The sequence below is a fragment of the Vidua macroura genome, chromosome 4 (assembly GCF_024509145.1).
Source record: "Vidua macroura isolate BioBank_ID:100142 chromosome 4, ASM2450914v1, whole genome shotgun sequence".
Taxonomy (NCBI): Eukaryota; Metazoa; Chordata; class Aves; order Passeriformes; family Viduidae; genus Vidua; species Vidua macroura.
This window is the reverse complement of record NC_071574.1, coordinates 71,309,488-71,450,496: the sequence shown is the minus strand read 5'-3', so window position 1 is coordinate 71,450,496 and position 141,009 is coordinate 71,309,488. Positions and strand designations below refer to the sequence as shown.

Genomic DNA, 141,009 nt, shown 5'->3' with positions numbered 1-141,009 from the left:
GGCAGGGGGTGGCACTGGATGGGCTTTGAGGTCCTTTGCAGCCCAAACCATTCCATGATCCTCTCCAAGCTGCAGTTCCCTCCTGTGGCTCCTTTCCAGGGAGGTGACAGTCGGGTGGGAGTTGTTCCCTTTTTCTCTCCTTAAACACCTCCTGGAGGTGGGAGATCTTTCCAAATAAATGTTTTAGGGCAGGAGAAGGGGCTGTGCTCAGGGCAAAGCCTGTGCAGTGACCACAGTGGTGATGTCTGGGCTCTCAGTCCTGCTCTCATGTCCCCGTTCTAGCCGGGGGTAGCACGAGCTGGCTGCGGGCTCTGGCCTAATAAGATCTGCATGTTGGCATGGCTTTGGCCAGGGAGTTTCTGCCTCCAGCTCTGGCACAGCCTGCTGGAGCCTGGCTGCCTTCCCCAGCTCCTGCCACTGCCAGGAGGAAATCACCATCTGGGTGCAATCTGCAGCTGAAGGAGCCTGACCTTCCCAGCAGCTCTTGGTTGAGCACCAGCTCTGGCCCTCACCGGGCTCCTTCCCTTGCTAGGGAAAAAGATTGTACAGGAGGGAGACAAAGGAATGGGTGTTTATGGACATTTTAATCAAATATAACTGATTTTTTTTCTTTTCTTTTTTTTTCACCTTCTGGTTGGGAGCATGAGCAAGGAACTGCAGAACATTGCCTTTACCTTAAAGCTTCAGATTTCTGGGTCTGCTCCTTGTGCAGCTGCCTCCTAAACTCTCCTCCTAAACTCTCCTTGTGCTAAAGGGACATTTGTGCCTTTTCCTGGAGTTGTTTTGGGAATTTCATGGTCTTCTCTCTCTTACTTGGACGAGTTTCTCAGGTGGGGGCAACCTTAAAATATTTGACTCTTAAAAGAGGACTTGATGTGCTCCCTTTCACCTGGGTGAGCTGATGCTGTTCAGTGTAATATTTATTTGTGCCTTTGTGAGCTGAAAAGGCACCAAAAAGGAGATGGCAGTTGCTAAACTCACCTCAAAGTCTCAAAACCTGCTCAAACTGCAGGTCACTGGCTCCCTTGGCCTCTAAACTTAATTTCTTTGATTCCTGAAAGCAAACCTGGTACCTCAGAGCAGCCTGGGTCTCGTCAGAGCAGCCTGAAATGTGTGTCCTGAAATGGGATCCCCAGAGCTGCTCTGTGGGAATCAGCTCCAGGGCTGAAGCCAGAGAGGGCTGAAGGGAGCAGTGGTGGGATAAACACTTAAACCCCATCCCAATGACAAGGACTCCAAGGCAGGAGTTACCTGGGAGATCCCAGCAGGTCGCTGCTCCCTCTGCTGTGCTTTTTTTATTGCAGTGTCCTGCAGGTGATGGCACGAACAGGACGTGCAGCAGGGGCTGGGGAGAGAACTCGGGTTTCCCTTGAGCTGCAGTCAAAGCAGCAGGAGGTAGGGTGGGATTCAAGGAGTTCATGATGCAAACAGAATAAAACAACCCAGACTTCAGGTATGGTGGTACCTAAATTTTTAATTCGGATCCTCTAAGCAACTTCTTTGCTTTTGTTTCAAGTCTTGGCTCTGTCGCAGCTTGGGAATCCCAGTGCTGCTTCATGAGGATGGGATAAGGGTTTCTCTGCAATGCTTGGGTCCACCTAGTGTTACTTTCTGTGTCCAGGCTCTTGCAGCCTCCAATGTGAGGCCACCAGAAAGGGAAAAAAAAAAAAAAAAAAATCAATCAGTCTTGGAAAAGCATCCTGCTAAAAAGCAAATACACCTGGCATCTATCCCTGGCTTGGAGGGAACCCAAGTATCTTCTGCTGGGATACTTGACTGATCCTGCTGGACCAGGCAAGCAGGTCCTGTATGATCTGGTTGTGAAGCAAAAATCCACTCCCCGCTGGTTTCCAGCCACAAACCAGCCTGGCTACAAAGAGCTGCTTAATGCCAACCAGTCAGTCAATGAGAGAGGAAAATGAACTTCTGCCTGGGAGGGAGGTTGGCTTTGTGCATGAAGTTAAGAACCTGCTGGAGGGGAATGTTGGGATGAGGCTCCTCAGCAGCTGATGGGCTCGGGGAAGGGTGTAACTGCTGCTCCTTGCATCCAGCTGCCCCTGGGTGACTGTGCTTGGCTGTGACAGCGGAGAATGTCTGCAAAGATCAGGTCTGGAGACGCTGGGATGGACCAGAGAGCGCCAGACACTGAAGTATCTGATGTCCCCTCTGGTGCCTGGCATCCTGTCAGATAAGCTGATACCCTCCAGAAAATGTTACTGGTGGGGGGGCTAAGATTTCTAGCATGGGACAGGCACTGCTTTAATGATAATTTATCATTATGGGGAAATATGGTTTGGTGTATTAAAAGGGAGTTAACACAGGGCCAAGTTTTCTACCATGAGCTGAGAGCCCATAGGATGTAGGATGGAAGAGATCTCAAAACTCCTGGGAGAGCCTTGAGAAGTTGTCCCTGCATGCTGCCATGTATTCCATAGTCCTTCCTGGTTATCCTCTTCCGGGAGGAGCTGGCAAGGTGACACTGGGGACACTGGGCTCCCACTCACCTGCTGCAGCTGCCACGTGCTCAGCGTGGGCACAGAGTTAAATGTTGTATTCACCATATCCACTTTAACCCGCTCAAACAAGGATTCACTCCCTCAATAAATGCATCTTCCAAGCCAGCATAACTGGATTAAAACCAAATCCCCCCACTTTTCTTTCTCTTTTTGGTGATATCCTTGTTTTAGCTGGCATAGAATTGATTTTTTTTTTCCTTCCTCGGGAGCTGGTAAAGTGCTGTGTTTTGGATTTAGTTTGAGAATAATGTTGGAGTACTAGCTTTAACCTTCAACTTTTGACAGGGAGTTTCCCACCTCAGTTCAAATGATGTCAAATGCTTTCCTGGGTGATTTGGGATTTTTTTTCCCCTGGATGTGGTTTGTTGTTTCAGAGGATGGTGAGGGTTCACTCAGGATATGCTGCCTCTACACCAAGATCTGTAGCAATAAAAAGCCAAGATGTCAATAAGATTTCTTTAAACCTTCTTCACCCCTCATTTCCAAATATCCAAATTTTGCAGCTGCCCCTGGAAATGTCCAAAGCCAGGTTGGATGGGGCTTGGAGCAACCTGGGCTAGTGGAAGGTGTCCCTGTCCCTGCCCATGTCAGGTGGAGTGGGACTGGATGGTCTTTAAGGACCCTTCCAGCTCAAACCATTCCAGGATTCCCAAATTGCTGTAGCTGGATCAGCTGAGACCCTTCTGGAAGAAAGAAAAATCAGGAAATGGAGAAACAAAACAGTCCTGGTCCAGTCTTTATGGTATAAAAATTTAAATGTGCCTATTTCTTCCTACAGCAAAAGCTGCAGATTGCTTTTTTCTGCACCTGCTTTTCAAACTTTTTTGTTGCTGCTTGGTTTGGTAAGGACCCTCAAGCTCCCTTGCTGTGCTGTGCCCCAGGGATTTATTTTGACCCCCAGCTGGTTGGTTTTGACTCAAAAGTGCCTGTGCCAGGTTATTTCAGAGGAATTTTGAAGTGGCAGAGAAAACCAGTCTGGATGATGGCACCCCATGAGCACACCTGATGGGAGAAGCAAGATTTGTCAGTGCTGTGCTTTTCCCCTGCTCTGAAGTTATGAACATCATCTCCCCTGCTCATGCTTCCAGCAGCCTGCATCCCAGGAAAAGTGAACACAAATCGTAATTTTTCATTGAAGGGAAGAGCCTCAATCCGGGGCCTGTTGTGCTGGAACAAGGAGGGGTGGTTTTAACCTGAAGGACACATGTCCATATAGATATGAATTAGTATTAGGAGGGATTTTTTTCAGTAAGAAAGAGGGTGGGCAGGCCCTGGCACAGGGTGCCCAGAGAAGCTGTGGCTGCCCCTGGATCCCTGGAAGTGCTCAAGGCCAGGTTGGACATCGGGGCTTGGAGCAATCTGGAATGGTGGAAGGTGTCCCTGCCATGGCAGGGGGTGGAACTGGCTGATCCTCGAAGATCAATGTAGGATCCAAGGCAATATGTTGTATAAAAATGCCCACTCCCCTACAGGCTCCCCGAGGGGGGAAGGAGCTGCCTTTGCGGTGTCGCTGTCCCCGCCGGGGCCGCGGGCGGGCTTTAGGACCCGGCCGGGTGTGACACCGCCTGTCCCTTCCCCTTCCAGCCGCGCTCCTCACTCGGGACTTTCTCCAGCCTTTTTTTTTTTTTATTATTATTATTTAATTTTTTTTTTTTTTAATTGGCGGGGGGGTGGGGTTGAAAACCCAGTTGTCTCTCTCTCTCTCTTTTTTTTTTTTTTTTAATTATTTATTTATTTTCGCCGGGGGAAAATAAATAAAGAACTCTCTCCCCCCCCCCCCCCCACCCCCATCCCCCGTCGGCGGCAGGCGCGGGGAAGGCGATGGTGCGGACGGGATGAGCGGCGCGGCCATGGCAGCCCGGCGGCTCTTCCACCTCCAGCCCTGCGGTGAGGGACAGGGCTCTGGGGGGGGGTGCTCGGGGGGACCGGGGTGTCCCCGTGCCACCCCGCTCGCCACCCCGGCTTTTGCTTGTGGCAGCAGCGCAGGGGTCGCGGCGGGATGCGGTGGGCTTGGAGGGGGGGGGGGGGGCGGGGGGATGCGTCCTGCTTTTCCCCTCTTGGGATCGGGGGAGGAAAATCTCACCTTTGCATCGCTGCTTGAAGGTTTTGTTGTTGTTGGGTTTTTATGGTGGTTTTTTTTTTTTTGTTTTTTTTTTTTTCCTGTTGGTGACACCCCCAAAGTTGAGCTGCTTGGGCAGAGCGGGATGTTCCAGCCCCGGGGATGCGGTGGGACAGCAGGACCGGGGGAAAAGGAGCGATGGAAATTTGGGGTCTGGCTGTTCTGGGGGTGTTTTATGCCCCTTTTTTTTTTAACTTTTACTTGTTTGCACCCAGCACGGGGCGGAGGGCACGGTGTGGTGCTCAGCTCTGCTGAGCGGATGAGGTTGCCTGACTTCGTGTTGGTGTAAAAACCGCAATAAAAAAGACGGGGAGGGGTGGAAAAAAAAAAGTAGAAAAAGTGAAACTTTAACATGAAGAGCTGGGGCAGCTGTGCGTGCGGGGAAAGACGCCCAGCAACGAGTTTATTTGAAATGCGGGGAAGGGCAGGAGGGGTTTAAATGCACTCGGGAATTCGCTTTCTGGTTCAGGGTGAGCTTTCAAAAGTTGTTTTGTGCGGTGTCTCCCCGCTGCCTTGCAGAGGAAGCGCTTCCTTCACCGGCATGGCCGCGGCAGCGCTGGGTGACACTGCCTGGAGTGACAGGGACCGGGGCTGCTGCAGGGACTTCTGTGCTGGACCAGAAGTGACTGTAGGTGGCACAGCAGCTTTGTCACCCGTGCTGTCCCCGGACCTCTCGTGAGGGATGGGTTTGTGCCTCCGGAGCTTTCCCCGCTCCGGTTTAATGGAAAAGTTTTCATTTAGAGCTGATGTTCTGCCTTAGAGCTCGGCTCTGCTGCTTTTTCGTGTCCGTGTTGTCACTCTTGAGACCTAGCGGTGCCGCGGGCTGTCCTGCAGGAATAGAAAATCGTGGAAAGGTTTGGGTTGGAAAGACCTTAAAGTCCATCTCATCCCACCCCTGCCATGGCAGGGACACCTTCCGCTGTCCCAGGCTGCTCCAAGCCCTGTCCAGCCTGGCCTTGGACACTTGCAGGGATCCAGGGGCAGCCACAGCTTCTCTGTGCAGATTTGCACGTGGAGAATCCAAGGGAATTTTCCCCTTTCCCCCGAGCTGTTTCAGTGTTTGCAGGGTTTCTCCTGGATTGTCTCTAGGTGTGAGCGCAGCCTTGTCCTCCTCTGCCAAATTCCTGCCCCTCAAGTGCTGGAGCACGGGATAAACCGCTTGAGCCAGGATTGAGTAAATCCAGCTGTGCCTCACCTGGGTTGCTCTTCTTGGGTTTGTGGCTGCTTTTTTGGGGTTTTTGGGGAGGCTGGAAGAGCGAGGCAACACTTTTGAGTCCTGTCTGCACAGCAACCTCAGTCATTGCTCCCACCCCTGCGAGCCGCGCGTCGCCGCTTCCCGGCTATAATCGGGATTTGTTGGCTAATCCATCTCAGCCAGAGCCCTCCAGTTTTGAAATATCTGTGGCTTTTGTACAGTTGGTGCTCCGTAAGAATGACGGACCGCAGAGGAAGTTCCCCTCCGGCTCTCCTGTTGTTCCTTGGCAATTTGAATGCTTCAGCTTGTTTAAATAAATGCAGATAAAAAGGAGGGTTGGGGTTTTAACTGGAGCCCTCGCTTGACCCACCCGGTGGCATAAGATATCTGTGTGTAAGCTCAGAGTGGCTTGACTTCTAGTAAAGCTGTAGTAAATCATTTGAGGCTGTAAACATTTATTAAAACAAGCTTTATTTTTGTGTTGAGTCAGTGTGAAAACAAAGTTGTCTTGGGTTTCAAAGGGAAAGGATCCGCAAGGGAAGCTTTCTGCGCTGGCTTAAAGGAAAGTGTCAGTGAGAAGTTGGATATTTCAGCAGAAGGGAGCTGAGGTAAGAGTTAGGGTCAGATTTTAGCTTCAGAGTTGGAATTTAATCCAGAATTATCAGACTTAGACTGGTGCTGTTCAATTTGTTTGGTTTGATCTTTCTTGCAGGAGGCAGCTGAGGTAAGAGTTAGGCTCAAGGTTGAGCTTTAGTTGCAAAGTTGGATTCTAGTCTGGAATTAGCCAGCTTAGCCTGGTGCTGGTTTATTTGCCTGTATAAGACTAAAAACTCCAATTCTGTCCTGGCAGAACTGCACTGATGCTCTGCATGGGTACTTTATGCTTAAGGACAGGTGTTAAATCACATTAACCGGGGAAAGCTGCTTTTCTGGGTTTTTTTTTTTTAGTAATTCTAATACTGTGCTGTGATTCAGGTGTCTCTGGGAAGCCACAGGGTTCCCAGAACCTTTCTGTTGCAGTTGGCTGGGAGGCACTTGAGTTTCCTCCTCTTAATGTGATCTCACTTCTGGAGAAATCCTGGTTCCTTGTGTAGGATTGCCCTGGGAGTAAACAAAACTCGGGACACCTTAACAACTCATCATCATCACCGTGGAGCTGTTATCTACCCTCTAAATATGCAAATCCTTGTCAGGACATCCAGCACAGGTTAAATCCCATTTACCTTTGCTGTTACCATCCAAGCTGGGTGAGGAGTCTCCTGGGAAGGATGCAGTGTGGTTAAAAACCAGGAACGCTGAGGCAATTCCTCAAAGTCCATCCTTACTTGAGTCTTGAGTCTTACTTGAGCAGCGTTGTGTGATTGTGAAGTCTGCAGAGCAGCTCAGCAGTTTGTGCTGCGACCTGGCGATGCTGAAAATCTTGTTTTATTATTTTTTTTCTCTTTTTTTACTGGAAATACAACTTCCTAACTCTGCTCTGGGCTGAGCTCTCCACAAAGGCTCTCTGCAGAGCATGGTGACACGCTGGCACAGCACTGAGGGCTCCTGCATCTTTCAGTGCTGGCTGTGCCATCAAAAGGCTTTGCTGTCACTCACAGCTCCACGGGTTCTTCTACTCCCTCTTTCTAAATTCATCCCTGGCTCTGACTCCCAATTAAAACCAGCAGGACTGAGGGCTTCACTCTGCCTCTGCTGCTGAAGGAAGTTCTGTGAGCTCTGATGAGCTTGGGTAGGGAATCTGATGCGATTTGGGTAGGGAACAGAGCAAGAGTAGTGTCAATCCTCAGAGATTTGCTGAGAATGTGCGAGAACATGGGGAGAAAAACATGAAAACCAAGGCATTGGAGTGGGTTACTCATTATGCTGGTGTTGGGTGACGACTTTTCTTCCCCACATGTCCTTTGGGGTTCCCCAGGTTTGAAGGAACCGGTGGAAGTGGCAGGAGAAATGCTGGTGGAGCTGTGGCAGCTGTGCCGTGGTGGGATGGATGCCAGCAGTGCTGAATGGGGGCTGTGGTGGGGAAAACTAAGATTTGAAGCTGGTGGAGAGAAGATCTCAGCTGGTCAATGCTGAGAACTGGGCAGCCTTTGTCTCAAGGAGCTCAGCTGGGAGAACAGCGGAGGTGGAGTTGTTGCTGGGTGTTACCCGCTGAGAGGGGCTCAGGAGTGGAAATCAGGAGGACAGGGCAACTTGGGAGGAGGATGAGGTGACCTTCCTCCCCTCCTGGTGCTGGGGCAGGTGCTGGCACCCTGCAGTGCCCACCTGGGCTCAGCCCCTGGGACAAGCCACCCCACAGGACACCGTGTGAGGCACCAGGTTTATTCTCCTTTTTTCCTCTCGCCCTCTGCCATCTCCTTTTCCAGGAGTTAAACGCCTCTTCCCCCTGCTCCGAGCCTAATTGCGTCCCCAGGGTTTAACACGCGTGTGTTTGTTTTATTCAACGTGTTGGCTGTTCCCACCGGAACAGGCTGATTTTTCTATTTTTTTTTTTTTTTTTAGGGATTGGGCTTTTTTTTTTTTTTTTTTTTGCTTATTGTGCACAACAAGCTCCTGCACAAGATATTCGTTGTGGGAGGAGGTGGTGGCGGGGGGGAGGAACTGTAGTAATGCCAATACTTCTTGAATATTATAAACCTGGCTTATCAGCCCGACGCAGGGCTGGAATTTGTCTCTTCCTGTGCTGCATCTCTGCTTTCTGAGAGGGGCGTTTAAATACAGGCTGGAGACGCTGCCTTGCCAGTGTGCTCTGCTGGGCTCTGACAGCAGCAACGGGGCTGCTCCGGCGCCTTTGGGGTTTCTTTTATTACTCTTTTTTTTTTTTTTTTTTGGTTTTTTTGGGTTTTTTTTTGCACTAAATCCTTTGGGGAAAAAAGGAACTTCTCTGGGAGAAGGCTCTGAGACTGCATGTCCCAACAGTACGCGCTGCAGGAGGCGAAGGGAGACGCGGTTTGCTTCGTACCTGGCTCTCCTCTCTTCTCTGTCCTGATGGAGCCGGCGTCCTTCTGCTACCCCCGGCTCACCTTCCTGCGCTCGCCCTACGGCCAGTTCGGGGCCAGTGCCGGCTCTTCCCAGGATTTGGCCCCGTGGCCGCAGCGTTTGGTGCCGCAGAGGTGGAGCAGGCCGGTGGACGGTGCGTGACCAGGGCTTGGAAGGGTTGGGACAGGGCAGCAGAGCAGCCCAGTGGGGTCTGAGGAGATTTTGGAGATGGGAGGCAGCGCAGGTGGGACTTGGAGGATGGGTTGGTGTGGTTGTGGTGATGCTCTCCTGGTCCCACAGCTCGGCCGCTGGCATCTCCACCAAGGAGCAGCTCTGGTCCCTGCTACACCCGGGGAGAGCTGATAAACAACCTCAGCGTGGAAAAAATTAAAAATAGAAACTGATCTGAGCCAGTCTTTTGTTTCCTGAGCTTGTTCACTTGCTGAAATGGATCTGGCACCACATGAAACCTGAAATACCTGCTGGAGGCTCAGTGGGCTCAGTTCACCTTGAGGGCTGTGATGCTGTCAGGTATCCTCTAAACTGTTAGTGAAGGTATCAGGTGTGGGGATAGAGGAAGGTTTGAAGATGTTCGGTGCAGGTTTGTCTCACGATGTGGAGTTACCTTAAAAATTCCAGCTTGGTTCAAATCTTGCTTTAATGTAGTATGGGGAACTTGGTGAATCCTGCTGGTTTAAGAGCTGAGCCCTGTGAGTGCTGATCCTAAGGATGGGAGCCTCAACTTCTTATAAAACTTTCTTTGGGGAAGATGTCTGGCTCGGTGGGGTATTGCCCTGATTTCTTTTTAAAGGTGGAACAAGGAGTGGGACTGGAGACTTCCAGGGGTCTCTTCCACCCTCAAACACCTTCTGAACCACGCTCTACCTCCTTAGCATCTTATTGCCAGTCTGTGATGTGCCTTACCTGGAAAAGCTCGTCAGGTGGCATGGCAAGGGAAAAAAAAAAAAAAAATGGAGGAGACTGGCTGAGCAGTCTCGGCAGAGAAAAGGCGTGGGAGGTGTTTAAAAACACGCTTTGCCTGTGGTTCTGTGCTGCGGAAAGGAGCCGGTGGCAGGGCCTGGGGATGGGGGCTTGTGGATGCCCCTTCCCCAGCCAGGTGCTGCCTCCCCTTGCCCTGCTCTGGGAAGTGTTTGCTGCCTCCTGGTAAATATCATCACCGGGAATTTTTTTTTTTTTTTTTGCTGAAATCACGGCGATTGTCAGAGTTACTGTAGTAGGGGAGTGACCCAGCCTTGCCAGCATTTGGATAATTTGCTGCTTATTTCTGTCTTATTCTTTTAGGGCACTGCCTTTTCTAAGGCTGAGTTGATGTTGCTTTGGGGAGGTTTTTTGTTGTTGTTATTGTTGTCGTTTTTTGTTGTTGTTTGTTTGTTTGGCCAGCTTAGACCATTCCTCTGGGGTTTAAGTCTCCGGGGGAGACTTGGCTTATTGTGCTGCAAATGTGGAATTGTAAGGAAAGTGAAGCAGTGCAGAATAGGCTGGAGCAGGAGGAGAGGATGTGGCATCTTCCCTCCAAAGCTTTTTGGGCACCTCATGGTCCTCCTGGGCACACAGGCTGGGATTTAAGTCCCCTCGAATGAGGTGAGGTCTTTCAGCTCTAAATTCTGCAACTTGCTGCTGGAGCCCAGACTTGCTGCCCTGTTTCTCATTCCACTGCATGCATGCATTAACCCGTGCACTGCTGCTGCCGTGCAGCTGAGCTGGATGAAACACCAGAGCCCGGCAGGCACGGCAGCTGTATCTTTAAGGAATTTGCTCTATCTCCCTCTCAGCAGCAGGTTTTTTTTTTTCCCCCCTCTCCTCCTTTTTTTTCATCCTCTGGCTTTCCCTGTACTTCTCTCTGTAAGGTACAGCATCTTCTCACTTCAGCTGAGCCTGGCTGGCACGGAGCTTTTTTTCTTTTTTAAGGAGGCACAGGAGCTTTCTCCATCCTGCATCCAGCAAAACTCTCCGGCTCCGGAGCGCCGGGTCGCTTTAACTACTCTATTTTTGCTCTTGGAGGCAAACAGCTCCGAGAGGTGGTGGGATCCAGCTGGCTGGAGGAGGAGACAGCCCAAACCCTTGGCTGGGGCAGTGGTGGCATGTGCAGAGGTGCTGCCCAGGTGTGGGGTTGGCAGAGCTGGGCTGGAGGTGTCCATCTGGGAGCTAATGGGTCGCGCTCTCACTCCACCCATCCGCCGCTCGCCAATTGGAAGTGAGGCACAAAGATGCTCTGGATGGATTAATATTGGAGCCAGTGAAAAAGCAGGAGCCGGCGCTGCCTCGGCCACCTGAGCGAGTGGCCTTTGGGGACAAGTGCTGGTGGCTCGGGGGGAGCAGCCCTGAGGGGAGCAGAGGCATCTCTCTCTTGAAGAAGTAGTGCAGGTAAGTTGTGGTCTTAAACCACCCCCCCCAAACTGAAGCACTGCTGTTGCTGGGTGATGCATTTGGTCAGGAAATCTAAAAAAGCAGCTCTGCCAGCTCTTGAATTATTTAATTCACTAAAGTAAGGCAGTGCTTGATGTATTTTCTATGGGCTTTGCTCTGCTTAGTGAGGATATCTATTGCCTGTGCTGGGTGTCTCTGTGTTTAAGGATGGAGAATGCCTTTTGAATTCCATTTAAATTAACCAGAGCGCTGGCTGTCGGGGTTTGAATTTAGTTTCAAGGTATGCATGGGGAGGTGAGCGCTGAAGAGCTTCTCTGTTCTGGTTTTTCTCTTAATTAATGGCAAAACATCCTCCCAGCCTGTCAGTGAGCTTTACATAGAGCTGTTTCACTTGAGGGAAGTGCAGTGCTGAGTGGAGACAAAATCATGCATGTAGTGTGTCTGAAATGCTCCCAAACATCATCCCTGGTGCTGTAGCCGTGGAAGCCTTGTAGATGAACCATAAACAACATCCTAATGAATAACATTATCTCACAGCTTGTCAGTCTGCAGTTATTTCATCACTGGACTGGGGCATTTTAATTTTGGATTGATGATGGACTGGAAAATGGGATCTGGTGCTGCTGCCTCTCCCCCCACCTGTGTTGTTGTTGTTGTTGTCACTGATGTTGTTTTATGGCTCCTAAACATGGGAAACTGCATGGGGTGATTTGTGTTATCCTGCTGAACCTGGTGGGAATTGCAGACCCTGCTTCTGGGTGGATGGATGAGGCTGCAGAGTGCAGCTCTGTGGCCATTTGGGGGTCCTTTGGGCTGTTCTTGCTTTTCATGGCAGGGGGAGGTTTTTCTTTCTGAGTCTTGATGAGGAGCACAACTGAAAATGTGTTTGGTGATCAGGTGGCTGGGTTCAGTGCTCTGATCCCAGTACAGACCTTGGGTTTGGCCTAACTTCTCGTTTTCTGTGGGTTAGATCTGTTCCATCCAGTGCCTTTTTGGGGGTGGTGGTGGTGGGAAGGGGGGGTGCAGGAACAACTTTGCTGTAAAAGCTTGGCTCAACCACCGCTGCCTTTCAGCAGCTGTTTTCATTTCTGGTGGCAATAAGATAGCAGGGAGAAAAAACTTTCTAGAAATTCACTTTGTTCCAAAACATGACCCTGGTACCCTGGAGGAGGGAGGGATGCTCCTGAGGTGGTGCTGCAGCATCTCTTCCACTTAACCCCCAAGAAAGGCTTATGCCAACCAGTTTACTCCTCCCTGTTGCTTCATTTTTACAGTATTTACACATTTAAACCCCTACAGGGAGCAGCTCCCACCCTCTGAATAGCCCCAAGTCAGTGAAATGTTGTCAGGCTGTCTCTTAACCATTTTTGCGTGGTTTACACATGGTTTACACAGTGCCACTGCAGATAAGTGGCAGGTGGTGGCCCCTGGAAGACCTGCCTGTACAAAGAAGGCATTTCAGCAGAGAAAAATATCTCAGGCATCTTTTAAAATGCATTTTCAACCCTAACCAAGGTTTGGGGCTGTTGCAGTATCTCTTTTTCTTTTGGATTAAGAGTGATGAGGCTTCTGATAGGGCCCTGCAAGGGAAAGAGCTGCTTGAGAAGCTGTCAGTAAGAGTTAATGCTCTCTAAATTATTTAAATGTTTCAGGAAAAGTCTGCTGAAGAGCCTCAACTGGCCTGATCTTGGGCCTTTGCCAGCTTGTGGCATCTCTGGGAGGTGTTTGCTGTCTCTCCTCTCCGTGTAGTGCTTAAGCAAGAAATCCTTGCAGGACTTTTTAGAGGGTCCAACAAAACAAAACCTCCCCCGAACAAAACAAAACCTCCCAAAACCTGTAAAAAAAAAAATACAAAAAGGGAGAAAATAGCCAAAAAAGTCCAACAGCCACATCCCAAAGCGTTGTTGGTGCCTTGCTGCTGAAATTGTCCTGCTCACCTGGGAAATGCTGGCCAAGAAGTCCAGTGGATGAGGAGTGGATATCCTGCATGACTCTGGATGTGCAGGGTGGCTTCCTCTTGCAGCTCACCTCTGGGAGGCAGCCTCGGATATTAATTGTTTGGGTGGGCTAAATTGTGATGAGTCAACCTGGAGAAAGTGGTGCTCCTGCTAAATCCAAACAGCCTTTTTTTGGGTTTTTTTTGGAGGGGGTGGGGGAGGTCTTTGGGAGCTGTCACTGCTGCACCCAGTGACTCTGGTTTTATTGCAGTGGGTGAGCTGGAGGAATCTGAGGAGGGGAATTGTTCAGTGCAGTGAGGAAAAGGCTTTGAAAACAGCCACGTCTGATCCCTGAGCCTGTGTGTGGGTGGGTGTTTGCCTGGCAGGGAGCAGGCAGGAGGATGCTTCCTGCTTTATCCCTTCAATATGATGCTTTATTTTCCCAGCCAGCCACTGTGAAAATTAGTTCTGGGGTTTCATTTACCACGATTGCCCTGTGGCATAACTTCAAACCTCCCCACATCATTTCCATCCTCAGAAGAATATCCAGCTCCTTGCATATAATCCATGATTTGAGCCTTGAGTGCCTGCTGAGCCTCAAAGGCATAGAGTTGTGTTTTCTGCCTGGACCAGGACTGGGATGTCATCCCACTCTGATGGAGGACACTGTTTAGATAAATCCATGGAGCAGAACTTTATATCCAAGTGACTCAGGATAGCCCTGGAAATGTCAGAGGACTGGTTTGTGTTGTTGTGATGTCCAAAAATCACAGAAATGGGACATTTCCAAGGGGTGTGATGTTTAATTTAGATAATCCAGACCTCTAAGTCCTAAAAAACAGGGAGCTGGGGGAATGAAACCGTCTGGGAAGTAAAGAAATGGTGAAAATCCTTTGGGGATGCTGCTGGTAGGTGGATAGGGGAATAAGCAACACATCAATGCAACCCTGTGGCAAGAGGAGTGTGGTAAACATAAAGTGAGTTCTAAAGAATTATTTAACAGAACCATTCTCTCCTGTAAGGTTTTCTAGAGGATGTGTTTATACATCAGGAGGGCAAAACCTGGGTCCCTGCAGGTCTGAGTCTCTGGGCCAGAGCAATAATTTGCCATCAGATTGGGGCTACTTAAAAGCACCTTCCTCCTCAGTGTCTGCTCTGAGCAGCACTTCATCTTCCAAAAGTTTACTGGAGTGAAGAGCTTCGGAGTAGATTTGAATCTTTCTGGGGCATGGCCATCTCCTAAACTGTTTTCAGGACCTCCTGAATTGATTTCTTGTAGGTACTTGCATGCAGAAGATGTTTTAATCAACCAATTTAGGTAAAAATGTGCAGTGAAGATCCCTGTTTTGTTACCCAGTGATGCCAGGCCAGGCACCCTTCTGCTGCCTGTTGTAAATCTCCAGGTGTGCTGTGCTTTTTTTTCCCTTCAGGGGCTGTGTTTTTCCTCCCACAGGAGGAAGAGGAGGACGAGCTGATGAAGGTGAGGGGCAGCAGATGCAGGCAGAGGGGAGCTGCCCTCCCTGTGGGTACCAGCTGCACTGTGGGGCATTGCCCACTCTTTGCTCTTCCCCTGGTGTTTTTGGGAGCTGTGTTGGGAAGATATTCTGACGCCTGTGATGGGTGGAAAGGGGGGAGCAGGATCACAGCTGGTGCCTGTGGAGCTGGGTCTGTCCTTGCAGAGCCCTGCCCTGGAGCCCTGGCACTGAGCAGGAGAAGGGATGAGCTGGGGAGGGATAGGACTGTGCTGTGCCTTGGGAAGGGAGGATTATCCCCCTCAGGCTCTGCTGGGGATGATGTGTGGCTGCACTGACAAAGGACAGTGAGGCTGCAAAGCTGTGCCTAAAAAGACTCCCTTAGTTGATCTTGACTTCAAGAAAAAACTCCCAGTGTGGATATTCCCCATTTAATGACTTACAAAAGGTCTTTTTGCCCCTCTTGAATTTTGTCTTTGATGTTTTCCTTTGCCTTTACCTTTATCCATGCTTTTTAGGGAAGGGTCTGTGTTTGGGCTTGCCACAGGCAGCATCAGACACCATTTACCAGGCACTTTCCTAACCAAGCATCCCTTACTGATCTTACACTTCCTTGAATTACAGTGATCAGTTTGGAAACCCTGACTCCTGTGATTCTTTTTTTTTTTTTTTTTTTTTTTTTGTCACACCTCTCTAGGCATGGAGAAAAACAAGTCAAATCTCCAGCTCTTGTCCTGCCAGTCAGCTGTGATTGCCCAGACCAGCAGCACAGGGGCATATTCCAATCTCTGTGCCAGCAGGAGCTTTGCTTTCACCAGCCTTTTCCAGCTGAATTAGGTGGAGCTGTGGGAAGGAATCAGCTGCTGAAGGTGTAGATAGAAATGAGAAGTGGCAACTTGAGCCAGAATAGCTTTTTGCTTGCTGCTGTCCATTAATTCTTGCTGACTTGGGTGGTTTGAAATGATTTGCAGGGAATGTCTCCACCAAGAGCCTGTGCTGCTTGGTTCCTCTTGAGAACTCCCAGAATCTCTTGTTCTAAGAGCACAAGAGAGGCTCTGTTGGAGAAAAACTGTAATATTGGCATATTTGGAGCTGGTCATCTCATCTGTGATCAGATTTGCTGCCTGTCAAGCTCCTGTCCTGTTCTGCTGTGATGCAGTTGTGTTATCAAAGGAGTTGGAGGCTTCCTCGTCCTCCTCCAGTTGAGCTCTTGCTGCACACTGAGATTTTTAAACTCCATTTCAGTTAATGCTCCACATAATTAAAAAATTCCTTCTCTCCTACAGGTTTTCCCTGAGGTATTATTTCCTCTGTGTGTGATTTTTCTCTTAAGTCTGGGTTTCTGCTGACTTTGAGTGGAGAAGGGGAGCAGCACCATTTGGTGTTTTGGTTATTTAAAGCACATAAATTGTGACTCTCCCCTTGCTCTAAATTGCAGGAACCTGAATGCAGCTTCCAGATCCTTTGTGCAGGAGTCTCTTGTCCTGGGATGTTAATTCATGTTGGGGTGGAGAAAGCAAAGAGTAAGAATTTATTAAGAGTTTAATAGTGAACACCAGGACTGGGGAGCTTTGGATGGGGGAAGCTGCATCATCTTCCACCAGCTTGAAGCCTTGGATGAGACCATAAATTTGTCCAAGCTGGAATTATCCCTGGATCATTTTGAGGGGGTGCAACTTATCTGTAACATGCCTCATTTTGCAATCAGTGAACTCCTGGAGTCAGCTGGAAGTGGCCAAAGCCTTGCTGCAAAGCTGAAGTCCTGCATGTCTTCTGGGAAGTGGATTTCTTTCTAGTTACCCATCCCATTTCTGCCCAGTTATCTGACTGGGAAGTTCAGTATGATGCAATAATTGCTAATTCTTCATGGGAGGAGTGAGCAAAGTCTAAAGGCTTTTTCAGCACAAACAAGTGATTTTTTTGGTAGCTCCTCACTCGCAGACTGGCGTGTTTTGCTTTATCAGCTTTGAGGCAGGACACTGCGTGTGCAATGAATCTGAGAAATGTCCTCAGAGCTCCAGCAAAAAATGGTGGAGATTGAGGCTGTTGAAGAAGCTGTGGCTGCCTCATCCCTGGAAGTGTCCAAGGCCAGGTTTTGGATGGGGTTGGAGGAACCTGGTCTGGTGGAAGGTGTTGGAATATGGGGTTGGAACTGGATGGTCTTTAAGGACCCTTTTGGCCCAAACCATTCTGTGAAACTGGGATATTGGAGCATGCCCTGAGTAAAGGGTAATGAAGATATGTGATGTTTTCTGATCAGAACTTCTGGGCTAACTAAATTTTCCAGATGTATGAGCTGCCCATGTTCAGAGGCAACCCAAGAGCTGCCAATATAAAAGGGCTTGTAAATAAAAAAGTTCTTCCCCAGTACCTCTTTCAAACTGGTGTTGTCTCAAAATAAACTCCAATTAACTATCAGGGCACTAGAATTTTTAGAGATTTACGCCAAAAAAAGCCATAAATGCCAAAGGCTGTGGCAGTACTTGTAGAGAGCTTTTGCAGAGCTGTGCTTCACTTCAATATAAGGCTTGTGCTGCAGAGGGATGTTTATTTGGAATATGCCAGCATCAGAACATTGTAATTGAGTTACCCAAGTATCCCGAGAATGTGTTTTTATTCATAATCCTCCAGTATTGCAAGGCTCAAGGGAACTTATTGCTAACTTTAAAACGAGAGTCAAAATGGGTTATTAGTTGGAGACGCGGTGCGCACAGGAATTTAATAATGGAGGATGGCATGGCAGGGGTTTGTTGTTAAATGTAAAAATGATAAGAATGTAAGAAATCAGGACATGTACTCACTTCTTATCTGGTGCTTCCCGTGGCAGATCAGCTGTTCCATCCCAGTCCTAAAGCCAAGCACCTTAAACAACAGCAACCCTGACTCTGCTATGAGTTAAAAAATAAATGTCATACCCAGGTTTGGTGGAAGGTGTCCCTGCCCATGGCAGAGTGTTGGATGGTCTCTTAGCTCCCAGCTCCAACCATTCTGTGGTTCTCTGATATTCCTCTGCCTTGGTGGCTCTTGGGGTCACTGCTGTTGTCTCAGCTCAAAGGTAGTGGCTTAGCCAGGAAATCTTCAGCTGTATTCTTGAGTCTAGAAAAAGCAGCTTTGTTTTCTCTTCTGCAGTACTTCAGCTCGTCACCTCTGAATTCAGCACTCGGAAAGCTCAGAGATTTTCATTTTGAGAAAGGAAAGAAGTGGTAACACTGTGTGCCTCTCCAATTTAGTGTCATCGAACAGGCGTCTCTGCAGGGAATAAGGTTGGGGTGGCAGTAGGAAGTTATTTTCTGGAGTAAATTAATGTTTAGAAAAGAAGAGCGCAATTTAAATTGTCAAAAGAGAGCTGCACCACGTGCTTTTGGGCAGCCAGTGGAAGGTGGCACCTTGTTCTGCCTTTGGATAGGGAGAGCAGTTGGAGAGTCTGGTTGTCCTTGGAGGTGATGGGTGAGAAGAGTCTGAAGAGAGGCAGGACCTCTCTGGGAGATACCAGAGGCACAGGAATGAGTTGTTGTGCTGTGCACCTTTGCTCCTTGGGGTAGTGCTTTCCAGCTTTGTCTCTAGAAGTGTTTGTCTTGCTGAAATGTCTTTGCTTGGATTTTTTTCTTTAATTGTTGGAGCTTTTGAAAGAAAACCCTAGTGAGAGAATTGGCAGCGTGGGATTGGTGGATCTGCGGGTGTGGAGAGGGGAAACCCCTGAGCCCCTGTACTTTGCAGGCTGGAGGAAGATTTATCCTTCATGGAAACACTTCTGCAACTTCAGGCAGACGCTGGAGCATTATCATGTTGATACCTAATGAATTTGGAGACTTGTACTCCTGCCCAGGCTTCCCTAAGCCCAGCAGTTGCATCGATCACTGCGGTGTTTCATAACTGGCCCTTGGTTGAACTCTTTTTAATTTCAGGAGTGGAGGTGAGGTGGGGAGAGGAAATGCAAGGTTGGTGTGTACGTCAGGCAGTGGCTGCTGGAGCAGGGCGGGCTCAGCCTTGCTGTCAGCTCCGCACAACCCGAACCCAGCGCAGCAAAACCCGGCCAAGGAGCCGAGACCTTGGATGTGAAATCCCGTCAGCGCCGGGAGAGGGGAGCAGGTGGAGCTGCTGATGTGTTTGTCGTGCTGGCTGCTCCTGAGCCTGCACTTCAGCACCAGCCAGCTGGCCTTGTCCTTAGGTAGCATCCCTCAGCATAAGGAATGCTTGCTGCTGATTGGGGAATACAGGGAGAAAGAGACTGGGGTGCAAGGAGGAAGGAGATTAATTGGACTCTCCCCGAGATCTGTCTGGTTTGTTCTGCTCGGTTCAAAACTTGGGGTTGTTCAAGCTGGAGAAGAGATGTCTTCTGTTAGAGGACACTTTGGTTTCAGACGTTTCCCCCTAATTTATCCAAAGCTGGGACAGAAGATTCTAGAGTGATAATTTAGTGCCTAAAGGTGGGGATAGACTTTTTAGAAAAGCTTCATGGGATAAGACAAGGGGTGATGGTTTTAAATGAAAAGAGGTTCAGATTAGACATAAGGAATAATTTCTTTGCAATGATGGTGGTGAAATACTGGACCATGATGCCCAATGATTTGGTGGAAATTTTCCATCCCAGGAAATGTTGAAGATCAGGCTGGATGGTGTGCTGAGCAACCTGATCTAGTTACAGATATCCCTTCCCATGGCAGGGAAGGTGGAGCAGACCTTTAGAAATCCCTTCCAACCCAAATTTTTGTATGAAAAAGTCAGGTGAATGTTGAAATCTGTAGTGCATCAGAGGTGCAGATGCTGTAGCCCCCAATTTACCCTTCCCACCTGCACTTGTGCTAATCCCTGACCTTTCAGCTGCTCCCATGGCTCCCTGCCTGTGTCTGGGCTTGTATAAACACCCATCACCTTTTACCTCCTGGGCACAACACACACAGGTTCCTGATGTTAATGTGCCCCTTCCGTGGGGGATGTAACAGCTTTTCCAAAGGCGCCAACAAGGCTGTTTGGAAGTCTGCATTGGGTTGGTGCTGTGGGACAGCAGTAAGTTGGGAGAAGACAAATTACCAGGGCTGGGTTTTTGCCAGGACATAGTAGGGTGAACGCCTGACTTTTTTTTTTTTTTTTTTTTTTCCCTCCCCCCCCAAACGTGCCATTGCATCTTTAATTACAAGGTTAAGACCTCTGTTTTATGACTCATCTGAAAAAACCAGCACCTCCACCATAATTACCCGAGCATGTTGCCGGGGGGACTGTGGCTCATTAGTGACTCAGAGGACACAGTGGCACCTAATGAAATGGCACTGCCTGTTGTAACACCCCAGCCTTGCTCTTTTCGTGCCTGGTCCAAGCAGGGACCAAACCAGTCTCCCATAAAGGTATGATGCCAACCTGGATGATGCTGCAGCTGGAAGGACTTTCTGAGGAAGAAAAACCAACCAATTTGTGGTCATTAGACAGCATCAACCCGCAGAAATAACTGTGTTCAGTTGAAGGAAAAGCAGAGGGTCTCATTTTGCCCAGTGAAGGATGAACATGTTGCTTCAGGCTCCCTCAGAAGCCATAACAGGAGTGAGAAATGGATAAACCATCCTGCTGGGAATGTGGGTTCCTTGGGTAATCTGCCCGCCGAGGCGTATTTTGTTTGTTTCCCTGAAAGACGTAAATGCAATCATTGCACAATAAGAGCCTCTTAAAAAACTTTCCTTTGATCATTAACATGCTAATCAGTCTGGATGGATCTTCTCCTTCCCTTCCAGGTGGAGGGAAACAATTGACTGGTGTAATGGGTGCCCCTTGGCCACAGTTCGGTGCCGTTTGTTCCTCCAGCCCATTGTTCTGGGATGAACTTTGGAACATTGTGTTTCTCCCTTGGACCAGACACTGGAATTGCCCTCTGGTTTATGTGCTGGCTCTTTTTTTTTTTCTTTTTCCATGGCCATCAGGGTATCCCTTCAGTAACCTGTTGGCACTGGGAGGTCTGAGTGGTGACAAGTGACAGGGCTGGGAGGTGGCAAGTGACTTTGCATCCGTCATGTACACAAGGGCTCCCGGGGGACCAGCAGGAATTGTGAGGCCTGAAAACATGGCACAGTCTACAAGGGAATAAAGGGCCTGCAACCTGGGAGCCAGAAGTTATATGGGGCAGAGAAAGGGTCTTTGGGAAACAGTGTCATACCTCAAAGGAAAAGCAGGAAGCCTAATCTGTAGAACAATAAGGCAGGCGAAACCTCTTTCCTTGTTGGCCCAAATTCATCCCAGGCTTGCGTAGGTAATGTTTGATTAGCCTAATGAGGTGGGGAGAGACAGAGCAAAGCTATTCCTCTTTCTGATTGCATTTTGGCTGGGAAGAAGTGTGTGAAGAAGCAGCATCAAGCCCCTTTTTTTCCAAGGGGCTGCTTGGATGACTCTTGCTCAGGGCTTGAAATCAAGAGCTGTGTTATTCATGTAAAATGGGCCATGCAGCTGGCCAGGGGAGCTGCTGCCTGTGCCCACGCAGGCTGAGCTGTCACATTTTGTCAGCCTTCAGAAGAGCCAGGCTGGGTTTGGGCACCAGGCTTTGGTCACACCTGAGAGCAGGTGCTCCTGTGCTCTGTTATCACGCCAAGAAATGTTCAGTAGCCGCTTTGCCAGCAGTGAATACTGACTCAGTAGCAAAACCCCTGTTCCCTAATAAATACTGGGGATGCATCCCTGCTGCTGCTGGGTTTGTGGATTTGCTCTTGCTCAGCATCATTTCCCATTTGTGGCTTCCTCACCAGACCCTGTTGGTGCAGATGGTGTTGGCTGCAGGACCCCAGCTCAGGAAGTGGGCCAAGGAAGGCTGGAGGGTTCTGGAGCTTATCTTCAAGAGCCAAGCCCTGTTTGGGGGATATCCTAATGATTAGGAGCAGCAGGATGGGAAGTGAATTCCCATTTTCATTGAAATGGAGTTGTTTTTTAAAATTAAACTGGGCACAAGGTACAACCTGGGCTTCATCATGGCTTGTATTTTTATAAATACATATGTTTAGTTGTATTTTTGCTGACATACTTGTTCAGGTTTGGTAAATCTCTGAAATGATCAGAGTCGTCCTGATCTTTAGCCTTGCTCTTTTGTGGTCCCAGCCCAGGATGTCTGAGACTTTTTTTCAAGTACTCCCTGTGGCTATAAAGGAAAGTTCTGGTAAATACTATAACATCAGTAAGCAAAAAGTTACATTTACCACATTCAGGAAAATCTGATGCCTGCAGTATTTTGGGACTGGCTTTGTGCTGTAAAGTGAAGACATTCAGCATTTTGATGATTCTCATATTTCATTTTTTTCTGTCTTCTCCAGAGTCTCCACCAGCAGCGATGTCAAGAAATGGATACTTCTTTGAAGAGAGTGGCAAGTATTATTTGACTTTTTTGTACACACACCTTATTGGAGGGAGAGCTGCACTGCAGGGGTAGCTGCAAACCTGACATGGGTGATACAGAATCCATTTAGCTGAAATGTGAGGTGAAAACAGTCTGGTGTGGTGGTTGTGTAATCTTGTACTGGGAGCAAGCTCCGTGTTTTTAAATCCTGTAGATGTTTGAGACAGTCAGGCAGAAAATAATCAACTCCACATTGTCATCAGTGACTGTTCTGGGTGGCTCCTTGTTTTTCAAGTTCTTTCGTGATGTTTTCCTGTCCTACAGCCTGGCAGGTGTATTTGCTTGTCTTTTTCTGGAGTGAGGATCATGCGTGGGTGTCGGAGCCCTTTGGAGACATCCTGCCAAAGAGCATCAAGCAAAAGTTGGATGGCTTTGGCAGAGACATCTTTTACTGCAAAGATTTTTTTTTTCTTTCTTTGAAGCAAGATTAAATGGTGGCATTTGAAAACTTGGATCATCTGTCTCAAATTGGATCATCTGCCTCAATTTGGATTATCTGCCTCAAAGATGACTGAGATCTTGGAGATACTGTACTGATAAAGGAACAGTTGAAGTGCAGTGAAGTCCCATCTTCTCTGCTGATTTTGGAGAAATAGAATCATGGAATAATTTTGGTTGGAAAAGACCTTAAAGATAATCTTGTTCCAATCCCCTGCCCTGTCTTTTCCCCCAAAACAGCATGTATTTAGTGTATAAGGGAGAGGTCTTCTGGAGAGTTCCAGCCTCTTCAGGAAGTAGTCCCTGAGGGCTTGGGGCTTCCTGCCCTTGGAAGTGCTGGAAATATTTAGGGCTTCCAAATGGTGAGAGGGAAAGACTAAAATTCTCTGGTTATTCAGGCTTTTAGATGCTTGTAGCTGTCACAAGGCTCATCTTTCTTGTTCCAGGGGGCCAAGCCTTAGGTTGACATCTGGAAGGGGAAGTTGAATGTCTGCCAGATGTCAGCTGATCCAGCACCGCTGGTGACAGCACTTCCTTTGGCACTGGCTCTCCCCTTCTCATACAAAGAACAAATTTTGGGCGGTCAAAGGACAAAACTGGAAGCCAGTCCTCTCATCTCTAGCCAGAGGTGTTCTCTGGAGGCTGGGTTGAGTTGCAGAAGGGCAGAATATAATGCCTGATCTCAAGGAGGTTTTCTGAGGGCATGCGGGGCATGAGGCTGGGGTAGCCCTGCTCCTTCCCTCCTTCCCACCTTGCTTGTGGTCTCTTGGGATGTGGCTGGTGCTTTCCTGAGGACTGGGAATGTGAGAGGGTGACCCAGGTTGGGACCTGGGGAGGTGACTGAGCCCCCAGCATCTCCCTGAGAGCAGTGTAAGGGCTTGGGGAGAAACGCTGCTGATTTTGGAGGCAGGACAGGCCCCTGCTTCTTCCCAAACCCTTCTGCCACAGGAACACGAGCCCAGCTGTCTGTCCTGGCATCTTAGGTGGCTCTGCATGTCCCCTTCCAGGACTCAGTCTTGCCTTCCTCAAACTATCCCCACAAACAACAAAAAAAGTCCCCAAAAGCAGATTTCTGAATGTTTTTTTGTGGCATCCTCCGTGTGAATCTCTGAGAAAGGTTTCTTTTGTCGACTTGGTGCCATGGCAGTGGGCATTTCTGCCCTATGTTTGTGTTATTACTCATCTTCCTCCTTTGTCTTAAGGAGACAGCACCTTGGAGCTGCCTCTGAGGGCTTTGAGAAGCTCTGTGGTGCTTTCCTGTTGTGCCTCTGTGGTTTGGGGAAGGGAGGGGACGTTGCTCACGAGTTCCTCCTCGGCCCGCGCGCAGCGCTGAGCGTCGTGTTAGCTGTGATTGGAAATACAGTGGATTTCTTGGTTATTTCGCTCTCAGAGCTGCTGTCACTCTTACTCCTCATTACAAACTGACCTCTTGGAAGAGTTCAGCTGCTGTGGAGCGATGAGTCACCTTCTGCTGCTTGACTGAAGCGAGGCCTTGGCGCCTATGGACAGCACATCCCAGAGGGTGCCGGTGCGAGTGCTCCCACCCCGCTGCGCTGCTTTGGTGATCTCTCTGCGGGATTTTCAGTGCTCTCAGGTTCTCAAAGCCTTCACCCCAAAACGTCATCGCATCTGGAGGAAACCACAGATAAAGATGTTACCTTTTCACAGGGTTTCAAAACAGCTTGTTTTGAAACGGAGCTACGAAATCACCGAGCTGCTTCGTGGCGCCGCTTGTGGGGATCTGCCAGGCAAGAGATGCTCTTGCCCCACCTATGAAACAACACAAATCCCCAGTCCCCTAATGCTGTGTTGGGAGAGGGCAAACAAACAAACAAAAAAAAATCTCTTTAAGTCTATTTTTTGGACACTTTCCTCCCTTTTCTCAGCAGGGCAACATCTTTTGATATTCTTGTTCTGTGTAGAGTGGAGCTTTTTTTTCCTTATCTCCTCCTGGGATCTTGCATGTACATATGGTTTTCTGTATTCTTAGTAATTAGGATGTTTTTGTTTCTGAGCATATCTGAGGCTCTCTTTGGAGCCTGGGTCTGTCTTTTGCCAGCTAACTTTTCTTTACCCTTCTTGTGTTCTCAACAATGTCAGAATTTAAAAGTTGAAACCTCATTGTCAGTTGAAAGGACTATACTGAGCGTGATCTTGGCTGCAGCACCAAAGCAGAGCTTTGGAAGAACCTCCTGGATGTTTACATCCATAAAAACTTCAAGTGTTTAGTAATTTGTAGCTCTGTTAATTACTGAGGAGCTGGGGAAAGCCCTGGAAGGGTTTTCTAGTGAATTAATATGTGACTGTTTGGGAAGTTCAGAGGTTGTTACAGTCCCAACCATCTCCCAACCTAACTAGCTAAAAATCTGGAAAGTTCATCAAGGAGATCAGCTTTGAGTTCAAGTTCTCCCTTATTTCTGGAAGAACTTGAAAGACACTTTCATGGCTTTTAGTGCCTTGCATGAGGTAAATACTTACAATATAGCTGGAAAAAAAATCTGGTGAGGAGTTTGTTCTGTGCAGGCAATATCAAGAGGAAAAAAAAGGAAATAAATTCGTGCTTGCCCAGTTGGACATTTCTGATTGAGGGTGGTGGCAGCAGATTTGATGGCATCTGATGGCCACGGTCTGTTTTCAACTGTCAGTTTTAACAGTTGTCTTCTGCCATCTTGCTGAAGAAAATCCATGTTTTTACTCATTTTTTTGAGTCTTTGGAAGAAGCCTCTTGCACAAACAAACCTGGCAGGGCCTGATGGTAATTGGTGTCCTCCTCCTTGTGTGTTAAAGTCACTTAAATCTTCTGTAAGGTTGTTTTGACAAATGAGTTTTCTTTCTGGCGAATGTAAGTGAGTAATGAGATGATTTTAGCCCCAATCCAAACCTGGGGATAATTGGAGTCTTGATAAAATGCAGCTCAGCAATCAGGGCTCAAAATTAACTCATCAAGTCCCCCATTGTCTCTTGTGAGCATCCTGCACCCTCCTCGTGGAGATGGATGAGCTCTAAAGGCACTGGAATTACCTGCAAGTGATTAAATTCTGCCCAAATTATGATGAGGTTTTTAACTGAGCCAAGAACTTTTCCCTGATAAGACACAAACCCAGACGTTTTCTGGTTCCTCTTGCAAAATCTGAGGGAAGGAATGCCAGTGCAGTGATGGGGATATCTGAATTGTTGCATTGTTTTAAAGCTGGCTCAACAGATCCTGCAGCATAAATTTATTTTTTTCTGGTCTTCTAGAGCAAATCCCTCACTGCTTGGTCTCCTCTGACTTATTAATTGGTTTTGCTGGCACAATAAATCACAGTTGTGTTGAAGGGCCCCAAGGCCCCAGTCTGGCCTGGGATGTTTGGATATATTTTATCTGCTTGTTTTTGTTTTTCAGTTTGCAGTTCAGCTTGGTATGTGTTCTGGGGGGGAGTTTCTTTCTTTTTTCTTTTTTTATTTCTTTTACATATTTGACTTTATCTATCTTGGAATTGTTTGCTTAAGTAGGAGATTCATTTAAATGTTTTTTATGAAACAAGTCCTATCACAATGGGCTTTTTCCCATGAGATGCCCAGTTTGCCAGCAGGAGATGAACTGCTGCTACCTGTGGGAGAGCACGAGGAGATGGCTCACAGGTCTCTTGCACATTTTTATTTCTGGAATTATCAGGAGGCCTGTAATAAAATAGTAACAGGAGCAGGAGCACCCCTGATTTCTGAGGGTTCTGCTGCAAAACTGAAACTCCACATGCTCCTGTGTTTTGTAAAAACAAAACAGAAAACCCCAACAACACTCCACTGAATTACTTGGATTATTCACAACATTTCCTAGAAATCTGGCTGCAAAATACAATACTGGAATTAATTCAAAAGTGCCTGGGTGTTGTTTGTTTTGTTTTTTTGTTTTGTTTTGGAGGGGTGGTTTTTTTTTTTTTTTTTTTTGCAGCAGATCAGCTCTTGGAGTTCTGTTATGAATTATCACTGAAGTGGCAGGGGAAGTTTGACGTTTTCATCTGGCTCTTCATGACAAAAGGCTGAAGTAGGGTTGGGAGGATGCAGCTGAGGTTATGGTCAGCCAGTGGTGCAGGGATCTGGGGGAGCTCTGCTCTTGGTGACTCACCTTTCTACCTCTGGTTTGGATTTTTTTTTTTTTTTTAATTGCTTTTCCAAGAGGAGGTTGTGGTTTAATCTGTGCTCTTGAGCGTAAGTAATGGATTGACATCATCATAGCAGGTGGTCATTGCTCCAGAAAAATCCATATTTTCTAGGGAGTGCTGGAGAGCCAAGAAGCATCACCCAACACTTCCCTGGCTCTTAAGGTACCTGTGGAAGGTCTGGCATTGGGGAACACTTCTCTAAATCCCATTTACATGATCTGAAGATCTGCCTGTGCCAACCCAAATTATTTGGCTTAAACCTAGAGTGATTTATCTGAGTTGGGACCCTAAAGACCATCTCTTCCACCCCTGCCATGGGCAGGGACACCTTCCACTTGACCAGGGTGCTCCAAGCTCTGTCCAGCCTGGCCTTGGACACTTCCAGGGATGAGGCAACCACAACTTCTCTGTGAATCTTAATAAAGGAGTTTTTCTATCCAAGATAAGCTCTGGGTCCTCCTGGCTGATTAATTTTCAGCAGCAAACCCTCCAGCCATGAGGTCTGGGGACACCCCCAGCCCCCCAGCTGGCTCCTGGGCTGGCACAGTGTCCCTGTGGCTGCCAGGGCTAAATCTCCTGTCAGCCTTGCCAGGCACTCTCTCAGCTGTGAACCAGAGAAAAAGCTTAAAATCCTAGCAAGCCTCCAGCTTTATTTAATCATTGTGGCTCACAGTTTTAGTAGGGTGGGAGACAGCTTTGGGTGCTGCTGGCTGACTGCAGTTGTTCTTGTCTCTGAAATGCAATAATTTGTTAGGAAGGAAGATGTTTTTCATGACTCTTGTCATGCAAAACAAACCCCAGACTTTGCAGTTTAACCTCAGCAGGGATGTGTAAAATTTAGGTGTGTGTTTACCTAAAATATGTGGTTACATCAGTGTAATTGCTCTCATTTTATCTGAAAATATATATATATATATATAATTATTTTGGTAAGTAGGTGATTATGCTGGAATCAGCTTGTGAGATACAAACTTGCTTTGGTTCATGTGGGAGTAGGACGCTGTTTAAACCCCTTCTTTTCTGGAATGTTCTGGAGATTGGAGAACTGATAACAGTTGCACAAAGTTCTTCCAGGTCTCTCCTGAATCCTCCAGTTGCTCTCTCCCTGCCTGAGTTAACTGACTGAAGGTTACCTAACCTATGGAGGCACCAGGAATCCGTGTTTTCTGTGCAGAGTGTAAAGGTCAGTTTGGAGGTGGATGCTCCATTAATAATTGAGTTTCCTTTTGCACCCAAAGTTGGGGATTTGGGTGTTTTCCAAGTGGTGCAGTGAATCGGAGCCTGCAGGGAGCAAAGCAAACCCTCTGAGAGCTGAGAGCTCAGGTTAATTAAAGCTTCATGCCTTGCTTGAAAATTAGTGTCTGTTCTTGGCTGGAGTGAGTTAAAAATCCACGAGGAGAAAAATTAGGTGAAGATGACTTTTTTTTAACCTAATGCCAGTATTATCACCAGTTATTTAGGCTTAAATCTCTCTCTTGAGTTCCTTAATACTCTATTCCAGCCAGGCACTGGGATGCTCAAAAGAACCAGGCTGGATTTTAGGGGAATGCCCATGTCCCAGTTGATGCTCCTTTGCCTTTAAAAGCTATTATACATAATATACACTGCTATCATTGATTCCTTTGACCTCCTGTACTTGACCTGTAATTCCTCTGAGAAAATGGATGCAAAAATGGTTCTTGGACTCTTCCAAAACAATTTGCTCCCTTCTGTGCCTAAAAACTCACTTCAGAAATCCGAAATGGCTTTTAACATGACGAGCTGATAGTGTTGGATTGCCAATCATCGCTCAAAAAGCCTCTTTGAATGTAGTTTGAGGTTCCTGGCTTTCTGAGGAGAGTTTTTTTTTTGGAGGGGTGAAGAGGAGGAGATGAAATTTCATGATTCTGGAAGCCTGGACTTGGATTTGACAGAAGGAATAGGTACTGCTGTAGATGAGAATGGTTTTCCAGGCTTGGAGAGGAGATTGCCTTGGAAACTGAGGGTAAAAATCAGTTGCTTCCAGAAAGCTGCTCTGAGTTAGTGGCTTGTGCCTGCAGATGTTGGTTAAAGCTCCACAATTGGCTTTGTCACCTGAGACACCTCGAGAGGTTGTGCAGGGGCTGTGGCTGGAACAATTCCCATCACCTGGGGTGTGAGAGGATGTTGTTAGTAATAAAGCTGCTTTTCTCCCAGGAAACTGAGCTTGATTAAGGTTTTTGGCTTTCCTGGAGAAGCCTGCAGCCCTTGGGCTGGGAGTGCTGCTCCCACTTCAGCTTTTCCAGGGAATATATCTGACGTGGCTGAGGCTGAGCTTCCTGCTCACTTCAACTCTGCTGATTTTATTGCCCCAGGTGCAGCTGCCAGGTGCCACCAGAGCAGCAGTGGGACACTCAATGCCACCTCTGATGGCAGCAGCTGCAGTCACTGCTGCTCTCTACAGAGCCCTGGGCACTAAAACTCAGCTCCAAAGCAAAATAGCTGCAGGGCAGGCACTTTGTCAGAGCTGTGAGAGGGCTGAGAGCAGCAGGAGCTGGGAGATGGAGCTGAGAATGTGAGGAAAGAGAGAAGGCTGGGGATGGAATCATGGAACCCTGGAATGAACCTGAAAGATCATCCAGTTCCACCCTCTTGCCATGGGCAGGAGCAGCTTCCATTAGATCAGGTTGCTCCAAGCCCCATCCAGCCTGATCTTGTGTGAATATTGGGATATTAGAGCATGACAGGTCTGGGATGAGCTACAGAGGAAGGGCTGATGCTTTGGAGGGGAATCACCAGAAGAATCTGAATTATCATTTTTTTTTCTTCTTCCCAGCACCTGCATAAAATTGAGTTTATTTTCTAGTTTTTCTGGTTGGAGGATTTAAGGTGAAAGCATCTGCTGCTTCTGGCTGCAGAGGGTGAGGAGGAGGTTTTATTCTTGCACCACTGAAGGATGCTGCTTGCTCTCCTTGGTCTCATGCACTTCCCATATTTTTCCATTTCTTTGCCATGAGATGAGTCCTGCAGGGTGGACTGAGGGGGATTATCCTGAGCACAATGTGTCCTTCATGGTGCAGGAGGGCTGCACTGATCTGAGCCAGCTTTAACTGTATTCCAGATCCTCCTCAGCCAAGCCTGTCTTTCCCTCTCTTTCCCTCTCTTTCCCTCTCTTTCCCTCTCTTTCCCTCTCTTTCCCTCTCTTTCCCTCTCTTTCCCTCTCTTTCCCTCTCTTTCCCTCTCTTTCCCTCTCTTTCCCTCTCTTTCCCTCTCTTTCCCTCTCTTTCCCTCTCTTTCCCTCTCTTTCCCTCTTAGACCATATTTTGGGCTGGATTGGCACTTTCGGTGCTCAGAGCTCTGACTGGCCCTGTCACAGAGCTCATGGCACTTCAGCAAATGCTGCCTTCATCTGAAAGTGCCAACTTGCAGTGATAAAGATGGGGGAAACACCAGTTTGGAGATCTTAAACTCTCCCCCAGGAAATCTGATGCTAGTAAAAAGTGCCAAAAACTCTGCCCTCTCTCTCTGAAACAACTGCTCCTGACAAAGCCTGTGAAGTGTTAATGGGACTTCCATATGGAAACGCAATTGGTGTCTGCACAAATTCTGCAACAGCCACATCAGATCCTGCTCTGAACTTCTGCAAAACACCCATCAAGCTTCCAGAGGAGCTGAACAGCTTCTGCTGTCGCTCGTGGCATCTGCTGCCCTTCAAGCAGCGGGGCTGGCACTCGCTGAACGTCAGGGAATGGGGAGGGAAGCAGCTGCCAGGGCTGGAGGCAGGGCTGGAGCTCAGAGGGAAGGTGCATCTGCCACCACAGAGCCTGTGTCACCTCGAGGTCACCCTGCATTTGACAGGCGTGGATTGCTCATGGTTTCAAACTGCTGGCAGATGAAATAGGCTGAAGGATTCCAAACAGGAGTGGTCTGAGGCCTGGAGGTGGTTTGGTGACAAAGCAGACACCTGGCTGGGATGCAGTTCCTGTCCAGCCCAGGTTGGGGATTATTTGCAAGCCGAGTGTTTTGTCCGTGCCTTGCCCAAGGGACACGAGGCTCGGCTGCCTTTTGTTCTGCTCTTTCCTCCCCCAAAGAGGGAGGAACAGAGGATGCTTCCCTTGCCAGAGTCCTCGCTGACCTCTGCCCAACCCTCTGATCCTACTCCACCCTTGCCCTTCTTCCAGCTCCTGGGCTGCTTCTCTCCTGTCTCCAGCCCTCTCTGTTTTCAGAGGCCACCACTGCCACCCTCTTATGAAACCAGTTTCAGGGGCTGGGGAGGGGAATAAATCGTTTTCCCTGCTTGGCTTTTCCCTATTTACCCATCTAATTCCATTAGGACAGGGAGGAAAAGCTCAGTCATATTCTCAGAGCTGGGTGCTCAAACCATCCTTATGTGTCTCCCATCTGACCCAGTGAGTGGGAAAGTTGGAGATGAAGCTCAAAACTTCCCTGAGGCTGCAATTCTGGATGTGGTTGAGGAGGAAAAAGCCTTCCCCAGGGTGATTTTTTTTCCTTTGCAGGGCTGCCCAAAATCTCCCGGCGCTGAGGGGAGTGTCAGCACTGTGGGTGCTCGGCTTTGAGGAGAGATTACAGTGTCCAAAAGCATTTTGGAGGAACCAAACCCCAACTTTGGGACTTAGTTTGGGATTGAGGTGCTTGTGAGGGACTTCGTAGTACTTCTGATGGCAGCAGGCACCTTGTCTGGCTGTTGCCCATCCCTCCAGGACATCCCTGCCACATCTGCCAGCAGAGATTCCATAGCTGGTGGTGCCCTCAGCGTTCAGGTGTTTCCTGTACTTTCCTCACCTCACTTTCTTCTGTCTGGACAAGTTTCCATCGTGCAGGGATGCAAACACCCTAAGCTCTGCCAGCAGCAGAGGTTGATACCCTCGGTGTGCTTTGCTGGATGGGGACAGCAGCACCCTGGATGCTTTTTGAAGCCTTCAGAGCACTTCTGGCAAGGCTTACTCACATTTATTCCTGTCAAGATGTAAGGTGAAGGAGGCAGGGATCAGGAGGGGGGTTAATCTGAGGGGCTTTATCAGGTTTCCCACACCTTTGATAAGCAGTTTAGGAGTCATCTGAAGGCTTGAAGCTCCTGCAGCCCTTTGAACCCTCGGAGCCCTCTGGGGGGATGCTGAGCTCCATCAGCTCGTGGCAGGAAATGCTGCAGCCCCTGTCCTGTGTCACCGAGTTCCTGTTTGTGGCCTCACTCCTCTGGGTTTGTGTTTTGTGGTGGAGAACTGTTGGCTCGATCCCTCCAAGGCAGCATGTGCTGCTTTCAGCTGCTGCCTCCACATTTGCTTATACGAGGCTTTAAAAAAAGCCATCAATATTTTAGTTTCAATTCAAGCCTCTGCCTTGAAGCTCCCCCTTTTCATTTCACTGTAGTGCCTAGAGCCAGCTAATGAAATATCTCCCTCCTGCTTCAAATTAGGCATAAAAGACTTGTTAGAAGATGAGGAGAAGCTGCTGAATAATCCTGGTAATGTAAAAATCGACATTCTATAATGTCCCTAATTCTCCTAATTAAACATGATACATGAGTGTGCTACAAGAGTCCTCCAGCTGCTCCATAATGAGATGTTGCAGGGACCACTTTGCTGTTGGATGAGGCTGGGTTAAACTCTAATTAAAGCCTTGCAAAAGGCTAAGGAGTTGTCTGGTGTAATTAAGAAACTTGTCTCGCATTCTCAGTGCTGCCACCCCCAGTGACCTGCTCCTCTGCCCTGTGGGGAACTGTGGGTCTCTCTGTCCGTATCAGATGTCTCCTTGGAAACTTCTTGTATTTATATATTTTTTTAAAAATTTTTCCACCTGCAGTTTCAAATTGCCGCGTCGCAAAAACGGCGGCGCGGCCTTGGCTCGGTGGAGGTGTTGGGTTCGGGGTGGGCTGGGGCGCAACTCTTGCGTTTTTAATGCAGCCTTTTCATCCTGTGGTGGCTTTTACCCGAAGGGGAGCGAGGTTTTTGGGGCTGCCCACACCATTGGCATGAGGGAAGAGCCCTCGAGGCCACCCCAAAACGTGCTGGGGGCCATTCCTTGAGCGCCCCGGGCCTCACGGGGCCTCAGAGCGGCCCCTCACGAGGCCCTGGTGGCAGCAGAGGCCGCGCCCGCCATGGACTCGGACTCGGAATCCACAGACGCGGCCACGGGCGCTCGGAATCCACGGACAAAGACCTCGCCAGCCATGGACTCGGACATGGACTCCACGGACACCGCCTCCCTGCCGGCCGTGGGCAAGGGGAGCCTGCAGCCCTCTCACGACACCCCCATCTCGTTGTCAGGGTACCTCAAGTGCGACACGGACGACGCGAAGGAGGAGGGGACGAGCGAGGAGCTCTTCGACGGCGTCAACTCCACCATCGTGTCCGGGGACAGCATCCGCTTCTTCGTCAACGTCAACCTCGAGGGCCCTCCCAGCGCCACCGGTGAGTGGCCCCCAAAAAAAAAAAAAAAACAGGGATGGGAGGGAGGGGTTGTTCCTGGTGGTGGGATTTCGTGGGGTCACAGTGGGTTGGGTTGGAAGGGACCTTAAATGTCATTTCTTTAAGGGTAGGGACACCTTCCGCTAGGCCAAGGCTGCTCCAGGCCTTGCCCAACCCATCCTTGAACCTTTGCTTCAGGCGCAGTGTTTTTGTATCCTCAGTACTACCTGTGATAAATGGTGAGGAAGAAAAATAGCCAAGCCCTTCACCAAAAACTTCTGTCATTTTGCTTCATTTCATATGTGATTTTGAACTTTTTTTCTTTTGCACAAAATTGAATAAAATCCCCATTTTTTTGCTTAATTTCCCATATGCTTAATGAATCCTTTGAAAAGTAAAACTGGAGGAGGTAGGGAATACAGATCTAAACTGAGATCCCACATAGTGCCAAGCCAAGTCTGAGGAACAGAGGTTTTAGGAGAAGACAGAAATCAAGTCATGCAGCTAAACAGGTTTTTTTTTTTTTTTTTGTGGTTGGTGGCTGTGGCAGTCTTGCTTAGATGTAGCAACCATTATATTTTTCTAGAAAATGTTTTCAATTTTAGTAAGATAAGTAGTTCTGAAGTTAGACAAAACTTAACCTTCTTTATTCCCTGCAAGTGTCCAAGGCCAGGTTGGACGGGGCTTGGAGCAACCTGGTGTGGTGGAAGGTGTCCCTGCCCATGGAAGGGGGGTGGAACTGGATTATCTTTAAGATCCTTTCCCACCCATTTTGTGAAAGTTGGATTTTGTGGGATGTGCCTGGGAAAACGCAGCTTTTGGACACAGAGCAGCCTGGATTTGTCCCAACAGCTGGAGCCTGCCTATGTGGGCTATTTTAGAGCTTAAATGCACAGGCTCTGGATTATTCTTGATGTCACAGTGGCAGAGAGTCCTTTAAGTTTGTTAGAAGTTATTTTGAGGTTACATGCAAACCCCAATTGATCTCCAGCAAGCAGTTCCTGGGAATGGTGGTGCAGATTAGGCATGGCCTGGACCCCTGTTTGACTATCTTGGAGTCTGCTTTCTGACTCTTGAACGATGACTTGAACTTAGGAATAATATCCAGCAATTTCCAAGCCTGCAATTTTACAAATGCCATCTTAATTGAAAGATTTAAGGGAGCTGTGCTCTGCTATGACAAGTCAGGACTTAATGCCGTGGGGTGCATTGTTTGGGGATGAGGAATGCAAGTGCTGTGGATTCTTCTGCATCTGAAGAAGTTCACTTTCCTTGTGTGTCCTCCTGGGCTTTTTTTGTTTTCTCTTCCATCCAAAACAGGACAAAAAAGGCATCCTTATTTCCCTGAAGCACTGCTGTTTGTGCTGGTGCTATTAGTTGTATCTTTTTTTTTTTTTTTTTTTTTTTCAGCTGAGATTATTAGAATTTTTAAGGAAAAATGGATTTCTGATGTGCTGGGGTCCTGTTTCAAGTGGAAGGCTGGAGATTTTTAAAATGAGCTTCAGGCAGAACAAAAGCCCAAACTTCCAATAAGGGCATATGTGAAAAAATAGATTTTTTTTTCCCCCCATTACAACATCAAAGTGAGCCAGGCAGCCAAAGTCCAGCTTTTTCACTGTTAGGCAAAGAATTCATAAGAGTCCAGGTGTTGGAGTCATCTGGGCTATCAGTTCCTTTACAGAGATGGTTTTACTGGAGTTTCTTCCAGGCTGGATTTTATACACATCAAATCAGTCTGTGGCTGCACAGGGCACAGCTGATTCTCCTGGAGGGGTGACATTTTGGGTGGCTGAGGGTGGCTCAGATGAACCTCTTAAGCTCTTCCAAGAAAAATACCCTGAACTTCTGAAAAAAATATCCAATTCCCAAACTGAGGTTTAATTATGCCAGAGCCAAGGTGTGTCTGAGAGTGAATTGTTCCCTGCACAGAAATTCCCTTCCATCGCTGCCACTTTTTGGAAGCTTTGGGAGATTTGTTTTTATACTCAGGTTTTGATTTCCTAGAACAAAGCTGGAGCTGAACCTTTGCATGGATTGTCCAGAGCAAGATGAGCTGGAAAGGAGGGGGAAATAAAAGTAGAGTTTCTCCAGGCAATGCCAGAAATCCCAAGATCTCATTTCCTACCCCTTGGGTTGCTGGTGCACCAGAACCCTACAAAATCCTCTGCTGCTCTGAAAACACAGAGGAAAACCAAGCATGGGAATGGAATCTTTGCCTCCTCATCTAATTTTCCTGTGTTCTCCAAGCTGGGTGAAATGTTTGAGTCAAAATGTGCTCTCTTGGCTGAATGTGGTGCCCAAACTCTCTCCCGCTGGAGACTTTTTTTGGGTCAGCTGCTGTGAGGTTGCTGCCCACCTTAATATAGAGCTAAAAGATCCAAAATTCCCATTTAGGGAGGGGATGAGTTGGAACCCTGGGATGCAGGTGCTGGCAGGCAGTGAAGGTGGAATTAGAGATGCAGTGACAGCTCTGCATCATCCTGTTGAGCTGTTCCTCTCTGTGTGATGTGTGTGCAGCTCTCCATGAGCATAATTGGATGCTCTCCACTGTAATTCTGTTTTAAAAACATCACTGTGTGAGATTAAGCTTTGAGCCAGCAAAACACAGCACGACCCACCAAACTCCAACAATTGACCATTGACATAAAATACTGGGCTTTGTGCACTGGTGTGTGTAAAACAGGATGGCTTGAAGAAATCTGGGGTTCAAGGTATGGCCTGTCTTATTTTTAATTAATACTGGCTGCCTTTGCAGGGAATTCTGAGCCCAAAGCAGTGCAGATGCCTGAGCACTACAGTGCTGCTCAGTGGTGACATTTGGGTCATTTCTCCTGGGTGTTTCAGTGCTTCCTTACGTTAACTGATGAAAGGTTTTTTTTTTAATTCTCTTCTGCTTTTCATCCTTGTGACTTGGATTTTGGTGGTAACATTTGTTTTCAGCAAATGTTTGTAGCTCTAACAGGAAGATGGGTGTTTATTTGAAGCTGGAGGCTTTTCGACCTGGGATCTGCCTTTTTGGGGGAAGATCAGGGGTGGTTTTTAGGCTGAGGCTTTTTCTGAAGTCACAATAAATGTTTGCAAGTAAAATCACAGAATTGTTTGGGTGGGAAGTGACCTTTAAAGGTCATCTAGTCCAACCCCCCTGCAGTAAGCAGGAATGTTTTCCTCTAGACCAGTTTGCTCCAAGCCCCATCCAACCTGGCCTTGAACACTTCCAGGGATCCAGGGGCAGCCACAGCTTCTCTGGGCAACTGGGCCTCACCACTCTCAATGTAAAAAAATTTCTTTTTCAAGTCTAATCTAAATGTCCTCTCTGGCAGTGGGAAGCCATTTCCCCGTTGTCCAGGAAAGCTTTATCTGCAGCACACCTGGAATGAAATCCCTGCAAACAAATACAGCAATTTTGGCTTAGGCTGGGCCTTAAATTGAATGGACAGGTCATGCAAGTGAGTCTTGGGAATATGTGGAGACACATCCTTGCCATCAATCACAGTGTTCTTATCTCCTTGGCAGCTCCCTTAAATCAGCCAGGCACATATTTTCATCATTTGGATCTTGGTTTTCTTTCAGTTTTAGGTTTTAAACAATCACTTGGATCTTGTTCTTGTAGTTTGGGCTTTTAAAACAGTTCTTTGGATGTTGCTTTTGTTGTTTGAGGTTCTGAATGTTGTTTTTGTAGTTTGAGGCTCTGAAACAATTCAACTTCTCCTTACCCACATTGCAAGAGGTTTTGCACAGTATTTCCTTAATTTTAGGCACAATTTATCCAGGATTTGTGGAGCTGTAGCTGCCTAACTTCTCCCACTTGCAGCTGATGCTCAGACTGGTGATTTTAGAGCAGTTTTGGGGAGAACAAGGCAAACTCCTGCCGGCAGCGAGAAGCCAATTGGAAAGCAGGATGTGGCTCTGCCGGGGTGTGGGGGGGAAGCAGCGGAACACGAATTACGCTTCAGGAGAAATTAAAGGCTGTTCCACCCTGCGCACAATTGATCATTGCTAGATACAGAGAATCAACAGTTTCCTGTATCCCGCTCCAGAGGCACACACGTGCACGCCCGCCGCCACCAAACACGGCATCCAAGTCTTGGCCCAGCCCCTGCCCAGATGACTTTTTTCTTCAAGGGGACGAGGAGAAAAGCTGGATGCTGGCGCCAAGGATATTCCAGGGAGAGTAGCGTCCAGAGACAAGTGGTCTGGGCTTGAATGGGTATCACTCTGCACACAATAGTCACATTTCCTCACATTAATACCAAGGTCCTTTTTATGTCTCGAGGCACAATGCTGACCCACGCGTTCCATCTGATAACTCCTGTTTTAGCAGTTTGATGTCAGAGTGGGATGTTGGGCTCCCGAGGCTTCCTACCCTCTAATGGAAAGTGGATATACCGATTGTGTGCCGGGGAGGGGACGGCCTCCCTCCGAATTTCCTGACGAGGGTGTTTTCAAAGCGCTGCTTTAGGAAGCCCAGGGAGGTGTGGGGGGGAGCACGGGTGGTTCTGCACGGAGGCAGCAGCCTCCCTTCTCCGTGCTTCACCTTGGTGCTTGGGAGCAGCTAAATCGCCCCCGTGGGATTTAGAGGGCATGAAAAAAAAAAATGCACATTTCCCCCCCTGCCCCAAATTGATTGACAGGACCTGCCACAGGTGGGTTTTTTCATTAAATATTCGGCTTTTATAGCACATGGGTGTGACAAGTGACACCTTGCCCCTAATCAGTCTCTGTGCTGTCCCCTCTCTTCCCAGTTCCCCACCCAGGGGTGTGAGGGATGGTTCTTCACCTGCCCTGATGTTTTTGCTGTTTCAGAACCTTTATTCCCACCTACCTTTGGCCTGGGCATTTGTGAGATGAACCCAGCTGACTTCAGGCTCTTTGCCTCAGCTCAGCCCATCACCTCTTGTGGGAATGCAGGATAATGAAGGCACAGTTATTTATCTAACAATATTTAACCAAAATTACTCAAATCTGATGGTGATTAGTCCAGGCTCAGGTCAGCAAAGCAAAGAATCCCTCTGAGATCCTGTTTGTGCAATCCCTCACTGCCACTGCTGTGTTAGAGGTGTCACCACTGCTCCTGACAAGATCCTGTCATGCCACGTGGTGATAGGGTTTTATTTAAATATTTTTAAGGCAGATTTGAAAAGCAGAACAGTTTTTTTTTTTCTGCTCATGGTTTGACACAAGTGGCTGAGTCTCAGATTTGTGCAGACCCCTGATAAAAAACAAAGATAAATCAGACTTCTTTTTTTTAAGTAATAAGCCCTCAAAACCTTAAATGCTACCACTCACACCAGGTCCTTGATATTTTTCAGGGAAAAAACATGGAAATGCTAATTCAGTATTCTTCTCTGATTTATTTTACTGTGCTTGTATATATTTACTGTGAAGATGCACCAGGGAGTGTTTGTAGATCTAAAGAAATGTGCACAGCCAAAAAGCTCTTTTTGTCTAATTTCCACTCCTTTTATCTCAAAATAAAATACTGTCTTAAGATGCTGCAGGCATCCAGTGGTGGCTTTGCTCCAAAGGCTTTTGGATTTTCTCAGGTGTTAAGGGCAGCGCTGGGGACCTGGATGAGGAAAGGGATGGAAAAGGATCCTGGGTGAAAGCAGATCTCTTAAGGCAAAAGGTGAAAAGTTTGGTATTTGACTTTCAGGGGTTTGTTTTCAGGCTTGCATGGCAGATGTTACCTAAGCAGGGAGTGGAGGGGAAGCAAGGAGGGGATTTTGTTTCTCTGGGTTGCTCTCAGTGATATTATTAGGGCAGCTGGGATGAAAGCGAGCAAATAAACTTCCAAGCATTAAATCTCCTCGTTCTTGTTGAAGTTGGATGGGGCCTGTTTGGAGAATGGTGGGAAATAAAAAGGAGAGACAGGGCCCTGAGTGTGCCACGAGCTCTGATGGTGACAATTCCTCGGCGTTGTCAGAACTGAGCTCCCTGGGAGTCGCTCGTGGCGTTCCCAGTAACGCTCCGTGCCTGTGTGCACGCATCCCAGAAATTCGGGATGCGCGTGGCGCCTTGATGTGCCTGCCAGGGGATGTCGGGGATGCGTTGCTGACTTTTTGGCTTTTCCCCTGGGCAGGACCTGGAGCAGAGCCCAACAGATAAGCTCAGCCACCCCTGGCAGCTCTCCCTCAGCTGTGTGTGAGGACACACAATAATGCCCCTTGCTCGCTCGCTTGCCTAAAATAGGCTTTTGCTGCCTGCTCTGTCCGGCAAGGAGGGCCACAAAAATAGACATGAAAATTTCACGTGGTCCCAACCTCCTCGCAGAGTTTCATTGTGCTTAATTGTGACGTTCGGGTGTGAAATCTCAAATTACTGAGGTTTTCAAGTTGCTGCTCTTGGTAGTAAGACTTGGCTGAGGAGATTGATGGGGAGTTTCTTGTAGGGTGAATCCAGGGTTTTCTGTATCCATGTCATCTCCATGAAGGGCTCCTCTGTGGAGGTGCAAGGGCCAAGGATGTTGACTCTTTTCACCCCCTCCTTGGCTGGAGGGAGGCAGGGATGATGCTGTGGAGGAGGAGAAAATGAGTGGCAGGCTGGTGGTGGTTGGACTTTGAGCTTTGGATGTGCCATGGGCAACCTCCTGCAGGATTTGATCCCACATTGCCCGGCAGGAAAGAAATGGATATTTAATGTGAGCAAGGCAGAAGAGCACTTGAGAAGTCTCTGTGTATTTTTCCCTTCCCTTTGTCATGTTCAGTGGATTTGCTGCTATCCCTGAGTGATGTTGTAGCACTTCAGTGAACATTTGAGATACCAGCCCAGAATTGGGATGGTCGTATCCATCCATCTCCCTGCTTGGATTAAATCCGGGCCGTGTGTTGTTGGGATGAATGATGAATGAGGCTCTGGGCTTTCCAAAGCATCACTTCTGTACCCAGAACAGCTTTTTTGAGAAGTTTGAAAGATTCTGCTCCAACAGATGCAATGAGATGTTTTTGCTTGTGTTGATAAAGCAACACTTGGTGCTCCTCCAGCTGGGTACGTGAGAGAGCTGTCAGCAAAGATTGATAAACCTTGAAAACGATAAGAGGAACCGAGAGTTGCTGCCTGATAAAAGCACAACGAGAATTTCTCTTCCATTTCCATGTATCCATGAGGACAGGCTGCAGCTCTCTCTTCAGCATGTGCCTGCTATTGTTCAGGATTGTGGGTGTTTTTTGTCTCTCCAGAACTATTTCTTGCAAAAGCAGATAAACCAAAACATGTTTTCTCCTCAATAAATATTTATGGGCTTCCAAATATCCCCGCATACTTCTGCATGTGTAATTAGGCTGGAAGTTGGGTAAGTGAGCATTGGAGAACTACAGATGTGAGAGCCTGGGGAAAATGCTTGATGTTTCTGGTTTATTTGGGTGCTTGCTTTTTAATAATAAATCGCACTTTTTAGATGAAACAGCTTGTGTTTTCCAAAAGGCGCATCAAAAGCAGGAATAATTGGGGCTGTTGCAGCAGCAGACTTGTCTGGCTAAGTGATGCTTTTAATCACATGTGCAGCATCCAAGTGAAATTTGGGAGAAGTTGGGTGATGTAACCAAAGCCTCTGAACCACCTCATTTTGTTTAGGGGGATATGAAGTCAATCCTTTCCCTCGTTTCTACAGCTCTGTTCCCACTTTGAGTTGGAGCCTTTGAACCCCATTGAGGGCAAAACTCAAATTTCTGTTTGATCAGCAATGATTTTGTTTAAAGCAGCTTTCTGCATGCAAAAGATAATTGCTTTTTTTTTTTGGAGTTCTGGAGTTTTAACATGAGTTGCACTTTCAGCTTATTTTTTTGAGAGCAGCAGGGCTTGGCTTGAAGGTGCATGGCCAAGTCATGGGGTTGCAGCAGCTCTTATAGGTTAGGATTTGGAAGTAGAGATCTGGAAAGGAAGCAAAACCCTCATCTGAATAACTGTAACTCCGTGTTACATCTCTGTAGTTTTCCACAGCTTGGCCTCTGGAAAAGTTTTGGTCTTCAGTGGGTTTTTTCCATGCTGCTGCTTCGCTCAGTCGAAATAAAGCTGTTCATGTGTTTCATCTTGGTAGCATCTCAGGCTTTTGGGTTTTTTTTTTGGAGAATTTAAGGAGAAGGATGCCAGGCTGGAAGTGTTCAAGGCCAGGTTGGATGGGGCTTGGAGCAGCCTGGTCAAGTGGAAGGTGACCTCGATGGTTTTTAAGGTCCCTTCCAAGCCAAACCATTCTGTGATTCTCTGCACAAAAAGTACCTGTGGGACAAATAAGGCCACAGAGAGGCTGCCTTGGTTGCAAGGAGTGGGCTTTCGGCAAATACAGCTTGGATTTGTTTTGTTTTGTAGCCGATACCCAAAAAATGCTTTGTAGTTACTCTAAGAAAATGTTATTGTTGGCGCTTGGAAGTTTGAAGTGGGAATTTCCCGGGTTCCCCCATCCTGTGTATTCAATGACATTTACTAGTCCCTAAACAGCAGTTTTCTTTCCCAAGAGCTGTGTTGCTTTCTCCTCAGATTTATGGAGGCAGCGTGGTGAGTTGACAGGACATTAATGTGCTCATCTTGGAGTCGCTGCCTGCAATCCCTTGGAAGTGCCTGGCTGTTATTGTTGACTCCTTAACGAGGACAAGGAGGTTTCCAAACGAGGGTGACTCATGAAATCGTAGCCTCAATCTATCAAACAACGATGCATTGGATTAAATGATTACTTCAAGGATTAGGAGTTAGATTTTTGGGGAGGTGAAGAGGGAGGGAGAGAAGGGAAGAGTAAAAATACATCAGAGTTACAAAAACCAGGCCAAAAAAAGCTGCAAGGCACAATCCCCTAGTGATCAGATAATGCCAATCCCAGCGTGCTTGGTTCACGCTTCCAAAATGGGAGATGTTGTAAAAACGGAATCTCTGCTTTTCTCTAGAGCTATCCCCTGCCAAGGCAGTGATGCTTCACCTCCTCCTGAGCCTCCTGCTCAGCTCCTGCTGCCTGTCAGGTACCTCTGATAGTAACACTCTTCTGATGTGGGCTTTTTTTCCTTCTTTCCAGCTGAAAGTGAAGGTACTGGCTGCGTGTTACTGCACACATCAAGGAAGGTAAGTAGAGGTGCTGTGTGACCAATTTGTTTTTTTTTTATCATCTAGAAGTACAGAAAAGGATCTTGAAAGACACTGAGGGGCTGCTTGTCACTGGCCTAAGCAAAAGTATTTAAATGCTTCTTCTCTTGAATTCCTCTCCCATTCTTTAAACCTAAAAAGCAACGTGCTGCTCATTCTCAGAACAATTTCTCTGTAATTCTGATTGTTCCACTGCTTTTTGTCCCAGACAATTGCTTGACATGTTAATTCATCACTTTCTCTTCTGCAGCTGCCTCCACAGGGATCCAAGTGTGTGCTGTAGAGGTCCTGGCTGCTGAGCTCCTCTGGAGCTGGAAGCAGAGACACCCAGCAGACATGGCTGGGATTTGGTTCCCTCTTTATTCCAGCTAATCAGTCGTCCTTCACGAGGTTCAGCAGGAGTGAAATCCCTGGAAACAAGCAGGCTAGGAGGAGGATTAGAAGCCCACACTTAGTTTACACTTGGTCCTGAGACTGTAACTCACTAATGATAAGGTGAAAGTGCAAAAAAAAAAAAAACTCTCTAGGCTTTGTTATTCCAAACCTTCAGCTATGGAAGGGCACAGAAAGTACTCAGGGAGGAATTGGGTTGATATTTTAATGATTTCCCTGTAAGGGTGGTGAGGCCCTGGCACAGGGTGCCCAGAGAAGCTGTGGCTGCCCCAGGATTCCTGCAAGTGTCCAAGGCCAGGCTGGACAGGGTTTGGAGCAATCTGGGATAGTGGGAGGTGTCCCTGCCCATGGCAGGGGGTGGCACAGAGGGGATCTTTGAAGTCCCTTCCAACCCAACCCATTCTTTAATTCTCTGATTCTGTATTTAGTACCAAGTGAAGTTTTGTCTTTAGGGTTGTGAGGCTCGTGGTGCATTAAGTTGTCTTGACTTCTTGCCTGAGGGCTGGAAGGAGTGGCTGTTGTCATGGGAACTTGTAGCATCACTGATCCTGGTAAATCACAGAATCGTTTAGATTGGGAAAACCTCTATGGTCACCAAATCCAACCATTCCCCCAGCACTGCCAAGGCCACCACTGACATGTCCCCAAGTGCCACACACGGCTTTTAAATCCCTCCAGGGATGGGGACTCCACCACAGCCCTGGGCAGCTGTGCCAGTGCCTGAGATCTTGGATTTCAGGCTTTGTTCCAGGTTGTAACTTGAGGTTTTATTTTATGTAGCCTTGTAAGCTTTGGGGGCTTTTTAGGGAATCCCAGAGAGCTCTTTAATTCTGCTTTGCTTTAGAACTCTAAGACAGCTCAAATCCTGAAAAGATATTTCAGAACACTGAATTAGTAGTGGGAGGAAATGTGTGATAGCTTTAGAAACCTTTTCCCCAAGTTAACAAAAAAACCCAAAGCAAATAAATACCAAAGAAAACACTACCTAAAACAAAGCCACCACCAAAAAAAAAAATTAAACATTGTTTGGTATAGAATCATGGAAAATTAAAATAAGCAATTCCATGCTCAGGAATGAAAATGTCTTTATCCCTAATTTGTCTTGTCTAATCCCAGTGCCAAGGTTCTCAGTCATACACACTTGACTGAAAGTAACCTGAGAACTTAATCACTTAAAAGTGCAAATTCTAAGCCCAAATGCAGGATCTGCCTTTGATAAGAAATAGTTGGAAACTGCTAACTCATAAGTGTCTCTTCTATTTTGTTTTTCCTTTTCAGAGCTGTAGGATTCTTGCTTTTTCTGGCCTACAGTTCATGCTTGAGCATTTTAGTGTGCTGTGGAGCCACAAATACCAGAGAGCTTTAACAGAGCTTGAGAAAAAGACACTTTTGCCAGTTTTTCCCTCCAGGGAGGATGAATGGAAATTTTGTGCTTCAAATGCAGAGGAAATTGAGACCTGACTCATGGAGGAGATGGCTCCAAGTGTCTGGGAAGGGGGAATCACCAGCAGAGAAGTGAGAAGCTTTGTCTGGAGAGGTTTCCCTGTTTCTGGTTCTGCCCTTCCAACTTGCTATCTAGCAGGGCACTTGGTGGGCAGGAATAAAGGTTCTTCACACAGACTGAGCATTTAATCACCATCACAGAGTGGTTCTGAGGGAATTGGCCCAAAGGACCATGGCAGCAGCCCAGGCAGAGCTCTGCTCAGGAGGAAGGGATTTTTTTGGACACCACAAAAAATTTGCTGGTGGCTCTAAGTGAAGGTGTCTCCGAGCAGCCAGCCAAGAGAGAGCTTGCATTTTGAGCCTTGTCAACTACTTAGAATGTGTGATTTTAGCCTGCCTGAAGTCAGAGGAGGCTGTTTCAGTGTTTTCCCCTTTTTTTGGCACAACAGCCTCTGTTCCTGTCACGGTGCAATGTGGAGCTTTGCAATCAAGGATGCCCAGAGCTGTTCAAATGGCTCTTGGGTAGCTGACTTGGGTTTCTTCCTAAGCAGTTTCCAGCATCGAGTTTCCAGCATCAAGTTTCCTGGTGTGACTTGACTATCCAGCTAAAAATATTAGTGAGGGAGCATTCATTAATCTCCCCTGAACCCAGCGGGGGTCCTGGCTGGAACAGTTGTGCCTGAGCTGTTGCTGAGGCTTTGCTGTGCCAGTGCTTCCAGTAATTTGATTTTGGTGTGTCTCAGAGAGTGATGGATTTCTCTCCTTTCATGGTGGCTGCTTGCCTTGTGATGTTTAATGTGCATAAAGCCTCTTTAAGCTCAGAGAGTAGATTCAGATTGGATGTTAAAGAGTGAGGGTGGTGAGGCCCTGGCACAGGCTGCCCAGAGGAGCTGTGGCTGCCCCTGGTTCCCTGGAAGTGCCCAAGGCCAGGCTGGATGGGGCTTAGAGCAACCTGGGCTAGTGGAAGGTGTCCCTGCCCATGGCAGGGGTTGCAACTGGATGAGCTTTGAGTTCCCTTCGAGCCCAAACCATTCTATGACTCTACAATGCCTTCCCTAATCTTAGGGAGTGATAATAATGATAAACGGGTGATAAATATGAGTCTTCCCCCTATTTCCTATAAAGGACCAACAGCAGGGAAGTGAAACAGCTGTGAGGCATGGGAAGTTATTTTCCTAAGGCATTGCTTGAAGCCTGTGGCTCAGCTGGAGCTAAATCCTCCTGCCTTGCAATGAGCTGCTGCTGGTGCTGTCAAGCACAGCTCAGTGCAGGATCAGTGTTGATTGAGATGAACTGGGGCCTTCCAGCACCTGAAAGGAGCTACAAGAAAGATAGGAAGAGATAACTTAAAATAGTCTGGAGTGACAGGACAAGGGGAAATGGCTTCAGACTGAAAGAGAGTAGGTTTAGACTGGATATTAGGAAAAAAATTCTTTATCATGAAGATGGTGAGGCCCTGGCACAGCTTGCCCAGAGAAGCTGTGGCTGCCCCACCCTGGAGGTGTCCAAGGTCAGGCTGGATAGTGCTCTGAGCAACCTGGGATAGTGGAAGGGCATTGGAACTGGATAATCTTTAAGGTCCCTTCAACCCAAACCATTCTGTGATTGTGTGATCTGGGCAGATAACCCACATGAATGCCTTTGATTAATTTTTTGCTGTCCCTCATCTTTCTCCTTCTGCTGTTCTGCTTCTGATTGCTTTTCTCGTGCAGAAGTTGGTGACACAAAGCCACCTTTGCTATTTTGAAAACTCTTGTTACAGGTGTGTGTTAATCTGCTCTCAGTTTGAGACAGACTCACTGCTTGCACTTCTGAGGTGGAGTTGTAGCTGTGTCACTGTCTCCTCTCCTACGAGCAGATGGTTCCAAAGCCTTGGGGGTGGGAGCTGAAACGCTTCAGAGAATCCTCCCTCTCAAGGATGCTGTGGAAAGAGTGATTGATGCAAAGTAAAACAGTGCTAATTGCAATGGATGTGTACTGACAACTTGATAGTTGCTGTGATAATTACAGTAATTAGGGAGATGTTAGCATTTTTTTGCCTGTGTCTATAAATGGAAAAGGTAAGAGAGAGTGTGCATGGATGGAGGGGACCCATGAGTAAGGCTCTGGGATGGCCCTGTACCCGAGGGGGAACGTGGCATGGGGGATCAGATTTGTAAAAGCAATTCAGAGCTTGGTTCTTCCTGAGCTTGAGGGCAACTGAGGGTTTCAATGTCTCTTGACAGTCTGGTTCTCAGCATCACAAATTGAGCCTGGCAGCTTTCCCATGGGAAGGAAGATCCATAGAACAGCTCAGTTCCCATTTCCTCACTCAGGCTGTTGAAGGAGAGGGCCAGGACTGCCAGCCCTCCTTGTCCAGTGCTTGCGTGTGGATTTCCAAGGACTGTGCAATGGGAACAAGGCATTTGTAGTTTGATCACTCAATTAATCACCTTCCCAGCTGACAGGTACAGAGAGGAGTTGAGGTTCTGGAGCACATATTGCAGACAGGTAGAAAAATTATAAAAGCCTCATAAAATGAGGCCGGCTCTGCTAAATTAATAGCTGGCCTATCACTTCTTCTAAGTGCAGCTAGTACTTTGCAAGTTCTCATGCAAAAACATCTGGAAAATGAGAGTTTGTTAACACAACAGTCTATTTCTAGGGTTAAAAACAAGTGTACCTATATAAAAAAATAAGATCAGTCCTATAAGAATCAGTGAAGAAAATATGTAAGCAATTCAAGAATAGAGAGATTTGATAGACAAGTTAAATACCTTTTACTAACCAATAGAGTAATTAGCAAGAAAGCTATTAACCAATTAAACTTGCTCATGAGAGCTGTAAAAACTGTATAAAATGAGTTGTGTGAATAGAGAATTAACTTTATCTGCATGAAGAAACTGAGTCCCAATTGTTACAACAAACACATTGGGACTGTCTCTTAATCTCAAGGCCAGTAAGTCTGGTACAGCAGAAGGAACCAGCAGAGAGCTGGGATAGTTTCAGCCTCTGCTGTCTTTTATTCATTACTGCTTTAAAGCTAAATCTACAAAGGAAGAAAACTTCCATGGAAGTGGAAAGAACAGAAATGTATTAAATGCCAGAAAAGTTGATGGGCTGGATGGCATTCCCCACCTCCCACTTCAGGCTCCCTAACTGGAAGCACTGGGGACAGATGGTTCCCAGTTTGAGGAACTGGCTTGACTTGGTACTGAGATTCATACTGATAATTTTTCATGTTGCTGATCTCAGTGTCCATTTAGTGTTAATTTAAGTCCAAATAACTGTCCCATGTTTTTTCAAACTTCCTGAATTACTTGAACCTAAAGAAGATTTTAAATGCTACCTTAAGTATTTTTGCTTTTAGACCAACTTATCCTACTTTATTCTAGGCTTAAAAAAAAAAAAACAAAAAAAACCAACCACGAAACAGCATTTGTTTTTTAATTCTGCTTTCTATGTCAGGGTATAAATGGTACCTGTGGGCACACTATTAAGATAAGCCTTGAGAATGCAAACCTTCAATGCATTAATGCATAAAATGCCCTTTCTCCTGTGATCTGAATGGCCAATAGAATCTTTGGTTGGGTGGTAACCTCAGCAAAGCTGCTTGTGAAGGACCCAGATTCTGCTTTGCTGGTTTTGTGTACAGCTGTCTCATGCTCTGACCTTTTTTCAACACAGTACCTGAAATTAAAGAATTTTGAGGAGGAGGTCAGAGCCCAGCGAGACCTGGATGGCTTTTTGGCCAGAGCCAGCATCATCCTGGATGAAACAGCCACGTCCTTGGACGATGTTCTCCGGGAGATGCTGAAACACTTCGCCGAGGATCCTGAGAACATGGAGCCCAGCTGCAACTTCGAAAAAATCATGAACACTTTATTCACAGATTCAGGGACCCCGCGGGAAGGGAACGGTAATCAGCTCTTGGTTTGCTTTAGCTGCTGTTCATTTGCCATCCTTGCCGTGGTGGGGTGCTGGACACTCACTGAGTGGTCCCCAGGCTTGCACGTTGCATGTGACCCCGTGGGTTGATTTTTTTTTTTCCCCATGTCACTCAGACTGAAGGGCCTCATTTCTCCAGGGTTTTTGTGTTTTGGTGGAGTCTTGCCCCTGTTTCATTAAGATCACCCGTTGTGGTGCTCTCTGGGGTGAGGAGTCAGCAGCACTGGGGCATCTTGTCTGCGTGGACCCTTTTGGTTTGCTTGTCCTCGTCAGCAGTGGCTCCTTTGCCTTGTGATTCTCCACCTGAATTCACACAGGCTGGGGAATTTTGCCTGCTTTGGATGAGTAATTGGGGAGGGTTGATCCTTTGTGTCACTCCCAGCCCAATGGAGGAGATTGGAGACACTTGATTTTCCTCCAGAAGCTCAACTGGGGCAGCCCTAGCCAAGGTTGTTGGCTCTGGTGTCACCTTAAGCTATCAAAAAATGTTGTAGTGTAGTCTAAAAATCGCTGCTTTTAGCCCAAGATTTGAAGAAGCTTAACTGAGCATTGTTTCTCTGTAGGCACCCCTGATGTTTCAGAGTCAACAGGAATGAATGTACAATCATGTCCATCGCACCTCAAATGTAACTGTCACAGCCTGAGTGAATTTGTTTAACAGATATGTCAAGTCCTGAGCATGTAGTAAGCATGTTCATGCTTTGGTTACTTCTTGCTACCTGTCTTAGAGCTTCGCATTTGTAATCCCTTTAATTTAGGCTTTCTGCCAATAAAGAACAAAAAGTAAGTAGAGCCATAAAATAGTGTGAGAGCAGTAGCTGGGAAGAGGGGGAGAGAGGGCAGGGGATTGGGAAGGTGACACCCCTCCCAGTCTTGTCTGTGTGTGTGTGGTGGATAATGCTAATCTAATAACCCAGTACTGCAATAGGATGATGTTGGGAGGAGAAAGCAGCTGCCTTTGTAAGCTGTGAATAGTTTAAGGACACAGATCAAAAGCAGCAGGACAAATGTTTCCATCTCTCTCTGTCAGCCCCCACCCCTGCTTCAGTCCACTGGGCAGATAGGAATGCTTGGGATTAGTAGTCAGCTTCCATTTAGGAAGAAATGTTATTTACAGCTGCAGAATAAATGAGGACAGCCTGTGATGTTTCCCTCTCTTCTCTTCCCAGTTCACCTCTTATCAGACACAATTCAAGGGGTCACAGCCACAGTCACGGGGGTGCAGTATCAGCAGTCCTGGCTCTGTATCATGTAAGTACCTGGGTTAGATGAGCAAAATCACTGACATCCAAACCTTTTCCTGCTGCTGGGAGGAGTAGAGGTTCAGAATATGCCCTTTTGGGTTAAGATGGTGGTGCTTGCTCCATCCATCCTGTGGGATCTGTCTCTCTCTGGGCTTCTTCTCTTTGCAAACACATGCAGTAGGTGACCACAGCCCCTCCAGGGCATTCAGCTCTTGGATGTTATAGAAATCTGCTGTTAACAAGCTAAGAATGCTGAAAAAATGAGCCAGAAAATGCTAATTACTGAGAAATGCTAATAAAGGAACTTCTCAAAGGGACAAGCAAACTAGTTCATGGACTGCTTTGCCTGCCAAAGTCTGGGAGCCTGGACCAAAAGATTTCTTAGGTCCTTTGATGGAACCATCCAAACTTTGTAGCTGAAAATTGAAGTCAGACATTCCACGCTATTTAGACACTGATTACTTTGTCTGACAATTAATTTGGACGCTGATTAATTGTCAACACTGTTAAACATTGGAGGAGCAGGCCCTTAAGAACTCTGTCACCTGGGATTTATGAGATGTGGTGGCTTCACCCCAGCTTGCACTTGACCAGAACTGGGGTTTGAAGTTATTGTCTCCAAGTCAGGCCTGTGGGGTGAGCCAGGCTGTCCCTTCACAAGGGACAGGCCAGAACCTGAGTCCCTGAGCCAACCAAAGCAGTGCCTTTTAGACTCTGTTGCTTTATTCCTGTGCAGTCTTAAAAGTCCAGTTGTCAAGAAATATGGTAATTCCCAGAGAAATGGCTGGGATATGTGGGATAGGTGCCTAAAGGCATGCACATATTTTAGTCTTCACAGCCAGTTTGCTGAGACAACTGTCACAATAGTTTTCCTTCTGCTTGCACTTCTTCTCCTGCCCTCTGCTTATGGCTGGGGAAAATGGAGAGAAATAGAGGATTAAGAAAAAAAATCAAAAAGGAGACAATACCATCAACAAATAAGAAAAAAAAATCTCCCCTTTGTTTTGAATCTCTTATGAAAGAGAAGGATGTGATCTCCATGTGAAAAAGAAGTGATGGCATATCAGGGCTGTGTCCTGAGAGAGAAGAGAGCTGGATGATATTTTGTGCTTTGTGTGCTACCTTTTTACACCTGGCATGTACAGAGCAGGACCACAAAGAAGAAAATGAGTTGATAAAGTAAAATGGTGTCAACCAAGAGGACTTTTGGGCAGTTTTCTCCTCTTTGGATGCCATAGGAAGGGTAACAGCAGTAAGGATATGTAGGTGCTGCTGATGCAGAGGATGGAAATTTCTCCTGTGGGGTGAGACAGCTCTGTGGAGGGTTTTGGGGAGTGTTGCCTTAATAACCAAAACATTTTAAAAGTCAGGATACAAATGCTGTGATTACATACATGAGACTCAAAAGGGTGGGTTCAGCCTGTTAGGAAAGTGAGCCAGAGCTTTAAATGCATCCATGTGAGTAATCCTGGCTTCCATGACAAGAGATGATTTAAAAAATAAGCTCACAGCCTGAAGGTGTCTTGTGCAAAACTTTCCTTGTTTCTTCCTTTTGTTGCTCTGAAGAGGGAGAAGAAAGTGGTGGGAAAGCAATGATGAGTTATTAACTATAATTATCTAATTATTGCACTGTATTTCTGCTGGAGTTATTGTGCAACAGATTGTGAACCATATTTTTAGATCTTACATTTTTTCTTGAAGTCAGATTGCAAAACAGCTTCCAAACCTCTGAAGTAAAAGGAATTTGTTGATGAAAAAATTTTCCATATGAGTGGGAAGAACCTTTAAGATATCTTCTCTTCTTTATCCTTGCATTTGGTCTATACTCTTTGCTAAATTTTAAATTAGCACTGCTGGGTTGGTGCACCTTAGCCAACTTTTAATTCCTGGTGGATGAGATTGAATTGATATAATAAGATTATATTAATGAGGAAGAACAGCTCAGAGATAAGCTTTTGGTGGTGTTGCTTCTGCATAGATGATGAGGGGAATTATTAACAGCTGAAATTAATTTGGGGTGAGAAAGGAAGGAATTTTGTAGGATATTCACCGAGTTGTGCAGAGCCTGGCTGCAGAAGAACATTCCTAATGGAGACCAAAATGTGTTTCCCTCTCCTTTGTGCTGGAAAGAAGGCTCTTATTTCTTATCTGATTTACCCTCTGTGAGAAGAGCAGTGGGGAAAACCTGGGGTTGAAATAATTGTTCTGCTTCTGTTGGATTTGGTGCTTTCCTGATGGCTTCAAGTCTAGGGAAGCTCAGCAAAGTCAGACATCCCATATGGATCTGGGCTTCAGCCACAGGGCAGAACAAACCCTTGAGGAACTGAAGATCTCAAGATTTCAATGTTCCAGCGAAGTCCAGAAAAAACAACTGAATTCTGATTCACTGCAGGCTTTAAGGGGTGGTTTTGTCAGGAATGACCAAAACCTGATCTTGCTGGGGCCACACCAGGATACATCAGCTTATGGAAAACTTGGAATTCTTCTGTTAAAATGAGAGCTGAGATTATCAAAGCTTTTCATGCCCCAGTGTCCAGCAGGGTCCAGCTCTGGAAGAATGAAGGTCTCTACTTGTGTACATGATCATTTCCTGACTAGAAAACAAATCTTGAGAGTTAGAGATGAACTTCATCAGCCCAGGACAAGATCTCATACCTTTGAAACCATGGACAAAACTCTTTTTTTCCTCCTATCCCAGCATTTGCCAGAACAGGAAGACACAAACTGGCCCAGAGATCTCCTGCTGCTTCTCTGGGAAGCTGCTGCTGGTTGTTTCCTTGGAGAACCTGGGATGAGGGATGGTCCTGTCCCAGAGTGGGGAGTGCTGGACTGTTTTCCTCAGTTATTTCAGTGAGGAAGCTCAGCTGCTGGTAGGACCTGCAGCATGGAATGACTGAAGCAGGCAGAGGTGCTGCCAGGAGGGCGCTTGGAGCTCCCCCTGAAGCACCCAGACCTGCCATGATCCCAGCACAGAGGGGTAAACTGGATGCTTTCCAAGTCTGGACTGGGAAAAATGGGCAAGAAGCTCCAGTGGGAGCTGCTGGTTTTGGTGTTGCAGTTTTGTGCCTCAAAAAGCCAAGAAACCCCTCCTTATCTTGTGAAGAAGTGACTCTATCACAAGCCAAGTTCTATCACGCCCCACTCCTTCTTTAACTGCCTGACAAATGAAGATGAACATGCCTGATTTTTAATTTTTTTTCCTCTTGGAGTGAAGGATATATGATTTTAAAACTGCTTAACTGGGTGCTGGTGGATTTTTCTCCCTCATGTCCTGCTAGGAGAAACATCAGCTCAGTGGGTTATGGAACAAATATCCCTGAGCTGATGGAAACCCCCAGGCATCTCAGCTTCCAGGCTGTATTCTCCCTGCCAGCAGATTGATAAAACTGCTGATTTCCAGAGCTGAATCCTTAGAAAAACATGAAATCAAGCTGCTCCATGGTCTGCATGGAGTAGTTGTAGAGCCATTTCTTCTGGCTGGATTGCTAAAGCACATGGACTGGGCATTAAACTGATTTCCTAAAGCTGTTTTAGCAGGCAGAGCAGAGGGGGGGAAAGCCTCTCTGCAAGCAAAGAGTGGTTCAGTGGTTTGTGTGCTCTGTGTTGCTATAGAATTTCTGCCTTTGATGTAGCCTGTCGTGGCAGTGACTCCTGTGGAGGAGTTTAACTCGGAAAAACTCAGGTAGCTTTTCAAAAATAGGTACTGTGAGGTGTTACTGGATAACCAGCCATGCTGCTGTTGAGATAATCAAAATTTGAGGAGTAAGATGCCAAATTTAATGTATTACCGTGAAAGATGTGACTGGTGTCTCTCTCAACAGAAGTAATGCAAGTCCATTTCGTGTGTTTAAGGATTTTTCCAGACCCAGATGTTCTGTGGGTTTCTAGAAAAGTCGCATTGTCTCTGATTTAGCTGTTGAATAGATTGCAAATAGAGATGCTTCAGTTGCTCTCTCTTCCCCAGATAATTCTTTTAAAGGGCAAGATGAGAAATTATAACAGTTCGACTGCTTAAAACAAATATTTTCATTTAGAGGAATGATTACAAGATTTGGAGCCTTGTAAGCAAGAGTCTCTTCTCCAGAATTTACAGCCATCATCTCTCAAGTGTTCTTTGGGCTCAGAGAACCATAAAATTTTTTTAAGGGCCTCTCCACCTTTTTGGGTTTTCCCAGATTATGCTAGAGAGCTGAAGCTTTTGCAGGTGCTGTTTCATGAAAAGAAAACCTCAAATTCAACCTCTGCATTAGGAATTTGGGTCCTGAAGAAGAAAGATGGCTTATTTTGCTACCTGCAGGGTCTGTACAGGGATGAGATGTCTCCTTACAGAATCTCAAAGGTTGGAAAAGTCCAACCATTAACGCAGCACCACCGTGTTCACCTCTAAACCATGGCCCAAGTGGCCACAGCCAACATCTGGCAAGTGTTCTTTGAATTCAGAGAACCAATTAATTTTCTTTTAAGGGCCTCTCCCCCATGCTGGGCCATCCCAGGTGGTGCTGGAGTGCTCCTACAGGTGCTGTGTGATGGAAAGGAATTCTCAATACACACTGACCTGGAGGAAATCCTTCTCCCTGGAGAGGATGAGTCTTCCTGGAGCCCAGCAAGGTGCATTTCCCAGGCCAAGAGGACTTCCAGCCTGGAGTGGGGGTGTTGTGGCTGAGACCAGCCTGTGCCAAGCTGTGGGTGAGCTGCCTGGCCTGGCCACAGCTTCATTGCTCACTTGCAGGTCCTGGTTTCTCAAAGCTGGTGCCTGGAGCTGCTCAGCAAAGGAAGATTTATTGGCAGTGGTTGAGAACAAGAAGTGTCATTGTTGTTCTGTGTGGGGACAGGAAAAGGCTGGCTGGCTGATTACCTCTGCTGGGCACTTTTTCATACTGCAAGGGATAATTTGTTTCTGAATTAATTTCCTTTCTTGCCCTTTAAAAAGAGGGTTTCTGTTTCTCTTAGGTCTCCATAATGTGACCCTTTTTATGATTCGGTTGAGCAATGTGTTATTACTCTGATATCATCTTGGGTGTGGGGCAGACCTGGGGCACGTGGGACTCGGTGGATCTGGGATTTTGGTGGAGCACTGCCAGTTCTCACCATCCCAGTGCCACCCTCAGCACCACCAGAGGCAGAGAGGAGCACGGGGAAGGAGAAATTCTGCTATAATTTAAATGCCCTTTTTACGAGCTCAATTATTGGGGGATCAAGATAAAACTGCTGAGAACACAACCTGGCATCTCATTAAATCATAGTCCAGCATTTCCTGGGGTGACTAATACTGGGTGAAAATAGATTTTTCAGCTTTCTGGCCAAACCAAGGGAGAATCAAATGTAGCTCAACTCAAACCAAAAAAGAACTCGGAGGCTTTGACCAAACCAGACTTGATTTAGAGTCAGCTGAAAATGTCTTGCTAGTTCTCAGTTTTTTTGGGGCTATTTACCCTCCAGCTTTTTTTTTAATTAGTGGGAATTTGTTTAAGTGCTACTTAAAGAAAAAAAGTTGTTTCATTTTGAAAGTGACTTTCTTCTTGGCCTGAGCTGTGCTGACTTTTACCTGCGGTCTTGCTTGACTTGGGATTTCTCCATGTGAACCAAGGAACTTTTTTTTAATGTCTTTTACAAATATTTGCACAGTTCTAGTTGGGACTGCAGTTTTGGTTTGTATTGTATTTGTATCTGGATTCTGGAATTAAAACAAAAGTGGGAGCTGTAAGTGCTACATCAGGGAATAGGATTTGAGTCAGCTAAATAATGGCTTAAATTTGAAGAAAAGCTTGAGCTGCTGGATGATGAATGGGCAGGACTGACTTGGCCTTGCATTGGAAGTATTGAAACATCATTTTTTTCCCCAAATAAATGAATATAACAGAGGGAGAGCATACTGAGATGAGGCTGCATTTTGCACTGTTCCTCCCCTCCATGCAGCCAGGCTCAGGAACATCCCATCTTCTCTGTGGCACCTGTTTAAATGTGGTTTTAATCAGCTTTGTCCTCACTAAATCAACTCCAGTCTGATTTGTAAAGGTGTTATTGATCTAAATTATTTGTACATTGACCTAAGTGTTGGAAACTCTCAATTTGACTGGTGTGATATTGGGATTTAGATCCATGTGTCAGTGTCCATGGAGTTCTTTGCAGAGGAGATGGAGGAGACTCAGAAGTGTGAGAATCCTCAAACTCCAGCACTCTGGATAAAAGTATTCCAGATAAAAAAGATTGATAATGACAGTGAATTTCCTGGTGTCTTGTAAATGTGCTCTGTGTGAAATCTTTCAGTACTGTGGGATCTTCTTGCCCAGTCCCTCAGCTTAAGGAAACAGTGAACTCCTGACTAAGAGAAACACAAATTTTTGCAACCATGAAAATGATCTTGTATATGAGAGAGACCCAATAGCAAGGCTCAGTTTTTTTACAGTCCAGTTTTCCCCTCTGTACCCAAGAAGCTCTTGAGCTGAAGTGGGATTGTGGCACTGCTGGCAGGACTCCTGTCTCTGGAAAACACAGCCCTGGAGACAATCCATGGAGCTGAAACATAACCCTGTCACTCCAGGGAGATAAAAAACTCCAGAACATGTGGCTTGCTTTATTATTGCACTTTCTAATAGGCTTTTCCAAATTTCTTTTTACTTCAGTAGTTTCTTGCTTGGTCAGGTCCTGCCTGGTGCACATGGTAGGGAAGGGAAGGTGTCTGGGAAGGGTTGGTACAGCTCTGTGAGCCACAGGAGCTGATATCTGCTTCTGCCATGTCTGGGATAGAAATGATGTCCAAAATGCCCAGCAAACCTTCCTTTTCAAAACAGATTAATTGATGAGCTTGATGCCCCAGGTTTTTGCTTTTCTATTTTTCAGATTCTGTGCTGCTTTAGTGTGTGGGTCTGAGCTCCATATTAAGGGATGGTGAGCTCTCTTCACAGAGTAGGGAGACAAAACAATTCCTTCTCCAGCTGGGGACCCAAGGACAAACAATCCAAATCTTAGGCCCAAGAGCATAAACAATGTGGGCTGAAGAGAGAAAAACAAGAAGGGTGGGACTTCATGGGCTGGAGCTGGAATTGGACAATGAACTCCAATATGCAAATGGAGCAGAACTTATAAAAGTGAGAGCCCCCGGGAGCGCTCGTGCATTTTGTGACCATTTTGGTTCTCTTGGGTGCAGCCCTGGCTGGGCTCTTGTGCTTCCCAAGGTGGATCCATTGAGGCCTTCTAATAAATCCCTACTTCATTCTTTAGCTTTGTCCAACTTCTGTTCTAGGGCAGCCCTCACCAGGCAGCAAGCTCAGCAGCTGAGGTATGCAAGTGCTGAGAACTGAGCTCAGAATTAATGCTAATGGTGCAGTAATCAGTCACTGCTGGTGACCAGGTGGGTGTAGGTGAGAGAACTGAAGGTGTTGGGCCACTTGAAGGTTCTCCAGTTGGTCCAAAGCCCGGAGTTCATGTCCTCTCTGGCTTGTTGAGCTGTAACACAAGGAGACTTGTCTGCTGTCCAGCCACAGCTGGATTGCAACCAGGGGCTTGGCTTTGGTTGTGAAAACAAGTGTAGCTTGCACTCTATTTTCAATTACTTCAAAAGATATTTATTCCTCACCTTAGGACCTTCCTTGATCTTTCTCTCTTCCAAAGCTGATTCAAGTACAAAAAGAACAAGAGGCTGTGGTGAAGGGAAGTTAGGAAATAAATGAAACTGTCATCTTTCTCATGCCCTGTATTGTTCTAATTAAGCTGTTTGGTTGCTCTCAGACAAGTGTCTCTGTGAGATTAATTTACAGAAGCAGGCTGCTTCCAGTCTGAGATCAGGAAGTCAAACTCAGTAAGAAAATACTTGATGGTGTGATTTTTAATTTTTTTTTTTATGCAAATAGTGAAGAACTTGATAGAAAATACAATGTCTTCCAGACTAGGACATCTCCAGCCAAAGGTCTTGTTAATGGAACAGCCCTCAGGGTGCATGGGCGTGAGAATACATCTTAAAAGGAAAGAAATAAGATGGGATTATGGAAGAGAAAGTAGAGAAATAGATCCTTCTGTTGGAGGACTGGGATAGGTGCTTGTTAGATGAACAAAAGAGAGCAAGCAGCTGAAATAACTTTGAACCAGGTAAAAGGAGGGGAAAATAACTCTGAGGTAGGAAAACACTTCCATACCTCTTCAGGTGTCTGTAGGCAAGCTGTGTGTGCATTTTTCACCAGTGGTTTACAGAAGGGCTGGGAAGTGGTTGGTGGCTTCAAAGGGAACAGGAGAGCTGCATGCCAGGCTGCCATTGCCCTGCTGCCCCTGCAGCAAGCCCCAAAGTTTCCCAGCAGGAAAAGTGGCAGCTAAGCAGGTCCCAGCTCTGGTTAAATATCCCAGGGTGGAGACAGATGTGGTCTTTCACAACCTCTGCAGATGATCCCTGTGTTTATTCCACACAACTTTTTTTGCTAGTCTTGGTTCTGGTAGTCAAACATCCATCCCATCCCCTGGATCACAGCCAAGGATTTCCCTCCAAGCACTAATCCCCTCCCTGTGGATCTTGAGCAGGGAGGTCAGCCTAGTTTCTTTAACACTTGGGAGCCAGAAAGGGGAAAACAACAGCTGGGAGCAAATGGGGAAAGCCATTACAACAGAGAGGTCTGCCTGAGGCAGAAGTGGGAGTATATTGGCTTGGCATTTTGCCTTAGTATTTCCAGAAGCACCTTGGGAGAGCAGGTGAAATGAAGTGTAATCTGCTTTCCAATAATGCAGGTGTTTTTTAATAAGAGGGTTTTTTTGTGTGCGTGTAGAAGCTTCTATAGCTCTGCAAGTACTTGGTGTCTTGTGCTCTCTGTCATTTGGTTTCTTGACTGTTAAAAAGCAGCTGGAGGAAAAGGCAGAATACACCTTGAAATCTTGAAAGGTATTTCTCATAAAGACATGGATATCAAATTGTACAAGAGGGAGAATTGGGCTAATAGTAACTAGAAGCTTAAGACTTCAGAAGTCTTCAACCAACAACATCATGTGTTTCTCAAAGGTGAAATGTGTTTTTATGCCTTGTGCACCAGGGGAGATCATGCCTGGTGTTGTGGGGTCCAGTCTAACAATCCCATTCTGCCCAACAGTTGCACTATAAAGTCCCTTCAGCGACGTCACGTTTGCATCAGCCGCCTGGAGAGGCCTCAGAACTGGGGTGAGAACTCCTGTGAAGTCAGATTCGTCATACTGGTCCTGGCTCCTCCCAAGATGGTGAGTTTTGTCTTCTTGCTCCACAACTTCAGGAGGTTCTCGTGAGTTTGCTTTTCCTTGGGCTCCTCCAAGGGTTAATAAATGTTGTTTTTAAAACACAAGGGGATGTGAAAAGGCCTGAGGTCTCCTCAGCAGCTGTCTAGATGATTTATCCTGTTGGTGAGGGGTGGATTAGTGGGCTGTGTCCTTGTCTCATGGCCTGTATCCTGATGTGGAGGAGAACACTCTGTATTCCCCGTACACACCTGGGATGCCCTAAACACTCCATGGATTCCCCTCTCCGGCTGGAGCTGCTATTTTTAGAAGTAAGAAACGCAGCTCCTTGCTAAAGCCAAGGTTTTGAAAAGCTCTTGTGAACCTACAGCTGCTGCCCCTGGGTTGCTTCCCAGCAAACTTCCCTGATGGGACTGACATTTTCCCTGCACGTGTGGCTGCAGCAGCTGGAGGTGATGTAGCCAAGAGGAAGGTGATTCTTTTTTGAGCTCTGTTGCAGTGAGGGTGAGACTTTCTGGGAGCTGCAGTGCTTTTAAGGTCAGCCTGTCCCCGAGCTTTTAGCACCTGAAACAGCGAGGTTAAAGCTTGCTCAAGTTCTGGTTCTTTGGTGTAGACAAGAAGGGCACGGTAGAACACTTTCACTGTAATCAGAATATCCTGAGTTGGAAGGGACCCACAAGGATCATCCAAGTCTGACTCTGATATCATGGGGTGCCTCAAGGTTAATTGGGGATCACCATCCTGTCTTCCTAGAAAGCACTGGCCTGACCAAGGTGGTTCTTCCAGCTGATGGCTGAACGGTTCAAAGCTCAAGACCTTTTCACACTCCAGCTGGCTGTTTACACCTTGGGGCTGCTGGGTCTGTGCTCCTGAGAGGTGCTGGAGAGGTTGGGGACCTTTCCTGGGACAGGATATGTCCTGATTCAATTTCCTGCTCTTCAATGCTATCTGTGTGACCTTGGGACCTGCTGCTCTGGCCTGTCTCCTCCCCCCTTCACCACCACCCACGTTTAAATGGGAATACTGGTGTTTCCTTCTTTCCCAGGATTTCTGGCAGGTCTTTCCCAACTGAGCCACTCGATGCTTTTGGCATCGACCTCGAAGCCAACAGGCTGAAAACATATTGATGTTCCTTGTGCAAAGCAGGAGGGAGAACACCTGGAGCTGTGTGCAGTTCCATGGATCTCCCCTCATTGTTATCTCGGGCCAGCTACGTGCAAAGCACCCGGCGAATGGCTCCGCATCCGCTCGGATCCCGAGAGTTTGCAATTCCAGTGGTCAGCATCAAATTAAGGGAAGGGAGTGGAGGCCAACAGAGCTTGCACTTGCCAATGTGCTTTTTTATTTTAAATGGGTTGATGGAGCCAGCCCCAAGTGCGCATTTCTGGTGCAGCAGTTAAAATAATTAACCTGCTGACAGCAACACATTCAGTGGAGGGGGAGGAAAGTCCACAAAATGGGCATTTGTTATGCTGGGAATCCAGATTCTTGGCCTTGCTAATATGGAAGAAGGAAGGATAAAAAAGAGTTTTCCTGCACATATCTATCCTCTCTAAACTGTTTGTCTCCTTGGTAAAGGAAAAATGGGAAGAGCAGTGGGAATGTTGAAGCAATCCCTGCAGCATCCAGCCCAAGGATTGTTGCTGCTTAGAGGTGAAAGGTGGAGCCTCCTCTGTGATGGCAAATCCAGGCTGGTTCACAGAATCTAAAAGCAAGTCCCAGGCAAAATCCTTCACTTAAATCCAAACCTCTCCCTAGAAACTTAAATTGAATGTGCCCTAGTGAGTGTTTGAAGGGACATTCTTGGTGATGGAATCCCAGAATGGTTTGGGTTGAGAGGGACATTTAAGACAATCTCATTCCAACCTCTGCCATGTTCAGGGACACCTCCCACTGTCCCAGGTTGCTCCAAGCCCCATCCAACCTGGCCTTGAACACTTCAGGGATGGGGCAGCCACAGTTTTTTGGAGCAAATGGAAGGTGGGGCAGCCACAATTTTTCTGAGAAATGGCAGAGAGGAGGGTGATGTGAGTGGTAGAGGAAGGACAGCGTTAGCAATGACTCTGGGACCAGCTCAGTGCCACCCACGCCTGCGCTTCTGCGTCACCCACACTGAATTATTTGGTTGTGTCCATGGAGAAATTGTTCATCTGTTCAGTTGTGAATCATGAGAAGCAATTGGGATCAATCACAGATGCTCACTCTTCTTTTCACAGCAGAGTGAGGAGCTTGGAGATTCTCCAGGGCTGGGGAATGTTTGGGTGTCTCTGGTAGCTGCTGCATGATGAGTGTGGAGTGTAGAAGAGGTGGGTGGATTAAAACTTGGCATCAGAAGGAGCTTTTAATGAGCTGTGGTTCTGTGTAATTTAGTCTTGGCAAGTATCTTACCTGTCCTGGCCACAGTAGGAGCAAGTGAGCAGGTCACTTGGAGAGCTTGGACTTGGTGGGTTTGTGCAGGGGTGGGGACCTCAGCCTCCTTCACTCTTCCCTTTGCATCTAATTTCCTGCAGTAGGAAAGCAGCTTGGATTCTGTTGGAAGCTGGACCCCCACAGATCAGGCCTGTGTCTCACAGAAATATTAAATCCTGAAAATAAGCACTTTTTTCATGTCTGCAAGACTCCTGTCCCTTCCAGACATTTCGTGAATCAGACGAGAGCTCCTTGTGCATTCCCAGCTTTTTTTTTCCCATCCTTTCCTCTGTGCCAGTGGTTACTTGAGCTGAGAGCTCTCAATCTCCACTTGTGCAGCCAGAATTGCCCCAGAGTGGCCAAGTGAATTGAGTTTTAATGCCCAGAAAATAGGAATCAGATGAGCACAATAATCAAGACATCAGTACCTGCAGAAACCTTGACTGCAGCACCCTTCCACCCCAGGAGCAGCAATGCTGAGGTGCTGTTCAGTAGCAAAGATTTTTGTCTTGTCTTGAAGGGAAACCAGGGATAAAATGCACACTCAGCATGATTCAGCTTTGGATTGGTTTCTGGGAAGTTGATCAAGTAAAGATCAATCAGGGCTTCAGGAGCTGTGTTGGTGCCTCCAGAGGATTCTGCTGTGGATGTGTGTTCATCTGCAACAGCTTCCAAATGTGCTCTCCCCCATAAGCTCTCTCTGGGATCCTGGGAGCCAGGCAGGTTCCTCTTCAGAGGGATGAATTCCAGGATTTACCTTTCAGAAGTGAAATTAAATGGTTTTACAAGCACTTTTCTGTCTTTTTTTTCACCTTCTTAGAAAAGCACCAAAACGGCCACAGAGGTGGGCAGGACCTTTGCCACGATGTTTTCAGACATAACCTTCCGGCAGAAGCTTCTGGAAACCAAAACTGAGGAGGAGTTCAAGGAGGCCTTGGTGCACCAACGCCACTTGCTGACGGTGGCCAATCAGAGACCCTCAGGAATGAAAGATGGGCACAAGTCACACGGTAACAAACAACTCAAGGTAAGGCTTGGCCAGCACCTCTGCCATGCCCTGGTGTCCAAATCCATCCATCCATCCAAGGGGATTTAGGGTGAGGAGGTGAACACTTGAGGCCAGTGCATGCAGCAGCATTCCCAGCAAGCTCCCAACACCAAGGCTTCCCCAAAGTTCTGCTGTGTGCACATCCACCTCCCTCAGATTCTGCTGTAAATCTCCAAAAAAACACTTTAAGGAGGCAGGTGCTGAAGGGATGCAGAGCACTTGGGGGTTGAAATGGTTACAGCACTTTGATTCCAGATGCTTAGTCGAGGGTGAGATTAATGGATCCCTGCTCCTTGTCAGTCCAAGGTACTTAATCCTTACAATCAGAAGGCTCTGAAGGAAGCTGCTGCTTGTCTTTCCTGCAGCCAAAAGGCTTCTTGGCCATCTCTGCACGGTAATTTCACTTAAAAGTTGCCTGTATTTGGCCTGAATTCTCCCTGTTTGATCTGTAGCTCTGTAAAACATTACTTGCTTTGTACTTTAAAGTTCGAGGGAAATGCTGTAACTCAGCTTTCTTTTCTGGAATTTCCTGTGTGTTGGTCATTGCTTTGTTTTTCTGGTCAGAAATCCATTCTTTAAGCAGACAGCATACCTGAAAAACAAACTGTGCCATCTCCAGTATGCTGCTCCTGTCTGTGCATTACAAATAACCCCAAAGCTTTGGGTTGCTTACAGTGCAGGAGCTGCTTCACTTACCACATTTTTCTCCCCCCCGGAATAGATTTAAGGGGTTTGATCTGCACATCTGGAAATGAGCAAAGCTCATGTTTTTCCTGCGGAATCCCCTTGCTTATAGGTAGTGCTTTGAACTTTGCTAGACCCCATATCTGCTCTTAACTTTGCAGAACAAGTCCTGAAACCCTCTTTAAACCCAGGTCGTGCAAGGCAGGGATATTTGGAGTAGTAATTTACCTATAGTAGGTTTAACCCTCTACACCTGGCCTTTCAAATGGGTTTTTGTTAGAGCAGTTAAAGTGTCTGACTTTGTCTTTTGCTAAAAATAGCAAAACAATGTCTCCAGAGGGTTTTCTGCTCTGTGGTTTGGTGAGGGGAGCTGGATGAGACACTGAGCTTGTAGATTTTGGCCCTGAGACTGGTGATTCCTGCTGGCCTGCTTGGAAAAGCAGCCTTGGCCAGGCAGAATCCTGATTTCTCCAAGCCAGTGCTGTAGAGGGTGACATTTCTTCCTTCAGCTCTTGCTTTTGGCATTGACAGTTGTGGGCCTGGCTTTGCTGTTGTTTTTTTCAAAACCATTTTATCCTTGAGCTCTTGGGAGATGCAGCCTCTGTATCCCCACCTTGCCCTGCCAGCACAAAGAGCTGGGAAAGGAGATTTCCTGGCAAGCCAAGGTTTGCCTGGAGAAGTGAGGTTGATTTGAGCTCCTAGGCTGGATTCCTCAGCTCCTGAGAGCCATCTCCAGCATCTCCTCCCTTCTGGAGAGGAAGCATTTAATATGAGCACAAACCCATGTGAGAACAGGAGTGTAATTTCAACCTGTCAGCCACCCCCAGAGAAATAAACACCCTCACTGGAGCCCCTGGACTATGACAAGTGAGCTCTCAGGAAGGTGTAAAGTCTCTGGGTGACATGAAAATCTGGCCTCTTGGGTCCTGCAGTGATGGGGGAGGAACCAGACCTTAAATTCTGGGTGTGAGTGGGATTTTTGCAAGTGCTTGTTTTTACCTCTGCTGGAAATACTGAGGGGGATGTGACAGTCACATTCCCTGCTGTGCCTACAGCACTGTCACTTTGCCTTGGCTCATCTCAGAGGATTATTTAGGCAAGGCTATGTACTCAATCATAATTAAGTCAGCCTGAAATCCTCTTGTTTACTGAGGCATCTAATTGTGATTTTGTTCATGGAGGAGCCCCTAACAGCTGTGATGTTTTTCTGGCTCTGATTTTGTGTCCTGTGTGGATTTGCTGAGGGGGCTGTGTGTGCTCAGCATCAGCAGGAGGGGGATATGGAGGATGTAGTGGTTTTGCACAGACTCATGTTCCTGACCTCTAAAATACTCCTGCCACCCCCCAGCACTTTTGGGGAGGGCTGAGGAAGGGTCAGAGTTGTTGGAGCAGATTTTTTCTGTTTGGCTTTGTAGCTGCTAAGTGCTGGCTTTCCCTCTTCCTCTAACCCAAATAATGGCAAGAAGCTGGGAGAGATTTGTAGAATGCAAAGTGGAAAAATTCATGAACTTCATCTGTTTGGCTAGGCTGGGGGATAAAAGTGAAACCAAAAAGGGCTGTAACTTTGGAGGCCAGTAAACTTAGTCTTTTGCATTTTGTATTTTTTTTATCTTTTGTACTCAGTCTTTTAGCAGCCTCCTACTGGAAAGAGACCTGCAGGAGGGCTGGAGAGGGACTTCTTCAAGGTGTGGAGTGACAGGAGAGGGGGGAATGGCATTAAGAGGTAGATTTAGATAGGATATTAGGAAGAAATCCTTCCCTATGAGACCCTGGCACAGGGTGCCCAGAGGAGCTGTGGCTGCCCCAGCATCCCTGGAAGTATCCAAGGCCAGGCTGGACAGGGCTTGGAATAACCTGGGTTAGAGGAAGGTGTCCCTGCCCGTGGGAGGGAGTGGACCTGGGTGGGCTTTGAGGTCCTTTCCAGCTGAAACCATTCTGTGATTCTGTGATATCTCTGGTGCAGCCCAGGCTGAGTCTGAGGGTAGAGAGCAGAGAGGAAATCTCACAGGAGGATCAGCCCAACAGAAGGAACAGCTTTTCCTACTGGAGAGGTTCCACTGACACCCCCTACCCTCGTTTCACACTCACACACACAAGAAATGAGTGCATGAGGAAATCAGGGCGAGTCTTAAACATAACCCTGATGCCTTGTGGGATGAGTTAGGCAGTGCTTTCCTCCTCAGCACACTCCCAGCTGCCTGGAACAGGTTTTGTTCCCCAGAGCCCCCTCCCTGCTGCCCCAGGCCAGCAGCAGCCACGCTCCTCCTTCCCTGGAAGATGAGACACCCCGAGCATCCTTTTCCCCGTGCTCACTGCAGCATGATAAGTAAACATCCCAGTCTGAGGCCATTGTGATTCTCTGGCTGACTCATGCCTTCAGGAATCTCTTTCTGGGGGGAAAAATTAAATTGCTTTTCGAGTGCATCTGGCTTTGATGTCCAGCTCTGCCACCAAATATGGTTGAAGCACAGAGATTTTTCGGAAATGCTTAAAATGCAGATGGTGTCTGCTGGCAGCACATCTGTCTGCTCATCCTGGTTGTTCAGGTTAGGGTTGAAACTGTCCTAAAGTTTGAAAAGTCCTACAGGTGCATTGGCAAATTGCAACAGAATTGACTTAAATAGCTGAAATCTGAGATGATATGGTCACTGATAAAGGAGCTGATCCTCTTTTGCACCCCAAACCCAGTGATTGCTGTGCCCTTTCCTTCTAAAGGAAAAGATTCCCTTCTTTATTTTGTTTGTGGTTCTGATTTTCCAGGTGCTGCAAACAGGTGAGTCCCAGGAGAGAAGGCAAAGCTGTGTGTAGTCCATTAAATGAACACTGTACCTTTCTAAAGCAGTCATTTTTATCAATTTCCACACAAAGCACCCAAAGGAGGAGCTCCCTGCTGCTTTGAGATGATCTGTCAGTGTAAATTTTGTGTCTGTGATTTTTATTTCCCCCCTTACACTCCCTAGCAGAGGTTATAAGTCTTCTGTGCCTGGTTCTGCAACAAATACATGAAATGTTTTAGCTGAGGCAGCTGGAGTTGTTATCACTGCATAAAGGTGCATTTGATTTTCAGAGTGGTTTCTGTGCTCTGAGAGTAACAGGAAAAAATCTGACAGGTGCCTCATTTGTAAGTGTTGCCTACCCTGATGCTTTCCATGTGCTTTCCATAAGGAAGGAGTTGTGAGGATTGGGAGGCTGAGAGTCAACAGCAGCTGTCACATATTCCTGACAAGCTCCTCATTGCCTGTGCTGAGCAGCAGATCCTATCAGCAATCCCACTGCACCTTGCAGGCCCCCAAACCAGGAATAAGAGGGAACATGTTGAATTTTTGGAACCCTTCCCCAGTGTTTTTATTGTGTTTTAATGGGCAGAAATTATGGCTTGGTTGTGTGGATTTATTCAAGCTTTTCCCTGCTGGTGGAGTTTGAGGTGTAGACAGCCTGAATTCCCTCACATCTCTTTGAGGTCTCCCTTTGCCATGGCAATGCCAAGGAAGAAGCACTTGCTGGGGATCCTCTTTTAGAGGTTTCAGGTGGATTTAGGGGAATTTTTGTGCTGCATCTAAAGGAAAAGTTGTGTGGTGGGATGGGGAAGGCACCTCAGACACGTTTAACCCCAGGGCACCCAATGTCTGATCCATCCAGTGGATCCTCAGCTCCCTCACCTGCAAAACAGGGATGCAGATAGGAATGGGAGGGGAAAAGGGAAGGAAGGGAGGAAAACAGGGTGGTCTGGGGGATTTTCTCTTTTACAATGCTATGAGGATATAAATTGAATCCCGGCGAGTTTATTTTTATTACCATGACAAGATGGGATTTGAATGCCCTATTCAAAAGGAGCCCTCTCGCTTCTATCAGAGTTGAATAAGGAGCTTAATCTCTTTAACAATGCATGAGCCTTTACACTGACACAGCACTTCCTTCCTTTCTTCAGCTGCACGACTTTCTCAGTATTGGCAAGGGGATTTCTGATGACATTGCACGAAGATTCCCAGTGTACGCGCTGGACTTCACCGACGGTACGTTGGCCAATGTTTATGGAAGCGCTGCCCCGATTGGGGATTTTTTATTTTTTTGTGATGTGATGTCCTGTTTACAGTGTGCATTCAGTGTGTGCTTTGATATGTGTAACAGCTCTCCTGGCCCTTGTTTAAAAGGGTGTTTTGGCAAAAGCCTGTGAATGGGCAGCGTGGAGCACTGGAGATGAGGCTCCTGCAGCGTTTCCTTAATGAAGGTGCTGGCTGTGCGCGGATGAGGATTTTCATTTTTATTAAGCAGTGATTAAATGGATCAATTATTGCCGTGCGTAGACTCAGATCAACTCCTTGCAATCTAATTACTCAGCACTGGCCTGATAGGCCCTTTCTGCTACCTCTGCAAGTTAGCTCCACACTAATTATAGTGATGCTGTGGGAGTTGAGAATGCTTAAACAAAATGTGAGCTGCAGTAACTTCAGCCCGGTGTTGTGAAAAACAGGATACGGCTCGTCCGCTGCCGCCAGATCACAGGAGCAGCACACAGTGTTTATAGTGAGCCTCAGCCTGATGCAGCTCCCACAGTGGCCTTGGGGTTTTTAAGAGTTGTTTTCTCCCTTTTCACTCACAGACTTTCACTTTCTCGAAGGCTGGGCGGAATCTTCAGGGCAAAGCGGGATTACGGAGCCCCAGCCTGACATCAAAACCTGTTCCTTGCAGCTTGTTGGGGAGCTGGTTACTATATTCAATCTCATACCCAGAAAGTTCAAATAAAACAGAGAATTGAAGTGTAGGCAGGGAGAGCCTTGGAGATTTATCAGATAAATCAGGAATTTATCCCTTCCTGCTGTTAAATCCACTTTAGCTCAAGTGTGTCTCTGCCTTCCTCAGTGCACAAGTGCTGTGAAGGCTCTTGAGATGAGGGTGATCTTACTTGGATTAGGCATAAAAAAACCAAGATGCCCACCCAAACCCAAATTTTTAGAGTTTTCTCTTGCAAAGCCACCTTCCAGAGGCAGCTTGAGCTTCAGAGAAGCCTGGCCAAGGCTGTGGATGTGTGTCCTCACTCCCTTCCAGCCAGCAGAGGAACGTGAATGAGATGTTGGCTTAGCACAGGGGTTGAGTGCTGAGTGCTTGCTTTCTCCAGGTGCTTTGGCACTGCTGGGATGAAACTTATTTTCAGGAGACTTGGTGTGATGGGAGGGCTCATGCTGATTTCTCTGGGGATTTGAGGAGTTTTGAAGAGGACAGAGGATGTAAAACAATTTTCAGGGGAGCAGGAAGGATTTGGATAAAACAGAAACATTAATTTTTTTGGCATGTGCATCACTGGCATCAGGTCTGGCAGGGGACTTCAGCTCCCAATCTGGACATTCATCCCTTTGGCTGTTGCTTTCTAGAGCTGTCAAAGGCTCATTTTTCATTATAAAGGGATATTGAGAAGGGAAGTGCTGCAGAAGCGTCTTGTGGGGACCCATGTTCACCTCAAGACACAGCAGTGTCTGCTGTGCCTGTCTGAGCCCAGCAGGCACAAAACCAGCAGATTTTGGTCCTGCAGCCAATTCTGGCTGTCAGCAGACTTGGAAGCCCCTTTCAGGGTCCATATTGTGGCTCTGACTGCATCCAAATGACCCCGTGGGTGCTGCCTCAGCCCTGGGCTCTTGGCTGTGAGCTCTGCAAGCTTTGCACACACTGATGTACAGAATGGGCATAAAATTGGGATAAAATGCAACCACCAGGTTAAAAAATGTCAGTGTTGTGTAATACAGCTTCTGGAGAGTGGAAAAGAGCCCAGTGCAACTCCAGAACTACTTCAGCTCAAATGGGATGTTCTCAGTGTAGGGGCAGTTGTGCCCTTTCAATAGGAAATGGGGAAAAAGGGGTTTTCTAAAAAAAGCACTGTGTGATAGTATGGCCATTTCTTCCCAGAAACCAGAAGTTAGGATGAATTCTTTAAGGAACTGCTTGAAATGAAAAGCAGATGGAGCATGAAGCATCTGCCATAAACCACTGAGACTGAAGGTGATCAGGAATGTGGAATTCCTGGAGCATCTCAAAGCAGTGGTGCATCAGAACACGAGGGATTTGAACTATCCCAGTATCTGCACTCCAGACAGCCACATGTGCACCATCAAAGAGCTCTGAATTACAAAGATGCTGTGTTTTGAATGGTTGGAGTCTCTAAATCCTTAATCTGAGAAGCATCCTGGGGTTTGGGGTTAGACAGATAAACCCATCAGGGGCAGGGTGATAAATAATGAGGCTTTTTGTAGGACCAGCAAATCTTTGGCCAGTTGGAGTTTTGTGGGATTGGTCCTCTTCACACACTGCACAAATTATCCTTAAAGGAAAAGTATTTCTCTTTTTTCTTTTCCATTTTACTCCAGATTAGGAACTTGTCAACTTTGTTTTGTGGCAAAGTCTTGTGCATTTTACTGAATGGGTCAAAGGATCAAGGAAGAGTTTTCTAATTTTTTTTTTTTTCTCAGGATTTTGGTGATAAAGATGACTTTTAATAGGTGTCTTCCAGCAGGAGCATCTGAAGACGAACAGTTGGGTTATACTGAGCCTGAGAACTCCTGTAGTTTTCCTTTAAACTGGAAATTTACTCCATTTGGCTATGACCTTTGTGTGTAGGATTCTGTCTTAAAAAAAAAAAAAATCAGTGTGACTGAACTTCATCCTGATCCTGTCAAATTGGCTCAAAGCACTTGTGTGTCAATTTTATTACTCTTTAAGCCTCAAACTGGAGCTTCCAGAAACTTCTTTATATTGAGGCTGGTTTGAGAGAAAGGGGATTCTGCCTGCACTCAGATAGATACAAGATTTCTGAAACTCCTGAAAGCTGCTGTCCTCATTCTTCAGTGTTATTTTCTGGTACAACACAGAGGAACAAAGACAATTGCAGTGCCTGAAGTGCCCAGTGGGAAATGTGAGGTGCCTGAGATTTTTGTGGTGAGCTTTGATGCTTTGTTTTTACATATCTGTATTCCTTCACCTCCTGGGGAGGGAAGATGAAGGAAAAAGAGGAGAACTGAGGTTAATTCTCTTTCTCCCTGTTTTTTTCTGGGCCTGTGTCTTTGATACCTGGCTGTGGTGGGTGGATAGTTCTGCTGGAAGTGTGGATTTCTCCCTGTCCTTGGTCCTGCAGAGAGTCCCTAACCAGCTCCTGAGGTCTGCTGGCAGCATCCTTGGGATTTGCTGTGGTGTTTTGCAGGAGGGAGATCTCCTAAGCTCCCTGCAGTGTGGGCATGCTTAGAGGGAAGGCTTGAAAACATTAGAGAAATGGGATTTGAAAGTGAGCTTTTGTTTTGCTGGCTGTCTAAGGTGGTTCAGAGTTTAAACCTTGATCTGAGCCCAGAGCTGAAATGTTGACCATGGAGTGGCTTTGGTGTGTGCCAAATCCTCATCAGCTTTCCTGCCTGGTTGCCTTGGCCACCTTGTGTGTCAGGATTCCATTCCTGGGGAAGGAGGGGAAATAAAGGGATTGCAGATTCCTCCTCTTCCGTGCCTCTCCTGCCCTAGATCAGATATGAGGGAGCTCCTGCATCACTCTGCAGCCCTTCATCCCTAAATACCACCTGGGTACAAAGTTTAACATCCTGAACTTGTCATGATTCCCCAAAACATCCAACCTGGGTTGCTTTGGGGTCTCTTTGTGTCAGAGGTGGATGGAATGTTCTAAAGATGCATCATGTTTTGTCGATGGATGTTTCCTTCCAAGAGACCCAGGATTTCTTGGGAAATGGGCTGAAGAAGTGAGATGGAAAGGGAAAGGGCTGAGCTTTGATCTGATTTTTCATGCCTCTCTGCTCTCAGCTTGGCTTCTGCTCCAAACTCCCTGAGTGGATTTCTTTTTCCAGTTGAGTTCTTAGTCCCACTTGTTCTGTGATTTACTCTTCACGGGACTTCAGGGAAGATTCATCTTCACAACATTGGGCAGAGTCCAGCAACCATCACATAAATGAAAGCCCAGCTTGAGGACATTAGGAGAAGTTTGTAATTCTGAGTTTTACAGTGTTTCTAATATGAAAATGTTTTGGGTTTTTTTTTTTTTGTTTTTTTTTTTTTTAATTAGGGCTTTAATGACCTTGCTGCTGTGCTGCAGGTCAGTGTAATTAAACTTTCTTTGCATGGATATTTCAGAGAATTGGGAAGATACATAGACAGGCAGTTCAGAGAATGTCCATGAGTTGTGATTTTGATTTAGTAAATATACAATTAATAGACTTCAGGAGCTGTAAACCCAGTTTTTAGGGCTGCTGGTCATTAACTTACTGCTGTGGAATCCCAAGCAAAGTGAGGTCAGAATTGCTGCAGTTTCCCTTGAAACTGTAACCTTGTCTCTACAAACTGTGACATTTCAGAAATCCAGGCAGGTAAAATGGAACTGTCACGTTGATGAACATAATTGCTCCCCATTCCAGTGTGTAGCTATACATTAATTTCAGGGGAATGCTCCTGTAATAATCAGCTACTCAAATTCCACAGCTGGACCAAGAGTTGATTTTTATGCTATAAATTTCCGTGGTGCAGGTGGAGTGACACATTTTTCAGTGGCTTTATGAGCCTGTCACAGATGAAATGCCATCATAAAGCAGCTCACCACCTTCTGAATGAAGCCACAGCAGTCCATGGGCTGCAGAACATCCTGAAAATGTTTGGCTTTAAAAAGGCAGAAAGGTAAATTTTGGTTGATGCTGGATTTCAGTGCCTATGGCAGGTGGATCTGTACAAGGAGAGGCAATGTTTGGTCGTGACTGTAATAAAGGAGTGAGCAATCAGCTTTGGGAAGGAGTGTGTTTAATCTGGTGTAATTATTGTCTCCATTACAAAGTGAATTTCGCTGCCCACCAGAAGGATTCTTGATCCTAGAATCTTATCTGGCTGATTATGGATTAGAGAAAGTGATGGAAGTCTTGGACCCAGCCAGGATGAATCACAGAATCACTGAAGCTGGAAAAAACCTCCAAGACTGAGTCCAAGCTGTGCCCAATCCCCACTTTGTGACCAGCCCGGAGCGCTGAGTGCCACCTCCAGTCCTTCCTTGGACAGCTCCAGGGGTGGGCACTCACTGCCTCCCTGGACAGCCCATTCCAGTGTTTAACAACCCTTGCCATGAGGAAATTCTCCTGATGTTCAACTGAACCTCCCTTGGTACAGCTTGAGGCCATGTCCTTATGCAAAAGGACCTCCATGACCAGCAAGGGCTCCTTTGCCAGGATGGAAAATTAAAATGAGCTTTTGTGATGCTCTTCAAGGTTTCTTCCTTCTGCACTCTCATAATATGGTTTAAGTACCTGAACCTTTTTAAAAAATATGTTATTTTTAAAAAGATGTTATATCTCTGGACCTGGTTGTTCTTTCAGAAATTATTTCAAAGCTTCAAAGCATTGTTACCCCTGACCTTTCATTTTGGAAAGACTCCCTTGCCCAAAAAGCAGTATTTTGGAGTGACAGAGAATCCTCTGAACCAGAATGTGTCTACTCATGGAACCACCCCTCAGCCCTGTTTGTCTTGCCAAATCCTTCCTTTTCTCTAAAGATTTCGAGCAGTTTGGAGTGTGAGGTAGGAGCCTGCAGCTGTTGGGCTCAGGATCACGGGATGTCTTCATCTGTGAGAATTAAATTCCAGGCCCTTTGGGTTGCCAGGAGTGGTCAGAAATGTGACCTATGGTTTCTGGATCTTCCCAATAAATGGAAAGGAATTTGCCTGGGAACAGCTGGTCTGATGACTCCCAAAAGGTCAAGCTCATATTTGCATGCTTGAGGTGTCTCTTGTCAGGTTTTAGCCTGCAGTTTGAGGATGCTGAGCATCAGAAGTGCTGTTTGTGTCTGTTCCTCTCCTGCCTGCAAGCAGGCACCGCACAAGGTGTCCTTTATTCATGTGGCTGCCTGTTCATTGCACATCACCTTTGATTTCTGGGTTTTTACATCCTCTTCCCATCCTTATCTCTGCCCTGCAAATGGTGCAGAAAGCAGATGTTAGATAAGATCCCAAAGTCATTGAGAGATTTTTGTTCTTTTCATTCTGGTGATAAAGATTTTCAGTGTGGCACCAATAACCTCAAAAGCCAAGCCCTCCTTTATCTGATCCAACTCATTGGGTTTTACTTCTCTCAGCAAGGGACTGATGCTGCAAAAGTTTAGGTGGGCGTTTGGGGGCTCAGAGCAGATTCCTGTGTGGGAATTCTCTGCTCTGGAGCCTTCCAGAAAGGGCAATTTGGCAGCTCCAAGCTCTTCCAGCTGTCTCAGAGGAAAAGCATCAAGAGGGATGGTGGCACAAGCAGGCTGGAGGCTGAGGAGACTTTTCCCAGTGCATCCTCTCTGTTCTGTGGAAAAACTTGTGTTCTCCTGGAGCAACATCAGCTGCTGTCATCTCATCCTTTCTCCTGTGCATCCCCAGTGAGCTCATATCAACATCAGCCTGAAAACAGGAAGGGGAAGGGAAGCTACTTCAGAGGCTCTTAAATTCATATTCTGACACTTTAATTCTCTTTCTGGCTGCTTTGTGTTTTGGCCTGGTGTGTTTTTTCCGATGGAGATGAGAGGGGTGAGTGGATGGAAAAGAGAGGCTGTTCTTTCAGCAGGACTTGTTAAAGCAAAGCTCAGTGTAGCCATTCCTGACCTCTGGGGCTGTTTGTTTTTGTGTCCTACTGCCATGTTTTGGCTCAGGGTAGTATATTATTGATTCAAAGCTACAGCCTTAGACTTCTGTGTAGGGAAAAAAAGAAGTGCTTCATGTTTTCCTGCCCAAGACAAGAGTAGGGAAGACAAGAGATTGTCATGAAGCTCATTAGGGACACAGTCCAGAATGGCTGAAAAGTTGGTATTAAAAAGGCAGGGGTGGGGGTTTATGAACCCTGAACTTACAGTTTCTGCCTTGATCCTCTTCCAAGCTCTGGGGACTGACAAAACTGAGCAAAAGGCTTCTTGTATTTCCTGTTTTGATGATGTTAAAAATGTCTGGTGGCAATTTTGGTGCTACTTCTGGTCCCAGATGAACAGAAGAGTGTGAGTTGTGCAGAATCAAGCAACAACAGTTCGGTTACATATTGAAGGTGTGGATTGAATTTCTGCTTCTCCAGGTGAGCTAGCAGTGCCTGTGGCTGATGTGAGAAGGTTTTCAGTGCTTTACCAACGTGATTTTTGTTGTGGTTTGCCCCAGGTATTATTGGGAACAACAAAGCTATAGGGAAATACATCACGACCATGATCTTTCTGTACTTTGCCTGCCTCCTTCCATCCATTGCCTTTGGGTCCCTCAACGATGAAAATACCCGAGGAGCTATTGGTGAGTTCATCAGTTTTGTGCTTCTTAAATTTATCAGTTTTGTCCATTTGATTCCATGTATTCAAAGTGTCATTCTGGTCACAGAAAGTTCTGATAGTTTTTATTTACAGGGGGAAAACAAACCCAAAACCACAACTGAAGGATTTTTTTTTTGTAATTAAGTTCATTACTTTTGTTGAAAACCAGAAAAATTGAACACTGCTTTGGGGGTTATCATTTGACTTGGACTGATACAGATGTATGCTACTGTATTTTTGAATTATGCTGACTTAATGTAATTATTTGCACATTTTTCTTGGCACAAGATCCTGTGCTTTTGACCTGGATTTGATTGCCAGTATTGAAATCCCTGGGACAGAGCTAAACATCATCCTTTATCCCAGTTGTAGAAGCAGCTTGTGCTGCAGTCACAGTTCAAACAAGCACTGGTTAGGTCTTATAAGTGTTAAAATAAAATAAATACATTTAAAATCTATATATAAAATATAACAATACACAGAAAAAAATCCCACAGTCCACCAATTAGCTGAACATCTGGAAGCCTAAATTATGGATACGAATAAAGAGTCACTTTTTGATTTATGATTTTATTACCTCTGCACTCTTTAAACATTTCTTCTCCTCATTAGTGGTTGGTTTCTCTGCCATGTGAATGCTCCTGGATGAGGCAGGGGTTGACCCAAATCCCTGTTTTTGTTTCCATCCTCCCCAATTCCAGATGTGCGGAAGACAATTTTCGGGCAGTGCATCGGAGGGCTGCTCTACGCCCTCTTCTCGGGGCAGCCCCTGGTGGTGCTGCTGACCACAGCTCCCTTGGCCCTCTACATCAATGGTGAGTCTGCTACAGGTCTGCAGCAGGGGATTGAGGGATTGGGACTTCGGGTGGGAGCTTTGTAGAGCTTGAGTTGGGTTTGGTTGATAAATTGATGTTTAATGGCTGCTGTCAGTGAAGGGTTCTCTCCCCAGAGGGTGGTGGGGCGTGGGAACAAACTCCTCCGGGGAGTTACAGGGCACAAAGTCAAGGAGTGCTTGGACTGGGCTCTCAAGCACATCATGGGATTGGTTGTTGGGGTGTCCTGTGTGGGGCCAGGAGTTGGCTCGATGATCCTTGGGGGGGTCCCTTCCAGTTCAGGATATTCTGGGATTCTGCAAAACCTCAATCAAATTCCTCCCCTTTCCATCACCATCAGAATATCCCAAGTTGGAAGGGACCCACGGGGATCGTCGAGACCAGCTCCTGGTTTAGTTAAAATTTTTGCAGAGAATTTTTTTTTTTTCTTTTCATGAAAATAAGCATTTCTTCAGCCTCAATGAGGAAATCTGTTTAAGTAATGGTTTTCTCATGTGGATGTATTTAACCAGTTTGAGACAAAGTTTTTTGGGTTTGTTGAGTTTTGGATTTTTTTTTTTAATCAATGTTTTAAAGTATCATCAGCAGCTTTCCAGGTACTGCAAGATGATGTCAATGAACCAGAGATCAGCCAAAAGAACAAACTCAATGTGTGTGGGGATAATCAGAGGATGGGCTAGGACCAGCTGGAAAGAGCAGCTGTGAGACCCCTTGATTAAGAGCATCCCAAAATGTCAGCGAGAGCAAATTCCACGGGCTTTTGTGGCCTCAATCCCTAGGAAAAACGCTTTGAGCAGTATGGGGGGGAATATTTTTCCAAGTGTCTCTCCCCATTTCTCATGATGGAAGGGGAGAACAGTTTGAGTTGATCCAGTGTCCCTCTGGAAGTGCAGGAATATGGATTTTTAATGGTATTTGGAATAAATCCGTTGGGGTGAAGCCTTGAAATTGGTTCTTTTTGGCCTGGAGCAGATGGGAATCACTGGGTGGCAGTGACAGGAGTTGATTGTGACACATGAATGCTTCACTTTTGCAGTCATCCAAGGAATCTGTGACGACTACAACTTGGATTTCAGTGCTTTCTATGCCTGGATTGGACTCTGGAACAGCTTTTTCCTTGTGATCTACTCCCTCTTTAATTTCAGCCTCCTGATGAAGCTCTTTAAAAGGTAGCTATTTTCAAGAAGTCATATTTTGATCAGATTATTCTTCAAATGGAAAAATTACACATTCCACGAGCTCCTTAATTACGAACTTGCTGCAAAATGTATTTTGTGAGATGAGGAAAGTATCATTTTGGCTTATTGTTCCAGCTTGAAAGAAGTTCTCTGATTTACTGGGTTTTGTTTCTAAGTTGGAGCCTAACTCAAACTGGTATATTTTCATGTAAATTGATGAATATGCTGCTTTTTCTTTGAACAGAGTTGAATGCAGCTCTATTAATTCCTGGGCTTTTTCCACAGGTCAACAGAAGAAATAATTGCACTTTTTATATCCATCACATTTGTGCTTGATGCCATCAAAGGCATTGTTAAAGGTAAGTCTTGCAACAGTGTTTTTCAGAGCAGATCTCTGCTTTGCTGCCTTGTCAAAGGCAATCACAAGGCTGCAAAAATGTGTGATGTTTGCTTGTTCTGTGTTCAAAGTCTTCAGGGAAAAAAAATCAGTGTGTGTGAGATGGAAGCAGCCCTTTGTCAGCAATTTACCTGGGTGTGCAGAATTTTTAGCAGCTCTAATTTCTGTTGGTTGAGACAGAATTGGTTTCTAAGCTTTCACCAAATGGAGAAAGCATTATGTTATTGATGTGAGAGCCTTCTCCTGATTCCAGTTTGGTTTTGAATGGTCCTGGCAAAAAAAAAAAAACCAACAATTTAAATGCAGTGTATGGAGTCCTTATTCCTTGACACATTATTCAGACTCTGTGGAGGGGAGTTGAAAGATGGGTTGAGATTTCCTGGTCTTCCCTGAGCTCTGAGACCCTTCTTTAATGTCACTACAAGGACTGCAGTGCCTCCAGCACCTTCCTGAAGCTCCTCTGCCCTTTCCAGCCGCTTGGTTTTCCCATTTCTGGGTTAAATTCTAAATCTTTGTGGAGAGCCTTGGGGTTTAACAGATTCCTCTGACGCTTCTCTCCCTCCCCACAGGGATTGGCAGGAGGTATTTGAGAAGGTGAATCACAGTAGCAGAAATACCTTGTGAGTGGCAGCATTTCTGTTCATCCCAGCGAGGAGTTGGACAATGCCCCATTCCTTGATTTTTATGACCTGTTGTCCAACATCCCAGAGTTTGGGCTATCCTTTGAAATCCTTCAGGATACACCCAAGCACACTCTTTGTTTTTAAGATACTCAGGCTTGCAAGGGAATGCTTTCCAAGAGACTTGACACTGCAGGGCAATTTGAAGTGAGATACTTTCTCGCTTCACTGGGAATCCTTAATTGCCTTGTGTGCTTTGATTGTGCAATCAGAGGGTGTTTTTTTTTTTTTTCTCTGTAGAACACCTGCATCTTTTAAATATCCTGCTTAGAGCTTGGTGAGGGAGAGGTTTTTCTGGGATAGCTGTTGACTCTGTGAGCTTTGCTGAGTGTGTGCTGTCAGTGCCCTGTCCTGGAGGCATGGGGCAGTCTCCAGGTGGTCCTCAACAGAACGTTCAGCTGCTCTGTAAAAGTTAGCAAATATTCACAAAGTTTTTGGAGCCGAGAGCTGATCTCCCATAGCAGAGGTTAAAAGTTCAGGACGCATCCACTGGTCTTGTCTGTCAGACTTTCAGGAAGATGCAAGTAAATCCTCAGAGTATTGCAGTGGGAACAGGAGAAGATGCTGTAAGACAAGGGGCAGTGGCCTTACTGACAGAAACCAGGTTTAGATCGGAAATTAGGGACAAACTCTTCCTTGTGAGGGTGGGCAGGCCGTGGCACAGGGTGCCCAGAGAAGCTGTGGCTACCCCTGGATCCCTGGAAGTGCCCAAGGCCAGGTTGGATGGGGCTTGGAGCCCATGGGGGACATGGGAGGTGTCCCTGAACGTGGGAGGAGGTGGAACAAGATGATCTTAAAGATCCTTTCCAACCAAACACGTTCTGTGATTTCATGTGTGATTAATGAACCAGTTGAATTCTCTTTGTACTTGTGAATGGATGAATTTGTAAGGAATGATGGTAATAAAGTCACACCAACACTCCTTTGCCAGCTCATGTTGGCTTCAGCTGCACCTGGGCGTGTTCAGAGCATCCACAGGTGGGACCAAAGCTGTTTCCAGACACAGGAGGGCACTGATGCTGGCAGGCACAGATCCTTAACCCTCTTAGAACCCATATTTAAAACCATGACACCGGTGCAACTCATGGCCACAGGCTCATCTTTGTCCTTCCCTGCCTGTTTTTGAGGAGGTGATGGTTCAGTGCTGCTGCCTCCTCCTCCCACTCAGATTTTTGGTTGAGCAGTTCAGTAGGAAGTGAAAGCTGATATTTTCTCTGTGCTGTTTAAATGTGTCCTGTTAGTGCCTTATCCTGCTGGCACCAGCTCTGGGCTTCCTGAGTGCCAGGGGGACAATGGCACCTCTTCCCAGATGTTTTCCCAGCCCGTTCATAGCCTTGATTTTTGTGCAAGGTACACATGCAGGAAAGGAGGGGAGGGGAACCAAAGCCGTGAGCGTTCACGCGGTCCCGGTGACACTTTGTTTTCGCTGCCTGGCCCGGCCACCGAGGCTGTGTTTGTTTGATCTTGACATCTGCACTGAGCAGGAAATGGTGGTGAGCAGGCAGAGGAAAACAAAGCCAGCTCGTGTTGTTGGAGGCTGGAGAAAGGCTCAGCCTCAGCCAGGGCACCCCCGGCTCTGCTGCTCTGTCTGGATGATGGCAACGAGGTTCACTGAGCTCTGGTGTGTAAACAAACCAGAACTGTTCAGGAATCAAATCCTTCCCAGCAAGGTGGTACAGGATGAAGGCCTTCACTCTGTGCCTTGGTGTGTTCTTGTTGCTTGAATTAAAATATAAGAGTAAAGCAAGGTTTTTTCCTCTATCCAGGAGGGACTGGAGCAATCCTGCCTGGGTTGGTGCATATAAATAGAATTGCAGCCTCAGAGATGGAGCATGGAGTGATGTAGTCAAGCTGAGCACCAAAGATCAGCCCCAAATATATTATTGCAATATATCCCAGCCCTAAATATATTATTGCAATATAGCCATATGTGGGAGCTTGAGAAAATCTACGAGACCCAAAACAAAGTCACTTGTTTGGTACCTATTCCAGTCCAGATCTTACCCAGAGGAATGCAAATCCATTCTCTGTAGTTCCTGGGTTGTTTGTGCTGCTGGTTTCTCTGATGCTCAGATGTGTCTCTAGGAGTCAGTAGCACTTAGGGTGAGCAGGCTTTTCTCCCTGGCCAGCTGTGAATTCCCAGGAAATGCTGCCAGACTCATTTTTGTCAGGACAAAAGCATCCTTTGGCGTTCAGAGCCGGAAAGTGCAAGATCTTCTAACGACCCATTCCGTGCCAGGCTGTGGGTCATGGCAGTGCCCTTGGCCCCAGTTTTACCTGTTTGCAGAGCAGGTGTGTGTGTCCTGCCAGGGCTGAGGCAGCTGGAGCCCAGAGGGAGGAAATAAAGGAGAGCAGAGCCTCTTCCACTGCACGCGATGGGGAACCTTTCTGGACCGGGGTCAGGATGGGATTGCTCCTCAATGGGAGAACCTTTCTGGAGCTTTGAGGTGATCTCCTCGCTCCTGGCTGCTCTTAGTGCAGTTTGAGAAGTTAAATTTTGAACTGTAAACCTTCTGTGATGTTTAAATTTATGTACAGATATATTGAATGTCTCTTGCGGCCTCCATGCCACACTGACCTCATCCACTTGTGGAATGCCCAGACTCCTTTTAAAGCACCTTTAAATCCTTCCAAAGATGGTGCAAGAAAGATCATTACTGCATTTCAAATGGCTTCTTGGCTGAACTCGGGGCATTTTACACTGGGGTGAGCTCCAAAGCAGCAGTAACACAACCTGGGCTTCAGCCAGACTCAAGGTGGTTGCAAATACCAGTTGTGCTGCACAAGAACATTCAAAGTTTCTTCTCAAATATTCAGCATTAGTTTGTCTTCCCTGCTTTCCCTGTGGCCACTGCAGATGGAAAAGCTGAAGTGTTTGGGGCTTTCAGAACCCAGATTATTATTTGAGAGTGAGGGAAATGTTAGGAGGTGCATTTTAGCCTAAGCTTCAGGTGGTTGTGTTTTTCCTAGAGAGGATGGTCTTGCCCTGAAGTTCTCTATGCAAAGTTTGCAGGGGTATTTTGACCAAAATGAAGAAAGGTAGTGAGACTGCAAAGCTCTGACGTGGTGGTTTCCATGATCCTGTATTTCCCATGAGTACAGGGAAGTGTGGATGCTGCATGTTGCCATTTGAGCACTGAGGCTTCAAAGCCCAACTCCCATCTTTTGGTTGTACTTGCTCCTTCAGGCTATTCTTCCCCAAAGAGGTTAAATGATCCCAAAATTATCCCAAAACCATATTTATACACTTGGAGCCAGCCAGCAACATAGAAATGGGAACACAGTAAATGCTTAAGAGCAAGAGGGTCTTTACAGCTGTCCATTCCTTATATAAATGCCTTTGAGCTGATCTAAAACATTTGTGGACAGTTCCAGGGGCTTTACTGGGTGTTTTGCTTGTGCAGGTTTACTTCAGGCCTGTAACTCTAATTTGCATTGTAAATTTAAATGTTCTGCCAGGTTTTGCATATCATCAACACTTACCTCTAAATTCTGGACTAGCCTTGGAAGGAAAATAATTAGTGTACACTGTGTAATCCACTTAAGGATCTGTGCAGCCTGGCTGCTCTTAGTGTTTCCAAAGAATCCTGATGGAATTTGTTTACCAGGCTGCTGAAAGCAGGTGTCTAGATAGAAATATTTATGTGTGTATGTAACAGCAGTGCTTCCAGTGTTGGGAACAAAACCACATAATTAGCACTGGAAGTCCTTGCAGTGTTGCTTTTTAGATTAATTTAACTCCTACCTGTTAAAGTAAGTGAAAAATCAATTTGTGAAGCACTGGCTTCCTACGAGCAACAGCTCTGATTTCTCTCTGCAGGCTTGAGAGGCAGAGCTGGTGAAGCATGAAGTTAATACTTCGTGGTCAAGCAAGAAACCCACTTTATTTTACTTGCTTTGATTGTCACATTCCTCTCCTAACGCTTGCCTGTTGGTTGTTTGTGCAGTTTTTAAGAAATATTACCACCATGAGCACGCAGGAGATGGAAAATCACAGGCTGATGCTATCCCAGGCCTCGGCATCAACACCACCTTCTTGATGAACTCCTCAGTGAGCGAGAACCAGACTTGCACTCACGACGGGCACTACGGGCGTGAGACCGCCGTCCTCAGCCTCATGTTGATGTTGGGAACCCTTTGGCTCGGCCACACCCTCTATCAGTTCAAGAAAAGGTTTGTTTAGAGCTCAGACTGCTGGTTATTTCATGTTCTCTCTGAGGGAGTCATTAACAGCTTAGATCTTAATTCACAGATTGACCAGGTTGGAAGAGACCTTCAAGATCATCGAGTCCAACCCTACACCTCAACTAAACCCTGGCACCCAGTGCCACATCCAGGCTTGTTTTAAACACTTCCAGGGATGATGACTCCACCACCTCCCCGGGCAGACCATTCCAGTATTTTATCACTCATTCTGTGAAAAACTTTTTCCTACTATCCAGCCTGTATTTCCCTTGATGCAGCTTGAGACTGTGTCCTCTGGTTCTGTCAGTTGCTGTCTGGTGAAAGAAACCAACTCCCACCTGTCTACAACCACCTTTCAGGAGCTGTAGAGAGTGATAAGGTCACCCCTGAGTCTCTTTTTCTCCAGGATGAGCACACCCAGCTCCCTCAGTTGTTCCTCAGAGGGTTTGTGTTCCAAGCCCCTCACCAGCCTCGTTGTCCCCTCTGGATGTGCTCAATTATCTCAACATCCTTCCCAAACTGAGGGGCCCAGAACTGGACACAGCACTCAAGATGCAGCCTCACCAATTCTGCAACCCAAGAAAATCAGGTGGAAGCCAAAGGCAGGGATGAACTTGCCAGGGCCACCTGGAAAATATTCCCAGCAGAACAAAATGTTCACTCAGTGGACGATGCCCTTCTGTCTTCAGTTTGACCTCACAAGGGACTTTCTAAAAAACCTTTGGGTTCCCAATTCACATTGGAATCCCTGTATCTCCTTCCAAACAGGCATTGAACCATTTTGCTGGGCAAAAATTCCTGATGGTGCAGGCAGGTCTACTGGGAATGTACCTTCAGTGTGCTCCTGGGACTCAAACACCGACTCTAATTTGGGGTTTGCTCCTATTGCTCTTAAAACTCTTCATTTGAGATGCAGGAAGCAATTAACGTAAAGTGGAAATGAGACACAAATTGGTGCTTGCAGGCCTTTTTTTTTTTTTTTCTAGCTTGCATCTTATTTTCTTGTTTCTTTGTGTTTTGCTTCTGCATTCATCAACCTTCAAAGGCTGTAGGTTCCAGAAGATTTAGGGCTGAGTGAAAGACTTAATTCGTCACTCCAAGTATCTCTTCAGAATTGCAAGATGGGACTGAATTTTCACTTCTAAAGCATTAAATGTTGTCTGGATTGTCCTGACAGTGGGGTGCTGATGGGAATTTTTTGTCTTTTGCAGCCCATATTTGCACGCGAGGGTACGTGAAATTCTGTCCGACTGTGCCTTACCCATTTCAGTCCTGACCTTCTCTGTTGTGGGTTCCTATATCTTCAAGGAAATTGAAAGTAAGTTCTTGTTTTGTTATCTGTAATACTGGGATTTATGAAAGAGAGAAGTGAAATCCTAGAAGAGTTTTGCTAATAAATAAAGTTCTTCCATATAATTTCACAAATACTGCGTGTACCGCCCTCCAAGGGCTCAGATTTCCTCACCATTAGATTTATGTCATTCAAAACCCTGATTAAATGAGGCTGGGGCAAGAAAAATTATCCAGATGTGTCTTTTCAATGAGTTTGAGGTGTGTGTCACAATTAGGGAGATGACCAATTTCTGGCAAAGAACAAAGGGCAGAGTAATCAGCAGGCAGGAAGGGTTGTTGCCAGTCATATCAACATGGAGTTGGTCATCCCAGTTTGTCCTCTTTGTCTCCAGTTTGTTTTCCTAATTTAGGTGAAATGGTGCAGAGCATCTGGGCAGCTCTAAGTTACACAAGGAAATCTAAAAATGAGACACCATTCATTGGCCAGATAGATCAACTTTTCCATATCAGGAAGCGATAATGGGGACAGGAATTGCATTGTCCTGCAGTGACGTGAGCGGGTGATGTGAGGAAATGTATGGAAACAAATAAGAAATGGCTTTTTTTTTTTTAATTGTGATGGCCATTCCATCCAGTTGGATTGCAAAATGTTGCGTGGCCATGTGTGATTTATCCCTAGCCATGGATTGCTTCCAATGGCAGCAGTTTTGATTTAGATTTTATACTAAAATGCTTTGCACAGCTTGTTGGAGATGAGGAAGTTCTCAAATGCCTCTGTGGGTTGATGAGCTGAGCATTATGGTGCTGGTTAGAAATAATGGCTTCCTCATCTAAAAACATGTTGCATCTGTGGAAAACAAGTTTCCCTCTTTTGTTTTGCTCCAATTTCTGTAATGCCTCACTAGGACTAGCAGTGGTCTGTCCCATCAGGATGGCAGCCAAGTCGTAAGTGGATGGAGGAAAAAAATAAACCAAACCAGCCAGATGGAGCCATCTTCCATGGCCTCCAGGCTTCCACATGCCAGAGCATCACGCCTGCCTTCCTGCTTGCTTCCCAGTACTTCGTGGTGTGGGTGTAAAACGTTGATGGTTGGATAAGAAGGTGCCTCCTAACGTCCTTCCCCTCCTCTTTGCAGTGTCCAAATTTAACTACAACGCCTCTGACAGCTTGTTTGTGCTGGCCCCTGTGCAGTCCCTGTCCATCGGGTCGGTGATGAGCGCCATGGGACTGGGATTTCTCCTCTCCATGCTCTTCTTCATCGAGCAGAACATCGTCGCGTCCCTCGCCAACGCCCCGGAGAACAGGTAACGCCTGCAGTGCTGCTTTTCCCTCTGTGGAGGGATGTCCCTGGGTCTGTCACCACCACTGCTAGCCCAAAGCTTGTCTGAACGTCAGAAATGTATTCAGGATGTGTTTCTAAGAATTCCTGTTGTCACAGGTGGAGGTAACTCTGCTGCTTAACTCCTCACCAGCCCCAAAGCCCGGTGTTGTGGCAGTGAGCCAAATCCGTGAATCCTCAATGAGCTCATCACCTCAACCTGTTTGTTCTTTGCTCTCTGCCCAACACCATTGTTTGTCACCTAAAACTCTCAAGGCATTTTTCAGGAAGAGTTTGGGAGACAAGAGGTGGCGTAGTGAATGTGAAGTGGATATTTTGTACAGTTTGAGGTCTTTGGATGCACCTCAAGGTATTTAGGGAGTGTCTGACACATGTGGACACTTGCACTGCTCTTGCAGTACAGAGAATTTCTTGAAAAATGAGAAGTCAATGACCTACATAAATGTTGTAGCACAATGTGCTGCAGCTGAGCATCAGGAGTGTTTGGAGTTGGCAAATTCCAACTGAAAAAAGGTGGAAGTGCAATAAAACAATATGTCCAAGTCTCACTTATGTGCAAACTTGAGATGTTGCACTATTAAAATATTCCCTCTGATGTTTTTGTGCCAACTGCAATCAGATGTGATGTCAAGAATGAACGTGGATGACTTTTTTTCCAGGGAAACTACCATGTCTCTGAGGATTTTTTGCTAATGTGATGCGTGGGAGGGTTCTCTCCTTGCATAATACCCATTAGCATTCTCCATGTTGTAGCTGGAGTGACACAGTATTAGGAGAGAGGAGACAAGCTCAAATTCAGCTACACTAATTTAGTTTCCTTTGACCACCTCTTATCTCTATTATATCCCTTTAAGTGTTGCATAAATCTGTATGTAAGTGGGTCATCTCTTGGCTAAGATGAATTTCTTCTTCACTTTTGGTATTTTCCACTAGAATGTCTTTAAGGAATATAAAATATTCTTTGGAGTTTTTCAGAGTGTTTTTCAAAGCAGCTCGATACAGGGCTGAGCTGATCAGGTGTTGGGGCAGGGATGTTGGGGCAGGAATTTTTAGAGTTGTAAAAACTAGGACTTGACACCATTTGTTTGTGGTGCCATCACAGACACCTTGCACTATCCCAGGTTGCTCCAATCCCCGTCCAATGTGCCCTTGGACTCTTCCAAGAGTGGGGCAGCCACAGCTTCTCTGGGCAATCTGTGCCAGGGCCTCACCACCCATACAAGGAAGGATTATTTTCTAATATCTCACCTAAATCTACTCTTTGTTTGAGTCCATTCTCCCTTGTCCTTGTAAAATCTTTCCCCATCATTCTTGTAGCTCCCTTCAGGTCCTGGAAGGCTGCAATTAGGTCACCCCAAAGCCTTTTCTTCTCCAGGCTAAACAATCCCAATTCTCTTAGCCCTTCCTCACAGCAGAAGTGCTCCATCCCTCCGATAATCTTAGTGGCCTCCTCTGGATTAATTCCAAGAGGTTGATGTCCTTAAAGCCTTCTGAAAAGAATGGGGAGGACAACAAACAATGACCCTGAGGGTGCTGAAGGTGCCTTTGCTCAGAGAAATCAGCACGTGAGCAGGGGCTGTGTTTCCAAAGCGTGAGCCAACGCAGGAAACGCGTTTGCAATCCCACCCTTCCTGCCAGCACCTTCCAGAGGCACTGCAGGGTAGACACCTACCTGACCCACTCACCCCACAGCCTCCTCAGTCAATGGAGGGGGACACTCCCAGTGGGAGCAGGCTTTTGTCCCAAAACAAGCCCCACCCAAGATTTCTGCTGCCCAAACAATGGCTTTGATCTTCGTGTGCCTCGTGTCCAGGAGCATCGTGGATGGCTCCAAGTCTGTGCTGAGGTGTTCACTGGAGCTTGTTTGGGTGGCACTGACACATCTAAATGATGCTGCCTTTCCAGCTGGTGGTGCCCAGAGAGAATTCAGCTGATCCCCCGTGTTGTGTGAGGATGTCAAGTGCTCCAGTGGCAGAGATACAGCCTTAGACCTTTCAGTGAGGGTTTAAGGTCTGAGGGCTGAATCCTTCCCCAGCTTTTTTTCTAAACTTTACTCATACTATCTCAGCAGTTGGTACAAGATAGGAATATTCAGGAAAGCAGCAGACCTTGGAAAAAATTTCAAGGTTAAAGTAGATGTGAGTTCAATCTTGATGCTGCTTTCTGCACAGTGGGTGTGCTCATACTCCTCAGTGAAGGCTGTCAGATTCCCTGTCCCCTAAAAAATAAAACAGGGAGGCTCTGCAGCATTTGATGAACTTAGGAGCAAATTTCCTTGGTTGGCTACCAACCTTTTGGTATGTGTTGCCCAGAGAAGCTGTGGCTGTCCTCCCTAGAAGTGTCCAAGGAGATGTAGGATGGGATTTGGAGCAACTTGGAGTAGTGAAAGGTGTCCCTGCCCATGGCAGGGTGTTGGAACTGGATGATCTTTAAGGTTCCTTCCAACCCAAACTGTTCTGTGATCCATTCCATGATTCTGTGACTACCAAGGAGGAGCTGAAGTTTAATGAATTCCTGTCCCATTTTCTTATCATGCAGTAGCAATTACATAATTAGGGGATTACTGCAGCATACCAAGCACGTGTTCTGCTCGTGGGGAAGGAGAGAGATGAGGGTTGCCAACCAGAAACTTCAGTGTCAGTACTTTGACAACAAATGCTCAGGATTTTATCCACTCCCTCTGTGGACTCTGCGAGCAAACACACACGTGGATTTTGTGTAGACTCTGCAATAAATGTAGGAGAAAAACGCTGATGAAATTTTCATGGGCTGTTACTTTAGCGGGCTGCCTTTCTGCTCAGAGTTGTTCTTTCCAGATGACAAGAGCTTTGGGGAGCAAACTATCACATTTCACTCCTTAGTGCTGGCACCACGCACGCGGTAAATCCAGAGGTGTGAAATCTCTGTGTGTGTTCAACAAAGGCAGCCTGTAGGGTTTGCACCAGATGTAACCAGGTGTAACTGCTGTCCCCAACCCCTTGTTCCAGGCTGGTGAAGGGCACAGCCTATCACTGGGACCTGCTGCTGGTGGCACTGATCAACACGGGGCTGTCGGTCTTCGGCCTGCCCTGGATCCACGCGGCCTTCCCGCATTCCCCCATGCACGTCCGGGCCCTGGCCTACGTGGAGGAGAGGGTGGAGAGTGGACACATCTATGAGACGTAAGTAGATCTCTTTGGATTCATTGGTGGCTTCCCAATCCTTTGGGAACAGTGGGTTTGCGTGGTTGGGGTGTTGGGTGTTGCATTCCAGATATGAAAGTGACGGGAAGGTGCACCCAGGGAATCTTGATTTGGCTTCGTCCCCTTCACTCCAGCACTCAAATTCATGCTCTGGCCAGTGGCAGCATCCTACAGGGATCCCACCCACTCCATTGCAAACTCTCCTCTGGAAAAGTCAGCCAAGGCCATTTTCAGTTTCAGCCTTGTGGAAAGCTGAGGAGATGCTTTGGCCGGATCTCTCCGGATGCTTTCCCCAGAAAGAATCCAAAGCTGATTCACTGCCTGAAACCTGTCTGGTGGTTATTACGAAGTGGAGGAAAAATGCACCATTATTTCAGAGCTCCCATAACATCTCCCACCACATTTTGGGAAGGAGATGCTTAAATTCTCTGGGTTTTAAACAAAAACAAGTGCGAAGCCATGGCTGGGTCATGGGTTTCTATTTAAGACCAACTCTACGGCTGCTCTGAATTGAGCAATGCATTCTTATCACAAACCTATTAAAAAAAGAATTAAAAACCTTTTTCTCATGAAACAATCTCTGCTCTGGAGCAGATCTGGCCCATTTGACCTCAGTCTGTTGCAGTTGAGTGCTTTTGCCACAGGAGTGGTAATTTCCACTCACATACCATTAGTTTTAATTGTCCTGCCATTTTCTGCATTGCCATTTATGAAGGTGAGCCTAAGTGATCACTGACTTTGGGGGATGGAGTGGGTCTGTCCTAATCTCAGTCTTGCCTTCATGCTTGTTTTGGTGCCAAATGGCCCAGCCCAGCCAGGCACAGCTGATTTTTGGGTCAGGGATGGACAGATTTCACCTTTCACATCTGGAAATTGTTGAGTTCTGCTGCTCCCTGTAACTCTTCTACAGATCTTTTCCTGGGAGATCAGTCCCTTGGGTTTGTATTCCCATTAGGATATGTTGCTATTGGTTGTTTCCACAACTGTATCTCTCTTGAATAAATGTTAACCCTATTTAAAGAAAAAAAATCAACTTTGAAATGTGAGTTCTGTAGGGTTTTAATCAGTGCCCTTGCTCCTCATGTCCATGATCTGCTCTGGGATACCTCCACTCTCTGTTTCTTTGAGAGATGCAGAACTCACACTTTGAAACCCATGTGCCAAACCTCCCTCCTGCATCTCCTGTTGTCACTTTTAATATCCAAGTGCCTCTTTTTCCTGTTTGTCCAGTCTTGATTCTGTATTCTGGCTTTGCTTTGGCAAAGCCAAGTCCCCTGCCTGAACTAATTCCTGCACTTCTCCTCTCCTCCTTCACCCAGCTATCCAAAAAAAAAAAAAAGCCAGAGAGCCTTTTTGACCACTTTGACCTAAATACAGCTCCAGTGGTTATCCTGGATGGGCTGAGGGCTGCCCTGATCTCCCTGAGGGTGTTCCCTCATGGCACAGCTCTGCTCTGCTGGAGGCAAATCTGGGAACTGGATACTGGGAGTGAAAAAGGGAATGAGGGTTTCCTAGTGCTTTGAACTCCCTTTGAGACCAAAGCTTTTTGTTCTCTGCAAAGCACTGGGGCTAGAACATGAGGCTCCAAGCAATGTAGTCATCTTTTTATTTTATTTTATTTTATTTTTTTCCCCTCTTAGCCAGCTCTGCTGAAAAAGAAATGAAGCTCAATTAGAGAATCAGCTCTGTCTCCCTTGGCAGGCTCCTTGCCTGCACTCAAATCAAAGCTCCCACAGGATGATGATATAAACAAGGATAAAGATCTGTCACAGCAAAAGCAAAATTTTCTTCTCCCCTGTAGAGAAACGATTTACGTTTCCTGTGGCAATCTGCAAACAGGCTCTTGTTGCCTACTTGGAGAAGTTCAGGAATGGCTAATCCCATGCTAGCCATATTTAGAGGATTTTGGGGAAATGAGCCTGGATTATGCTCTTTAATCTCCATTAATTACTTCATTTCCATCACAGCACAGACTTTCTGGAGCTGTTTCCTCAAGGGCCAAACCAGATTCTGAACACGTGGAAATCAAGGATTCCTCTGTTGACTTAATGTGACTGTGATATTCTGGAAATGAGGTGCTAGAATTAGCAGAAGACCAATCTAAGGCTGGGAACATCAGTTTTAAAAATACCATGTTTGGCCAATTATGAGCAATTTTAGCTATGTTCTGATAAAATATTCCAAACTAATAAGTGGCATTAGCAGGAGCTGGCAGCAATTGCAGTACATCTTGCCTGTGATCAAACACAGTGCTGTGATTGCTGCATCCCTGAGAGATGGCTGCAGAAAATTCCATGAACTTCAGAAATCTCTTACCTAAGGGCTGCCACTCTGAGCTTGTTCTTGCAGCCTTGCATCTGATTGAAATGTGGTTTTGTAGCTCATTTTGTTCCTGAGCTCTTCCACTTGCATGACTTCCCTTGCAGACTTGTGTGTGCTTGCAGGGCAGGAGCCTCCCCAGCAGGAGGAGAGATCTCTGTCTGGAATAGCAGAAATTCTTCTTGTGTGGCTGACCTGGTGCTGGAGGAACTCCTGCTGTACCTGGACGAGGTTAAATCAGTCCATCCTTAAACTCCTCCTTCTCTGAGGCACCACGGAGACTCATCATGGTTCTGGCAGCTCGGGAGTGGCCAGACTGGAATTGCTCTGGCACAGCACTTCCAGTTGCACTTTGAGCTGCTTGGCTCTGTTCATCTCCAGCAGTTCTGTGGTGATCCAGACCTGGAGCCAGTGGGAAAGATGCCAAACTCTGGCAAGAGTGAAGCACTCTGCTCTCCCTCAGCTTCTCTAGGCACTGGCAGGGACCCCTTGGATGTAGGAGACTTGCAAGAGGATCCAAGAAAATCTGTTTGGAAGGAGAAGAGCTGTGGTTTAAACCTGTTGGAAGGTTACTTAAAGGTTAACACCTCTGTGCACCCTGTCCTGGTAGTCCTGGATTATTTGTAGGACCTGCCCCACTACTCACAGAAGAATTCCAGTGTTGTTCTCAGGATTTTGTGTGCTGTTTGTGGTACCTGTTGTTCCTTAGGTCTCATGATTGCTGGTGTTAATTCTGCCTTGTTGTCCAAATCCTCAGAGCAAGCTTTGGGCTGTCACCCTTTCCCTCCCTCTCCAAATACAGGTGTGGAAGGCTCCTTCATCCCCTCAGCTTCCTTTTGCTCCTTGAAGGTATAAACAGATTTGAAGTTCAACCTGACCTTACTTCTAAGCAAAACTCTCCAACTTAATATTGCAATAATTCAATCTTCTTCAGAACAGAATTATTCAGAATTATAAAATAACAGAATTATTATAACAGGATTAAGAAGTCCCAGCAGTGCATGTGCAAAGGAGGGAAATGTGTTTTGATAGATCTTTGGTGTTAATCCTCAGAGAAATTTGTGTATAGGGTTAATTCAGAATTTGAGGGGTCTCATCCAGGGAATGAGGTCACTAAATTACACCAAAACAACCTATGGACAAAAATTTCCCCTCGTAATAGGGGGATTTATTCACTGGCTTAGCCACTGAATTGTTGGATTTATCTTCTAAAAAAAAAATTAAGAATCTTCTTTTTCTCTCCTTGTAAGTAGTCTTGACAGATGTGGGTTTTCTTTCCTCCTGTTGTTTCTGATATTTTTTTTCAGACTGGGAGGAGATGCTCACAGGTTTAGCTGGACTGCACAGAAAACACAGCAGCCTCCCCTCAAGCAGGTTGCTAAAGCTGCTGCCTGCTTTCCTGTCAGTCTTCCCCTCAAAAAAGCTCAATTTGTGGCCTGTCAGCTCTGGGAAATTTGCATTAATTAATGACATGTTTTGCATGGTAATAGGCAATTGCCCACAGCAGGACTGAATCCCTGTGTGGTGCTCTCAGCTCTCCCTTCCATGTAAACAGGGAGATCCTCATATCCATCAAAGATGCTGACTCGCTGTCAGGAGACTGCTGACTTTCTGTTTATTTTTTTTTTGTTGTTGTTGTTTTTTTTCCCCTCCAAGATGTTCCTTATTTCCTGGAGAAGTCAATGAGTTTTCTTTGGGAGACAAGCCAGTTTCATGTGCCCAGGGTAAAGCAAGGGAAGGATTACTGACCAGAAAGAGGATTCTTGGCTGGTTTGTTTTTTTTTCTTCTCTGCATTGTGCTAAACAGAATCGGTTTCGAGGGCAATTTAGTTCAGGATAGGATCTGTAGAGCTTTACAGAAGGGGAATTTGGCACTTTTCCAGCTGCTCTGTTTGAGCTGTGGATTAAGTGCCTGGCCTGGCTCCAGCCAGGCTCTGCCTCCTCAATGTCAGCACGGGGCCAGAAGTGCTGATTCCAGTGGTGGGGATGAGTTTCCCTTTCCCCGGTGGCACGTGTCCTGCTCCTCCACGGAGCAACCACTGGGATAAAAACCCTTACAGATCTTGGGGTGCTAGCCCATCTCCTAACCCCTCTTTTCCTGCTGCCAGGATTGTGAGTGTGAAGGAGACCCGGCTGACAAGTCTGATTGCAAATTTCCTGGTGGGGCTGTCGCTGCTGCTGCTCCCGTTCCCCCTGCAGTGGATCCCAAAGCCGGTCCTCTTCGGCCTCTTCCTCTACATCGCCCTGACCTCCATCGATGGCAACCAGCTCTTTGAAAGGGTGGCTCTGCTGCTCAAGGAACAGGTACCTGGAGCTGTGTTTGCAACCCAGCTGTTCAAACTGTTGCTTTTTCAGTGTGGGATTTTTTTGTGAGATTTTGGTTTTTTTGGTTTGGTTTTTTTTTTTTTTTTTGTGAGTTTTAAACCCCCCTGTGCTGTCGTGTCATCTGCAGAGTACATGCATTTAAAAAAGTAATAATATATAATATAATAGGCACAACATCAGGAAAATATGATCTTTGATTTCCCCAACAAAGCTTCAGGCAGGTTTTTTTGGTTTTTTTTTTTGGTGCTGTTTGACACTTTCATACTCAAAATGGAATTACTTGTGTTATTGAAACCTCTGTGATGTGGGCTGAAAACAAACCTGGAAGATGTTTTTTTTTAAATCTGTCTCTGTTACAGGTGCTAAAAATGTATTGTTTGGGAGTGTAGGTGGTACCTGGAGCAATCTCCAGTTCACCTTCTCTTATATAACAAGGGTCAAGGGCTTAATAAGCCCAACATTTGGCTCTGCATCTTTGCTAATATGTCTTGATCTCCAATATTACATTCCCAGAGGTTAAAACTGTGAAATTCGGGTAAAGATCACATTTGTCATGTCATGTCAATTTTTGAACAGCTACTGATGTATGCGACTTATTACTTCTGGTTTTAGTAGGAATTATGTGTGGAATTTTCCAGGTTTTGGTGTGCAAAATTAAAAAGTATTCTCAAATATGGAAAACTCCCTTTTGTGGAAACCTTTTCATGAGTCATGGCACAATCTGAAAGCCACTGAGGCTGTGCTGGTGCCAGCAGACAGTCGCTCATCCTCTTCATTGATGTATAGACAGTGAGTCAAAGCCTGTGCTCAGACATGAGCAAGGAACTGTCAAAAGAAACCACCATATTTAGCCTATTAATGTCATATTTTTCCCCCCTTATTTCTCAAAAATGGCTTATAGGAGCTGAGAAAATCCCTGCAGTGTGAGCACAGCCTCTTCCCGAACTTCCCTCATCTCCTGGTTTTCTCCTAAAGGGGTTCAGCCAAGAGATGGGAGCACCAGGGGCAAGCCTGGAGCCTTGCAAGGCTATAAAATAATGAGGAGCTGGGTGTCAGGTGGAGGAGCCATCGACAGGAGCAACACCTGGATGCATCTGCTCTCCTTCCCCCTGCACACCCCACGGGCACCTCTGCCTGGGGAGCCCTGACAACCCCAATCCTCCTCAGGGAATCTCATTACTGCACTTCCCATGATGTTGAATTGCACTCCAGATGTTCCCAGAGGCAATCCTGGCCCTGAGGGGTGTCCTGTCTTCTCTCCAGGCTCCCAGTGCCCAGTCATGCTCTGGGTCTTGCTGCCCATGCTGTGGTTTCAGGCACTGGAATTAACCCTGCAAATCCCATGTTCAGCTGCTGAAGCTTTTAAGGACCCTGATTGCTTGTACAAATGCATGACTTCCCTCAAACCCTGGTGTCCCAAAGCCCCATTCTGCTGTCACAAGTCCAGGTCCCTGCATGTCTAACGTGTGGTTCTTCTCTTCCCAGACCGCTTATCCTCCGACCCATTACATCCGCAGAGTTCCCCAGAGGAAGATCCACTATTTCACAGGCCTGCAGGTCCTGCAGCTCCTCATCCTCTGTGGCTTTGGAATGTCACCCCTGCCTTACATGAAGATGATCTTCCCCCTCATCATGATAGGGATGATCCCCATCAGGTAGGAAGCTTGGCTCTTTTTTTTTCCCCTGTCTCCCATGCCTTGTGTCTTCAGGCTTGGATTGCTGGAAGGCTGAGGAGAGGAGAAACTGGGAGCTGAGCTTGTTTAGTCTGGAGAAGAGAAGAGTGAGAGGGGATCTCACCAATCCATATAAATATCTCAGGCTGGTGCCAGACTCTTTCCAGTGGTGCCCAGTGACAGATCAAGGACTAAAGGCAACAAACTAAAACACAAGAAGTTCCCCTTCAACACGAGGAAGAACTTCTTTATGTTGAGGGTGGCAGAGCACTGGAACAGCTGCCCAGGGAGGCCATGGGGTCTCCCTCTCTGGAAACATTCCAAACCCACCTGGACACGTTCCTGTGTCACCTGCTCCAGGGGGATTGGGCTGGGTGGTCTCCAGAGGTCCCTTCCAGTCCCAACTATGGTGTGAAGTGTGAGTGGTCCAGGAGGGTTTTCTGCATTTTCCAGACTAACCAGGTCCTGGAAGTGGGTAATGAGGAGGGTTTTTTTACCAGCTGCTCAGGCCTGAGGAGGAATCAGGGTTTCACTGCTGCTGGGAGTTGTGCAGAGGGTTCTGGGCTGGCAAGTGCTCTTCTTCCAGCTTCCCAGGAGGCAAAAACTCTCCTTTTTAGTGCTTGTGAGATGCCTGATCTTCCTGAGAAGCCATAGTCCAAACCTCTAGGTGGTATTTGATAATGTTCCTTATCACTTTGCAGTTTGATTTTCCAGCAGAGCTGGAAACTTTTCCTAAGAGGAATCCTTATCTCTTACCCAGTGCTGTGGTGACCTCCCAGACCTCCTGCACTGCTGGATGCCCCTGTCAGTGATCAGTTGGGTGAAACTGGCCACATTCAGACTCAAAATATATGTTTAAAGCTGGGAGGACCCCACAATATCCTACAGAGAGAGAGAACTGAGAGAGAATTATTAAGAAATTTAACTAATTTCTTCCTTGGGGTTCATTAGTAGCCACTGCCCATCATTCTCCAGTTAAATCATTCATGCTCTCAGTCCTTTGGTTATAATGAGAGGCCATAAAAAGATCTTGGAAGGAGCAGATCAAGTTTCCAGTCCACTTGATTATTTTTAGGCCAGCATGGCACCAGTGATATCTGCTTGACTTTGAGCTTGCAGTCCCAGAGATTTTACCTCTGATCCCAAAATTCAGGGCTGCCAGTTTGTTAATCTGCACCACCTGCAGTGATGTTTTCCTTGGCTGATAAAGATGGGTCCAGTCCTTTCTGAAACAAAAGCAAATGTTAGAGCTACCATGGCTTTCAACAGGATCATGCCAGAGCCATTTGGGCTGGATTTTAAAAGATAAACAGGCTTGGAAAACACAGAAATTATTGTTCCTCTGGTCATAATGCCCTTCACACTGGTGGCACTTGGGGTGCCTGGATGAGTGGCTGGTAAATATTCCAGCTGTGAGCAGTGCTGGATGAGTGGCTCTTGTGGGAATTGCAGCTCAGTGCAGGACAGAAAACGTGGGGCACACTCAGCCAAATCCAGGTGTTGGACATGGTATAAAAAACTCAATTAGTGTGGCAAGAATGCATTCAAAAACCTGATTTTGTACTCAGAGCTAGATACTAATATGCAAATATATCTTCTTTTCGGTAAATAAGATGCTGTCAGTTTATACCCTCTGTGTTGCTAACTCATTTCTCTTTCCAGGGTAGTTTTTTCCCAGCAGCTGAATAATCAGCCCTGCTGCCAAGGGAAGATGCTGCTGCTGCCTGGCACAACACGGAAATTTGCCCTTGGCTTTCCTTCCTCTGATTTCTTTTGCCTTCATGTAGTTTCTGTGGCCTCCAGCCAAGAAGGCAGCACCATGATCCATGAGCTCTGTAGTTAATGACTTTTTCCCAAAGATTTGGCACTCTAAAGAGATGAGGCAGTTGAAGGAATTTAATATATTGTCTCCTTTTTTTTTTTTTTTTTTTTTAAAGAAGTGAAGGGAGAAAGAGGAGATGGGACAGTAGCCAGGGGGCAAATTCAAGAATCAAACACAAATGAATGAGGCATGGCTTGGTGTCCCATCCAGAACTCAGCCACATCCCAAAGCCACATTTCCATCCATCCAACAGCTTTAGAAACATGATTTGTGCTGTCATTAGTGAGGGATCACTGGTGTGGTCTCAGACAGATACTGAGAAGCCACTGAAATCCATTACTGCAGTGGAAAACAGCCTGCTGGAGGAAAACTTGATCTCTTTGGGTATTCCCAGTTCCTGGCTTAGATCCACAATTTTGGGATGATGAGTTTTTGGTCGCCCACAGAAGAAACTTCTCTCCAAGTTCTCTCTTATCTGGGCTCCCGTGGCTCCCAAGCATTTTATTCTATGATGGGTCTGTTTAAGGAGATCCTGGTATTTCTCATTAATAAGTGATGTTTGGGATCTCTTGCACAGCTGTTGAAATCTGAAACTGATTTTTCGGTGCTTTTTGAGTTAACAGCTGAAGAGTCACTTCCTTGTTAAACAAGGGAAAATGCCACATAAATGTGCTTTTTTTTTTTTATTGTTCTGGTTGTTGAGTTGTAGTTTGCATTTTATTATAGGGTATTTAATTTATAAAATATTTAATTAGTTAAAATTATTATTTTAAAATATTTTAAATTAATTTAAATTTGATTTTAATGTGTGAAAGTTGTATGAAAGTAGTGTTCTTATTTTAAAAATTATGTATATAATTTAAGGTAGTATATATGTATTATGTACATAATCTATAAGGTAGTATGAGAGTAGTGTTAGTTCTTATTTTAAAAATGATGTATATAATATTTATTTATGTAAATATATTATTTGGTTTTTATTTTAAATTTATGTGTATATGTGAATAGTTTTATTTATTTACAAGATTTACGAGAGCAACTTCACAGTGCCTTTCTAACCCAAATATATTAATTTTTGAGGATGTTCTTGCAAAAAAAATCAAATGAAAAAAAAATTTAAAGTCAGGGAATCCCTGTCTCCATATGGAGAAGCTAGGGTGGTCTTGTTTGGAGTCATGGCTCTTCACCTCTGTATTTTTGTCACCCTGAGGACTTGGTGGTGACAGAGCTCTAGGAAAGTGACTTCCTCCTGTGAGGATGAGGATGTTCTCTTTCCAGCTGGAAGGAGGAGGCTCTTGCAGAGGGAGCCTGGCACTGCAGTTCCTATAAACGCTGTGTTTGCTCTTTTTTTTTTGGGGGGGTGGTGGGGTTTTGCTGTGCCCACGTTGTGTCCCCCTCACTGGGTGAACGTCACGGCCAGGCTCACCCGGGAGCTTTGGGACAGGGAGAAAAACTCTGCACAACCCGGGACTGAGCCCCGCTCTCTGCTCTGCCTTAGGTACAACCTGCTGCCGAGGATCATCGAGGCCAAGTACCTGGATGCCATGGATGCAGAGTACTGAGCGTCCCTGGCCTGCAGAGCAGCAGAGACTCCCCCTTGGGGGGGTTCTCTTCCACCACTTTCTCCGTGCTCTGACGTTGGCAATGCACTCCTGTCACAGCTCCACGGGGCCTGTGCCAGACCAAGGGAGCCTTGGGCTTGAGAGGACGCTGCTCTCTGGAGCTGCGAGGCGAACGAGCTTTATGGAAAAATGCTACTTTTCCACATCCCCAACCACACAAACCCCAAAGATCAGCCTGGCTGCATGGTTGGAGCATCCAGAGTTGTCCCGTGTTCCCTTGTTTGAGGGTGGGGGTGGCTTTTTTTTAATGCACCACATCCTTTTCTTCCCCAACACTAAGAACAGCAACTGACCCTTGTTTTATACAATGACAGCCCTGGCCTGGCCTTTGAATCCAGTTCCCTGTGCACCCAGTATTCCCAAATTGGTGTTCTGGGTGGGATGGCCTCGTGCTGAGCCACTGATGTCAGGAGAGATGGTGGCTGCTTTCTCACATTAATGGGTTTGGAAACAGTTGCCATGTGTACTGCTTCAAACCACCGTTTTGGATGAATTCTTAATCCCAGCAAATGAGCTGGGAACATTCAGAGGCTGGGCTCTCATGGCCCTGTGGATGAAACCCCTGCTGGGTTTGAGCTGTTTGGGCATTAGTTTGGATCTTTCTCCCATTTCTCCTGGGTAATCAAACACAGAATTGTAGGTTTTGCACAACTGCAGCATTTTTTGCTTGCACCCAGAGGGCAGTTGTGTCGAGGTTGCATATACATATGTACAGTAGTGCCTATGTGTACATATATACATATGGAGTTGTGTATATATTTTGCATAGATATACAAATAGGCCTGGTTCTTTCCAAATTCACAAGTGTTTTGTGCAGTCAGTGTTACCCACCATGTCCTGACCATATACTTGTTCTCTGCTTCAGTGCTGCTTTTTCTCATTTGAGAGATGGTCACTTTTATTCCTTTGGAAGCTGCTCAGTTACTGGTTTTGTTCACGTGTTGCTTTCTTCAAGGTGTTTTCTTTGCTTTCTCCTTCCTGTGGCTTGAGACCTTCATCATTCTGTCTCGAGGCTCCAACATGTGAATTTTTCATTTAATTTTGATGTACAGAATGCAATGAAAATTTTCCTCTTTTCACCTAATCAGTACTTGTTGGTCATTTCATTGTTTCTGTTGTGTAGCTAATTTCCAGTTCCCTCCCCCCCCCGATGTTATATTATATTTCTGGATGAATCTTAACTTCTGCTGTCTTTTATATTTCAGTTTATTTAATTTTGCTTGTACTATGGTCAGTTTTCTTATTTGGAGTACTGTGAAACAAGCTGCCCCTTAGTTCAGTGCTTGGCACGTCACAGGTCACAGCTAAAAATGTTCAGAACATCGTGGACCTCGGTGATGAACTTTCAAAAGAGTAGAAATGAGGGAAGAGGGGGAATGTAAAACATTAATTTATCAGCACAGAGAAGTGTTTCTTACCAGTTGCTTGCCCAGTAGATGATGCAGAGTTTTTTCCTCCCACCCCAGCATGGTGAGGGAGACCAACCCAACCATGAGGGAGGAAGGCTTTGGATGCAAAGCTCCTGTGCTGACGCTAAGCCAGGCTCAAGCCACTGCAGATTTGGTGTATTTGCACCGAAGATCAGAAGGTATTTAATCTTTGTGGAGCTGCCCACGGCTCTCAAACACGTGTGCAGAACTAATTTTTTCATTTTCTTACGAAACCCTTTGTATTGAGACTCGGTGGAGGAGAGCAGTGAGAGTTCCTGTATCCATGGTTTTATTTCCCTGAGGGAATTGTAGGGGAAACCCCTCAGCTTAGCAAGCAAAACAATGTCACAGATAGCAAAAACATGACCTTCATGCGGCACCAAGCTGATGTGAGAAGTCTCAGGGTCAGGGTGGCCACCCCAGTGCATCAAGGCAGGGAATTTGCCTTTCAGCAGCCTCGGGGGCAGCAGGAGCAGCTCCTGCCATGTCTGACAAGAGCAGGTACAAACCCAAACGTGGTTTCTGAACATTTTCCCCAAAATTCCCTGGCTTTTGAGTCATTTCTGTGCCAGGATCACTCCGAGCTGTGTAGCAAGGGCTGCATGCAGGAACAGGGGCAGACAGGATTTCAGAGGTGGCAGAACTCTGTCTGATCTTCAGTCAACAGCAAAAGGGCAGGTGACAGGCAGCAGTTCAGGACCTGCTGGAAGCCAGGGAGTGCAGAGGGCTGCTGAGGCTGAAATAACATGTTTTTCCCACGGATGTCAAAAGATTTAAGCAAAGCTGCAATCAGAGGTGTCATCCTCTGGCTGAGTAAAGCTGTAACACACACGTGTCCTGTGGGTGAATTCCTGGTGTCTCCACAGGAAGAAATCACCTTGGGGGGTGGTTTTAGTGATGTTCTGGGTGCTGTGGCTGGAGGAAGGACAGGATGTGCCCAAGGGAATGTGGCTTTGGTCCTCTTTGAGGCTCTGGGTGGGATTTCCTCAGGCACAGAGCCACAGTGGAGTGGACTGGCCTGCAGGTTTTACCAGATGAAATAGTTTTGAGATGCACCCTCCATCCCCCACTTAGAAGAGACAAAAATGTCCCCATTTGAAGCCTTTTTGAAAGATCAATTTCAGATAGTGTCAAATGCTGCAGAGAGAATTGAAAATCCAGGCAGCAGAGAGGGTTAAATAACCACCACAACTCTTGTTTGTATCTTTTATTTTCCTTCACTGGTGTGACTTCGGTGTTTGTATTTTCTTTGTAGCATCAGTAGGATTCTGTTCTGCAGGGTTTTTGTTCTTACAGAAGTCAGGGGCCAAGGAATCAACTGATGGGAAAGCACAGCTTGAGGGGGGGAAAAAAGCTGTGCTGGCTTGGACTGGTTGAACATTTGGACCTATGTCTCAATATTTGGGTGGAAGGGAGATGTGAGACTCGAGGCCTCTTGTCTCAGAAGGGGTTTTCATGATCCTGCAGAGGATTTATTTTATTTTTCCATGCCTTTTCTCTTCTTGTTTGCTTCTGGTTTTGCTGACTTAAGTGCAGGCGTTTCCAGGAAGTAGCTGACTAGGGAAGGAGGGTTTGTTCATAGTTGATTGAGCACTTTAATACTTCTGTGAAGGTTTAAGACAATTAGAATGTAAAAGAAGTTTTATTATAAGCTCTTTATATACGCACAATGCTCTGTATAACTGTTGCCAAAGAACTGAGTCCGAAAGGTGTCAAGAGCTGTCCGTGGGGTTCACCTGGCATTGCAAGGCAGGGAAAAGCTTCTGAAATGAGTGGATTTTGGAAGTTGGCATTTGATAGCTGCCAAAACAATCAGAAACTGGAGATAGAATAAAATTCTACTCTCAAACTTGTAGTTTTTGATCCTTGCGTTGAATGTAGGAGCTAGAAGTGAGCTTGACAATTAAAATTGGATTTGTACCTGACTGGTTTTGTTGGTCTGAGACTTTATTTTGTTGCTTTTGAAGACGTCCTTGACGTGCTGTGTGTGGGATTTGATGTGTTTGTCCATGTAAATGAAGGGAAGTAGGTGAAAAGGTGGAACTTGCTGAACCAGCAGTGCAGCACTTTTGGGATTGCTTAGGAAGCACGGCTGACAACTGCACTGCAACAGCCCCAAACTCCCTGGCACCAACATTTGAAGTTATTTAATAAATTCAAGCTCCACTTGGATGTGCTGTGGAAGGATGGAGATGGGGTAAAGGGATTCAGCTGGTTTGGCTCAGAGCTGCTGCTGCTGAAGTGGTCCAAGGTGAGCCCCAGCACTGTGGGACACAACACGAGCTTCCTGATGATCCAGGGAACTGGGATGCTCTGGAAAGAAACAGGGTGGATGGCCACACTTATGTACAGTTGTAGGTTCTTCCCCAAAATTCCACATCCCCAGCTGCACTCAGAGACTGAGACTTCACAAACTTCTGCTCATGAGATTTGGCTGCTTTAGGAGCTGCTGCTGCACTCTGCTCTCTGGACACTCCTGGGAGGAGCAGGAAGTTCCCCCAAAGTTGGATAGAGCTGGAGAATGTTCAGAGGTGGGAGGGAAGGGCTTGGTTTGGGAGGGTTTTGTGGAGTTCTCAGCAATAAGGAAGGGACCTGAGATGTCACATCACCAAAAGCAGCTCCTGTTTTCCAGTGTGTCCCACCAGGCATCTGCACCATCATTGTCACACATTCATGTTACTCCTTTCCAACCTTTTCCTATTGTTTGTTGCATTCTGAATCTGCCCTTTGCAGGGTTTTTACCTGCCTAGAATGTTGATGGGCAGAGCTGGGGGTGGCTCAAGCACCCCTGTTGTGTCTGTTTCCCCAAAACTCAGTGCAAGCTGTTTGCTGTCATCTCCTGACCCAGCTCTCTGCTTCCCCAGCCCATTCTAGAAGCTGGCTCTGGAATTTCCACTGGGGAAATGCTGAGTGGGAATTTTTCCTGGAGAACCTGAGCCTGTGTCTGGCAGTGGCTGCTCCTTGGGGCTCCTTTGCCAGATAAGCAATGATGAGGATTCATAACTGTCCAGCAGTTGCACCTCCCCATCTCATCAGAAATCTCCTTTATGGCCCCTATTCCAGTTGGGATGTCCTCCTTTCATCTGCCAAGCTTCCAAAACAACCTCAGTAGACATAATGGGGTGGGGCTGGGTTGTTTTCTGTATTGAAGCCTGTGAATATTAGAAGAGAATAATCTTCTCTAACTGTTTTCCTGTCTAATTAAGGCATTGATGGACTGAACCCTGGCCATTCCACTGGTGGCTGCAGCACTGCTTGCAAAGAGCAAACCATCAACGTTGTGGGCAGAGCAGAGGGGAGGGAGTTGTTGCAGTACAAGCTTTAGAATCACAAATTAGCACTTTCCTCTTTGGCTTTTGGGTGTTTTCCTTTCACACTTCCCTGGCTGTGTCTTTCTTTGCCTTGTACAAAACGCTGCATGAGCTGGGCTCGCTTGGCTCTGCTCTGATGTCACATTAAATATTGAAGAGCCTGTCCTGGGGGAGCTGCTGCCTTCTGCTCCCCATCTGCCTCTCCTGCAAAGAGCTGCTCACTTGGAGACTCTGCTCTTCATCCACGAGACAAATTCCTGCTGCTGCAGGAGCAGTGCCCCAGAAGGGGCACACAGAAGGGTCACTCAGCCACAGAAGGGGAGCAAAATGCAAAGAAGTTGGGGAAAACAGCTTGAAAATGACGTCTCTCCCTCCTGATCTGAGTGCTGCTGGCACTTCTGAGCACGGGGGGAGAACCAGGAGCTCTGCAGCAGTGAGGTGTTTGTGATGTGATCAGGGGCCTGCAGGAAATCCTCCTTATCAAATTCAGCACGTGGGGGGACTGATTTCAGTGCTGATTTTGGGAGGGCTGGGAGAAGTTCTCATCTGCCCAGCAGCAAGAGTTGGTGTCCTGGAACTCTTGTTTTAGGGAGGTTTTCCATGACTGGATGGCCTGGGTGGTTCTGCAGAGGTGGCTGGAGCAGAAGGTGCAGCCCTGGGTGCCCTGAGCATCCCCAGAGCTGGGGGTGAGCTCCTTGATGGGGGTGACAGAGCTCAGGCCGTGTCCCCTCCTGTCTGGAGCTGCTTCCCCTGGGAGCTCTGCTGGCAGCTCGCTGGGGTTCAAAGCATCACATTGCTCAAAGCTGGGACCAGTGCCACTGATTTCAAACAGCACCTCCAGGGAGTGCTGGCCTGCTGGAGCAGGGTTTCATGGGAATCACATCTTCATGGAATCACAGAATGGTTTGGGTTGGAAGGGACCCTAAAGCTCATTCCACCCCCCTGCCATGGGCAGGGACACTTGCACTGTCCCAGGGTGCTCCAAGCCCTGTCCAGCCTGGCCTTGGACACTTCCAGGGATCCAGGGGCAGCCACAGCTTCTCTGGGAATTCCATCCCAGCCCCTCCCCACCCTCCCAGGGAACAATTCCTTCCCAATCTCCCATCCACCCCTGCCCTCAGGCAGTGGGAGCCATTCCCTGTGTCCTGTCCCTCCAGGCCCTTCACTGCAGAGCTCCCCTTGCCTGCCCAGGTGCTGGCAGCTCCCTCCCACCTCCACCACTTCTGATATTAAAAAGTGATTACAATCCTGGCATTGAGTGGCCAGGTGTGGAAGCTGCAGCCCCTGGGAGGTGTTGGATGTGTCCCTTTGGAGCTCTGAGGTGCCCAGCAGGTCCAAGTGGATCCGTTCCCATGGGAGAAGGAATGATCCAGCTGCAGAGCACAGCAGCCACTGGGGAGTGAGGAGCTGCTGATTGACCCTGGGAGGGTTTAGCCTGTGGTGTCACACTGGTTTAATCAGTGACTGAGGGCTCTGCTGTTTCTGGAGGTGTTTATCCCCTCCTTTCCCTGTCCTCTTTGTCGGTGTGAGTTTGTACCTTGTCCCCACAAAGGAAAGATTGGACTCAGTGATCCTTGTGGGTCCCTTCCACGTCAGGAGATTCCATGAGGTGTTACCTCAGAAAACAGAAATTCTCTTCCTAAAAACTGCAACAGTTCAGCTGCTAAAAAAACCCCAAACTTTATCCAAAGCACACCCTCAAATTAATGCAAGCCAACCCCTTCCCCGTGATCCCACCTGAGAAAAGCGTATCCTAAACCCACAAATATCCTAAATGCTCCCTCATTCCCCCTCCTGCTTTCCCTGGAGGGAGTGTCAGTGCAGGATAAGCCCTGCTTGAGAGGAGAAACCTCCCAGGGGCAGACCCAGCTCATCTCCAGCCCTGCATCCCCTTTCCCTGCAGCACAGGCTGGATTTCCAGCGATGTGTGGCAGTGCTGGGTTTATTTCCCCCCCCCCCCATGATGTGTAAATCCTTCTCCACTGGGAGACCAGGAGGTTTTCCCCAGGATGCTGAGAAAGGATTTGAACAGGGATTTCTGGCCCATGGATATTGCACTTGCTAAAGAGGCTCTCCCAGAGCACGTCCCTGATCTGGTGTTGATTTTCCAGTGAAGGATTTCTTTCGATAAGAGTTGCTTGGAGGGGGAGGGAGGGAGAGGGAATTCCTTGGTTGTATAAGGAAGCTCTGTATTTAAAATGGAAATAAAAAAAGAAATGTGTTGTTTATATATTTCTACTTTTTGCCCCATCCCTGTTTTTCTTTAATCTGAAGTTCCTGGGGTTTCTCTCCCAGTGCTGAGGGTGTTTCTCTGGGGACTGGGGATATTTGTGTAATCCCCAGCACTTGGAGAATTTGAGCATCTCAGCTGTGACTGTAAGAGCACGTGTCTGACACGTGAGAGTCTGGGGAGCCAAAAATTGGATTATTTCATCATTTAATGGAGAATAACTGCCCCTTTTACCTGATTTGGTGCACTGGCAGCATCTGGAGCTGGCTCTGACTTCCTTGGCATCTCCCAAACCAGAGATGAGCCCAAATCCTGGTGAGTGTTGTCACTGGGGAGCCTGGGAATTCTCCAAGGAGTGAATTTGTTACCCTGCCACAGAATCCAGCATCCAGTTGCCCTCCAGCCTCCTGTGACTCAAGGATCCTGGAGGAGCTCACGAGGACACGAGATTGAGGTGAGGCTGGGGATGGCTGTGTGGGTCTCAGAGCAGGATCTGGGACAATCCAGAGCCTGCCAGTATAAAAATTGCAACATTTCTTTTTTGATATTATTATATCAATATTGATATATTGCTATAATATTTATCAATCCCTGTATATTGATATTATATCAATATTGATGTTATTGTATTATTTATAAGTTGTTGGGTTTTTTTGTTTTGTTTTGTTTGGGTTTTTTTTTTGTGGTTTTTTTTGGGGGTTTTTTTTTGTTGTTTTTTTTTTTTTGTTTTGTTTTGTTTTGTTTTTTGTTTTGTTTTTTGTTTTGTTTTTTTTTTTTTTTTGGTTTTTGTTTGTTTGTTTTTTTATTATTTTTATTTTTTATTGTCCCTGGTCTCCAGCCACTGCATCTCCCCAGGTTCTGTGGGATTCCTCCTCCAGCTCTGACCTGCATCAGCATGAGCTGCCCTAAAGCAATGCTGGTGACCCTCATATAAATCTATATATTAAAAAAAAAAACAAAATCCCAATTCATAAATGGACAGAACCCCGGGAAAAGGGGGAGCAGTTTGGGTGCTGTTAATTTGTGTGGGTTCCCTCTGATTTTTGGGATGGGAGATGCTCCCTGCTCTGCCACGGGGACTGTTGGGATGTGCCAAGAGCAGAGCACTGGACCTGCCCCAACCCAGGGCTGCTCCCTCCTGCACAGGCTGGAAAGCCCCAGAACAGGACAGAAAAACGGGTGGGAAGTGGCTGTGCTCAAACAGAGCCCTCTGGGAGGTGTGGGGCTCCTGCAGATCCCTGGGGGTGGATGCTGAGCAGCAGGAGGGACGTGTTTGGTGTCACTGTTGGACACGAAATGAGTACACAGGAGTTTGATGAGTTTAAAAGAGGAAAAGAGCAAGTTTTATTTGAACATCTGGTATTTATAGAATTCTAAAGGTGACCATGGATTGGAGGATGGAATTACCACCTCTCCAACCACACTGGTTAAGCTAGCAGTTTATTAATTCTCTCCTCTCGCAAAGAAGAATGTAAAACAATCATTATTTACATGAACAGTGCGTGAGAACTCCAGCAGAAATATGTAAACATTATTAGAAGGTTAAAGAAGTTTTATGAGAACTTTTAAAACTTTCAAAGCAACTATAAAAGAAAACTTAACGCTTTTAAAAATCAGGGCAGCAGTTTGGCACCTTCTGGATGTCGCTGCGTGGATTTCTTTTGGATGAGCCTGTGCAAGGTGCCACGTGCCCCTGTTCAGAGCAGATTTTATGGTTTAAATGTTGGTGGCATTTGGTGCAGAGCTGGAAGGGTCAGGGGTCAGGTGGGGACAAGGTGTTCCCCTCACCTTGTCCTCCTTTCCCCACCAGGACACGCGTGGTGCTCTGCCAGGAGCTTTGCAGGAGGCTTCAAATGGGAGATGGCCAAAAATTTCATGGATGAAGTGTCCAAGGAAGAGCCAGGCCCCAGGGATGTGATGGGTGGGTCTACCCTGTGCCATGGAGGGCATGGAAAAAGGGATTATTTAGGGTGGCCGCGTCTTCAAACTGATGATTTTGTCAGTAATTTTCCCTCCTCAATCTCCTGCTTTGGTTTAAACCAAAAATGGAGTTGGAATATTCCTCCCTGCGCTTCCCAGCCCTATAAAGAACTGAAATATCTTCCTGGAGTGACCCAGGTGTGACAGGGGCTGCCACAGCCCCCAGATATCCACTGCAGCAAAGCTGGGGAGAAGGAACCACTTATTCCCTGTCCCCTGAATTTTTGGGGGGATGCAGAACCCAGAGATGGACCAGAAGAGAAAGCAGCAGAAACGCTGCAGCCAGCCAAGGGTCAGAAATGTGAATTTTTCAGTGTACGAGCCAAAAAAAGCAATTAATTGTAGCCTTTTTTCCCCCTTTTATATGTTCGGGGTGGATTTTGTGTTTGTTTCTGGCCCTGACCCTTCTCAGGCACCAAAACCTGCTGGTTTTCATCGGGAGTTTGATGTGCTGAGAGCCGGTGCCATCTAGGGGACAGAGAGGAGAACAGGGACAGGGAGGAGAACACCGGCACGGGGTTCACTCCCAAAACTCCAAAATCTGCTCCGACCTCCGGAGAGCCTCAGCCCAACCCCGTCCACCACCCGGGCACCGAGCACGGAGAGCCCCTGGCTCAGAATGGGAAGTTGGTGGGTGCAGGGCTTGACTCAAGCTCAACAATCCTGTGTGGAAAGCAGAAATCATGGAATGGTTCTGGTTGGAAGGACTTTAAATCTCCTCTCATCCCACGGGCAGGGACACCTTCCACTAGCCCAGGTTGCTCCATGCCCTGTCCAACCTGGCCTTGGACACTTCCAGGGCGTTGCCTTCAAGCAAAAACTTCTGCCCAAAGCCAGGCAGAAAAAAAAAAAAAAAAAAAAAAATTGGCAGAAAAGGTTTTCATGGAGTGGTTTGCTCCAAGGGGGACAGAGCCCTCCCTGCCAGGTCCCTCCCTGCAGGCACAGCTCCCTCTCCCACCTCGAGGTTGGCAGTGATGTTCCCTCCTCCTGCTGCTCCCCAGGGACCTGTCCTGCTCTGCTTTAGGAAGGGTTTGGCCAGGAGTGTTTGCTCTGCGTCCCTGCTGGGGAGGGTCCAGAGGCGTCACAGGATCACAGAATTATTTTGGGTGGAAAAGCTCCCTAAGATCATCCAGCTCCCCCAGTACTGCCAAGGCCACCACTGACCATGTCCCCAAGTGCCACATCCACATGGCTTTTACATCTCCCCGGGGATGGGGACTCCACCACTGCCCTGGGCAGCTGTGCCAGGGCTGGACACCCTTTCCATGAAGAAATTTTCCCAATATCCAATCTAAAGCTCCCCTGGCCCAGCCTGAGGCCGTTCCCTCTCCTCCTGTCCCTGTTCCCTGGAGCACAGCCCGACCCCCCCGGCTGTCCCCTCCTGTCAGGAGCTGTGCAGAGTCACAAGGTCCCCCCTGAGCCTCCTTTTCTCCAGGTTTCCCCCCAGGCACCAAAGGGGAGCTCTGTCCATCTGAGCCCTCAAAATGAATCTGGTATCTTACTGCACATACCTAAAACCAGACTCTTCCCAAACCTTTGGAAAAGGTGGGTGGGAGAGCAGCAGGAGGAAAAGCTGCACTTCCATCACTTGGAATAAACCATCAGCACTAAGGATAACAAATAAAATCACCAATAAAAATCTGGCAAATGGGTGAGCCTTGAGCCAGAGCTGCAGGGCTGAGGGGTTTGTGTTGGAGACTTCACCTAAATAATTTGTTTTTCCCATTCTTTCCTATTTCAGGCTTTTGGTGTTTTTGCCTAACTTCATCAGCCCTCCTGGAAATCCCTTTGGCACCCACCATGGGCAGCTTCAGTGTGGACAGGAGGGGCTGCAGCCAAAAATTTGCTGTCAGGGGCTTCTCTTCCACCTCCTCATCCCCGAATGTTCCCCCCAGCTCATCCCCATCTCGCCAGGGCAGTCCCAGCTGTGCAGGACACCGGGAGGAGGCTGTGGGCACATCCTGCCCTGATGGAGAAAGGAGAAACCCCCGAGAGCCCTCCCAGGTAACAAAAATTTGTAAATCTGGGCGACTAAAAGCTGCCTGTTGTCTGTGCAGACTCCAGCAGAGGGAGTGTGGCTGCACGGATCAGGATTAAAGCACTTCTCTCCAGCAAATCCGCCTTCTGGAGATGAATTATTGGGATGTCTCCTTTGGATGGCGTTTTCCCGTGACATTTTCAATTATTCCTCACCTGCTCCAACAGCAAAATGCATTGGGAGCCTTTAAAAACAACCGAAAAGTTTCGTTTTATTAATTTTTTTTTTCGATTTTAGGCAAGACCAATAAGAAAAAACCACACTAAAATCCTCTCTCAGAGTTTTAAATCATAGGTAAATGGTTAAATTACATCCCAAGGGGGTGGGATTGGACCCCACGGCAAGGAATTCATTTCTGGGACATCCAGCCCTCTCTTGGGTACCACGTTCCCCCCACTTTATTTTTGTTTGCTGGGTGATTCTGGGGAGATGTTCCTTGATGCTCATCAGGGCTGTTTTTGGGAGAGCCTCCGAGGGAAAGCAGGAGATGCCCACGGAGAGAAGGGGATGGGATTTGGGTCACTAAAACACCTCAGATTTTATTATTCCTGATCACAGGCACGGGAGCAGCACCGTGGCACCTACAGAGAAGGTTTGGGTACCCCAGACCGGCTCATCCCGAATTTCCCTGCAGGTAAAATCCACCCTTCGAGGTGCTCCTTAAAAGCTGAGAGTGCCGAGGGATTCATTTTATCCATCCGGGATAAATGTTAACATCTGTGCTGCAGGGAAGGTGCTGGTCCTGGAAACACCCGCAGGTTCAGGACCTCGGAGTTAATGAGGTTTCTCCAAATTTGCATATAAATACCTGCGCCTATTACCTCGCCATTAGACTTAATAGGGTGCAATAGTAGCAATTAATTGTTAATAAAATAGCCATTTGTACATGAAAATGGAATAATAGATCTGGGCACTGCCTTCCTGAAGTGCTGGGAGGATTTTGGTCGCCCCTCCCCTCCCCTGCTGCAGGTGCAGGGAACTTTTTATTTTGTGATTTCTGCTTCCCGGCTTTGTTTGGCACGGATAATCTTCCTTGGGGTTCATCCCACCTCGCTCCAGCAACATCCCTGCTCCTCCAAACCTGTGCTGTCCTCTCAGCCAAAGGCAGAAAGCTCCAGTGAGTGCTGAGCTGAGGCACGCTGGCCATTTCCTCCCCTTAATTGCCATTAAATGCAATTAGTGCTTCCCAGCTCGCCCCAGAAGCAGTGTCTCAGCAAGGTCACCGTGGCCTGGGGCTGGAGAAATGCTGCACCGAGGGTTTTAGCCAGAAGAATAATAATTATTTTAATTATTTCTTCACATGAAAATTGGCATTTTCCCTCCCGTCCTCCCCAAAACCAACCCAAGCAAAGAATGTGCCCTCTGGCTGCTTGGTGAGTGTCCCATGAGCTGGGAATGAGTTTCTGCCCCTGTTTTTTGCTCCCCGAGTTATGAGAGCAGCTCATTTCCCTGGGGAAAAAAAAAAAAAAATGGGGGAAACTCCCCTCTGGGGTTTCCAGACCTGCAGGAGGTCTGAAAGGGAAAAGCTGCAGGTTGCATCCTGCAGAAACGGGGCTGGGATGAGACAGAGTGGGGTCAATTCTGCTCCCTGGAGCTCTTGCAGGATTTTGAGTCTCTGCCAAAAGTCCTGGAAAGCCAGAGCAAAGGGCCCAGGAAGCTCCTCACCTCTAAAATCACATTTTCTCCTTCCTTCCTCTCCGCCAGGGCATGAACTCGACCTCTGGGCATGAACCAGCTGCTTCCCAACGATGCCTCGAGATAAAAAAATCCTTCCCTGTCTCTCCTTGGGGCACAGGAGCTCCTTGCCGTGGTGTTCTCCCAAAAGCAGCCCCCAGGGAAGCTGGAAAAAACCCTCCAGGCTGGAAAAACCCTCCAGGCTGTCCCCTACCCCGTATCCTTCCTCTAACCCCTCTCCCAGGGGTGGGAGCCGATCTGTGGCTCGGGCACAGAAATCCTCCAGGCATCTGGCCCCAGACTGCCTGAGCCGGTCCTTAGGGGGTGTTTTTCTCCTTGGCTGAATTTGTCTGGCTTTGGAGACTGCAGAATTCTGCGATTCCTGCTGCAGGGAGTTCTGCAGAGCCCCCTGTTCCTCCTTGGAAATTCCGGGTGTATTTGGTAAATCTCAGTGAGCTCCCCCTCCCCAGGCCGTGCAGGGTTTGTGCATCAGCCCCATCCCACCCTGGCTCGTCACTGCTCTGGAGGGGCAGGGAAAAAAAAAAAAAAAAAACACCTGTCATGGGAAAAAAAAAAAAAAAAAAAAAGGAAAAAAAAAAATTCCCGGAGCTCCTCCAGCACGTCCTGGCCTGGCGAGGAAGCTATTTTCACCAGCCTCCCACACACGCTGTGATGCTCGAGCAGCAAAGGAGGAACCCCAGCGTTAAGCACAGCTTTAACAGCCCTGGTTTAGCTCACTGGCGCTTTCCTTGCAGATGCACCTTTTTTTTCCTTTTTTTTTCTTTCTTTTTTTTTTTCCACCAAAATCCCTGGGGATCGATGTCGGCTCTGCCCGGAGGTAATGCAGTGCTTGGCATCACTGAGATTTAAAGGTGTTTTTCCCAGACTCAGCCCTCCAGGCTGTCCCCTGGGTGCCCCGCTCAGTCCTGGGATGAGTTTCCCACCTCGCTCCCGGAGCGCTGAGCTCGGGGCAGAGCGTCGGGAATCGCCTGCGGACAGCTCCACAGCCACAGCCCCGCACCTCTCCCCTCCGAACCGCCACATCCCGAGGGATGCAGGATGTCCATCCCCCCGGGAAGGCAGCAGAGAGGCTGAATTCCCGAGGGAATGAGCCCTGGGAACAGCCAGTGTAGGAGATGGCTCTGCCCCGCATCTTCCACCCCAGGAGGAGCAAACTGTGACTGAGGTCTGATGCCCTGGGTTGAAATATCAGAGTGATCCCAGCTCCAAAGTCCCCATGGAACATTTGGTGGGGAGGGAAGTGGATCTCTCCACGTTCTTTCACGGTTTTTTGGGGTTTTTTTTAATAGTCTCTGTTTCGGTTTTCCTAGGATTAGGAAAGGCTCATCTTTAGGGATCTGCCTCTCCCTGGCTCCTTGCTGCTCCTCAGCGCGGAGCTGAAGGAACACGGGACCCTCTACGTGCCAGGAGGGCTGGAAAAATGCATGGAACGAGGGAAGAAACCCTCTCCTGTAAAATAATCATTAAAAAGAAAAAAATTCATGGGGAAGGGCGCCTTTCCCTGTGCCTGCCCTCCTTGCTGGGTTCCAGGCTGCTTCTCCTGCCTCTCAGCGCTCCGAGGCATCTCCTCAACTTCCAGCCTTTCCCTCCAGATCCTCACACGCTCCCCGCTCCCTCCCATCGCTGCAGGATCCAGCCTGGACCCCCCCCCGCCCCGCTCTTTGCTCCTCCCTGGGGCTCCCAGGCAGCCAGGGACCATCTGGGTCCCTGCCCGGCAGAGGCGAGGGGAGGGCGGTAGGAGGGACCGGCGAGGCGGGGAGGGGAGAAGGATGCTCCGGGGGTGGCTCTTTGCTTCCTCGCCTGCCCGGAGCTCGCAGGGGCTCGCCTGGAGGATGTCTCACCCCCTCGGCACAGGTAACTCCGGGACCCCCGCACCGCCGCAGCCGGGGGATGCTGCAAAGGGGAGGAAGGGGCCGCAATCCGGCTTGGATTGAAACAAAACTTCAAGGGGAAAATGGGGTTTGAAGAAGAAAAAAAAAAAAAAAACAACAACAAAAAAAAAAAGAGGATGCGGGTTTGAGCATGACGCTCGGGGCATCCAGGGGTGAGCCCTGCCCTGAAGTTTCCTTATGGATGGCCGGGAAATACTTGCAGGGGTGGAATCCCGGGCGTGGGAGCGCGGCCGCGGCTCTCCGAGCCTCTCTGCTGTGCGCGGCGGCGATGCTCAGGCTCCGGGAACGAGCTGGGATGCCTGGGCTGTGCGTGGTGCCCTGGGGTGCTGCATGCCATGGATCCGCTCCCGCTGCCACCCCGTGGCTACTGACAGCCCGTGTGTGGCCACTGCGTGTCAGGAGCGGGGATTTGCGGTCCCGGCTTTGAAGTTTGCGTGTGCCACGGGCAGGGGATGCGGGCGGCGGGGGCTGTGCCCACACTGGTGCTGTGGCTCGTGTTGTCGCATCCACAGAGGAGGCTCTGCAAGGGATTAAATGTATGGATGCAGAGGAGAAGTGCAACGGCAGCAGGCACAGCTCGGCAGGGAAACACGATCCACAATCCGTTCTCTCTCCCGGAGAAGCACATGGATGACCAGGGGGGTGTTGCAGGCAGCCCGTGCTCCTTCCCAAGTGGAGAGCGGCTTCCTCCAAGCATCCCCCGGCAAAACGCGTGTCCTTAAGGAGACTTGGGAAGCGGCTTCCTGCCGAGCACGTGAGATGCAGCCGCAGCTTTGGGGAGGCAAGAGCTGAGAGGGGTGGAGGGGGGTGGTGAGGGTGGGCGAGAGGATGAGGGGATATTCGATTTTCTTCGCCCTGATTGATGTTCTGGTTTGTCACTGGAGGTGTCACTGCTGGGGGAGCGCTCGTGGCGAGCTCGGAGCATGCTGCTGAGGGCCAGCCCCGGGAGGTTTCTGGAGCAGCACCTTCTCTTGGTGGAGAGCGCAGAGCAGCAGCGGCCGGCTCGGGAACCGCTCCCGAATCCATCCATGACTGAGGAACCCCCCGCCCCAGCCGAGCCCGAGCTGCCACCCTCCAACCTGACCAACGCCACCGACTGCGGCGAGGAGATCCTGCTCTATGGGGACACCGAGAAGGTCGTCATCGGGGCCGTGCTCTCCATCATCATCCTCACGACCATCGCCGGCAACGGGCTGGTCATCATCTCCGTGTGCATCGTCAAGAAGCTCCGGCAGCCCTCCAACTACCTGGTGGTGTCCCTGGCCGCCGCTGACCTGTCGGTGGCCTTCGCCGTCATGCCCTTTGTCACCATCACGGACCTGGTGGGGGGCGAGTGGCTCTTTGGGAAGGTGTTCTGCAACGTGTTCATCGCCATGGACGTGATGTGCTGCACCGCCTCCATCATGACCTTGTGCATCATCAGCGTGGACAGGTAAGGCAGGGCCGGGCTGCTGCCCTGCGCTCAGGTGGGCTCTGATATTCGGGGTGTTTTGGGACTTGGAGGGCCACTAGAATCGTGTTCCTGGTTGGATCAGTGCTCCTGGAGGTGTTTTTTCCAGGTGATGAGGGTTTTCTGTGGGAATTCGGTGCCTCGTTCCCTTTGGAAGAGCTGGGCTCGGGGTGTTTTCTCAAGTTACTTCCCTAAGTTACTTCCTTAGTCTTCCCCCTTTTGGCAGCTGCTTCACATTGTTCCTGAGGAGCAGCACCTGACCTTCTCCATGGAAGGTGCCTGGGCCATGAAACCATTCAAGAAATAAAAAATAAAAAAACAAAACCAAACCCAGATGCACTTTGGAAATCCAGGTTCCAGGGCTTCTGGAGCCAGTCCTGTGGGATTCTCTGCTGCTCCCTGGACTCATGCCTTGGCTAAGGATGTCCGCAGCTCCCCACACCCCGTCCCGAGATCCCAACCCCCCTGGTTTAGCTCAGTGAGCGCCTTTGTGAGGATTTGCTGGCTTCACCTCCCACACCTGCAGCTGGGAGGGAAAGGCTAAGGCTGCCTGGCAGAGTGGCCAGGCTTGGACAAGTCAGCACCTTGGTGGCTCTAATTTTAGCAGCTGCGTCATCGGGGCCATCGCGCTGACGAGCCGGTGGCCGGGGCTGACGTGTGCTGCCTTCTGGGGGGTCGCTTTGGGCTGAGCTGGCACTGCTGGGCTGGGCTGCTTTGGGAGCAGCAGCTCAGGGAAGGGACACATTCCTCATCTGAGATGTGCCCTTTCGGCTGTGCCACCTCCCCGGTGTCACCTCTGCAGGTGTGACAGCGGGTGACAAAGCAGAAAGGACAGAGAAAATCCTGCTGCTGCTTGACATCACCCCCCGGGGCAAGCCAGCAGTGAGTCCTGCTCCAAAGCTTCATCCCCCCCAGCCACTGCTCCCCTGGGAGCTGCAGATCCACAGCCCTGGGCAGCTCAGAGCTGCTGGTAGAGAGAAAAACCCCTGCCAGGCCACAGGCAAGGTTCAGCTCTTCTGCTGAACTTGCTTTATTTTAATAATTTTCCTGTTGGAAAAAAAAAAAAAAAAAAAAAAAAAAAGCAGGTGTGCTCAGAGCTGGCAGGAGCCCGACTCTGTGAGAGGGAAGGGATGAAATGCAGGAATGAAATGTGTCAGTGCTTTCTCCCGGTAGATGAGGAGCAGGGAAGTGGCTACACACTAACCAGACTGGCTTTGCTTGAAAATTTCCTTTTCCTTTCCCTTCTCCTTTTCCTTCTCCTTTCTTTTCCTTTTGCCTTATCTTCCCTTACCTTTTTCTTTTCCCCTTTTTCCATTTTTCCTTTTTCCTTTTTCCCCTTTCTCTTTTTCCCTTTTCTCTTTTTCCCTTTCCCCTTTCATTTCTCCTTGGCCAAGCATGTCAACAACTGTCCCCACCCATCCCAAGTCCCCAAAAACCCGATACACGCAATCCTTTTCCCTTTCTTTTTCCTTCCCTTTTTCTTTCCTCCTTCTTCCCTTTCCCCTTTTTCCTCTTCCCCTTCTCTTCCCATTCCCTTCCCCTCCTTTCCCAAACAACCAATCCCACCCCATCCCACCCCTTGGAGCAAGACTTTTCCAAACACACACACACAAATAGGAGAGATCTTTCCCCAAAAATCCTTGCCATGGATTCCACTCCTCCATCGTGTCCCTCCCGTCCAGTGGCACACTCTGGGGAGCAGATCCATATCCAAGGACACCGTGCAGGCACATCCTGAGTTTGATGTCACTTTGTCTTTCCTGGGAATTAGGGAGGGAAAAGCTGTGTCCCAAGAGGTTGTCAAAGAGCCTGAAGTTTCTAGCATGGGCTTGTCCCCCGTGTGTTGGCCCTGTGATCAGTTTGCTCCCAGAACTTCATCCTCACCACGCCACAGGCCTGATGGGGAAGTTGAGTGGTTGCAGGGCAGTTGCCTGGAATGTATTTCCAGCATGGAAAGGAGAAAATCAGCAAGGATTGAGCAGAGGGAAGGGACTGGACAATCCCCCCAGCTGTGCCCAGCCGGCTCTGGGTGGGAGGAAGGACAAGCTGCAAGTGGAGGGGGCTTGTAGGGTCAGTCTGTGCTGGGGCTTGAGGAGGGAATGGGAATTATTGGGATGTCCTCTGGTGCATATTGGAGGAGGAGGTGACTGGGGCACTGTCCTGCTGCTTTTCCCCCTCAAGGGTCCCCAGGAATGGGCTGGGAGTTGTGTGAAGCAGCCCAGGGCAGTGTCTCAAGCATCCTGTGCAGCATCACTGCTCCACATCCACCCAGCATGCTCAGGCAGTGCGTGGAGGTGGACTGAGGATCCAGGATCATGCCTGGATCATGCCTGGATCTCCACTTCCCCCCTGAGCCTGGGATGGGCAGGATTTTTGGTTTGACTCTTGATGGAAACATCTCCAAAAGCACAATTCTCTATTTCTACGCTAATATAACCAAAAAGCAAAAGCACAAGGAGAGCTGAGCTTGCAGAATCCCTGAAAAACCTGCTTCAAAAGAGATTAAATTGTTATCTCAGCGAGGCATCAACCCAAACCTCCTCCACTGCTGGGGACCAGCTCTTCCTCCTTCCCTGTGAGGAAGAAGATGAAAAGCCCTGGTGTTTCTCGGAAATAGAAATATTTCCTCCGGTTTTGTCCTGAATCCAACTTGGTCAGCACTGTCAGGCCTGCTCCTGCCAAGGAGGAGACCTCAATATTTTGCTTAGCTTAGATGGAAAAGCTACTTGGTTTGCCCAGGATGATGAGGACTATTAAAATGTAGGCTGCTGTTATTGATTATTAATGCTGAGGGCTTCCTAAAAGCCTCTCGATTGAAGCTGGTAGAACTAATCTTGTCTGAAGCGAGATTTGATTGATTTCCTTTGAAATCAGAAAAGAAAAATGCTGGAAACATCCATCTTCCTCTTATATTTTCCTTATGTAAAAGCCTGCCAATGTTGCAGATTTTTTAATGTCACAAACCAAAAACAAACCACCAACAAAAAAAAAAAAATCCCCTCTTTTGGCTGCTCAGCTTTGATGAAACCCTCCATAAAAATGCCAAGAAGCTGACAAAAGGAGCTCCCCAAAGCCCACACATCACTTCTGGCATCCCTGAGGGAAGAAAAACTCTCCATCCATTTCCCAGGCAGCTCTGCTGGGGCTCTCCCCTTTCCCTGGCAAGTATTTTCCACCCAAAATCAGATCATATGCTCCAAACTGGGGTCACCCTCAGTAAAAGGATGCCTCCCCAAAGTCAGTGGGATGAAAACTGCACAGCATTTTGCTGGGTTTGCTCTCCCATGCCCTTCATCCAAATGTTGCCCAGGCTGGGTAGATCCCTGCTCTGTGTCTGGGATGGATCCCTGGGATGCTGCACCAGCTCTGACACAGGCCATGGGCAGCTGTAGCAGCCTCAGCTGCCTTCAGTTTCCTCCTCTGCTTCAGCAGGATGGGGCAGGAATGGCATCAGCTTGGAAATCAGGGAAGGAGCTTATTTTGGCTGCAGAGGAGACATGGAATTGTGGTAAAACAGTGGGGTTGAGGAAACCCTAATTCTGAGCCCTAATTCTGGGCTCATTTGTCCCCCTGTGTGAGTGGAGATTCATCTTTTCCCAGGTCACCAGCTGCAGGATGGAGAAAGGGGAAACCTCGGAGAGGCTTGGGTGGTTTTTGTTATTTAATCCCTGGCATAATGATCCAACAATTGAAGGGGACCTACAGGGAAGCCCCAGAGGGGCTTTTCATCAGGAAATGTAAAGACAGCACAAGGGCAGGGATGGATGGGAGACTGGGCAGGAATTGTTCCCTGGGAGGTGGTGAGGCCCTGGCACAGGGTGCCCAGAGAAGCTGTGGCTGCCCCTGGATTCCTGGAAGTGTCCAAGACCAGGCTGGATGGGGCTTGGAGCAACCTGGGCTGGTGGAAGGTGTCCCTGCCCCGGGGGTGGAACTGGATGGGATTTAAGGTCCTTTCCAACCCAACCCAACCCATTCCATGATTCCCACTGAGCGTAGAACACTCTGAATTGGCTCATCCATGGGGTTTGCCGGTGCAGCCCAGCCTGGGGCAGATCTCCCACCCCACAGCCAAGGGGCTGGGATCTGCAGGATCAGGGCTGTGGCAGGAATTTATTGCACCTGGCATGAGTGGCTGCACCATCAGCTCAGCACGGCGGGGAGCCCTGCAAATCCACACCAAGTGCCCGAAAATCCTGGGAACTGCCTTTCGTTACCTGATTACCCTAAACTTGATTAGCAGCAGGACACACACACACACACACACACAGAGAGAAAAACGAAAAAATTTCAAAGGGAGAGAATTCCACTCGAATTCCACCGCCTGTCAGCGCCACCTCGCCTCCTGTAAACGCTGCCCTATTTTGAGGGCTCCCTGCTCGTTTCAGAATTATTACAAAGACCTCAAAACGGCCCCGTTTCCTCCTGCAGCAGCAGCTGCACGAGGCACCCGCGGATGAAATGTGTCAGCTTTGCCTGCTTGTTAAACCTTGTCAGCGAGCGTTTTCCTCGGCTAGCGCGTAAATTCCTTGAAGTTTCAGCAAATCCCAGGCGGATCGGCTTCCAAAGAAACGCGGTAATAGCATCAGAGAGGATGGCACACAGCACGGCGCGGGTTTATTGGCAAAGTCCGTGGCTTGGATATCCAGAGGGGTGATTTTTGGAGTGTTAATTTGGGAATTGCAAGAGCAGAGCAGGGTTTTCTCCCAGCCTGGCCCCATCAAGGGCCATCAGGAGGGAATGGGTTGCCCAGAGAAGCTGTGGATGCTCCATCCCTGCCAGTGTCCAAGGCCAGGTGGGGTGGGCTTGGAGCCACCTGGGATAGTGGAAGGTGTCCCTGCCTGTGGCAGGGCGTTGGAAATGGATAATCTTGAAAGATTCCATCCAACCCAAACCGTCCTGGAATTCTCCGAACAGAGAGAATTTTGGTCGGTTCTTGTGACTAAGGCCAGCACAAAAAAACGAATACAGAGGAAAATAAGGAAAGAACAACTCAGTGAATGAATTCAAAATCATTTTATCAGGGAGGCAGGGGAAAAGACTTTAGTCTCTCAATTGATTTAGCAGTCAGGAGGGGAGGAGAAATTAGATTTATTTTTATATTTTATTTCCATCTTCTAATCTTGGGGGATGATCTGGAAAAAGCGAAATAATCAGGGAAGAGAAAAATCTCCTAACACAGTAAGACTGACTGTCAGAGAAAAATTATACAGCAGAGGTAAAATTCTCCACAGATATTTTCCTTTTTTTTTTTTTTTTTGTTCAGCTTTTAGCAGAAAGTACTCATAGAGCTGCTGTTCTCACTGCCCCTCTGGAGTGACACCGTTCATCCAAGAACAGTTAAGAGGTGATGGGTTCCTGCCTAAAAATTCCTGGCAGCAGGAGACTGGAATCAAAAAGGTTGTAACAGAACAGAAATCCATAGGAGTGGCTTGAGGTTTTTGCTGGATTGATTGGAGCTGAGTAGCAGGCAGATGTTTTCCGGGGGGAACGGCCAACTCCCCTCCTGATTTATTGCTTTACAATTCTAATTTACCCACAGTTGACACAATTTCTTTATCACACAAACCTCTCCAATAGAAGTCAGGGTAGTTCACGTTTACACCCCGTGGCACAGCCAGGAGCTGATGGTGGGTGCAGCCTCCAGCTCCTTTCAGGCAAAATAACACGGTAACCCCTAACCCCAGGGCTCAGGACTGGGGAATCTGTGGGTCACCAGGTGTTTTTGGGATCTCTTACTCCAAACTCCACTCATTTTCCTCTTGAGGGAGAGCTGGACTCCATCACTTCGGCAGCTACTGGCTGTGCAAGCGAGCAGATGGCTCCAGCTGCTTGGGTCATTTCTATTTGAGTTTCCAGAGCTCAGCAACTTTCAGGGAGTTGTGCAGAGCCACAGGGTCCCCCCTGAGCCTCCCTTTCTCCAGGCTGATCCCCTTTCCCAGCTCCCTCAGCCATTCCTGCTGTTCCAGACCCTTCCCCAGCTCCATTCCCTTCCCTGGACACTCTCCAGCCCCTCAATGGGTTTATTGTCGTGAGGGGCCCAAAAACTGTCCCCAGACAGCATCGTCCACTCTCCATCTTTGCTCGCAGGGCTCACCCAGACGTATCTTTAAGTCTTCCCAAAGGCAAGAGTATTTCTTGGTCTCCCAGGGCCATCTTAGCTGCAGGTTGTATTTCTTCACCAACAGATAAGAGAAGGCTGCAGCGCTTCCCACTTCCCATTGAACACTGCTAGGAGTTATGCCTTTCATCTGGAATCAGTCCTGTGGCACATCACTCTGAGCATCACCCCTCCCACTCCTGAGTGTCTCCTTGGGAAGAGCAACACCCTGGAGTGAGTTATGTGCCGTGGCTGGAAGCTGTTGCGTGTTCTCTGTGCAGAATAGTTCTGGTGGAAAAATAAAATTCCTAAGGCATTTTTTTTTTTTATTCCTGAAAACGAAACTTTTTAAAGTGTTTTTATTCCCCAGGAGATCATGGAAAGTTCAGACTGCACTCAGCAGTTCAATGACACCTCGTGTTGTGGACACCCCATCCCTAGAAGTGCTCAAGGCCAGGCTGGTCAGGGCTTGGAGCAACCTGGGATAGTGGAAGGTGTCCCTGCCCGTGGCAGGGGGCTGGAATGGGATGGGCTTTAAGGTCTTTCCAACCCAAACCATTCTGTGATTCCACACACGGGGTGATTGCAAGAAAGCGGGGAATAAATTGGGGTGTTTAGTCAAGAGACCCCCATGCCTGTGGAGATCTTCATTTGGTGAATTAATTTCTTGTCCCCTCTGAGGGCCAAAATTCTCTCACAGCTGATCAGGAGTGAAAACCACCCAACAGCACCCACTCCTAACCCCCTGACAACTCCTCCTCCCCCCGCAGGTACCTGGGCATCACGCGGCCGCTGACGTACCCCGTGAGGCAGAACGGGAAGCTGATGGCCAAGATGGTCTTCATCGTGTGGCTCCTGTCGGCCTCCATCACGCTCCCTCCGCTCTTCGGCTGGGCCCAGAACGTGACGGTGGAGCGGGTGTGCCTCATCAGCCAGGACTTCGGCTACACCGTCTACTCCACGGGCGTGGCCTTCTACATCCCCATGGCCGTCATGCTGGTGATGTACAGCCGCATCTACAAGGCGGCCAAGGTCAGCACCGAGAAGCACCGCTTCATGAACTTCCCCAAGCACTACGAGGAGGAGGGCGTCTACTGCCTCGAGGCCTCCAGCCGCGCCCACCACAGCTCCCGCCGCACCAAAGCCGTGGAGGAATGCGCCACGCTCTCCAAGCTGCTCCGGCAAGACCGCAAGAACATTTCCATCTTCAAGCGGGAGCAGAAAGCCGCCAGGACCCTCGGCATCATCGTGGGGGCCTTCACGTTCTGCTGGCTGCCCTTCTTCCTGATGTCCACGGCGCGGCCGTTCATCTGCGGCATCCGCTGCAGCTGCATGCCCCTGCGGCTGGAGAGGACTCTGCTCTGGCTGGGCTACACCAACTCCCTCATCAACCCCCTCATCTACGCCTTCTTCAACCGGGATTTGAGGACTACTTTCTGGAACCTGCTGCGCTGCAGGTACAGGAACATCAACAGGAGGCTCTCGGCCGCCAGCATGCATGAGGCCCTGAAAGCCACGGAGAGGCACGAGTGCATCCTGTAGTGCCTGACCCGCCGGCTCCTGCCTCTCCATGCCGGGTTCCTCGCTTCCCTGGCCTCCCAGGGGCTGGCAGGAACCGCCCAGCCCTTCCAGACATTGCCACTGAGGGTGGCGGCCCTTTCCCTCGCCCCGTGAGGAGCCGCGGTGTTCCTCACCCTGGGAACAAGTGGAGGGAACTTTGGGAACAGCCCTTCCTTCTCACTCTGTCCCGGGTGGGAGCAAGACCTGGAGGGGTTCAAGGTCTACCAGCGACTGTGGGCCAGTCACACCACCTTTCTGTGCCTCAGTTTACCCATCTGTTATTAAAGTTCACAAAAAAAAGAAAAAAAAAAAACAAAAAAAATAAACGCTCCCAGCCAACCAACCAAACAAACAAACAAAAAAAACTCTAAAAACTTCATAAGACTGTGGCTCTCCACCTTCAAAAAGGGCTCTAAGGTCTGTGGAGGGCACACAAAATCCTGTGTAAAGATGACATTGGCTGCACTTCTCTGTAGAATCTGACAGCAGCTCCGTTGTACACCCAAGCCCTCGTGCCGTCCCAGCTTGTCCGAACCCTTTTCCCCGATGTAATTGCATTTCACACCCTGAGCTCACGTCCAGGTTTGCACGTCAGAGCAGAAATACCAATGACCCCGTTTCCCCCCACACTGTAGCACTGCAGCACTTGAAGGAGACGGATTTGCAGGATGATGAAACACAAACGAACACGGAGTTTCCTTTATGGTTGGATAGGGAAGTTTGACGCCTCCTGCCCATCAGGGCAATGATCAGAGAGCAAAGCCAGTTGTGTTTATTGGGTTGTACTGTAATTCATTCCCAGACAAGTGACATGTGTTCATCATTTGTGGCTAATTGACTCCATAAAAGCACGCTTTGGTTGACAACAGAAAAAACCATATAATTTCCCTGACAGCTTTACGGTATTTCAGTATGATGTCCAGCAAGCTTGAAAAAATACACTGAATGATGTTATCTTTTTCTTAAAAAAAAAAAAAAAAAGAAAAAAAAAAAAAAAAAGATGTTTGGTTTCCTTATTTTGGTGTAGAATCTTTGGTCGCTCTGACTTCTAAGTGTCTCTTCACTTTTTTTTTTTTTTTTGAGGTGGTGGGACTTGCTTTCCTGCAGTTGTCTTTCCTCATGATCAGCACTGTAGTGTCAGAGTTGCAGCCCCACAAACCTTTGCCCGTTTGATCATAAAATCCCAGCATGGTTTTGGTTGGAAGGAACCTTAAAATTTGTCTTAAAAGCCATGGGCAGGGACACCTTTCACTAGCCCAGGTTGCTCCAAGCTCCGTCCAACCAGGCCTTGGACAATTCCAGGATAGTTGATGTCTGCTCCAGTTGTTGTTGAACATCTCTGGGTTTTTTTTTGTCAAAGCCAGACTGCTCAGAGGCTCAGGGAAAGTTGTTTGTAGTCCTCTTTTACTCCAGATTTGCTTTATTTGGCATGAGTGGTGTAGTCCCACCTCTGGCACCATCAGAAACTCTGATAACATCCATATCCGAGCTGGGTGTTGGATGTCCTGGCTGACTGGTGGTAGAGTTTGGCTTAGCAATCAATATTTCTCCTGTGTTGTGTTCTGTGCTCTCATTTGTCCTCTTCTCAGCAGCCATTTCTACCCTGTCTCATTTTAGACCTGCTTTTTCTAGGGATGCCCAACGAGATTTCCAGTTTGGACTGGTGGGTGACAGCAGGGAAAGTGGCTCGAGCCCATTGGGAACGTCCTGAGGGACTGTGAGGATGGACACTGCAATGTGCCCAGATGTTCTCCCAGCTCGTGTCCTCACAGATGGAGTCAGAATCGCACAGGGGAGCAGGGGAGGTTGTAGCTGTTGTCTCCAGAGGGAGATGTTTTAAGACAGAGCAGAGATTTGAAGGAGAACCTAATCAGGAATGATCCTAAAGGACTGAGCTGGAGTCCCACACACCACGTCTGTAGGGCACGCTCTGACTGATCATCTCAGGACCTGCTTCACAAAACCAACCCCTTTTTCTCCCAGAAAACACTCCAGGCCAGCATCTCCTCTGCCACAACATCTCAGCAGCAGCTGTCACAGCTTCTGTCCTGCCACGGGGACATGAAGCTCCTGCAGGCTCCGATTTCCTCCCTCAGCTCCTGCAGCTCCTTCCCTGCCCTTCTGACAGAGCTGTCTGCATTAAAACTGACCAGCTGCTAATTCAGGCTGTCTTGGCAGGGTGGAGAGCCCCAAGACAGCTCATTTCACATCCAGCACATAACAGAATCTGGTTGTGCTGCTGCAGTGTATTTATTGCTGTGCCTAAGGTCATCGTTTCACTTATTTTCTGTGTAGGGGGTTTTTAAACTGCCTTTAAAAAGTCATAATTTTGTTCAATTCCTATTAACATCTTTATTCTGATGGCATTTTTATCACTCCTTGGAAGTATTCTGCAACAGAACCATGGAACAGTGTTTCACTTTTTAAATGAAATCATACAAATAGCTGGGATTTTTTTTGTTTTGTTTTGAGGGTTCTTCCAGAATTAAAAAAGTAAGAGACAGAACAGGATTTTGGATGATGCAAACCCCAAACTTCTTCTAAGCAAAGAATCAAGCAAAATGGTTTATTTGTCTCAAAAAAAAAAAAAAATCAGTGTTTGCCTTGACTTGGAATGGAATGTTTTGTTGCACTCAAGGCTTACCTGATAAATGCTTCTACAGCTTAAAATGAAAATATGAAGGAAAAAATTTTAAAAGGAAAGCTTTCTTCCCACAAACAATTCCAGAAGTTTGCATCCAAAAATATTTAAAGACGACAGCTCCACTAAAACAAAATATTTTGCTCCAAAAAATAATGAGATAGGTTGCTTTTCCAAGTAATGATTGACTCAAGCTTTGAGACATCAGCCCAAACTCTGGCTTTTTTAACTCCCCAAGATTAAATTGTGTTTGGGTTAAATAAAATAATGTGCATCCAAAGACACCAGGGCCTTTTCCACACACGAGTGAGCACCAACCATTTAGTTAAGCCAGTCAAGATCCTTGTAGATGAGCTGCTAAATCATGCTGAAAATACTCCGTGGGTTTAATTTTTTTTTTTTAATCAGACAGGAATCAATGCTTTTGGCATCTGCAAAAAAAAAAAAAAAAAAAAAAAAAAAAAAAAAAAAAAACCACCCTGGCTTAAAAATAAATCTGAGCCATTTTGAAACTGATTTTAGCACACACACGCACGTGTGCCTAAGCAAACTATGAAGAGAAATTAGCTCTGAAAGAGTCCATATTTAGGCAAAAAAAATGAGCTCGGGGAGAAAATCATCAATTTAGGAGGACAAGAGAAACTTTTGTGGACAATGAGAGATTCCCAGCAGGCCAACAGCAAGACAGTGGGAAAAAAATGAGGAGCCTCGGGCAGAGAAAATTGAACTAATTCAGGCATTAAATGAGTAGGTCTCAAGTCAGCTTTTTATTCCACTCCCTGTGCAGGGGAAGTACAGGAATGCAGGCAGGGAGATCTGGGGAGAAAAGGCAGTTTTTAGAAACCCTCTGTGGGGCTCTGCAGGGTTTTGATAACGACTCTGAGCAAAGCCAGGCGAGAGATGTAAAGCCCAAGTAGTCAAATCCTGGTTTTCTCCCCCCAAAAGCCTCAATCTCCCCACTCTGAGCCCAGCACTTCATGGATCAACAGGCAGAGCTGGAGATGTGCAGGCACAGCTCAGCAAGCCCACCCTGTTCCTCATCTCCTCGGGAGTCCTGCCACCACCTCCATCTCCTGGGGACAAAGGAACCTCAACCACATCAGGCTGGAAGATGATCCAACCTGGAGCACAGACCTGGACTCTTACAGAGCCAGATCAACAAAGACATTGTGGAATCCTTCCCCGTCCCACCAATTAAAGGTTCAGCAACTTGCTGAGCCAGGAGCGCACTCGGAATGTTTAATAACCTCCAACGCCTGCTCTCCTTGCCCTCCATTTAATTTTTCCCCACTCCGTCATCCCGAGGTAATGAGTTCCACAATTTAATTACTTTTTAGGTGAAGAAATGTCTGCCTTCCCTCTTATAAACCACCTGCTGAGCTCTTTAGGCTCTGGCTGATCCCTGCCTCAAGAAGGAGAAGGAGTGATCAGTCCCGTTCACCCTCTCCAGCCCAGTTATGATCTTGCAGCCCTTTGCCACGTTCTTCCTTCTGAAATAAAAATCTGTTCAACCCATGGTTCCTTTTCCAACAACAGGAGATCCTTTGGGAAAATTATTAGGACAAGGACAGCCTGGATCACGTGCCTTCCCACCCTTTGCTATGTTCAAGGCATCAAACCATATTTGGTTCAGGAAATTCCCTGTTTATCCGTGATTTCTGTGCAAGGCTCAGTGTAACCCTGTGTTTTTCCACAGGGAATGCCCAATCTTTCATCTGGGATTGGATAACCTCACACCAGAGCCCTGCATGAGCACTGCTGAGCTTGTCAAGCAGAAGGCTGATGGTGGCAACTGAGGGGGATTGTGGCCAAATTCAAACCTCAGCTTCAGGAACCTGACCTGCTTCTGAACCTGACTTTGCTTTGAGCATGGCACAGATTCAGAAGCTTCCAGGCTGCCCTTCCAACTTCAGTATTTTAGGATTTGGATGATCTGTCTAATTTCCCACTCGATTTATCATCCAGATTTTTTTTGGCAAGATGATTTACAGATCTCCGACCTGCCATGTGAAAAAGCTCCTGCTATTTTGAGTCTCGTGTCAATAAAACTGAAAGGCAGCCACAAGACACTTTCCACCTGTGTCCTTAGGTAAGAAATGGGCTTTATTCTTTACTTTATTGCCATTTTAATCTGGAAATTCTTCCTATTCACTATGCAAGATCTTTAGTAGCCTGACTATTCGTTTTCTCTATCGTGTGCATTACTCTGAGATGGAGTTTAAGCAAAACCCCAACACCACCAGATGAATGGGCAGGCCACTGCTTTAAAATTGTCATATTAAGGCAAAAAGTGGGTATTTCATAGAATCACAGAACGATTTAGGTTGGAAAGACCTTAAAGATCACACCTGCCACAGGCAGGGACTCCTTCCATTAGAGCAAGTTGTTCCAAGCCTCATCCTGGCCTTGAGCACTTCCAAAAAATTCTTCCAGCCCTTCTCAGCACTGGCACCCAGGGAAGGAAGCAGACACCTCTGCTCTGGCAATTCCACTTTTTTTTTTTTTTTAATGACAAAATCTTCCATGTAGAACACACAATTTCAGAAGATAGCAGGAGTTAAAAGATGCTATTATACAAATGCTTTGATGTGTGACGAGCTGGACCTCCCTCACAAACAAGTGTGGAACTGGGTGAGCTTTAAGGTCCCTTCCCACCAAAACCATTCTGGGATTCTCTAAGGTGGAGCTGCATCGTGGCTTGGTGTCCCAGGAGGTGGGACAGGAGCTCTTTCTGCAGCCTGAACTCCCAGCAGGGCCAGCCTGAGGGAGCATTACACAAATCCAGGTGAGCTCCACATCCTGTGAATGCTGGACAAAAACATCACCGGGGTGGGCACGAAAAACCCATCCTGGAGATGGTCCTTGTCAGAGGCAGGAGATGTTCCCACCACCACACCTAGAGAAGCTCCCAGGATTTCTGTGCTAACTCTGCTGTGTTCCAGCATCCAAGTGCTGAATCCAAACCCTGAGCCTGTCCCTGCAAGGTGGGCAGATTATTTATTTATTATTTTTATACTTTTTTTATTGTTTCCCAAGCTCCACGCTATTTGCTCTTAATTCAAATGACATATTTTATTTCTATTGCCACTGTGCAGATTCTGGCTTTGTGCTGACAAGGTCTTGAAGTCTCAAAGGGTCTTTTCACCCTTCTCCCAGCAGTTTTCCACCTTTAATCCCAGACTATTTCCAGGCTCAGAATAGGGCAGCCAGGACACGCTGGGTGTTTTCCTGCTCCTCCCACCAAGCGCACGGACCTTGGACAGCAGCAGCAGGACTCTGCTGCTGCACTACTTGGCAAGGAGCTGCTCTAGCAATTAAAAAAATCAAAATCTTTACAGGCTGCAGCGTGTGCTGTGCTTGGGGGTAGCTGGGAACTCCCAGCACTCGCTCAAGACAATGAAAATTAACTCCTTGTGCGTGATGAGAAAAGCTGCCTTATTTGGAGCCGCTTTTCCAGCTTCTTTTCCACTCTCAGCCTCACATTCCCGACCCTTTGAGCATGATCAGCGATCTGTTAACACAGCAATTAGGAGAAGAGGGAGGCAGAGAGTGGCCAAGTGCCAGACACTTGGTGACAGTGTGTGACAACGCAGCCGCGAGCTCGTAAATCGTGAGCGCGGCTCGGGAGGGCTCTGCTCGGAGCCTGGGGCTTCTCTGCTCAGTGCAGACAATCCCAGTGTCTCTGTGCACTTCCAGACTGTGCAGTGCCTCGGTCATTCCACTCCCAGGACAAGGCTTTGGGCAGCAGCTGCTGCTGTGTGCTGGGGTGAACTTGTCCAGATGAACTGCAGCCACCTCTCGGGAATTGGCGCCGCAAAAAAAAAAAAAAAAAAAGGAGGATACAGAGCTGTTAGAGAGTGTCCAAAGGAGGGCTGTGAAAATGAAAATGGTGAATGGTTTAAAGGGGAAGCCGTACCACGAGTGGTTGAGGCCTCTTGGTTGGTTTAGCCTGGAGAAGAGGAGATTGAGGGGACACTCATCGGGCTCTGCAGATCCTCCTCAGGGACTGCTCTGATCTCTGCTCCCTGTGACAGTGACACAACGCAAGGGAACGTCTGCAGCTGTCCCAGGAGAGGTTTATTCTCGGGGTTCTGTGGTCAAGATGATCCCGAGATCGTAAAAAGTCTTTTCCTCCCAGCCCCGCAGCCAAAGAAGAAATCCAGATGCGTCGGTTTCGCTTCTCAAGGTTGTTTATTTTCTCTTATCTATAACATTCTTTCTCTGCCCTGCTGAGCTCTGTCTAGCAAGTCGGATCATGGCATTCTGTCTGCCCTCTAGGGTGGTGTTTACATTTTATACTGTGAACTATGTGTACTTTATTTACGATTAATTCCCAATACCCATCACCTATGTTAGACAGTGTATCTCTAAACCAATAAAAAGTGTCACCATCCCAGTGAAAGATGGAGAACAAGAAGAAGCAGAAGAAGGACAAGACACACCCAAATTCCTCCATCTTGCCTCCTAAACCCCATTCTAAAAAAACCCCAAAATTCTACTTTTTCACCCTGTGTTACATTAACTCAAATTCTTGTGACCTATAAATCTTCACACAAAGTTGGCAGTTTTTTCCACGGGCTAAAATCAAAGCCACAGGTGTTTTTGACTTCGTGCCAAGGTCTCCGAGCCCCCTGCCAGGGTCTCAAGACAGCCAGGGCAGCCAGAGGGATGTCCTGGGTTCCCACAGTTTATGTTGGATATCAGGGAAAGGTTCTTCCCCCAGAGGGTGCTGGGCACTGCCCAGGCTCCCCAGGGAATGGGCACAGCCCCGAGGCTGCCAGAACTCCAGGAGAGTTTGGACAGCACTGCCAGGGATGCACAGGGTGGGATTGTTGGGGTGACTGTGCAGGGCCAGGAGCTGGATCAATGATCCTGGTGGGTCCCTTCCAGCTCAGGACATTCTGTGGTTCTGCGGTAAATTAGAAGTAATAAGAGGTCATGAGTGTGAAACCTGTGGTTTCCACCAGTCTTTTAACTTCAGATTTCCATGCTCCTTCTCATCTCCAGGCCATGCACAAGTCTCCTAAATAAGAATTTAAACCCTCAGGTAGGGGTAGCGTGGGAGAGTGTTCAACCTGTTAATTTAAGAATTAGCATTCCAGGTTCTTTTACAGCGAGCTTTGGGAGGGTTTTTTCATCTCTCCTTAAAGGCTGAAGGGGAAATATTCCTGATAACAAGCCGTGCTTTTTCCAAGCATCACATTTCTGTAGCATTGTCAAGCAAAGGCTGGGCTACATATGGAAATGGAGGCAGCTCAAAGGAAATCATTCTGGTTGACTCTCCTTGGAGACATTAATCAGAGTTTGGTGCTGTCACTCCTCAAGAGCCACTTCTCTGCTGTATCTTCAAGAGACATCAAAATGGCAACAGCCCCAAGCAAGAACAGATCCTGCCTGGAAACAGAGGGATGTTTCTCAGAAATCTTGTTTCTGGGATGCAGCCCGAAGGCTCAGCACCCTGGGGAGCACCCAGGCTCACCCAGCCCTGACTCCTGACCTGGGCATGACCTCCCTGGCAAAACAGTCCATGGGGAAACACCTCAAACAGCTCTTGGGGTAAGATTTGGAGCTGTCTTGGCTTTCAGAGCCAACTCAGGACACAACGTCCTCCTGGTGTGGTGGAAAAGTGTTGGGGGAAGGGTGAAAAGACCCTTTGAGTCTTCAAGACCTTGTCAGCACAAAGCCAGGGATGTAGAACTGCATGGTGACAATAGAAATAAAGTATGGAATTTAATAAAAAAAAAGCATTTTTCTCTTGGGCACCCAATACAGTTCTGAAAATCAGTCCTGAACAGAAAATCTCTGGCACCATCAGATTTTAGCCCCAAAACCCTTCAACAGTTGTTTCCCACTGGTTCACAATGCAAGGTTGTTTTCTAACAGGCAAACACCCCACAATACATTTCTGAGAAAGGATCTGGGGTTGTTGTCTGTGGTTAGAAAAATGATGGCAGGAGTAATAGAGATGTAACAGAGAAAGCAAAAATATCCCTGTGAGAAAAAGCTGCCAGAACCAAAGATCAGGGGAAGAAAAATCCAGCAATTCCAGATGTTTTTTTTGAAATCAGAGTGATGTAGAACCTTTCCACCTCTGTTTTTTTTGTTTGTTTGTTTTGGTTTTTTTTTAATATAGCACATCCTTCTTATCAAAATCTCTGATATATTTTTTAAAAGAAGCTTTAAGGAAAATACATCAACAAAGATGAGCTACTGGTAACACTGGAGCCTAGAAAAGAATAAAGCAGTTCAACCATCAGCAAACCAATACATCAACACCATCCCATTTTTAGGTTTAAATTCTATTATCCAGTGTCCTAAATCCTCAAAAAGAGCTGCAACTGAAGCAAAAACTCCAATAATATTTTGCAATGAGTGAAAAGGTCAGACCTAGAGATGAGCAAGTCTTGGCCATGGCCACTGCTGTACGTGGTTGCCACTCAGAACAGGGAAGATTTATATATTTGGGAATAAATATTCCCAAAGCAGAGGGTATTTCAGGCATATCAGGCCTGAGGAAATACTCTTCTGGCAGCCTCCCCACGCAGGATTTGGCATTAATTGGTGAAAATTAACTTTTTCTCCTGCCACAACTCACACGGAGATCAGCCCAACCTTCGACCCGCAGCTCTTCTGCTCCTGGATTGAGGAATTTGGGAATGGGGTTGGGGCCATCCCAATGGGCCTTGGCAGCACAGCAACAGGGATTTGGGGAGTGAAAAGGAGCTAAAAGGCCTGGGCTGATGTCCTGTGAAGTGGCCACGCTCCCTTTCCTCTGCTGGGTCACATCACAGCACGAGAGAGCCGTCTCCTCCCACAGCCCATTGCCAGGGGAGAGTTTTAGGATGCCAACTCTGTAAGGGATGGTGTCTAGACATTAAAGGCCAGATGTCTCCTTGAATTTCTTTCAGCCTTGAATTTCTTTCAGGGAACACCTCAGAAGGATACGGACCTGACTGGGTAGAAAATGAGCTTCTTTTGCCTTTCACAGCCCCTGCCGGCGATGCATTCCCAAATCCTTGCAGTGTTTCTGCTGGGGTTTGCTTGCTTGGAATGACCCCCAAATTGTGAAAGTCCTTGTTCCCCCAGCCCGGCAGCCAAAGAAGAGGTCTGGAATGCGTGAAGTCGAGTTTTCAAGGTTGTTTATTTATTCTTATCTAAAACTTTCTCTCTCTGACCTGCCGAGGTCCACCTAGTACAGAAGCCATGGCAGTCTGTGCCGAGGCTTGGGCAGCTCTCACATGATAAACTCAAAATTACGTGTTACATGTTTACAGATTTTGTGCCAATGCCCACCACCTATGTTAGACAGTGAATCTCTACCTTAAACCAACAGAAAAGTGTCACCATCGCAGCAAGACATGGAGGACAAGAAGAAGGAGAAAAAGGCTAGGACATGCCCAGATTCCTCCATCTTGTACCCCTGAATCACATTCTAAAAAACCCCAAAATTCTACTTTTTCACCCTGTGTTAATTCAGCTATCACACTACTCAAACCCTTGTGGCTTGTAATTCCTCATACAGAGTTGGCAGCCTCTCCCATGGGCTAAAATCAAACCCACAGGTGTTTTTGACTTCGTGCCAAGGTCCCCAAGCCCCCTGCCAGGGTCTCAAGTCAGCCAGGGCAGCCAGAGGGATGTCCTGGACTCCGACACGCTTGGACACAAAGCTTATCTCCACTCACTTATCTCATTTCCAGAGTCACCAAAACACTTCATCAGAATTCACAATTCCCCATGGACCATGGGAACAGGTGGAAACGCTTAATTTTAGATTTCTGCTGATGCTTAGGGTAATGGCACAATGCTCCCACTGCAGTTGCTGGGGAGAAATAAAGTTGGGAAGTTATTTCCTTGACCAAACGGAGATGTCTGGTAGGGATGAGATTAATTTCACCCTAAAAATGCTGTTTCTTTCCAGGCACAATAAAGAGAGCCCTGAGGGATTTTGCAGTGCTGAAGGTACCTGAATTTGATCTGAATCTTCTCCTGCGTAAAACTCTGCCACAGCTGGAGCTGAAAGTGTGGCTTGGAAAGCTGAATCCAAACATTTGGCATGATTGCCAAGGGCTTTGACCCAGAAATCCCACAGTGACAAGGATTGCTGTGGTCTGTGTGAGTGACACCATTAAAATCAGAGCCCAAAATGGGTGAGAAACCTTTCAATTCCTGACACAGAAAAGGAGGGGCAAATAGTGATCAGGAGGAGGCTCTGAGGGCTGGAGTTATGGAGACAGGTTGAGAGAGTTCAGCCAGGAGAAGAGAAGGCTCCAGGGAGAGCTCAGAACCCCTTGCAGGGCCTAAAGGGGCTCCAGGAGAGCTGGAGAGGGACTGGGGACAAGGGGTGGAGGGAGAGGACACAGGGAATGGCTGCCCACTGCCAGAGGGCAGGGATGGATGGGATACTGGGCAGGAATTGTTCCCTGTGAGGGTGGGCAGGCCCTGGCACAGGGTGCCCAGAGAAGCTGTGGCTGCCCCTGGATCCCTGGAAGTGCCCAAGGCCAGGCTGGACAGGGCTTGGATCCACCTGGGCTGGTGGAAGGTGTCCCTGCCCATGGCAGGGGGGCAGAATGAGATGGGATTTCAGGTCCCTTCCAACCCAAACCCAAGTCTGTGCTTCTGTGATAACATGGATCTTCAATTTGAGGGGAAAACTTTGAGTATTTCAGTGTTTGCTGGAAGCTCTCCAAGGGTCAGAGCTGGGATGAAGCCAATGCAGGAGATCCCCGTGTCCATCCTGCCCCAGCTGGGTCTCCTGGGGATGTGTCAGGAGATACTCTTGGCCCAGCACTTGGTTTTCCACTCCTCTGCCCACCTCCACACCTTGGGCTGAAGTGGCCCTTTAGAGCAGTCTCGTGGTTTTAATTTGAGTGTGACAAGAGCACAAATGCTCAGCTGGACATGGAGAAGTCCCCAGAGGGGCTGGGGGAACCTCAGCCTTCCTTCAACTGACCCAAAAGAAACATCTCCTCAGCTTTTCAGGCTCATTACTGGCAAATTCAGCTTACTCAGCCTCACTAATGTGACAAATCAGGGTCAAGGCTGACCTGGGAGGGTCCAAGCAACCTCAAACGAGGTCATCAGGAGAGATCTTTGATTGAATTCAGGGATTAAAATAAAAATACACGCTCGCAACATCTCGCACGCCACCAGGACTAAGTCAGTGACACTTCAAAAATATCACAGCTTTTGGAAAGCTGAGAAGACATTATTTGGGATTTAACCAGAAAACATCTCTCTGACTGACACGATGCCACCAGCTGATGGGAAGTTCAGTTCTCTCCCCACCCCCCAATGTCCTATAAAAATAAGTGATGGAGGGAAAAAAAAAAGAAAAAAAAAAAAAAAAAAGAATAAGCATAGTGAGAAATCTCTTGGCTGTCAAAACATCCATCAGCGAAATGAAACACAATGTGGACACCTCACACTTAGCACTTTTGTTCTTTACTGCAAGAACCAAGGCAGAAATGTTCCAGTTTAGGATCTGGACAATAAATCAAACAGCCAGCCTTGGAAAACTTCTGAGCACTAAGAAAAGTTACCTTGATACCTACAGAGATGAGACCCACTTAATCTCTCTGAAGCTTTTATTAAGGCTTTTCCTTGCACTTGTGCTATTTTTTTCCCACCTCACAATATCTCACGGCAGGTGGGAAGGGGAAAAAATAGTCTGCAGCCTGGTAATTAACTGGGTTTGGTTTTAAGGCTGCAAATTATAGCGAGATGTGACTGTCTCAGATATTTCTAATGCTCCAATCACTGTCACCCCTCGGTGCTCTTCCCTCGCTGATGTGCTCAGTCCCTCGTTGTGCAGCGCCATTATCTTCATTCCAGAGGAAGGAAAAGGAGGGGGAGGACTGGAGGGACCTTCTGGGCACCCCACAGACACCTTGTTACACAACACCTCTCTGGGCATACCAAGAACAAGCTCCCTCCTTTATTTTCCCCCACTTCCAGGAGCTTTTCAGCCCCCTCTCCATCCCAGCCTGGATTACTTCACCACGAGGTGAAGGTCTGGGCAGATTCCAGCTTGGCAGCAAGACCTTTGCATGAGGTGGCTCTTTGCTTTTTAGCACTGATTTCCTTCACTCCCTGCTCAGGATATTTATAGAGAGCGATCAAATGACGTCTTCGATTTCACTGTCAAGGCAGGATGAGGCAAAAATCTTTTTGTCTCCTCTTACAAGAGAAACTCTTCGTTCCTCTGCCCTTCAGCTGCTCCAGTTTGGATCCATTGGGTGGACACAGGTGACCAGGAGAGCATGGACACAAGTGGATGTGCTCTTCCTGTAAGGTCAGAGGGAGTTTTTGCAAGGATATGCAGGGATGGAATAGGGGGGAAATGGCTTTAAACTGCCAGAGGACAGGGATGGATGGGATATTGGGAAGGAATTGTTCCCTGTGAGGGTGAGAAGGGGCTGGCACAGGGTGCCCAGAGAAGCTGCGGCTGCCCCTGGATCCCTGGAAGTGTCCAAGGCTGGACAGGGCAACCTGGGCTAGTGGAAGGTGTCCCTGCTCCAGGGGTGGAGCTGGATGATTTTTGAGGTCACTTTAAACCCAAACTGTCCTGTGAGACACATTAATGTGGCCAACTGCTGTCCATGGCACTGGAACAAACTGGAAAGGGAGGTGGCTGGGACTGGTGCACCCACAGGCCCTGCTCCTCCAAGAGGTATCAAAGCAACTTCCTCGACCGCCTCGGCCTCAGGAATTTGAATTTCAAGCCAAGATACCTAAATTTCCTGTATATCTAATCCTAGATGCTACTGCTGTTGGTGCTGCCTCACCAGCTGGGCTCTGCACAATTCCAGGACAGGGAGATCCCAAAAGGAAAACTTCCCAAGGCCCACAGCAGATCCAAAAAAAAAAAAATAAAATAATCCCCCTTTCTTCCTGCACAAAGCACAGCTGCAAACTCTGAGAAATTCAGGAGAGGTGTGTGCAACTGGTATTGAGTATTTCAGCCACACACCTTAGGGTTTTTTAAGGAGGGTTTTGGTTTAGAGAGAGGCCCTAAGCTACAAGAAGGAATTTCACCAGGGGAAACTGTGCTGGAGCAAAGCTTGTGTGCCCCACTGCACCCAGGGAAGGGTTTGGAGCTGCTCTGCAGCCTGAGCTTCACCCAAAAATCCCCCAAAACTTTCTCTTGGCTCCCACCACAGCCAGGAAAGGAAATGTGAGGGCAAAGGCAGCTCAGCCACCATCTCCTCCCCTGTCCAGCCTCTCACAGCACAACTTCAGCGCTGGAAACAGAACCCAAAGCTGCTCCCACCTCCAAAATCCCTCCAGACACCAATCAAAGCCCAAAATGGGTTAGAAACCTTTCAATTCCTGACACAGAGAAGTGCAGCTGGTGAAACACCCACGCCAAGGAGAGGCAGGGTCACCTCAGCTCTCCACCAAGCTCCACTTATGACACAGTGCCACCCTGACCCGTTGTTACACTCCCTGAGCTCCTGTTTCTCCTCCAAACCCGAGTCTCTTTTATCTCCTTTCCCTGATTTTTGGTGGATAAGGCAGAAAAGATCATGCCCAACACCAAAACTTCCAGTCAGCTGCCAGTAAATCCCCTCTGGAGATGTTTCTCCTCCATTACAATCAGGTGTGTGGCCTGTTCTGTGTGACCAGGCCCAAATGACAGTCACCATTTGTTAAATATCACCAATGGATAGTCCAGGAATTCAACCCAGCAGGGGAAAAAAAAATGTTTAAAAAGCCAGTAAATTGCATGAAGTGACAGGCAGTATAATCTAATTGCAGAATTTTAAAAACAAAAGGAAAATCTTTCTGAATCTTGCTGAAAAGCAAGAGCTGTCCCAGAACTCTGCTATTTGCTGGTTTAAATGTCTCTCTGATGAGTTCTCTTGTTTGTTTGCTGTGTAGCCCACTCGAGTCACTCCATCTCCAGCTCAGATTGCATCTGTGTTTCTCCTTGAGCAGAAACACGAGTCACCTTGGAAGGAGCACAGCAGAAAATAATCCATACATATATAAAAAAAAACAACCATTGGCAAATGTCTGTTTTCTCTAAAACCAACTTCAAGCCACTGTGCTCTCTCTCACTAGGCCAAAAAATTGTTCTTTTCTTGGGATTAAAGCAGCTCTCCTAAATGAGGCTGGCTATGATTGACGCTTTAATTGACTGGCACAATTTCATGCTTTAATGACTCTGGGCTCCTCAGTTTAGCCATGAATAAATTTAACTGTTAAGTCCTTGCCTACAAATCCTCCTGTCTGGAAGTTTCCTATTCTCCCTTTAAATTGGAAACTTGGGTCAAGGAGACTCACCCACATGTCAGGAGCTGGCTGCTGTCATCTGCACGTCCCCTGCTCACCAGTTCCCCCAGTTGCTTCCTGGACCACCACAACTGGCTGGAAGAGGACTCCAGGTGGGATTTCTCCTGGAAAAGCCCTCAGGAATTTTGAGAGCTCAGCACCACACTGGTATCTGGTCAGCAATTAGTGGGATAATCAACTTGTCCTGAAATCGATGACCAACAGAGCAGGAAAACATCTCCATTCTGGGAAGCACCTTCTGTCCCAGAGGTGATTAAGTCATGCTTGTAATTCTGCAAAATCTTTTGTGTGATAATTAAGGGGAGAATTTTGGACTGATTTAGCTCCTCCTGTCCTGTCTTTCCTGTAGGTTTTAACCCTCTAGGTCTGCTCTGTCCCTTTTTTCCCTGGTTTATAGGATCTGGTAGCAAAGCAGGGTGAAATGCAGCTCCCAGGCAGGCTCCACGTTTAAATCAGGCTGTATTTTTAACTTTTCAGTCATTTTGCTTTTTTTTTTTTTTATTTTCTTTTTTCCCTCCATGTGTCTAAATCTCCTGATTTAGCAATCACAGCTGGTTCCTGGACTGAACATTTTTTTTCCTACAAGTGTCCTCCTCCTCCTCCTTCAGCACCTTAAGTCAGGGATGCTCAGATTCATAACAGGTTGCAGAGAAAAAAGAAGCTGCAGCTGAAAATTCAAGCATTCAATGAAAATTCTGTGAATCCATCACTCCTCAGTTCTGCTTTCCCATCCCTGTGCCACTACATGGAACGGGATCACTCAGGCACCTTTTAGTCTGGAGAAGCTCATCTTTTCCAAATATATCTTTGATTATGTGAGAAGCATCCCCATTTCAAGGATTTCCCCACCCAGCTCCACCCAACTCCTTTGTGCTGCCCCTTTTTTCCCCAGGGAAATGCTGGGATGCCTGAAAATTCCATGAGTTCATGCCCATGGCAAGGAAGATGCCCTGAAGATGCTCGTGGAGGTTTCTGGATGTCAGTGACTGATCCAGTGGATTATTGGTTTCTCCCAGATGAGCTGGATAAAAAAAAAAAAACCAACAAAAAAAAACCCAAACAAACAAAAAAACCAAAACAAACAAACAAACAAACAAAAAAAACCACAAAAAAAACCAAAACAAAAAAACAAACAAACAAACAAAAAAAAAACACAAAAAAAAAAAAACCCAGGCAAACAAAAAAAAAAAAAAAAAAAAAAAAAAAAAAAAAAACCATGAATGGGACAATTCTGCAGCTTTGAACTGGGACTTTGGAGTCCTCCCTTGCAGGGAATGGTGTCAGCTGTCCCCAACAGCTACAAAAACCCTGCCAGGAAAGAAACTCCCTCATCAGCAGCTCTGTCTAATTAAGGGATCTTACCCCTTGTACCAAAAAAGACCCAGCAGAGATGGATAATTAATTTTTCCACCCTACCCAGCATCTGGCAGGCCACACCTGGAGTATTCCATGTGTATCCAGGTTTGGTCCCTGCTATTCCAAAGAGGTGTGGACAGGCTGGAGAAGGACAATCAAAGGACTGGGAAGCTGCCACACGAGGAAAGGCTGAGAACTGGGTCTGGGGAGCCTCATCCCCATGTTCCAGTGCTTAAAGAGTGGCTGCAGAGGAGATGGAGACTTTCCTTTTATGAGGACTCACATGGAAAAGATGGCAAATAATGGAAAGGTCACTCCTGGGGAGGTTCTGATTGGATATAAGCGGAGGAATTTCCACAAGGAGAACAATCAACCCCTGGAATAATCTTCCCAGGGAAGTGGGGGATTTTCCCACTTAAGAGTTTCATCTGGACATGGTGCTGGACCATCTTGTCTGGACAGTGCTTTTGCCAAGAAAGTTTGGACCAGATGATCCTTGAGGTCCCTTCCAAGCTGGAATTCTGTGATTCCATGAAAATGATTGCAATGATTCAGCTCAGCTGGGTGGTGTTGATTTACTGCCATGAAACCTCTGCAAGGTTTCTCCCTGGTGGGCATCAAAGCACCAGTAGGTGTTGAAAAATTATCAGTTCCCATAAAAATAAATTAAATATCAAGATTGCTTGCTAATATCTGGGGAGTTTGTGTTTTCCAGGACCCTCCTTCTGTTATAGGAAAAGGTGTGATGAAAACTCATCTCGAAGCTAAGCCTTGGCCATTCCAGTCCTAAATTTAAGCATTGGCCCTTTTCTTAATGAAAAGCAAAGCATGAAGGTGCCATAAATAGGAAAATTTCTTGTTATTTCTGCAGCAGTGCACAGTAGCTTTTAATAATTAGCACAACCTTTCATTTCCTGTTGGCCTCTGATGAATCAAAATATCTCTGGTATCAAAGACTGCTCTCCTTCAGCAGATGGAGCAGTTTTGTGGGGTGCCAGGAACCAAGCGAGATGGATAACTGGATCAGCCCAGGGAGGATCCATCATCCAGCCAGTGTAAATCTCAGAATCCCAGGATGGGTCAGGTTGGAAGGGACCACACTGGGGTCACCTGGTGCCACCTCCGTGCTCCAGCAGGGCCATCCCAGAGCACAGGGCACAGGATTGTGTCCAGAGGGTTCATCCCATTGAGTTCCTGGGTGTTTTATTGTCTTGGCTTGAAAAGACAGGTGTCTCCTAAGGAAGGCAGGAGCCTCTCTTGAAATGGAAAATGTAAACCGCCTCCCTCTGAATTATTATAAATTTTGAAATTAAGGGGCTCTCAGGTGAAGATATGGGAGTGGGAATAACAGTTATTTATTAGGAAAATTAAAAAAAAAATGCAATGGTACAAAAACAAACAAACAAACAAACAAAAAAACAAACAAACAAACAAACAAAAACCACTGCCAGAGTGAGAGCAGGCCCTGGCAGCCTGTGGGTCAGGGTGGTGGCACAGTCCCATTCCATGGTGGCTCAGCCCTCCTGCAGTGCCAGCTGTGCTTCTGCTGGAGCAGGATCCTGGACAAGGCTGGAGTTTTCCTCTGGAGCTCCAGGGCTGCTGGAGATGGGCCTGGGCTCCCTCTGGGAATGCAGTGGGGCAGAAAGCTGCTCCTCTGGGAATGCAGTGGGGAAGAAAGCTGCTCCTCTGGGAATGCAGTGGAGAAGAAAGCTGCTCCTCTGGGAATGCAGTGGGCAAAGGCTGCCGTGGTGTCCCAAAATCTCAGATTGTATCCAGGTAGGAATGCTTGGCTCCTCTCCCTGGGCGGGGCATCTCCCAGTGGGATGATGGAATTTTATCATGGCCATGAGCAGAAGATAATTAATAATTAATGGCCCATGAACAGCAGAGATCTCCTGGAGGGAGGATTGGTTGTGGGAGAGATAAAGAAAAAACTGCCCAATGATCGGAAGAGAACTGCCCCAGCTCTGACAGATGGCAACAGAACACACACCCCCAGCCACACCTTGCATTGCAACCTAAGACATTTATTCCATGGGAACTCCTCAAGTGTGCAAAGGACTCCTGCCCTGTTCAGATAAGGACAGGTTTGCTCAAAAGGGACCCTGAGACCCCTACCCCGTCCTCCTTGGAAACCCCATCACATGGAGGGTCTGATGAGGGGGGAATTCATAGGGATTATCCTGAGTGAACTGCATTGGACAATTGCTGACAAGGCCCAAATCTGCTTCATTTCTTCACAGAAAAACTGCTGGGGTGAGCAGAAAATATTTGAAACAGGTTGTGGCGGTGTGGCAGGAGGAGTGGGGCTGCCAAGCACCTTCCTCTGAGGATTTTCTGGGTCACTTTTCTCTATTGGTGGCCTCTGCTCTTCTCCTTGGAGCCACAGGCACCAGAAATCACCACCCATCGCTGGGCAGGGTCAGCTCTGCCTCCTCCAGCCCAGGGGATGAAGCTCATCCTGCTCATCCTCAACATCCCTGACTCCAAACCCAGGGTAAACCCTCACCTCCTCCCAAAGGAAAAGGCTGCTTCAACTCCAGCCTAAGGAAAATCCTGGCAATGAACAGAGATCCCAAAGTGGAGTTGGGAAAAATTAATTTGCTTGAGGGAAAACAAACATGGGCTGGGTCGTTCTCCTGAAGGGAAGGCAATGGGACAAAACTGAACTGGGAGATGCTTCAGCAGCACTGAAGGATAAACAGCCTTTCAAAAGCTCTTGTTGTGAAGAGAAACTGGCAACAGAAACAGATTCTTTTTGTTGGGAATGGTGGGAGGAAGGTAAAAAATAACAGTGGTGGAAAACTTCACCAGCTCTTTTCTACGCCTCATCTGCTGCTTTATTAGTACTCCTAAATCTGTTCTGCTAAGTATAAACATCACCAAATTTACATAAACTTCATTAAAAGCCTGAGTCTCAACTCTGCTGCTCCTGTAGCACACCCAGGAAATGGAGAACTTCAAACTCCTCTGCAGCAAAACAAGAGAAACAAAACAACATTTTAAGGGCGTTTTTGATTTTTTTTTTTTCCCCTCCCCGTTTGTTTATTTATTTCTGCCTTTGTTTTTTCCCTGGTTCACAAGGCTTGTGGGCAGCTTCTCTTTCCCTTTGGGGTCCTTTTTTCCTCCCAGACCTGGAGCAATGCCTCCCATCTCCTCAGAGCACATTAAAAAGGAGAAGTGGAATCATGACAAAATACAGAATATGACAGGCTCTTTTAAGAGCTTTTATTTCCCTGCTGGTCCTGCTGCTCATGTCCCCAGTCAGGCTGACTGCGGACACCCAGAAAACATTGCAGCAAGGCTGGAACAGGATAATTCCTCTGAGAGATGCTGTGGGATTCAGGATGTGCTGGTGAGGAAGAAGAGGACCCTATTTCTGGTTGGTCATCACTTAAATAAATCCTAAAGAGGGTTTGTGGTTGGTAGTGCTCGCTGGAGCCACAAGTCTGTCTTTGGAGCTGCTTAAAGGTTTGCTGGGATTTGGGGTCGTGTCCCAAGTGCATCCAGTGCCTCAGTTTCCCCAGGAAGTTTGACCTTTATCAGATTTAGGCCATTCTATTAACAGAATCACAGAATGATGGCATGGTCTGGCTTGGAAGGAACCTTAAAGATCATCTCATTCCACATCTTCCTCTCTCCCAGGTGGCTCCAAGCCCCATCCACCCTGGCCTTGGACACTTCCAGGCATCCAGGGGCAGCCACAGCTTCTCTGGGCACCCTGTGCCAGTGCTTCATCACCCTCACAGTAAAGATTTTTTTTCCTAATATTTCATCTAACCCTACTCTCTTTCAGTGTGAAGCCATTTCTCCTTTTCCTTGTCCATCATTCTTGTAGCTCCCTTCAGATAATGGAAGACCACAATTAGGTCATCCCAAAGCCTTCTCTTCTCCAGGCTGAACAATCCCAATTCTCTCAGCTTTTCCTCCCAGCAGAGCTGCTCCACCCCTCTGATCAGCTTGGTTCTCCCTCTGCATCAGTGCTGGAGCAAAACTAGGGAGGGGATCCAGGGAAGTGTTTGGATAGGATCGAGTTCACCGTCATAAAGCGATGCCTCTCTCAAGGCATCTGGCCAGACAAATTAAAACATCCTTCCCTTGACTCCCTCCCTGTGGATGCTCTGGCTGGGAGAAACCTGAGAACGCTTAAATTCCACACCAGATCTGCTAAAAAAAACAGGTGGACGTGATGCCTTGTGAAGGGTGACCTAGAACAGAGGCTGGACAGAGCTAAAGAAGCTAGGCCAGGGAAGGTACAGGTTGGATATTAGGAAGAAATTTTTCACTGAAAGAATAATAAAGTACTGGAATTGTCTTCCCAGGGAGGTGGTGGAATCACCATCTCTGGATGTGTTTAAAAAAAGACTGGACATGGCACTTGGTGCTATAGTCTAGTTGAGGTGTTAGGGCATAGGTTGGACTTGATGATCTTAGAGGTCTCTTCCAACCTCATTATTCTGTGATTCTGTAATTCTGTGATTCTGTGATTCTGTAAAGAATAAAGTAGGGATTTATTAGGAGGCCTCAATGGATCCACCTTGGGCAGCACAAGAGCCCAGCCAGGGCTGCACCCA

The 141,009-nt window shown here is 47.3% G+C and overlaps 2 protein-coding genes across 5 annotated transcripts; both read left to right on the top strand.

Annotated features, from left to right (window-relative positions):
* Nucleotides 1-32,280: 32,280 nt before the first annotated feature.
* Nucleotides 32,281-99,816, top strand: SLC4A11 (solute carrier family 4 member 11). 4 transcript variants are annotated; one of them, XM_053975355.1, is made up of 20 exons: nucleotides 32,281-32,938; nucleotides 41,931-41,977; nucleotides 47,501-47,732; nucleotides 48,325-48,387; nucleotides 48,931-49,012; nucleotides 58,074-58,197; nucleotides 61,421-61,627; nucleotides 66,261-66,345; nucleotides 73,470-73,595; nucleotides 74,314-74,427; nucleotides 75,482-75,614; nucleotides 75,909-75,982; nucleotides 80,648-80,873; nucleotides 82,097-82,203; nucleotides 83,315-83,483; nucleotides 86,506-86,679; nucleotides 90,676-90,789; nucleotides 91,128-91,323; nucleotides 92,830-92,999; nucleotides 96,338-99,816. In XM_053975355.1, the coding sequence occupies exons 1-20, from the start codon at nucleotides 32,626-32,628 to the stop codon at nucleotides 96,399-96,401; spliced, it is 2,820 nt and encodes a 939-aa protein (XP_053831330.1). In that variant the 5' UTR covers nucleotides 32,281-32,625; the 3' UTR covers nucleotides 96,402-99,816. The 4 variants fall into 4 exon arrangements, with proteins under 4 accessions (XP_053831330.1, XP_053831331.1, XP_053831332.1 ...); XM_053975356.1 differs by lacking the exon at nucleotides 48,325-48,387; XM_053975357.1 differs by lacking the exon at nucleotides 90,676-90,789.
* An 11,102-nt stretch (nucleotides 99,817-110,918) lies between these two features.
* Nucleotides 110,919-121,102, top strand: LOC128806337 (5-hydroxytryptamine receptor 7-like). Its single transcript, XM_053975806.1, has 3 exons — nucleotides 110,919-110,999; nucleotides 111,922-112,469; nucleotides 119,355-121,102. Exons 2-3 carry the CDS (start codon nucleotides 111,961-111,963, stop codon nucleotides 120,124-120,126), a joined length of 1,281 nt encoding a protein of 426 aa, XP_053831781.1. The 5' UTR covers nucleotides 110,919-110,999; nucleotides 111,922-111,960; the 3' UTR covers nucleotides 120,127-121,102.
* The last annotated feature ends 19,907 nt before the right edge of the window (nucleotides 121,103-141,009 follow it).

Excerpts from the sequence above, each read along its gene's own strand:
- SLC4A11 (XM_053975355.1), top strand. The coding sequence starts at position 32,626 with ATGGACTCGGACTCGGAATCCACAGACGCGGCCACGGGCGCTCGGAAT. Across the intron at positions 61,628-66,260 it reads ACGGTAACAAACAACTCAAG|CTGCACGACTTTCTCAGTAT; the intron begins GTAAGGCTTGGC and ends TCCTTTCTTCAG. Across the intron at positions 75,615-75,908 it reads CTGATGAAGCTCTTTAAAAG|GTCAACAGAAGAAATAATTG; the intron begins GTAGCTATTTTC and ends CTTTTTCCACAG.
- LOC128806337 (XM_053975806.1), top strand. The coding sequence starts at position 111,961 with ATGCTGCTGAGGGCCAGCCCCGGGAGGTTTCTGGAGCAGCACCTTCTC. Across the intron at positions 112,470-119,354 it reads TGCATCATCAGCGTGGACAG|GTACCTGGGCATCACGCGGC; the intron begins GTAAGGCAGGGC and ends CTCCCCCCGCAG.